Consider the following 121,896-nt stretch of genomic DNA (forward strand, 5'->3'; position numbering starts at 1 on the left):
ATGGCGTTCTCTGCATGATTCTTTAATCTTACAAAATTAGTTAAATACTTTTAATTTTATTTTTTTCTTATTCTAATTTTTTAACTTTTACTCTTTCCTCTTTTAACATTTTTAAACTAATACATCTTAACAATATCTATCCTTATTTTTTTTAATTTATATTTTATTTTCAGAAAAACAGTATTCATTATTTTTGCACCACACCCAGTGCTCCATGCAGTCCGTGCCCTCTATAATACCCACCACTTGGTAGCCCGACCTCCCACTCCCCACCCCTTCAAAACCCTCAGATTGTTTTTCAGAGTCCATAGTCACTCATGGTTCACCTCCCCTTCCAATTTCCCCCAACTCCCTTCTCCTCTCTAACTCCCCATGTCCTCCATGCTACTTGTTATGCTCCACAAATAAGTGAAACCATATGATAATGGACTTTCTCTGCTTGACTTATTTCACTCAGCATAATCTCTTCCAGTCCCATGTTGCTACAAAAGTTGGGTATTCATCCTTTCTGATGGAGGCATAATACTCCATAGTGTATATGGGCCACATTTTCCTTATCCATTCGTCCATTGAAGGGCATCTTGGTTCTTTCCACAATTTGGCAACTGTGGTCATTGCTGCTATAAACATTGGGGTACAGATGGCCCTTCTTTTCACTACATCTGTATCTTTGGGGTAAATACCCAGGAGTGCAATGGCAGGGTCATAGGGAAGTTCTATTTTTAATTTCTTGAGGAATCTCCACACTGTTCTCCAAAGAGGTTACACGAACTTGCATTCCCACCAACAGTGGAAGAGGGTTCCCCTTTCTCCACATCCCCTCCAACACATGTTGTTTCCTGTCTTGCTAATTTTGGCCATTCTAACTGGTGTAAGGTGATATCTCAATGTGGTTTTAATTTGAATCTCCCTGATGGCTAGTGGTGATGAACATTTTTTCATGTGTCTGATTGCCATTTGTATGTCTTCATTGGAGAAGTGTCTGTCCATATCTTCTGCCCATTTTTTTGACATGATTGTCTGTTTTGTGTGTGTTGAGTTTCAGGAGTTCTTTATAGATCCTGGATATAAACCTTATGTCTGTGCTGTCATTTGCAAATATCTTCTCCCATTCCATGGGTTGCCTCCTTGTTTTCTTGACTGTTTCCTTTACTGTGCAGAAGCTTTTGATTTTAATGAAGTCCCAAAAGTTCATCTTCGCTTTTGTTTCCTTTGCCTTTGGAGACATATCTTGAAAGAAGTTGCTGTGGCTGATACCAAAGAGATTACTGCCTATGTTCTCCTCTAGGATTCTGATGGATTCCTGTCTCACATTGAGGTCTTTTACCCATTTTGAGTTTATCTTTGTGTACGGTGTAAGAGAATGGTCTAGTTTCATTCTTTTACATATAGCTGCCCAGTTTTCACAGCACCATTTATTGAAGAGACTGTCTTTTTTCCACTGTATATTTGTTCCTGTTTTGTCGAAGATTATTTGACCATAGAGTTGAGGGTTCATATCTGGGCTCTCTACTCTGTTCCACTGGTCTATGTGTCTGTTTTTATGCCAGTACCATGCTGTTTTGGTGATCACAGCTTTGTAATAAAGCTTGAAATCAGGTAACGTGATGCCCCCAGCTTTATTTTTGTTTTTCAACATTTCCTTAGCAATTCAGGGTCTCTTCTGATTCCATACAAATTTTTGGATTATTTGCTCCAGCTCTTTGAAGAATACCGGTGGAATTTTGATCAGAATGGCATTAAAATTATAGATTGTTCTAGGCAGTATAGGCATTTTAACAATGTTTATTCTTCTAATCCAAGAGCATGGAATGGTCTTCCATCTTTTTGTGTCTTCTTTAATTTCTTTCATGAGTGTTCTGCAGTTCCTCCAGTACAGATCCTTTACTTCTTTGGTTAGGTTTATTCCCAGGTATCTTATGGTTCTTGGTGCTATAGTAAATGGAATCGATTCTCTAATTTCCCTTTCTGTATTTTCATTGTTAGTGTATAAGAAAGCCTCTGATTTCTGCACATTGACTTTGTATCCTGCCACGTTGCTGAATTGCTGTATGAGTTCTAGTAGTTTGGGGTGGAGTCTTTTGGGTTTTCCATACAAAGAATCATGTCATCTGCAAAGAGAGAGAGTTTGACTTCTTCGTTACCAATTTGGATACCTTTTATTTCTCCTTGTTGTCTGATTGCTGTTGCTAGGACTTCTAATACTATGTTGAACAAGAGTGGTGAGAGTGGGCATCCTTGTCGTGTTCCTGATCTCAACGGGAAGGCTGCAAGCTTTTTCCCATTGAGGATGATATTTGCTGTGGGTCTTTCATAGATAGATTTGATGAAGTTCAGGAATGTTCCCTCTATCCCTATACTTTGAAGCGTTTTAATCAGGAACGGATGCTGGATTTTGTAAATGCTTTTTCTGCATCAATTGAGAGGACCATGTGGTTCTTCTCTCTTCTCTGATTAATTTGTTCTATCACATTGATTGATTTGCGAATGTTGAACCATCCATGTAGCCCAGGGATGAATCCCATCTGCTCATGGTGGATAATCTTTTTAATGTGCTGTTGGATCCTGTTTGCTAGGATCTTGTTGAGAATCTTAGCATCCATATTCATCAGCGATATTGGTCTGAAATTCTCCTTTTTGGTAGGGTCTTTGCCTGGTTTGGGGATCAGGGTGATGCTGGCTTCATAGAAAGAGTCAGGAAGTTTTCCTTCTGCTTCAATTTTTTGAAACAGCTTCAGGAGAATAGGTGTTATTTCTTCTTTGAAGGTTTGGTAGAATTCCCCAGGGAATCCATCAGGTCCTGGGCTCTTGTTTTTTGGGAAGTTTTTGATCACTGCTTCAATCTCGTTACTAGATATCAGTCTATTCAGGTTGTCAATTTCTTCCTGGTTCAACTTTGGGAGTTTATAGTTTTCCAGGAATGTATCCATTTCATCTAGGTTGCTAAGCTTATTGGCATATAACTGTTGATAATAACTTCTGATGATTGTTTCTGCTTCCTTGGTGTTCGTTGTGATCTCTCCCTTTTCATTCATAATTTTATGAGTTTGGGCTTTCTCTCTTTTCTTTTGGATTAGTGTGCCCAATGGTTTATCGATCTTATTGATTCTTTCAAAAAACCAGCTTCTAGTTCCTTTGATACATTCTACTGTATCTCTGGTTTCTACCTCATTGATCTCAGCTCTAATCTTGATGATTTCCCTTCTTATGTGTGGAGTTGGTTTGATTTGTTGTTGATTCTCCACTTCTTTAAGGTATAGAGACAGCTGGTGTGTTCCAGATTTTTCAATTTTTTTGAGGGAGGCTTGGATGGCTATGTATTTCCCCTTTAGGACCGCCTTTGCTGTATCCCATAGGTTTTGGACCAAAGTGTCTTCATTCTCATTGGTTTCCATGAATTGTTTCAGCTCTTCTTTGATCTCCTGGTTGATCCAAGCATTCTTAAGCAAGGTGGTCTTTAGCTTCCAGGTGTTTGAGTTCCTTCCAAACTTTTCCTTGTGATTGAGCTCTAGTTTCAAAGCATTGTGATCTGAGAATATGCAGGAAATAATCTCAGTCTTTTGATATTGGTTGAGTCCTGATTTGTGACCCAGTATGTGGTCTATTCTTGAGAAGGTTCCTTTTGCACTTGAGAAGAATGAGTATTCTGTTGTTTTAGGGTGGAATGTTCTGTATATATCTATGAGGTCCATCAGGTCCAATGTGTCATTCAATGCTCTTGTTTCTTTATTGATTTTCTGCTTCGATGATCTGTCTATTTCTGAGAGAGGCATGTTACAATCTCCTACTATTAATGTATTCATATCAATATGACTCTTTATCTTGATTAACAGTTTTCTTATGTAATAGACTGCTCCCATATTGGGGGCATAGATATTTACAATTGTTAGATCATCTTGGTGGATAGTCCCTTTAAGGATTATGTAGTGTCCTTCTGTATCTCTGACTACAGTCTTTAGTTTAAAATCTAATTTATCTGATATGAGAATCGCTACCCCAGCCTTCTTTTGAGACCCATTGGCATGAAAGATGCTTCTCCATCCCTTCACTTTCAGTCTGGGTGTATCTTTAGGTTCAAAATGGGTCTCTTGTAGACAACATATGGATGGATCCTGTCGTTTTATCCAATCTGCAACCCTGTGCCATTTTATGGGTGCATTTAGGCCATTCACATTGAGAGTGATTATTGATAGACACGTTTTTATTGACATCGTGTTACCTTTGAAGTCTTTCTTACTGTAGATTGTCTCTATATTTCTGTTCAATGCTATTCTTGGGATTTTTCCTCTTTTATATAACCCCCCTTACAATTTCCTTAAGTGTTGGCTTGGTGGTTGCATAGTCTTTTAAGCCTTGCCGGTCTTGGAAACTCTTTATCTCTCCATCCATTTTGAATGTCAGTCTTGCTGGATAAAGTATTCTTGGCTGCATGTTCTTCTCACTTAGTGCCCTGAATATATCTTGCCAGCCATTTATGGCTTGCCAGGTCTCTGTGGACAAGTCTGACGTTATTCTGATGGGTTTTCCTCTGTAAGGGAGGAGCCTCTTTGTCTAGCAGCTTTCAAGAGAGTATACCTACAATTATGATTCCTCAATTTGACTATCAGGTGTCTTGATGTTTTTCTGGAATCTATAATCCTGGGTGGAGACCATTCAGCCTCTAGTACATGAACGCTGGTTCCATTCACGAGATTGGGAAAATTTTCATGAAGAACTTGTTCCACTATATCTTCTCGACTTCTTTCTTTCTCCTCCCCTTCAGGGATTCCAATAATTCTGACGTTGGAAAGCTTCGTGGCATCTTTATTTCCCTGATTCTGTTTTAGTGATTTCTAAGCTGTTTGTTCCAGGCTTCCTCTTGATCCTTTCTCTCTGTTTGTTTTCCAGATCACTAATTCTATCTTCTGTCTCAGTTACCCTCGCTTTGAGAGAATTTAGATTAGATTGGAACTCATTGAAAGCATTGTGAACCTCAGCCCTGGTAGCTTTTAGCTCTGCCCTAACATTGTGAACATCCTGTCTGGTCGCTTTCAGCTTGGCCCTAATCAATTCCGTTTGGTCATCCATGGCTTTCTCCAACCCAGCTATTGCCTGGATAATTGTTAGCCTGAATTCTCTTTCCGACATATTGTCTATGTTGATAGCCATTAGCTCTGTTGCAGAAGGTCCATCCTCTGTATTTTTCTTCTGTTGGGCATTCCTCCTCCTAGTCATTTTGGTGAGAGATGACTGAACAGATGTAGCTTGATATATCGACCATGGTGCAGTCAGGGTGCACCCTGGAACACTTCTGATCAATTAGGATTCCCCACCCAAATGAGAGAAAAAAGAAAAGGAAAAAAAAAAGGAAGAGATAGGAAAGAAAAGGAAGATGAAAGAGAAGGTTCAGCCGAAATGGGCCCCAAGGTAAGATTTATCAGGTATACAAACAAAAACAGACAAACAAAAAGACTGATAAAAGTATATAACAAGAGAAAAAATAATATACATATATGCAAATAAAGGAAGAACCTCGTCGAAAAGAACCCCAAGTGTAAGATTTATATACTATCAGGACAAACACAAAAACACAGAAACACTGGTGGAAGAAAAAGATGGGAGAGTGGTTATAAATTCTCAGTGTGGGTGAGGAAGGTTGTTTTGATCCTTCCTGGATGTATCTTGATATCTTTGTTAAAGGACTCAACTTTCCTAGGATAAAGGGGGATTAAAAATTGGTTTACCGGGGCGCCTGGGTGGCTCAGTGGGTTAAGCCGCTGCCTTCGGCTCAGGTCATGATCTCAGGGTCCTGGGATCGAGTCCCGCATCGGGCTCTCTGCTCAGCAGGGAGCCTGCTTCCCCCTCTCTCTCTGCCTGCCTCTCCATCTACTTGTGATTTCTCTCTGTCAAATAAAATAAAATAAAAATCTTTAAAAAAAAATTGGTTTACCTATAGGGGTAGTATTGAATGGGGAAAGGGGATTATTTGAAGTTTAACACTATATGAATATTAGAAAATAAAAATTAAAAAGTAATAACTAGACTAAACTAAAATTTTAAAAAATTCCAAAAAATAGAAATGCAAAAGAAAAACAAAGGTGTATGCATCAAAACGTTCAGGTTAGAAGGTTATTATGGAATTTGATGTACTGGACAGCTCACTGTGATGGTAAATAGGTTAAAAAATTATCTATATTAAAAAAATGAGCCAGAATAGTGGGAACAAATTAAAAATAAATTCGTTCTGGGGGAGGAGCCTGCCACGTGGGTTTTCAGTCAGTGACGTTCCCTGAGTTAAGTCCTCTAGTCCCCCTAAAGGGGTGGTGCTCAAGCGGGTGGGCTCTGAGGAAACCGGTTTTTTCGGGCTTTTGTTCTCTGGAGGTTTTTAATGTTTGTTCACCTTTTTTTTCCCCCCTCTCACCTTGACCACTTTTGATGGTTTTTGTAGGTTTAGAGAAAAGCAAACTGCACCCTGACCTCCCTCTCAGAGAGAAGCCTCAGTCTGTTCTTCTGTGGGTTTTGCAGAGCCCGTATAAATTTCCCCTTGGCCGCTGGCAGAGCAGCTTCCGAGTCGCGATCCCTGGGGACGCAGGATCTTCTGCTTGTACCCAAAATCACGGCAGCGGCTGCTGTCTGGAAGATCCCGACCACCAGAGAGGTTCTAAGCAGCGATCACACACTGAGATTTTCCCGCTGGCCCGGGCTGGGAGTGCCTGGTCTTTCTGGGTCTAAGAACGCCCAGCTTGCGTACACCTCTTTCAGGGGGGGCTGTGGGTCGAGCGTGCGTCTCAGGCTCTGAGAATAGGGTACAGGTCCGAAAGCACCAGGCTGGGCCTTCGCGCACCTCTCTCGGGGGAGAGTTTGGGGAGCACATCTTAGGCTCTGAAACAATGGCGCGTATCAAAGAGCGCCAGCTGGGCCTTTGTACCTCTCTCAAGGGAAGATGAGGGGCGCCCGCATCTGAGGCTCTGTAGCAGGGCTCGCGCGTTCTGCCATCCTCGTGGCTCCCATTTCCTCACAGGAGCCAGAACCCACGCATTCTCGGGCACGCTGGCGGCTCAGGGACCAAGACCTGGTTTCTCTGCTGCACTCTCTCTGGCTCAGCGCCGGGGAGGCTGTCCTGGGACCGGGGACTTAAGCCCTGTCCATAGCCACCCGATTCCCACAATTCCCCCCCCCCCATCCTTTGCTCTTTTGGAGTGCTTTCAACCAGTCTCCAAGTTAATGCTGGCCCCCAGACACAGGGCACTCTCGCTCGTATTAGGGGTATTACTTTCCAACCGCTCACCTCTGGTGGCTCCCTCCCCCTTTTGTTTATCTTCCGATATCAGTCTGCCTTTCCCACTCCGCTTTACCTGCCCACTGGCGTCTTCTGCCCCTGTAGAGATCCAGATGTGTATAATTCTGATCTCAGGCTGATTTCATGGGTGATCGGAGTTCTTTGGTAGGTAATCAGCTCACTTCAACCTGAAGTGAGGTTGAAAAGGCGCCTCCTCCTACTTCCCTGCCATCTTGTCCCCCCAAACATCTTCTATTCTTAACAGCTTGAAAGAATTAGTTTGGTTGTTAAGAAATTCTACAGAGTTACACTTTTCATCATCTGTACAATGATCTGTAAACATTGAATGAACAGGATTTGACAGGATAGAGTAAGAATGGACTTTGCTGTGGGGTTTGTGACACTGTTTACTCACTGTTGCCCCCGTGTGGCCACTCTCCAGATAGCACGTGATCAAATGGGTTTGAATTTACTGGATTCAAGGGAGAATAAGACCCAAGAAGGTTGGTCCCTGAATTACTTACCTCCTAAAAACCATCCTCTAATTTATGAGCAGTGCTATAGATCATGTATCTCTTAACTAGATATTAGCGTTAGGGTCAGGGTCAAGTTACATATATTAACTAGGGACAGCTTTTTGTAGGCCAATCTTACTTGCCTAAGCGGTTTTTAAAAACTATAATGGGAGAGGATATAGTCACCAAAGCACTGAGCACACAACCTGTCCCTGGAAACAGGTCACTAAATATAATTATTGTTTCCTCTTAGCTGAGGGCTAGGAGCTGGTCCTATAGGTACTTGGCAGGTAGCATCTGTGGCCAGCTGGCCATCTCCCCCTGACAGCCACACTCAGCTCAACAATCCTCTGCTCTGCTCAAGGGCAGCAAAGAGATAGACCAGTCACAGGAGGGACTCCCTCCTGTCAGGTATGGCTTGCTTCAGACAGGTAGAGAAGTGGGCCAGCTCACATGCCCATGACATGTTCCTTTGGTTCCTTGCTATTGGCCTCACCTTTCTGTCACCCTGGTCCTGAACCTTTAGCTCCTGAGAGAACTCAGGTTTGCAGATTTGTGTTGACATTTTGAAGTGTTGTGTTGCCTTTGTTCCCTGTCCTGGGGTTGGAGATGAAGGTGAGAAAAGTCATCCTACTCTGGAAGCAACAAAAAGAAATATCAAGAGTGCTCTGCTGCCAGCACCTCAGGTTTGAAATCCATGGCGAACTACGTACTTCATGTTCTACACAATCAGCTTTAGGGACTCACAGACACAAGTGAAATGAAATCGTATTGAAAGTAATCTTGTGGGCGCCTGGGTGGCTCAGTGGGTTAAGCCGCTGCCTTCGGCTCAGGTCATGATCTCAGGGTCCTGGGATCAAGTCCCGCATCGGGCTCTCTGCTCAGCAGGGAGCCTGCTTCCTCCTCTCTCTCTCTCTCTGCCTGCCTCTCTGCCTACTTGTGATCTGTCTCTGTCAAATAAGTAAATAAAATCTTTAAAAAAAAAAAAAAAAAGAAAGTAATCTTGTTGCCAAACTTTTGCCTTGCAGAAGACAGTTTAGGAACATCGCCCCTTGCCTGAGCTGTCATTTCTGGTCTGGCCAATGCCCAATCACACTGACACATGTAGCCACATAAGGGCACAGCTGTGACATCTTCCTGGAGCACCCCTGGTCCTCCTGCCCCCCAGTCTCACAAACCCTGCACACCCCCAGTCCTCCCAAGCATCCCCATAGTGACACAGCTATGATCGCCCTCCTGGAGCATTCCTGGTCCCCTGACCCCTAGGTCTGGCCAACACTGCACACCCCCAGTACTTCTGTGTGTCCCCGTCACGGTACTTGTCACACAAGGCTGTCATTTGTTGTCTCTTGGGCCGTTCTTTCTGCTTGGAGTAGATCTCTCTCACAGATGCCTGGCTGGATGACAAGTGGATGAATGGTTTCAGGATCTTTTGTCCTGGAGCAGCAGGCATCCTATAAAACCCCGATGGGCAGGGGGAGTCTCTGTTCCTCTGTGTGCCCCCAGCCTCGGTGGAACCTAGTGTCCAGGACAAGAGACTTGGGAGTCCACCCAGATGAATTTTGTTCTGTGAACGTGGCTTCCCTCTGACATCACTATGCAACCACATTGCATGGCCATTCCTGTAGGACAGAAAGCATGCTGCTCTATTGTATCCTCCTTGCACGCCGTGGCTACCAAAGAGGAAACACACGCTCACCCTCACAAGCTGACACTTCCACCTCCGTTTCTGAGCATCACTATCATGGAAATGACAGGGAATTCCCATTGGGCTGCAGACCTATAAACTGCCATTCAAGGTGTCAGTAGAGGAGGATGGAGATGGCGTTCAGGCTAAAAGGATGGAAGTCCTTGCCTCTGGGGGTGAAGAATTTAGATTTGACCCATAAGGCGCTGTGTTCCACTCAAATAAGGGACATGATCTTTGGATCTTTGATACCAGGGCATCGGCACAGACTTTTCTGGAAAGTCTTCTTTAAAGACTTTCTGTCATGTGTTGCAGTCCATGTGGTGTCTCTGACAATTACTCTGCTCTTACACTGTGGCTTGATAGCAGTCACAGACCATCCATAACTAGTGGTCCAGACCCACTTGATTGAAAGAATATGGGGAAAGGTCCCATTTGGCCCATGGGTGGTAGTTTCCCACACCCCAGATATGCAACATGATGGATGATGGGGGAGAGGGCTCTTCTTTCCCAGTGGCAGAGTGGGAAAACACTGGAATGTATCCTGCTTGACCGCAGCCCCTGCACTTGAAAGGAAAACAACATGATAATGAGATTGGCCAACAATTACAGCCTCAGGAATTCTCCCCCTCAACCCCCACCCTTCTCTGAAGGCCTCAAGCTTCCCATAACACATTTGTCTGTGATTGAATTCCATGTAAGTATTGTCTGGCTGAGTCATCCCCATGGCCTGGAGGGTATATTTTGCAGGTTATATACCACACAGATGATCATCTTGTTAGGTCAAGACCATGAACACATTTAGGGTTCTCCTGAGTTAGCAGAGGATCTAGCATGTGTGTACTTCCAGGCGAGTCTGATTCAGCCATCTGCAATGTTATGGAGTACCTGAATTCCTGGGCCCTCTATGGCACTGGAACAGGCCTGATCTAGGCCGCTTTTGCAGTTGTAATGGAAAAGACCCTGGCCGGGGTATTCCACCCCATGCTTGGTTCTGCAGGCTAAGATCCAAGGTACCTCCCACTTCTTGGCTGGAAACAGGTAACATTCCCATGGATGGAATAATCCCTGGATCCAGGGAATGGAGCCATGGAGTTTGGCACATGTTGTTATGACCTCTGTTGTAATAATGACTTTTCTATTGGCCATGGTGGCCAGATCTTCTGAGATGCATCTGTTAATATAACAGATATTAATTTCTGATGGTAAGTGGGTCCAAGGTGCTGTCTTACTGATTAAGTTCTAGAACCTAGGTGAGGTTTGGTGGGCTGAGGTCCAGAGCCGATGACCAAGAAAGAATTCTTGAGACATCTTTGGTGCAAAATGGTGGTTTATTAAAGCACGGGGACAGGACCCGTGGGCAGGAAGAGCTGCTGCCCCGGGTTGTGAGGGATGGCAGGTTCTGTACCCTGCTGTTGGGGGAAGGTGAGGGCAAGGGAGGTATCAGTGGAGTTTTCATATGCTAAAGAGGGCCTACAAGGTGCCAGGATGTTCCAGGCCTGCCGGAGGCCTTGCCCTTGCTGCTGGATCAATGTTGTCTTTAGACCAGCCATTAACATTAAGATCGTTGGGAGACTTTTTGGTGGGGTGTCACAATGCTGCTATCAATCGTCTTTGTTAGTGAGATTTAGGACATTTGTAAGCCAGCTTTTGCTTTGTCCTCAGCCAGCCTCCTGCTCCCTCATCATTCCCCCCTGAACAATTTTGACCCTTAAATCTTTAAGGTGGTTGAAGGTGGAAGGTCTCATCTTCTGTAACTTCTTCCTGCTGAATAGGGGCGTAGAGCTGTCCCTACCTACTGGGGTCAATATTGATCAGTGGAGGAATGTATAGGGGAGTTACGAAAGGTGGAGGCAGCTGAATCCAACGCTGACAGTGAAGGAGTGTCTTTGCGCGTGGTAAGGATCATCTGCCGTGTTGAAGTCATTGCAGCAATGGAGTCTCGGCACCAAGTAGAGAAACATGGAACAAAGCCACATATTAAAGTTAATAAGGCGATTAGGATGAGAAGCCCAAAAAGGAGATTTGGCCATAGTCCTCCTTCAAACCAGGAACTTAACCATTCACTGAGAGAGAGAGAAGGATCTTATAGGGCCTTAATCTGGGTATTCATGTCTTTTATTAGTCCTGTGACATTTTTGTGATAGTCTGGAATGTACACACAACATTCTGTCTTGATAATTGCACATGTGCCACCCTGGGCTGCTGTCAGGACATCTAAGGCCATCCTATTTTCTGGAGTGCCTTGGTATCTGTGAGACTTCAGTATTAAGTAGGGAGATTAGCTGGAGTGGTGATAAGTTTTAGTAATGCGCCCATGAATCCAGGCAAGTCCTAAAGCACAGCGACCTATCCATCCTGGAGGAATCCAGGGCCACAGGTTGGTTCCACATATCCAGTGGGTTCCATTTGGAGCTGGCCATCTAATGCCAGGTCACCTTACCCAATCAGTAGCAAAACATTCAGTAGCCTGGAGTACTATTATTTGGGAACACATTTCTAGTGATAGCCATCCCAGATACCGTGCGTTCTTTGCCCAAGTATCACTCGTATGATTTCTTTGTTCCCAGCATAAAATTGCCTTCTGACTGAGCCCTCCAATTGTGGGTGTAAGCCACAGATATGTATCCCAGATTTGATATATACCATCCTTAGTATAGCGATAAGGAGGGTTTTGTAACTTAGGCCCATATTTGATTGGGGAGTTATGGCTTGATAGCATCCCCTTTCCTTCCAAATAGCTCCATGGGCATGTAGTACCAGGAAAGCACATTTGGAGTCAGTATAAATGTTAATTCTTAGGCTTTGGCAATTGCAAAGTGCTAGTGAGCACTATAGCACACCTAGCTTATCTTATTTTTTTCTATGAAAACTACTGTCATCAGAAAACCAACTGTCAGTCATATATTTTTAACAGGGGCATCTTAAATCTGGACCAATAGAGTAAGCAAGATCAATAACCTCTGAACATTTTTGCTCTATAGAGAAAGAAGTACAGTGGTCAGGTTCAGGCATACAGGTAATTAGGTTTAAAGTTTGACAAGTTTTAAGTATTATTTCTGGCACATCTGTTAGTGTAGCCCAGTATTTAATAAGTCGGCCTCCATCATCCATTGGTGGTCTTTGGCTTCTAAGACAAATCTGGACCTGATGTGAAGTTATTACAGTCAGGGACTGTTCCATAGTGAGGTTTGAGGCTCCTTTTATGAGGGCTGTTCTATGCTCTGCTAAAGCATCTGTTTGCAATCGCACCTCAACAGAGGTGGCCTCTAGGATAAATATGACTAAGGGATGAAACCAATAAGAAGACCTTTGAGTGGTCCAGCCTTAACAATATCCTGATTACAGAGGATCACTGGCAAGTGAGAAAACTTGTCAAGAGATAAGGGGAGTCCCCCATGGATCATCATTCAATCCAATCATAAAGAATGTGGGGTCATCCATTATCTCCACAAATCCATAGTTAATCCTATGGAGTGCGGTATGTTGGCTTTTAGGCAATTTCCTTATCCCAGCCACACATAAGGTGTTAGTTAAGTTATATAATTGTTGGGGAATCAATCCCATTTTTTCCAGTTGTTTAATCATGTGCCATGGGGTCTGCTAATATCCCCACAAAATAAAAAAGCAAGAAGATCATCTAAATGAGCTATTGTGTAACTTCTCTGAAGTTTACCTCAAATTGTTTAGCTTAGGTAAACAAACATTTAAAGACAATCAAATCTAGAATTTAACACCCATAAAGGTGTGTTACTAAAACAATTTTTCTCTCTAAAATAACCCTCATTTACAGAGATAGCCAAATCAGGACTAATTCACTTGTGAAACAAGTTCAGTTTTAACAAACTTGGCCCATTATTTACATAAGCTCAGCAAGAACAATGAGTGTGATCAATAGATCTTTTAGAATCTGCTTTGCTGGAACTTCTTATAAGGAATCTCTAGGTTGAACTTTTAGTAGCCTCTCCGGGCCAGAAGCCAAGCCCTGTACTTGCCATCAAGCATGCCTGGAATACCTGTTGATTTGGGCGAATTCCTCTTCTGAGACTGCACCTACCAAGGAGTGACATTCTTTACTCACCTGGTGAGGCTGCTGGGAACTCTGTAAGCAAGGTATCAGGCCAAAAGTCCCAAGGGGCTTTATGGCTCCAGGTTTCATAAAGTCAACCTTAGTTCCTTTAAACTGTCTGGTCATATCTGAGTCTTTTCAAATATGACATCCCAGTCAAAGCCTTGGTAAAATAACCAGTTTCCAATGGTGTCCTGTTACAAGGAGAACAGATTCTTATTGAACTCATGCAAATGACTGATTGCCATGGAAGAAAGAATACTTAACTGAGACCTTTTGGTTTCAGAGGGTTCAGATAGAGAGAAAAGGTGAATGCTTTGAGCACTTTTACAAATGAGCACTTTTACATCTCTGTAAAGTTACAGATAACTTAAGAAAAAGTATCCCTAGTCTGGAAGAGCAAACATTAGAGAGAACCAGCAATGTTTAAAGTAAGACAAAACATTAAGAGACACAACACTATAATCTTTTAGTTCACTTAGTCCCATGTTACTAATTCTGGTGAATGCGGCTTTAGTCAGTTTTGGAAATTCTTACCCATTTCAGTTTTAGGATTTTCAGGCATATCAAATATCTGTATTTGTCCTGAAAGTCCTTTATAGGAATCTCCTTGAGGATAAAACTCATTTTACAAGAGAATTAAAACAATTATAAATGACAAAAACTCAGAATGGATATGGTTAGAGCTAAAGAGACACGGGAGTTTACAATTTAGCTGCAAGGAAATCGGGTTATTTCTGTGATACATAACATTTCCATAATTACAGTATCAAGCAATGATCTCTCAAAACATTAAAACTTTAGGAAGTGCGTAGAATCTCTAGAATAGTTATAGTATTTTCCCAAATGTAATCCAAGGTTTATCATTGGTTCAGTAGTACTTCATGAGCAACTTCACATACCAAGGAAAAGCCTGAGTTAAAGAGATTTACAATTTAAATCTTGTCAACATTTGCTAAAATCTTAGAAAGTGTTGAAGCACATGCCTAAATATAATTAGGGATGTTAAACACCTGATAAAACAAAACATAGAAACTGGTTTTTCTGGGCAGGCAAAGAGAAAACCATTTACATTTTCTTAACAGCAGATCAATTGATCTAAGAAAACATTGTCCTTTTGAACAGAGAATTTCAGTCTTGTACCAATGTACCTTTAAAACCCATTCATTTCAATCTTAATCTACTCTTGACCATAGCTAAAATTCCTTTTCTGAAGATTTCCCTTCACAAACCTTCTACAATTTTCCTTTGCATTCAGGTTTTGTCCCAAGTCATTTCTTTCTAAACAACCATCTCATTTAGGACAAAATTACCTTCCCTTCCCTTCAACAAAATGTATTCCCACTCCTTAAATCTTTCTTACATATCTCCTACTTTCCTACATACAGTTTCCCTTTATTTCCATCAGTCTTAGTTACACTAAGCAGAACTTTGTATTCTTAGAAACACCTTTAGTTATTAACCAATTGTGAACTGTTACAACAATTCTTTAGATGACAAATTTATGAAACTGCAAATTTATGAAAAGTGCAAAACACGTTTCCACAATTTAATTCCATTTGTCATCCAAGCAAAACTTTAAAACTTTCAGGTTACCAAAGACTTTGAAAGTTACTTCAGCAATTACCCATTAGAACTTTGAGATAGACAATTAACCATCAGTTCAGTCATTTCTTTGCTAACAAATTTTAACAAATAACATAAGCTTATTTAACCTTCAGTAAACTTTGATAGAATAAAAGCTTCACATTTACTGCTGTTAACTTCAAAGATGCATCTATCTTAATTAAACCAACAAACTTAACTTAGTTCCAATACTGATTTACATTCCACCTGGGCCCACTCCACTTTGAATGTTTACCTGAGACATGGTTGGGAAGATCTGGAGTGGGGAGTGTTAGGTCCAGGGGGTGCTCTTCTTGCTCCTTGACAGTGAAGAGAGAAGGAGCTGTGGGGTGCATGATCTAGAGGCCAGTCATGCAGGCTGCACGCGCGTTGGTACAGAAACACAATAAGGGGGAAACAGAAGAAACAAAGTGCTGCCAGGAGGCAGAGAAAAGATTACCGGTTTTAGAGCTCATAAGCCCCAACAGAGGAGCAGACGCCATGCTTTCCCACCAGCAAGGAGGAAAGGGTTAGGCCGTCCAAGTCAGGCCAGAGAACACAGGGAAACTTCCCCGAAACAAAGAGTTTCGGCAGCTGCTTGGGAATATTCCTTATGGTCTCTGTCTCGAGTCAGACCAACCCCAGTTGGCTCCAGTTATAGCCATTAACACGGGACGTGAGTGAGGGAGAAGCCCCCACATCTGTTAGGAGAAACAGAGAGAAATAAAGCCAGAGTCCCCTTTGCTAAGGATGGCCCAGCAACCTGGGTTTACTAGAAGAAGGCTTATTTACGTAATTTCCATCCAATATGTCAGGAGAAAGTTTACTAGCTGACTCATTTGGGCAAACACATTCCGCAAAAGCCCCTTAGTCTAGGGTCCTGGTGTAGAGCTTTGAAGGCCTAGGTATGAGCAGTGAAGGTATCCTAGGTCCATTTGCCCTGTTTCCTGCAGATATCTAACTGATAGATCCCACTGAGGCCATGCAGTGTTACAGGAGCTCAGTCCTTTCCTAAGTTTTGCAATCCAAATTATTTCCAGTGGGTTAAAAGGCACCCCAAGGTAGAGTCCTTGGGAACTGAAGAAGCCTACTGAGGCCATGCTTCCATAAAAGTAATGAAGGTCCATTACCAAATCCCCCGACTCCTGGGTGGCGTCCCACACAGGGTAGGTCAGAGGTTTTAGGTGTCAAAAGCGACCAGAGGCGTCCCTCAACAAAAATCGCTATTGATCACCGTCCTGCCTTCCCCAGAAGGCATTCCTGCCGTAAGAGGCCCTGGAGGGGTGCCGGCGTCCCTCCACTTCCCCATCGCATCCTAAGCTGCCAATGGGTGCCTGGTGAATGGACTAAAATACTTGTGCCATGCCATCGTATGTCCTGAAGACTGCATACTGTTTTGCCATATTAACCCATGGAAATACTAGAAAAGTTTGGCAAGGGGAAATTACCCAATTTCATAGCTTTAGGAGGTTTGCAGAAGACACTGACGAGAAACAGTAAAGATTGAAATCCATCATGGTCTATGCGACATTCCAACACATGTGGTCCTTACAGCCAACTTCCCTAGGAAACGGTCCCCGGTTGCGTTTTAATTCAATCGGGTACTGGTTTCGGCCGGCACCCAGTGGAGGTCTCGCGGCTAGAAGTGGCTAGACTGGGCATGTGGAGGGGATCACATTAGATCAGTCAGGAGGAAACCTCACACGGGAGTCTTAAGATTGGCAGCCGTCCTGGTGACTTAGGTGGCTGTCCTGTGCCCAAGAGAGACAACTTTATACAAGAACAGGAATAAAGAGAGGCCATCAAGTTTCTGGGTCCTATTGCCATTCCGGCCAGGGTACTAACTTACAGCCAAAAGGCAGACGCTCTCCTCCCCGTAGAGTAGCCACGGGATAGAGGATTACAGCCTGAGCAATTGACATGCAAGTGTTCCAATAAGCCCATACTCCTTTAAAAGCCCCTGAAATGAGACTAAAGGAAAAGGATGGAGAAAGTACTCACCAATTTTGCACCGAAGCTTAGAGTCCAAATGTAAAGACTCACAGCCCCACATTCGGGCGCCATATGATGAAGTTCTAGAACCTAGGTGAGGTTTGGTGGGCTGAGGTCCAGAGCCGATGACCAAGAAAGAATTCTTGAGACATCTTTGGTGCAAAATGGTGGTTTATTAAAGCACGGGGACAGGACCCGTGGGCAGGAAGAGCTGCTGCCCCGGGTTGTGAGGGATGGCAGGTTCTGTACCCTGCTGTTGGGGGAAGGTGAGGGCAAGGGAGGTATCAGTGGAGTTTTCATATGCTAAAGAGGGCCTACAAGGTGCCAGGATGTTCCAGGCCTGCCGGAGGCCTTGCCCTTGCTGCTGGATCAATGTTGTCTTTAGACCAGCCATTAACATTAAGATCGTTGGGAGACTTTTTGGTGGGGTGTCACAATGCTGCTATCAATCGTCTTTGTTAGTGAGATTTAGGACATTTGTAAGCCAGCTTTTGCTTTGTCCTCAGCCAGCCTCCTGCTCCCTCATCATTACCACCTAACACCTCAGTCCCAGCACCTCAGTACTACTGTAACTGTGCAGAGACAGTGGCTGAGAATGAGCAAAGTGGATGGAAACTTGTCTGGAGTGCACAAGGGAAGCATGTGTTTGTGTGTGTAGGGGGTTGCAGATAGGGTGCTCTGACCAAGATGTAGCTCCAAAAAAGGGGAGACAAGATGGTGGGGAAGTAGGAGGAGGCACCGTTTCAACCTGCCCCCTAAAGTGAGCTGATTACATACCAAAGAACTCCAATAACCCATGAAATCAGCCTGAGATCAGAATTATACACGTCTGGATCTCTACAGGGGCAGAAGACGCCAGTGGGCAGGTAAAGCGAAGTGGGAACCTCGGACTGGTATTGGAAGATAAACAAAAGGGGGAGGGAGCCACCAGAGGCGACCAATTGGAAAGTAATACCCCAATATGAGAGGGTCCTGCGTCTGGGGACCAGCATTAACTTGGAGACTGGTTGAAAGCACTCAAAAAGAGCAAAGGATCATGGGGGGAAATTGTGGGAATCAGGGCGGTTAGGGACAGGGGATTAAGTCCCTGGACCCAGGAAAGCCTCCCCTGGTGTTGAGCCAGAGAGAGTGTGGCGGAGAAACCAGGTCTAGGTTCCTGAGCCGCCGGCACGCCTGAGAACGTGTGGGGTCCAGCTCCTGTGAGGGGCTGGGAGCCTCGCCAGATGGTAGAACACCGCGCAGTGCTATCAGAGCCTGAGACACGTGTGCCCCACACCCTCCCCTGGGAGAGGAGCGCATGGGTGCCAACCCAGTGCTCTCTGACCTGGAAAGACCAGGCACTCTCAGCCCGGGCCAGCAGGTGTTATGCCCGAGTTTTCACGTCCGAGAGACCACCAAAGAGCCAAGCACCGATGCAATCACACGAGGGTTTATTTGACAAGTTTAAGCTTGGGCCCAAGTATACCCAATGCAGCAGAGTAGGGACTTGGACCCCGAGCCAGATTACAGTCAGAGTTTTTAAAGGCAGAGTAGGGGTGGACTCGGTGGTTGGTGAAGACAAAGGGGGTTATGGATGATGTAAGTCTCTAAGGAATTTTGGAAGCAAGGTCTCCAGGACCTTGAGGGGCTAGCTGTTGTCTGGGAAATGGATATTCATTACCAATAATAAAAATCTTCTTGTGAGACCCTTTAGATGTATATTGATGAAGTTCTAGAACCTAGGTGAGGTTTGGTGGGCTGAGGTCCGGAGCCGATGACCAGGAAAGAATTCTTGAGACATCTTTGGTGCAAAATGGTGGTTTATTAAAGCATGGGGACAGGACTGTGGGCAGTAAGAGCTGCTGCCCCAGGTTGTGAGGGATGGAAGGCCATGTACCCTGCAGTTGGGGGAAGGTGAGGGGAAGGGAGGCCTCAACAGAACTTTAACATGCCAAAGAGGGCCTACAAGGTGCTGTCCCCTGGCAAGCCATTAACATTTCTACTATAAAGTGTCTTTGTTAGTGAGATTTGGGTTTAGAAAAAATTTAACTTTATTTAGGGCTTGAGGAACTGAGTTATTTGCCTCTGGAAATTGTGCTATATATAAGGTAACTTCTTTGTTTGTAGATCTCTAGGACATTTGTAAGCCAAAGGAGACTCCTGTCTTATAGGATTGTGATTTCTGCAAGTTAACTATTTGTTTCTAATGGCCGTCAGGGGTGCCTGAGGAATGCTCCACATATTACCAAGGGGAGCGGATGGAGAGGGGGTGCAAGGTGCCAGCTTTTGCTTTGTCCTCAGCCAGCCTCCTGCTCCCTCATCAATATCAGTGGGTCATATGCTTGGGAGTGATCGCTGACACTATCTTGGAGGATTAGAGATAAAGTTTCACATTTCTCCTATCAAGTGTCCTTGTTAGTGAGATTTAGGTTAGGAGAAATTTAACTTTATTTAGGGCTTGAGGAACTGAGATATTTGCCTCTGGAAATTGTGCTATTGTTAAGATAGCTTCTTTGCTGTAAATCTCTAGGACATTTATAAACAGAGGGAGACTCCTGTCTTACAGGATTGTGATCTCTGCAAGTTAACTATTTGCTTTTCCCCCCAGGGAGCCAGGGGTGGCTGAGGAAAGTCACACATACTACGAGGGGAGGGGAGCAGGTGGAGAGGGGGTGCAAGGTGCCAGCCTCCGCTTTGCCAAAATGGCTGTACTTATGTCAGGGCTATACTCGAGGTGGATACAGCCTTGTTTTTCTTGGCCTCCACATGGGAAAATCTCAGTATGTGATCGCCGCTTGGAACCTCTCTGGCGGTCTGGAACTGCCCAGACAGCCACCACTGCCATGGTTTTGGATACAAACAGGAGATCCTACATCCCCAGGGACCCCGACTTGGAACCTGCTTTGCCAGCAGCTCCGCAGCACCCACAGGGGAGCAAACTGAGGCTTCTCTTTGAGAGGGAGGTTGGGGTGCCGTTTGCTTTCCTCTAAACCTCCAAAAACCATCAAAAGCTGTCAAGGTGAGAGAAAACAAAACGAACAAACATAAAAACCTCCAGAGAACAAAAGCCTGAAAAACCGGTTTCCTCAGAGCCCACCCCCTTGAGGAGGGCGGGAGGACTTAACGGCAGGGAACATCATTGACTGAAAACCCACGTGGCAGGCCCCTCCCCCAGAAAACAAACCAGGAAAGAGAGAAAGAAAAAAAAAGACAACAAGAGAATGACCACCACTTAATAGATACAACTTTTATTTTTAACTCTTTCCCACTATTCTGGTTCATTTTTTTTTTTTATAGATAATTGTCGCGAGCAAAACCCCTGGGTCCCGCCAGGAGGTCGCAACGTGTAAAGAAGAGATAGAGAGATGGATATGATGTAACTCACTTGATCTTTATTGGGATGAGGTCCGCACCTCTATCATGGCCCGGTCACGGTCCCCTGACGTTGTCACGGAGAAGGAGACGTCGCCTCACAATCTAGACAGAGAGGTCACCGCAGAAGTTGAGACTGAGAACCAGCGAGTGGTCGGCAACGAAACTGTCGGGGTGTCACCGGCGATGATGTCCTCCCGACAGGGAACTCGCTTCACCTCAGTCCAACCCGATGCCTCTTTATATACTGTGCTAAGTCTCCTTCATAAACATATTACATCACTTATTTTTCTTATGCTTACACACCAAAAACATACACACGTCGTAAACATGTTTTGGTCTACGATATTTCGCACAAAAAAATATTTACAACTTGTTACTCCGCGCTAATCATCACTACACGCATATGGTCTAGGCTTACTTGCTATGTGGTTAGTTTGCAATTTGTTCCTGTTTTTCATTTAGTAGGGGTTTGCACTTACTACATATTATTTATTTATTCATTTATTTATTACACTTTATTTATTAAAGGTTTGTACTCACTACAATAATTTTTTAACCTATTTACCATCACAGTGAGATGTCCAGTACATCAAATTCCATAATAACCTTCTAACCTGAACTTTTTGATACATACACCCATGTTTTTCTTTTGCTTTTCTATTTTTTTAATTTTTTCAAATTTTAGTTTAGTTTAGTCTATTTATTCTTTTTTTTATTTTTATTTTCTAATATTCATATAGAGTTAAACTTCAAGGTAACCCCTGTTCCCCAATCAATGCTACCCCTATAGGTAAACCAATTTTTAATCCCCCTTTATCTTAGGAAGGTTGAGTCCTTTAACAAAGATATCAAGATAACATCCAGGAAGAATCAAAATAACCTTCCTTGCCCACACGAGAATTTAGAACCACTCTCCCAAGATGTAGCTCCAACTTATTTAGGTTCAAGAGGGTGTGAGGAATCCTGGTGTTTCACCGTCCGTCATTTTGCAGATGGAGACTATGCCTTTTGCATGGAGTATGGAAAGACTTGTTCCAAGTATTCTCTTGTTGGTACAGAAGTCGGGGAGAGCAGCACCCTCCATCTGCTTGGATATGCATGAGAGGCTGAGTGCTCTCAAGAAGCTGTCTGGCTTTTGCAGGGCTCACTGTGAGCCTATACACAGGACTGATGAGGACAGTTTACAGTTTCATTCTGAGGATGGAGTCTTGGAAGAATGTGGTGCCCTGGGTAATCCTGGGAAGGGGATAGACCTGGAGTCCACTGTAGAATTACTTCGTGGGAGTGGTGGTGATCTGCAGCATCTGCTTTATGAGATGTCTGTCATTTATTGAGTTCTGGGTATGGTTTCTGTGACTGTGTCCTAATGGTTGGAACTTCCAAGGAGTGGGATTTTTTGGCTTCACTGTAAGAGTTGGTCCACTGGGAGTTGACAAGTCCCATTCTGCTGCTGAGAAGTGTGCCTCCAGCGGTTGGGAGTACAAGCCTAGAGGTCCATGGTGAGGTGGTTACAGTGGTCAGCGTGCTATTGTTATTGAAGTTTTTATGGGTGAATTCCATAGGATGAGATGTTAGATATTATGGTTAGGGATCCTCATTAAGTGCCCATCAAGGGTGCTTTTTCTGAGTTTCATATTTGATATCTTTTTATTGCTTCTAATAGCCCTCCTTGTACTTGGTATTCCAATGAGCAGTGCATTACAACATTGCCTGCATTTGACCCATGTGGTGATGAGAATTTGAGAAAAGAAAACGCTGTCAGTGCTCCCACAAATTATACACTGGAAGAAAAAAATTATAAAATTTTATTTTAGACACAAAGTAGGAAGTATCCTGCTGTGATTCTTAGTTTAAAGCATGGAAGGGGGCCCTCTTTCAGTACTGGCAATGAAATGAGTACCATAGGCCTTCCTAGGGAACATTATCGGATACTATTGGAAACTTGGTCTTTGTTATTGTGGCAGAATCAGGATTTGACCAATTATTTGTCTCCTGTTTCATTTTCCATGAACATTTCTCCTGTATTTGGATTCACACCTCTACCATTGTGAAGTCATGCCAGCTTTGGCAACAGCTCTCCCTTCTCTGTCGAGGGTATGTTTGGGCCAAGATAAAAGCTGTTTCTGGGTACCTGGGAGACTCTAGGACCAGAATACTGTCAGTAGAGAGTTACGGGGATCCTGAATTCCAAACCAGTTCCTGATACCCAGACGAAATACATTTCAGATTTAGAAAGTCCAGATAGAAATTTTGTGTCCACGATGACAACTCAAGAAAATGTGTCATCCCTAAACCTAACCTTTATCCTTAACTTTTTTTTTAAAGATTTTATGTATTTATTTGACACACAGAGATAGAGAGCTCAAGTATGTAGAGTGGAAGGTAGAGGGACGGGGAGAAAGCAGGCTTTCCACTCAGCAGGAAGCCCAATGCAGGGCTCAATCCCATGACCCTGGGATCATGACCTGAATGGAAGGCAGCTGCTTAACCAACTGAGCCACACAGGTGCCCCCCTTAGCCCCAAACTTTGACACTAACTTAAAGCCCAAACTGGAACCCTGAATCCCAAACCAGAAATTGAACCCAAAGCCTGGACTCCAAACCTGAGCCCTGGATCCAAGTCCTGAACCATGAACCCAAACCCTAAACCAGAACTCCGAGTTAATGAACCCTAAACCCAAATCCCAGCATGAACCCAAACCCCAAATTTGACCTTGAACTTTATCCCATTATCCCTGAGTCTTTAGCCCTAAATCATAAACTGAAAGCCCTAATCTCTAACTCTGTTTCCTTGCCCCTCACTGTAAATCCTCACCCTGACCCTAAACCTAAACACGGATCTAGAACTCTGACTGAAACCTGAACCTGAACCCACATTCAAACCCTTCACCACACTTTCTTTATGCATTCGCCATTGATATGAATATTTGCACTTTCTACCTTTTGATTCTTGTGAACATTGTTTGGGTTGGGGGGTTAGGTTAGGGTCTTAGATTGGGGACAGAGCCAGGCTTGAGGGTAAGTTGAGGTCAGAGTGCGGGTCTGCGCCAGGGTCATGGTCATATTTGGTGCCATGTGGACACTGAGTGGCAGGATCTCCCTTCTAGCCTCAACTTCTGGCGTCCCAGTCCACTTTACTAAGGCTTCGCTTCATGCTTTCCACAGTTCTAACCAGGTTGTTGTGGAGTGTTGTAGAGAATTGTAATTCCAAATCCCACTGCTTCTACTCCACCCAAGACACAGGCACCCCTAATTTAATCCTCCCATGAGTCCCTTGCTAGCATGCGGCCTCCTGCAAGGGAGTGTGGCCTCTCCACAGTGGGTGAACTGGATCTGGCAGGGCTTGGTTTCCATCCCGAATGAAGTCTGATGTCTTCTCTGCTTCTGTGATGTGGTGCTAACATGGATGTTTGGAAGAGTCCTCTCTTCTGTGGTGATTTCAATGTGCAGTCAACTTGTTACAGAAGCACAAATGTGCTTTATCTCCACACTCAGATTCCCTAACTGTCATTTCTTAACCACATTTGCCACTTCAGATGGGATGCTTCAGTGTGTTTAACCCCAAACAGGAACAGTGTCCTGCAGAACCACCACATGACCTGAAATGAGGAGATCCTTACAGGTTCCACCTTATAAAAAAGACCACAGACCCACTTCAACTGTGTCCACCTGCCTGACCATCTGAAATGTCTTTTATTATTCTCTAGGTTTCTTCTGCTGCTTAAGGTAAGGGTTAGGCATTAGAGGTCAGGAGATAAGGTTACAGTTTAGGATTTAGGATTAGGGTTAGTTTAGGGATAAGGTGAGGGTCAGGCTCAGAGTTTGTGTTCGGGGGGTTGATGAAAGTGGGGAATTGCTGGGATGCACCCAGCTTTGCCTTCAGATTTCTCCTGCCCAGAAACCTTTCTGGTGTTCCAAATGGCAGTGTTCTTCTGTGTTTCAGGCTTAGTCTTCCAATATTGCTCAGCTGTCCACACTCCCTTGGGCATTAAAGGCAGACCCTTAGGGATAGACCTCTTAGAACACAACCTAGTGTAAATGTTAGGTGCTAGGCCATGGCAGGACCAAAGTGAAGGTGCATTGGCCAGCTTCCCAGGAGGCTGAGTTGAGGGCATGGGGAAGGATGACTGTCAGGATCCAGATTTGTGTCCAGGGGTCCACTGAATGTGGGCATGGCCTCAGGTGGACATGCAGATTTCTCCTACTCTGAATCCTTATCAGATTTCCAATTGGCATGGATTCCTTCTGGGTGGCAGGCAGAGTCCTCTGGTATTGTTCTGGTGTCACCAACATGTAAGGCATGCATGCCAGGAGTCTGGGGACAGAATTCTGAAAACCCAGCCTAGGGCTAAGGTTAGGGCCTATGAGCACATCAGGCATGAACTTCCCAGGGTGTTTAAACCTCTACTGGGGGATGAGTTGATAGAGAACATCAAGCTCCAGCTTTGTATCCAGGGGGCCAGTGAAGGTGGGGGTGGCCTCAGATGGGCATGCAGATTTCTCCAGTACTGAATCTTTGCCAGAATTCCAAAGAGAAAAATTTCCTTCAAGGCCAGCTGAGTCCTCTGCTGTTGCCCAAGTGTCCTGAACTCCTGCCCTTTAGAGCATGGACACTAGGGATGGACCCCTCAGAACATAATAAAGGGTTATAGTTGGACCTAGGGGCATGGAAGGACCAATCTAAAGGTGTTTTAGGTGTGTTCCCAGGGCTGACAGGGTGAGTGCTCTCTCTGAGTTTGTATCCAGAGGTCCATTAAATATGGGCGTAGCCTGGACTGGGCATGCACATGTCTCCTGTTCTGAAACCTTTCTGAAGATCTAAATGGCACGGTGTCCTTTTGGCTGACAGACTGTGTCATCTGGTATTGCTCTGGTGCCCCCAGTCCCTGGGGATTTGAAGCAAGGCCCTTGGGGAAGGTCCTCTCAGAACCCATCCAAGGGTTAGTGTTAGTGACTAGGGGCATGGCAGGACTTATCTGAAGAGTCCATGGAGAGCTGTCAAGGGGGACAGAGGGTTGAGTTGAAGGCATAAGTGAGGCTGAGTGTCTGGCTCTGGCTTTGTGCTCCCAGCTCAGCAGGGAGTCTGCCTCTCCCTCCCCTCCTCCCTCTTCCTCTGCTTGTGCGCTCTCTAATGAATAAATAAAATCTTTAAAAAATAATAAAATGCATAACCTCCTTCTCTTTTCTACATGTGGTTAATTCCAATTTTTCAGTTCAAATATAATTCATAGGATAACTTCTCAGTTTTATTGACTCTCATGTAGATATCCGTAGTATACTGTGCATATTTTTATCATTACAATTTCCATAAAATGATTATCAGTGTGAGATTATGTGTTACTCTTTATCACTAGACCTATAAGAATGAATGATAAACATATATATTTATTGAATGATAAATATATATACTTAGATGTAGATGCTTATACGACAGGAAATAATGTTCACACTACACAGTATTTTCTTTTAAAGATTTTACTTACTTATTTGACAGAGATTACAAGTAGGCAGAGAGGCAGGCAGAGAGAGGAGGAAGCAAGCTCCATGCTGAGCAGAGAACCTGATGCGGGGCTCGATCCCAGGCCCCTGGGATCATGACCTGAGATGAAGGCAGAGGATTTAACCCACTGAGCCACTCCGGTGCCCCTACACAGTATATTTTTGAAAGGAAAAATCCCAAGAGGAATTTGATAACATTCTTCTAGACTTTTTTTTTTTTTTGCCATTTGTACTTTTTATTCATTTTTATTTATTTTCAGCATAACAGTATTCATTATTTTTGCAACACACCCAGCGCTCCATGCAATCCATGCTCTCTAATACCCACCACCTGGCTCCCCCAAGCTCCCACCCCCCCCCCCACTTCAAATTCCTCAGATTGTTTTTCAGAGTCCATAATCTCTCATGGTTCACCTCCCCTTCCAATTTCCCCCCACACCCTTCTCCTCTCCATCTCCCCTTGTCCTCGATGCTATTTGTTATGCTCCACAAATAAGTGAAACCATGAGATAATAGACTCTCTCTGCTTGACTTATTTCACTCAGCATAATCTCTTCCAGTCCCGTCCATGTTGCTACAAAAGTTGGGTATTCATCCTTTCTGATGGAGGCATAATACTCCATAGTGTATATGGACCACATCTTCCTTATCCATTTGTCTGCTGAAGGGAATCTTGGTTCTTTCCGCAGTTTGGCAACCGTGGCCATCGCTGCTATAAACATTGGGATACAGATGGCCCTTCTTTTCACAACATCTGTATCTTTGGGGTAAATACCCAGGAGTGCAATTTCAGGGTCATAGGGAAGCTCTATTTTTAATTTCTTGAGGAATCTCCACACTGTTCTCCAAAGAGGCTGCACCAACTTGCATTCCCACCAACAGTGGAAGAGGGTTCCCCTTTCTCCACATCCTCTCCAACACTTGTTTCCTGTCTTGCTAATTTTGGCCATCCTAACTGGTGTAAGGTAATATCTCAATGTGGTTTTAATTTGAAACTCCATGAGGGCTAGTGATGATGAACATTTTTTTCATGTGTCTGATAGCCATTTTTATGTCTTCATTGGAGAAGTGTCTTTTATCATTTTTGTCCCCTCATCTGTTTTACTTTCAGCATTACCAAATTTTTTTAAGCCCTGTCCTGTTGTGAATTAGTTTTTCCTTCTCTTTTTCATATAGGAAGCTTGAAAAGGTTCAGTGTTATGTAATTCCTTTCCACCATATGAAATAAGGTCTGGCTAGGGGGGATTCCCTGAGATTTGGGCTTCATGATGAGGGTTTTGGAGGGTATCATAGTGGTGTCTCTTCATTTATTCCTTGGAGTCATGAGGTTGCTTTTCTCAGATTTTTTTCTGTGAAAGCCTAGTGCAGCCTCTGGAAGGAATTGTGACACTTACTCCAGTCTACACTCCAATGGCATCAATTTCTAATTTTCCAATAAAGCAAGTCTTACTATCATCAATGGCTTCCAGCTGCTGCTGCTCCTGCCTCTCCACAACTGAGGATAACTGTTTGCCTTCTGCTCTGAGTTTTCTGACAGTTCTAAGAAAGTTTTTTATTTTCAGATTGTCCAGATTTCCTTACTGTAGACAAAGAGTGCCAAATTATGACACTTTAACAACTTGGACTTGAAATGAAAAGACTAGCTGAGTGAGGTAATGTGATGCTCCCAGTTTTATTTTTGTTTCTCAACATTTCTCTAAGGAAATGTTTATTTTTGTTTCTCAACATTTCTCTAAGGAAATGTTGAGAAACAAAAATAAAGCTGGGGGCATCACGTTACCTGATTTCAAGCTTTACTACAAAGCTGTGATCACCAAGACAGCATGGTACTGGCATAAAAATAGACACATAGACCAGTGGAACAGAGTAGAGAGCCAGATATGGACCCTAAACTCTATGGTTAAATAATCTTCGACAAAACAGGAAAAAATATACGGTGGAAAAAAGACAGTCTCTTCAATAAATGGTGCTGGGAAAACTGGACAGCTATATGTAGAAGAATGAAACTTGACCATTCTCTTACGCCGTACACAAAGATAAACTCAAAATGGGTAAAAGACCTCAACGTGAAACAGGCATCCATCAGAATCCTAGAGGAGAACATAGGCAGTAATCTCTTCGATATCAGCCACAGCAACTTCTTTCAAGATATGTCTCCAAAGGCAAAGGAAACAAAAGCCAAAATGAATTTTGGGACTTATCAAGATCAAAAGCTTCTGCACAGTAAAGGAAACAGTCAAGAAAACAAAGAGGCAACCCACGGAATGGGAGAAGATATTTGCAAATGACAGTACAGACAAAATGTTGATATCCAGGATCTATAAAGAACTCCTCAAAATCAACACACACAAAACAGATAATCATATCAGAAAATGGGCAGAAGATATAAACAGACACTTCTCCAATGAAGACATACAAATGGCTATCAGACACATGAAAAAAATGTTCATCATCACTAGCCCTCATGGAGTTTCAAATTAAAACCACATTGAGATATCACCTTACACTAGTTAGAATGGCCAAAATTAACAAAACAGGAAACAACATGTGTTGGAGGGGATGTGGAAAAAGGGGAACCCTCTTCCACTGTTGGTGGGAATGCAAGTTGGTGCAGCCTCTTTGGAGAACACTTTGGAGATTCCTCAAGAAATTAAAAATAGAGCTTCCCTATGACCCTGAAATTGCACTCCTGGGTATTTACCCCAAAGATACAGATGTCGTGAAAAGAAGGGCCATCTGTACCCCAATGTTTATAGCAGCGATGGCCACGGTTGCCAAACTGCGGAAAGAACCAAAATTCCCTTCAGTGGACGAATGGATAAGGAAGATGTGGTCCATATACACTATGGAGTATTATGCCTCCATCAGAAAGGATGAATACCCAACTTTTGTAGCAACATGGACGGGACTGGAAGAGATTATGCTGAGTGAAATAAGTCAAGCAGAGAGAGTCAATTATCATATGGTTTCGCTTATTTGTGGAGCATAACAAATAGCATGGAGGACATGGGGAGTTAGGAGAAGGGTGTGGGGGGAAATTGGAAGGGGAGGTGAACCATGAGAGACTATGGACTCTGAAAAACAATCTGAGAAGTTTGAAGTGGTGGAGGGGGTGGAAGGTTGGGGGAGCCAGGTGGTGGGTATTAGAGAGCAGGGATTGCATGGAGCACTGGGTGTGGTACAAAAACAATGAATACTGTTATACTGAAAATAAATAAAAAATAATAATCATTATACAAAAGAAAAGACTAGCTGAATTTTAAAGATAAATTAACTTTAAAATTATATCAAGGACCAGTTTATTAATTTTAAACAGCATTATATTGCAAAAGATAAAATCACTATGATATTATTATTTAAATGTTAAATTTGTGGGAGCATGAATTTCCAAATATTCTATCCATGCTCAAAAACAGAATAGCCAAAATGATTTGAAACATTTGGATTTCAACTTTTCAGTTCACAGATCACCTCAATTGTACTTTTGAGCTCTCACAGTAAACCTATCATAGCTTATTATTTATTTTCAGTTGTATGAAGTATTCTCTTCAGAAGATTATGAAGTGTTTAACTGTAGTATAGGAGTGTAACAAATTTTTTAATTAAATTTATTTATTTTCAGCATAACAGTATTCATTATTTTTGCACCACACCCAGTGCTCCATACAATCCATGCCCTCTATAATACCCACCACCTGGTACCCCAACCTCCCACCCACCCACCACTTCAAACCCCTCAGATTGTTTTTCAGAGTCCATAGTCTCTCATGATTCACCTTCCCTTCCAATTTACCCCATCTCCCTTCTCCTCTCTAACTCCCCATGTCCTCCGTGCTATTTGTTATGCTCCACAAATAAGTGAAACCATACGATAATTGACTCTCTCTGCTTGACTTATTTCACTCAGCATAATCTCTTCCAGTACTGTCCATGTTGCTACAAAAGTTGGGTATTCATCATTTCTGATGGAGGCATAATACTCCATAGTGTATATGCACCACATTTTCCTTATCCATTCATCCGTTGGAGGGCATCTTGGTTCTTTCCCTACTTTGGCGACCGTGGCCATCGCTGCTATAAACATTGGGGTACAGATGGCCCTTCTTTTCACGACATCTGTATCTTTGGAGTAAATACCCAGTAGTGCAATGGCAGGGTCATAGGGAAGCTCTATTTTTAATTTCTTGAGGAATCTCCACACTGTTCTCCAAAGAGGCTGCACCAACTTGCATTCCCACCAACAGTGGAAGAGGGTTCCCCTTTCTCCACATCCCCTCCAACACATCTTGTTTCCTGTCTTGCTAATTTTGGCCATTCTAACTGGTGTAAGGTGATATCTCAATGTGGTTTTAATTTGAAACTCCCTGAGGGCTAGTGATGATGAACCTTTTTTCATGTGTCTGATAGCCATTTGTATGTCTTCATTGGAGAAGTGTCTGTTCATATCTTCTGCCCATTTTTTATATGATTGCCTGTTTTGTGCGTGTTGAGTTTCAGGAGTTCATTATAGATCCTGGATATCAACATTTTGTCTGTACTGTCATTTGCAAATATCTTCTCCCATTCCGTGGGTTGCCTCTTTGTTTTTTTGACTGTTTCCTTTGCTGTGCAGAAGCTTTTGATCTTGATAAGTCCCAAAGTTCATTTTGGCTTTTGTTTCCTTTGCCTTTGGAGACATATCTTGAAAGAAGTTGCTGTGGCTGATATCGAAGAGATTACTGCCTATGTTCTCCTCTAGGATTCTGATGGATGCCTGTCTCATGTTGAGGTCTTTTATCCATTTTGAGTTTATCTTTGTGTACGGTGTAAGAGAATGGTCAAGTTTCATTCTTCTACATATAGCTGTCCAGTTTTCCCAGCACCATTTATTGAAGAGACTGTCTTCTTTCCACTGTGTATTTTTTCCTGTTTTGTTGAAGATTAATTGACCATAGAGTTTAGGGTCCATATCTGGGCTCTCTACTCTGTTCCACTGGTCTATGTGTCTGTTTTTATGCCAGTACCATGCTGTCTTGGTGATCACAGCTTTGTAGTAAAGCTTGAAATCAGGTAACGTGATGCCCCCAGCTTTATTTTTGTTTTTCAACATTTCCTTAGCAATTCAGGGTCTCTTCTGATTCCATACAAATTTTTGGATTATTTGCTCCAGCTCTTTGAAGAATACTGGTGGAATTTTGATTGGAATGGCATTAAAAGTATAGATTGCTCTAGGCAGTAGAGACATTTTAACAATGTTTATTCTTCCAATCCAAGAGCATGGAATGGTCTTCCATCTTTTTGTGTCTTCAATTTCCTTCATGAGTAACAAATTTTTTAAAAATCCTATTACTTACTCATAAAAGTTAATAAAACTGTTTTTTATTTTTAAAAAAAAATCCTATTACTTCTACACTCGTTTGTCCTTTATCCTTACCCTATAGGAACTCCGTGGACCTCATTGTCTTCTACTTAGGCACCAGAAATAGTCTTCACTCTTCTACCATCTCCAGCTTCACTGATATATACAATATCCTATGAGGCGCTATATGATAGTTGTTTATCTTAATGCTCTTTAGGCATATTGAGTTCCTTGGGATTCTTAGTCTTACTGAGTTTTGGCATTCAAACTAAAATTTTTTCAGACATCAATAGGATTCCTAAGCAAGTATTTGTATTCTGTCAATCATATAATGTCTTGGGTACTTCCCACTTAACAGTGGCTCTTATTTTTCTTGATTTATATGTTAATTTAATTATCCACCCATCTGTGCCTCAGTTTCCACTATGTAATTTTCTTAAATCCTTAAGTAGACATGTAATTCTTTCTTCCTTCACTCACTAGTTCCCAAACCCCTAAATTTCGACTCTACCCTTAGAATTGGATAAATAATGCATGTAACATATGGATATTTTATAAAATTACATGGTATGAATAAATAAATGTACATAAGGTGGGAAAGAAATGTCCATAAACTACTCTTTCTGGAGAAGTTAAAATATACACATATTTATCTATTTTTCCCCTTTCGTACATTATAACTTGGGATAAGGATTCTTCTTCTCTGCATTCTATGAAAACTAGTAAGATGAGTTAGCAATTGGCTAGGTTTGCTTTGTGAAAGTACTAAATGTGATCTTTCCTTAATATGAAAATGCTATTTTAAGTAATACAGAAAATTTCATCAGACATTTTTAATGAAATTTTATGAATTTAAATGAACAATATGAAAATTAACTCCAAATTTAATGATAGTCACATTAATTACCAAGGGAGTTTGGAGTTCAAAAAAGTTACTAACAGCTAGACAAAACTAATTTAATCATCAAATTTAAAATCATTCAAGTACTATTTGTAGGAATTGGAGAAAAAGAAAACATCATGGAAGAAAAAGAAAAAATGATGGAAAGGGTGAGGAGAAAAAAAAGTAGAGAACATGATCTTGGGAAAAATTATTTCAGCTTTTTAACTATATTCATCAATTTGATAATATGGTTTAAAATCCCATTATAGAATGTATGTATATTCATATTTTACTAATTCGTGTTTTTAAAGATTTCACCTATTTGAGATAGAGAAAAAGAGAGAGTAATTGAGAGAATGAGTGGGAGTGGGACAGAAGGAGAAGCAGATTCCCTGAGGAGCAGGGAGCCCAACCTGGGAATTGATCCCAGGACCCTCAGATCATGAACGGAGCCAAAAGCAGTTGTTTAACTGACTGAGCCACCCAGGTGCCTAGGCATTCATTTTTGATAGTGCTTAGACCAGTTAAAAATAATTAGTTACAAAAGACTTTCATTAGCATCCTAAGACAACTCCATGGAAATATAGTTGCTATCAGTGGTATCCAGGGTTGTCATTTTTAATTTCCTGTCTACAGAAGTTTTAGAAATGGAGTCTAAGTAAAAGCATTTGTGCACAGAAGAGAGTAACAATGAGTTAAAATAGTTCAGGTCAGTGAAATATTCTGCAAGGTTCAGGAGATTGTGTGTGTTTATCACTGACAGACATTTTATGTTTGTTCTATGGGTATAAAGTGAAAAACAAACATTGATCACTTCAAAGCTATTTCAGCTTAAAAAGTGCTAATACATTCTTAGCTTTTGAGCCACAGTGAACTCTGTCAGGTCTTGGAGGGATAATTGTGGACTTTTTCAAAAAATAAGCTATGGTTATCAATATTCCCAAATCCTGACAATTGCTCATTTTTTTCCTCTCATCCCAAAAATAAGATAATCAGTTCTTGTGTCCTATTTACCCTGACTTGTTTTATTTCTGTCTTGCACTGCAATTTCATTATTTTTAGTGCTAGAGGCATGTAACCTATCTAAAATACCTGATTTGCATGTTGAATAATTCAGTTGATTCTCACATGGATGGAACAAAAAACTAATGTTTCATCCAAATAGGACCCAAAAGTATTGGATAATCGCCAAAATAAGAATATAGGAATGTAGTCAAAATATTTGCAGTTGTCATTCTATGAACAACAACAAAAAAAGATTTTAAAACAGCTTTCAGAAAGTATGTTGGACAATAAGTCAGAAAATTAAGGGAGAACTGGGGGGGGGGGAAGGCTAATGGAGAAGTTAAAAATACTAATAGGTAAAGGAGATAGCAAAGTTTACCACACTGAAAAAGAATTAAATGAAGGAATATGTCTTAGAATAATATGAAAATGGTACTAAAATATAGTAGAAAGTTTCTTTTTAGTTAAAAGTAAGGTTTTTTTTTCTAATCATCAGCAACTATAGTGAAAAGAAAGGTGATGAACATTCTGTTACTGTTTAATCATTACAAAAAGAAGGGACTTCTGCTTCCCATAATGGAGTAATGGGGAATAGACTTATGTTTCTACTTAAAACAATGGCTTTCAAGAAACTGGAAATCCCAAAAGGTTGATATCCAGGATCTATAAAGAAGTCCTCAAACTCAACACACACAAAACAGATAATCGTGTCAAAAAATGGACAGAAGATATGAACAGACACTTCTCAAATGAAGACATACAAATGGCTATCAGACACATGAAAAAAATGTTCATCATCACTAGCCATCAGGGAGATTCAAATTAAAACCACATTGAGATACCACCTTACACTAGTTAGAATGGCCAAAATTAGCAAGACAGGAAACAAGTGTTGGAGAGGATGTGGAGAAAGAGGAATCCTCTTCCACTGTTGGTGGGAATGCAAGTTGGTGCAGCCTCTTTGGAGAACACTTTGGAGATTCCTCAAGAAATTAAAAATAGAGCTTCCCTATGACCCTGAAATTGCACTCCTGGGTATTTACCCCAAAGATACAGATGTCGTGAGAAGAAGGGCCATCTGTACCCCAATGTTTATAGCAGCGATGGCCACAGTTGCCAAACTGCGGAAAGAACCAAGATTCCCTTCAGCGGACGAATGGATAAGGAAGATGTGGTCCATATACACTATGGAGTATTATGCCTCCATCAGAAAGGATGAATACCCAACTTTTGTAGCAACATGGACGGGACTGGAAGAGTTTATGCTGAGTGAAATAAGTCAAGCAGAGAGAGTCAATTATCATATGGTTTCGCTTATTTGTGGAGCATAACAAATAGCATGGAGGACATGGGGAGTTAGGAGAAGGGTGTGGGGGGAAATTGGAAGGGGAGGTGAACCATGAGAGACTATGGACTCTGAAAAACAATCTGAGGGGTTTGAAGTGGTGGGAGGGGGGGTGGAAGGTTGGGGGAGCCAGGTGGTAGGTATTAGAGAGCAGGGATTGCATGGAGCACTGGGTGTGGTACAAAAACAATGAATACTGTTACGCTGAAAAGAAATAAAAAAATTTTTAAAAAAAGAAAGAAACTAGAAATCCTACAAAAAAGGAAAATAATCCTTGAAAAATGTGAAACAAACCAAGTGAGCCCTACAATCACCCAGTTTACTGTAATGAGAGTTCCCAGGCCTTAAAGCCAGAAGGGTAACCAAGGCAGAGGGGTAGATTCCCAGAGTGGAACAGATGTTGCTGAAAGTCTACATAGTTCTAGAGAGTTTGGAGTCAAATTACTCAACATTTTGGGCCTTCTATTTTTAGATTTCGATGAACCTTCTTACTGTTTCTGAAAGATCCCCTTCCTCCTTGGTAAAGGCTTGTTTTAGCAACCTGATGTCCCCACAGCACCCCCTCTCCCCTTGCTGAAGGCTTGATTGTCCCCATAGCCGGATGGCAACACATACCAGGATGTCTATTGTTTGTGATCACCCAGTCTGTCAAGAGAAAAAACAAATGAGGAATAGAGTATACCTGGGACTTTCCAGAGTGCTGAGCCAAGGCCCACCAGAACAAACCGTTGTGTCCTTGCCTTAAACCCAGTGCCTGACAATGCTTGATTTAAGTTAACCAATCAGATCCCTGTAACCAAGCATCTGCTTCTTTAAACTCGCTTCCCACCACCCCAACCCTTGCCCTATATAATCTGTTCCCCAATTTAGCCCGGCGCGCTCAGCCCACAAAGGCTGTTGCGTCCGCAGCCGCCTGTGTAACCAATAAACCTCTTGCAATTTGCATCCAGTGGAGGCGTGCTGTTTGATTCTTGGGTGCGGCTCCAGGGTCTTTCATTTCCACGGTGGCTGGACCAGTTTACATTCCCACACCAACACTGTATGAGTGTTGGTTTTTCTTCACCAACACTTGTTTCTTGTATTTTTGATTCTAGCCATTCTGACAGGTGAGAGGTGATATCTCAGCGTAGTTTTGATTTGCATTTCCCTGATGTAGAGCATCTTTTCATGTATCTGTTGGCCATCTGTACATTTTCTTTGGAGACATGTCTGTTCATGCCTATGTCCATTTTTTAACTAAATGATTTATTTTGGGAGGTGTTGAGTTGTATAAGTTCTTTACAGATTTTGGATACTAACCCTTTAACAGATATGTCATTTGAAAATATCTTCTCCCACTCCCTAGGTTGCCTTTTAGTTTTGTCGATAGTTTCCTTTGTGGTACAGAAGCATTTCATTTTGGTGTAGATCCCATACTTAATTTTGGCTTCTACTTCCATTGTCCTAGCAGACATATTTAGAAAAATGTTGCTACAAATCATACCAGAGACATTAAATCCTGTGCTCTCTTCTAAGGTTTTTATGGTTTCAGGTCTCACATTTAGGTTCATAATCAATTTTGAGTTTATTTTTGTGTATGGTCTAAATGGTTCATAGTCTTGCTATCTAGTTTTCCCGAACACCATTTGTTGAAGAGAGTGGCTTTTTTCCCACTGTATTTTCTTGCCTCCTTTGTCAAAAGTTAATTGGCCACATATTTGTGGGGTGATTTCTGGGCTTTCTATTCTGTTCCCTTGATCTTTTTGTCTTTTTTTGGTGCCAGTGCCATACTTTTTTGATCACTGCAGCTTTGTAAATTAACTTTAAATCCAGATTTGTAATACCTCTAGCTTTGTTCTTCTGTTTCAAGATTTCTTTGGCTTTTCAGGTTTCTTTCTTGGTTCCATACAAATTTTCAGATTGCTTGTTCTAGTTCAGTGAAAAATGCTGCTGGTATTGATAGGGTCTGCGTTAAATCTTTAGATTGTTTTTGGTAGTACGCACATTTTAACAATATTTATTTTCCAATCCAGGAGCATGGAATACCTTTCTTTACCCAAAGAATACAAAAACACTACTTTGAAAAAAATTATGTACCCCTAAGTTTATTGCAGCATTATGACAATAGCCAAATTACGGAAGCCGCCCAAGTGGCCACTGATAGATTCAGATGTGTGTGTGTGTCTGTACACACATGAATATTAACCAGCCATTAAAAAAAAGAATGAAATCTTGCAATGTGCAACAACATGGATGGATCTAGAGAGGATAATGTTAAGTGAAATAAGTTATTCATAGAAAGGTAAATACCATATAATTGTACTCACCTGTGGAGTTACGGAACAAAACAATAAACAAAGAAAAACAAGACAACCCAAAAAAGTATACTCTTAACTGTAGAGAATACACAGATGGTGCCTGAAGGGGAATTGGGTGGATGATAAGTAAAATCGGTGAAGTGGATTACAAGTATACTTATGATGAAGAGCACTGAATAATGTATATGATTGTTGAATCCCTACATTGTACACCTGAAAATAATACAACACCATTAGTTCACTACACTGAAATTAAAATTTAAACAAATAAAAATGAAAGAAGAGAGTCTACAGATCAAAGAGAGAAGACAAGTCACTGATATCTGCAGAGAGTAGCTCTAGAATAATTATGGCATCTGAACTGACACACACACAGGTGAAGAACCTACCTGACAGCTGAAAAAGGACAAATGAAAGGGGCTAGAACAACAGTATCTGTTGCTCTCCTGGGGCTGTGCTATTGCCTGTCTGCAAGCCAGAGTGGAAAATCTAATAATTCACAAACCAATGGCAGAGAACCTGAAACGGTTTTCCCTTAGTGGTTGGTATAATTAGCCTTAGAATAAACATCATTCTGTTGTTGCCTTAAAAAAATCTTAAAATACAGATTCAATCAACTAAACTGTCTTCAAGTAGCTTAAATATGTCCTAGCATCAAGCTCAAGAAACTTAGAAATTTTTTATCCTGTGAACTTCCTAACCTCTAAAAAATTAAAAGTCACAGTATCTTTTCACCATTCAAAAATTACCAAGTGTGCAAAGAAGGAGGAAAACATACCTAGAATGAGGAAAAGAAATGAAAGAAACCAGACACAGTAGTGACACAGATACTAAACATAGCACATCAGTAATTAAAGCTATTGTTTATATATTCAACAAGCTAAATGACAGGTTCAACATTTTAAGGAGAAAGATAGGAAAAGAATTAACTTGACCTTATTGTAGCAAAAATTATGTTTAGCATAAAATAAATACATTGGATGTAATTGCTGTAAGATATTGCAGAAAAAAATTCATAAACGTGGATACTTCACAGTAACTTAAAACAGAAAGCATAGTAAGAATGGGAGGAAAACAATGTGATTTGTGATACAACTTCAAGCAGTCATTATACTTAAAATCAGAGTCCCTGAAAGAGACGGATCAAAAATATTTGAATAAATAATTACCCAACAATTTCCCAGTTTGATAAAAACTAAACCCAGGTATTTAGGATGTTCAAGGAATGTTGAGCCCTAATAACACAAGGAAAATTCTACCAAGGACTTTCTTGATTACATGGCTCAAAATAAATATTGGTTTACTGGTTATAAATATTTAAAGACATCCTGAGGAAAAGTATATGTACAGAGAAACAATAGTAAGGATGAAAGTGATTTTTTTGTTACATCAAAGCAAGAGAGAAAACAATTGATCAACATCTTAGAAGTACTGAACAAAAAATTAAGCACAAATTTGATGAATTAGAGAAAACTCTTATAAAACTGAAGGTAAAAGAATTTTTTTTCAGCTACAACCTGAGAGAGAACTGATGTACCAGATCTATACTATAAAAGCAAGTAAAGGTAGTCTTTTAGAATTCTGGTCCCATCTAGCAAAGAAGGAAGACCCTGAACTCATCTCCATAGACATCCCAAATTTACACTATTTATATATAGAACAGTTCCTCCTGCAGAAAAGCAGAGGGCATAACTGAACAACCACTGTGCAACAAAAAATAGGCCACATAGAAAACAGTAAGAGAGACTTGGCAACACAGGTAACCCCCTCCCCTGACAATGCAGATTACAACATGGAAAAATAGTACTAAGGGATTAGGAACAGATTTGTCTGTCCTGGGGCAGAGAAAAAAAAGCTGCCATTTTATTTTTAATTTTTACACAGAGAGTGGGGAGCAAGAGGGAGAGAGAGAAAATCTTAAGCAGATTCCCCACTGAATGAGGAGCCCTCTAGAGGCAAGGCCCGGTCTCATGACCTGAGCTGAAATCCAAAGTAAGATGCTTAACCAACTGAGCCATCCAGGTGCCCCAAAAGCTGCCATTTTAAAGAGCAACTTCTATATGAAAGATCCAGTTACTTTCCAAGTGCTGAAAAGTTCTCTGGGTTGAAGGGACTGATGAAAACCACTGTTGACTTTCTCCCTCCATCCTGAGAAAGTAGCTAGGGACAGGCTTCCATATGCCATAGGCAGCCTGCAGCTTCAGTGTGCCTCCTAGGTCCTAGCCCACATGAGCCATGAATATCCTGGCTATAAAAAGCTGTAATTTAAAAAGAACGACTAGAAAATAAAGGACCTAGCCGTAGGGCCTCCAAATGGCAAGGGAGCTTCAAGAACTTTCTCTGAGTCTGAGGGTCTGGAAAGTGCCACTGCTGACATTCCTTATCTACCTCAATAGTGCAGACAGGAGCAAGGTCTGGCCTGCAGCCTCAGAGAGTCCTGGGTCCCTAAACCATACCCACCCTAGCCAACCCATCAAGACAGCCCCACTGTGGAGCTCATGAGGACACTCCTGAGTAGCACTCACTACAGCTCTAGCCACTGGGCCAACCACCACCAACTGAGTGCCACAGAGAACTCCAGGCCCATATTGCTTTGGCTCCACACAGCTTGGTAGGGTATTCTTGATGTAGACAGAGAACCCTGTGACCTTCTGGCTCATACCTTCTTCTGCAATAGCCAAAACTCTCAGAGTACCCCCTGTATAGAGTGCCCTGGGAACTGCTAGCCTGTGCCTACCTTGACTCCAGCCTCCCCGCCAGAAGAACCCTTGTGCCGAGCACCCCACCATACCCTACCATGCTTCACTTGAGCTTCAGCTGTTCTGCCAGGGCACCCTCTCTGTGGAGAGCCCTACGCCTACCCCAGCCTATGCCCACTTCAGCTGCAGCTGTCCTGCCATAGCAACCTCTGTTTGGAGTGCCCCAGGATGCTGGCCTGTACCCACTTTGGCTCCAGCTGCCCTGCTAAGGTGTCTCCTATACAGAATACCCCAGGCCCCCCTTGCCCACATCCTGGCACAGCTCCATTAATGTCACTAGGGTACTCTCTGCACAGAGAGCCCCAGGACACACAGACTTCCCCTGTATCTTCAATGGTCCTGGTCTTGCCACAGGACCCTCTGTACAGAGTCCTGGGACCACTACAGCCCATGAACCCTTGAGCTCTGCCACCCTATCAAGGCACCCACACAAGTGTCCTGAGATCCCACAACATTACTCCAACTAGTCAGCTAAAGTCACCAGGCATACAGAGTCTACACAGGGAATGACCACACACAAGATCATGACTTCAAATTTAGGAGAAGTAGCTGTGCCACCTAATTCATAGAAACAAATGCAGAAAGTGAAGCAAAATGAGGAAATAGAAGAATATATGCCAATGAAAGAACAAGAAAAAAATCTCAGAAAAAGCACTATATGCAATCTGCCTGATAAAAAGTTGAAATATTTTCCAGAATAGGTCACATCTTAGACCCCAAAACAGTCTCAATAAACTTAAAAGGCTAAAATTATATCATCCAAATTTTGCAATAATAATAGCATAGAACTAGAAAATAATTACAAGGGAAAAAATGGGGGGAAAAAAACAAGCATGTGGAGCCTAAACAACATGCTACTAAGCAACCAACGGATCAACAAATAAAGAGGAAATAAAAAAAAATCTATGGATACAAATGAAAAATGCAAAAAAACAACAGTCCAAAATCTGGAACTCAGTGAAAGAAGTTCTAAGAGGGAAATTTATAGAGATATAGGGCTGCCTCAAGAAACAAGAGAAATCTCAAAAAAATAATAATAATAATGAAAGAAATCTAATGTTACACATAAAGGAACTAGGAAATGGAAAACAAAGCCCTAGTAGACAGAAGGAGATAATCAAGTCCAGAGAAAAAAAGAAAAAAATCAATGAAACCCACAACTGGTTCTTTGAAAAGATGAATTTACAAATGTTTAACCAGACTCATGGAGAGAGAGAGGACACAAATTAAATGAGAACTGAAAGAGCAGTAACAACCAATACTGCAGAACTACAAAGGATAATGAGACTACAGTGAAAAATTATATGCCAATTTATTAGACAACCTAGAAGAAATGGGTAAACACCTAGAAATATACGGTCTTCCAAAATTAAATCAGAAAGAAGTAGAATATCCGAACATGCTAATTACTAGTAACATAATTCAATCAGTAATCAAAAACTCCCATCATTATGTTTTGTGGGCTGAGGGTTGCTGGGGGGAGGGGGGGTTGGGAGAAGGGGGGTGGGGTTATGGACATTGGGGAGAGTATGTGCTATGGTGAGTGCTGTGAAGTGTGTAAACCTGGCGATTCACAGACGAATACCCCTGGGGATAAAAATATATTAAATGTTCATAAAAAATAAATAAAAAATGAAAAAAAACCTCCCATCATTACAAAGTTCAGAACCAGATGGATTCATAGGTAAATTCTACAAAACATTTAAAGAACAGTGAATACCTACTCTCTTTGGACCACTCCAAAAAATCTAAGAAGGAAAGTTCCCAAATTCATTCTATGAGGTCAGCATTACCTGCCACCAAACTAAAAAATGCTGCAAAAGGAAAACCTGCGGGCCAATATCCATGATGAATATAAATGCAAAATTCCTCAACAGGCTAGTAAAAAAATTTCAACAATACTTTAGAAAGGTCTTTCACCAAAATCAAGTGGGATGTATTCTGGGATGTAAGGGTGGTTCAAAATTTACAAGTCCATCATGTGATAAGCCACATTAACAAAATGGAAGATGAAAGTACTTTGATGATTTGCGCACCTGGGTGGCTCAGTCAGCTAAGCATTTGCCTCTGGCTCAGGTCAGGATCCCAGGTCCAGGGATCGGCTCCCTGCTTTCTCCTCTCCCTCTGCTGTTCCCCCTTCTTGTAATCTATCTCTCTCTCTCTCTGTCAGATACATAAATAAAATCTTTTTTTTTTTTTAAGTTACTTGATTATTTCAATAGACGCAGGGACACCTGGGTGGCTCAGTTGATTCAACATCCAACTCTTGATTCCAGCTCAGGTCATGATCTCAGGATCATGGTGGGATCAAGCCCCACCTCAGGCTCTGGATCTCTCTCCCTTTGTCCCTCCCCCACTTGCATTCTCTCTCTCTCTCTAAAATAAAACCTTCAATAGATGCAGATAAAGCATTTGATGAAGCACACACCCATTTATAAATAACTATCAGCTAAACAGGTTTAGAGGGAATATACCTCAACACAATAAAGACCACAGATGAAAACCCACAGTGAACATCATACTCATTGGTGAAAAACTGAGAGTTTTTTCTCTAAAATCAGGAACAAGACAGAGATGATCACTTTCACCACTTACATTTAATATAGTACTGTAATTCCTAGCTCTAGCAATCAAAGAAATAATGGGCACCCATACTGGTAAGGAAGAAATGAAACTGTCAGTGTTTGCAGGTAACATGATATTATACATAAAAACTCTAAAGACTATATCAAAACATTATTAGAAGTAATAAACGAATTCAGTGAAGATGTAGGATTTAAGCTAATACACAGAAAATGAGTTTGAGTTTCTTTTTTTTTAATTTATTTTTTATTTTCAGCATAACAGTATTCATTATTTTTTTTACACAAAGTAGAAGAAAGAGAAATTAAGAAAACAACTCCATATACAGTTGTAACAAAAACAATAAAATATTAAAGAGAATACAAATATAAAATTATTTCAGGTTCATGGATTGGATTAATCAGTATTGTTAACATGTCCATAATGCCCAGGAAACCTACAGATTCAATGTAATCCCTATCACAATACCAAAAGGGGTACCTGGGTGGCTGTCTTCCTGCAGCTCAGGTCATGATCCCAGGGTCCTGGGATCTAGTCCTGCATCAGACTGCCTGCTCAGCGGAGATGTCTGCTACTCCCTCTCTCTCTCCCCCTGCTCATGCTCTTTCTCTCCTTTGCTCTCTCAAATAAATAAATAAAATCTTTAAAAAAAAAAAAAAGAATTTTTCACAGAAGTAGAAGAAATAGTAAAATTTTTTATTATGGAACTCCAAAAAAAAAAAAAAAAATACAAACAAACAACAACCAAAAAACCCCAACAGTCAAAGCAATCCTGAGAAGGAAAAACAAAGCTGGGATACACATTCCCAGATTTCAGAATATACCAGGAAACTGTAGTGATCAAATCAGTATGGTACTGACACAAAGATAGACACATAGAGTAATGGAAGAGAATAGAGAACCTAGAAAAAAAAAAAAAACATATCATATCATATAGTCAATTAATCAATTAATCTATGACAAAGGAGGCAAGAATGGATTCTGATTCTGATAATAGGAAAGGCTTTATAAAAGTGAGGGCAAGAAGTATACAGAAAATCTCTGTACCTTCAGCTCTCTTTGGCCGTCAATGTAAAATTGCTCTAAAAACAGTCTATTTAAGAAAAAAAACAATAAAGGCGCCTGGGTGGATCAATGGGTTAAGCTGCTGCCTTCGGCTCAGGTCATGATCTCAGGGTCCTGGGATCGAGTCTCGCATGGGGGGGGGGCGTCTCTGCTCAGCAGGGAGCCTGCTTCCCTTCCTCTCTCTCTGCCTCTTGTGATCTCTCTCTGTCAAATAAATAAATAAAATCTTTAAAAAAAAACAATAAATGAGAACACCTGAAAGAATGGATTTGTCACTTATATTGAGAAAACAAAGGATATAATGGTGTGGAAATCAAGACTTCTACACAGTATTGAGATACTTAGGAGTGGAAAGGCTGTTGTCACTGAAATAAAATTGATAAATGACTGCCAACTTACAACTGAAAGCCTTTAAGATGAAGAACCAAATTCACTTACATGATAAATATTACAGAATATTTGCCTTATATTTTCATAAATTATAATATAAATGTAATGAGATGGGGCACCTGGGTGGCTCAGTTGGTTAAGTGACTGACTGCCTTTGGCTCAGGTCATGATCCTGGAGTCCCAGGATAGCCCCACATTGGGCTCCCCGCTCAGCAGGGAGTCTGCTTCTCCCTCTAACCCTCCCTCCTGTCATGCTCTCTCTCTCATTCTCTCACTCTTAAATAAAATTTAAAAAATAATGAAACAGACAAAACTTTATGACCATATAATAGCAGATATTGTTATAATCTATAATTACCTTAATGTGTGTTATAACTTAAATACACACTGAAATGAGAGTAGTAGAATAACTTAATCAAATATGGACTTAGTCAGTCTTATAATTTGTTTTAAAAAATAAAAGTAGGGGCACCTGGGTGGCTCAATGGGTTAAAGGCTCTGCCTTCAGGTCAGGTCGTGGTCTCAGAGTCCTGGGATCGAGCTCCACATCTGGCTCCCTGCTGAGCGGAGAGCCTGCTTCCTCCACTCTCTCTGCCTGCCTCTCTGACTACTTGTGACCTCTGTGTGTATGTGTGTGTCAAGTAAATTTTAAAAATCATAAAAAAATTAAAAATTAAAAAATAAAAAATAAAAGTATTTAGAAAACACACACACATAGTCCAAGAAAACAAGAGATCCCTAAGTGGTATATAGATTTTTTTTCCCCAAATAATATCCATGCATTCACGAGAATTTTAAATGTGGTCATTTGTTACACAATTGAAACTATTCATTGAGTTGGCTTTGTGTGTTGAGTCATTGATTTTACTGCTATTCACCAACATTTTCAGTTCCTTTCAAGTTCTGGCTATCTACCTATATCTGTACCTGTCTTCTAACATGTGTACCAATTCAATGACCTTTGAGTAGAAGATTATAAGTATGGGGAGAATTAGTATTTCTGTTTTCAGTCTAAATTGCATTCCTTCCCCAGTAGTATTTATTATACAACTGATAATCAGTTCTAAAAACAGATAATCTCACAGTTTTGAAGCTATTCTATTGAGCTTTGCGCAGTGGCAGTATCGTAGCCAATGAGGTTTATCCGAGGCGTGATTATTGCTAATTGAAGCTATTCTATTGGATAACTGAATTTCTCATAAAAAGCCCCACAAAGGTTTACAAGGTGCAATCACAAAAACATAATTTAATAATTGTCAATCAGGCTTAAAAATGTATTTAAGAACTACATGGTTACTTTTAATGAAAAATGTTTAGAAACCATTAAAATATGTCTTTAGATTTACTTATACAAACTCACCTATTGACCATTATTATATTTATTTGTATTATAAATATAGTTAGATTTCTTATTCATTGAAAATCCTAAAGAACAATATCTTGTGTATATAACAATATCTTTAAAGAATGGATGTATATTCAATACATTCATATAACATCTCTCATGGACACCTACAAAGTGAATTACATTTTGGTTTAATTACCACTGTTACCAACTGGGAAAATGATCAATTCAAATTACAGTAAACAAATACATGAAAAAACTGACTATTTGCAATTACTTAAGCAGTTTACTTTGAACAAGACATATTGGTGCCAATTCTCAGAACTTGTAACCAAATTACAGGTATTATATTTCATCAGATGATTTGGAATGAAAAAATAATTCTTTAAAATTGAGTCAGTTCTCAGAATTTCTCTCAATTGTAAATCAAAATGGCAAAAGTTAAAAAAAACTAGCCTATATAAATGTAAATAAATGCATGGAGTAGTGACTTAAATGTGAGTACTAGATACTAAATAACTAATTCATACAGTTCCATAAGAAGTTTAAATAAATAATTTTAAAGGACTTATTTATTTTAGAGAGAAATCAAGAGTGGGGGAAGAGGCAGAAGGAGAGAGAGACAGAGAATCCCAAGAAAATCCTCCTCTCAGGATAAGGCTCAATCTCAGGACCCTGAGATCATGACTTGAGCTGAAATCAAGAGTTGGATGCTTAACTGACTGAGCCACCCAGGTGCCCCAAATGAATACTGTTTAATATGGTCCAACATGACATTAAAGATGATTATCTGACTATGGAACATGTACATTTTATGTTAAACTTAAAATGAACCACTAGACAAAATACTGGTATAGCAATCTGCTTCCACACCACCACATACACATACATTGATTGGAACAACTATTTTGCACACAGAACCAAAGATTCGGGTCAGGGATTATAGCATATAGGTAGAACACAGAAATTTAAGAAGATGCGCTGAGGAAGACAGTATCACACCACTCCAGTTGGTCTGAAGGATTGAATTGCTTTCTTTCTTTTTTTTTTTTAAGATTTTATTTATTTATTTGACAGACAGAGATCACAAGTAGGCAGAGAGGCAGGCAGAGAGAGAGAAGGGAAAGCAGGCTCCCTGCTGACCAGAAAGCCCCATGTGGGATCATGACCTGAGCTGAAGGCAGAGGCTTTAACCCACTGAGCCACCCAGGTGCCCCGGTTTAGTTGCTTTCTGACAACACACTCCTTACCTGTTGAATTAAGACCCTTGATCTGTAACAGAACAAATTTATTTTGTTTGATATCTGCAGACTACTGCCCTTTGAGGAATGAAGTATCAGATTTCATCTTACCCACGGAGGCCAACAAGTCTGTTTGAAGCTACCTCAGCTCTCTGATTAGCCCAGCATGTTTTTAGGAAAATGTTTTTCTTTGTTTAGGTCACATAAATGATCTTACTAATCTTCCTTTGTGGATCTGTAGACCGTGCCCTCCTTTGCAGAAAGAACAGAGTACCCCTGAACATCATAAGAACAAGAGCCCATTGGAACAACCCCTCCCACTGAGATCATGTTTGGAGTTGGCACCATCAAGTCTCCACATAATCAAGAAATGCTAGAGGCCACTACACTTCCTTCTCTGATTTACTTCCCTAAACCCTTTAAAAACACTTGGGCAAGGTAGAAACCTTGGAGTTGGCTTTTGGACAAGAGTCCACCTTCTCCCCAGCCTCCTGAATAAAACTCAAATTCCTTCCAACAAAAACTCATCTCTTCACTACTGGCCTCTTGGGAAAGGGGCAGTCAAATTTGGGACTGGTAACAGGACAGACTCACATATCCCACATCACACATCCCCCATGTCTAGGAAGCTGATCAAAGACAGAAAGAGTGAGAGAGATGCTCTCCCATGGGCAAAGGGTGGTAAAGTCAGTGTTCAATTTCAGGGCAGACACCAGAGCCAACCTATCCCAACACCAGGCTTATGCCCATTATCCTAGGTCACTTCCTGTAGGTTCTAGGGGATGTGGGCACATGCCATGCTCCCAATGTGACTTCCACTGGCAAGACTCCAACCAGAAAAAGAATAAGATGACATTAGTGAGTCTTTACCTATTAAAAGTTACCTTAAATGTAAATGGACTAGAGGCATAAGAGTGGCTCACTTGGTTAAGTGAGCATTGGTCTCCCTGTTCAGTGGGGAGTCTGCTTGAGTATTCTCCCTCTCCCTCTGCCCCTCCCTCCTGCTCTCACAAATGCTCTTTCAAATAAATATTTTTTAAAAAGGTAAATGAACTAAACTCTCCAATCAAAAGACACAGTGGCTAAATGGATTAAAAAATAAATTGTATGCTGGGGCGCCTGGGTGGCTCAGTGGGTTAAAGCCTCTGCCTTCAGCTCAGGTCATGATCCCAGGGTCCTGGGATCAAGCTCCGCATCGGGCTCTCTGCTCAGCAGGGAGCCTGCTTCCTCCTCTCTCTCTGCCTGCCTCTCTGCCTACTTGTGATCTCTGTCTGTCAAATAAATAAATAAAATATTTTTTAAAAAATAAAATAAAATAAATTGTATGCTGCCTCCAAGTGACTTGTCTCTGCTTTAAGGACACAAACAGGCTCAAAGTGAAAACAGGGAGAAAGACATTCCATGCAAATGAAAACCAAAAAAAAGCAGGGATAGATGTACTTGTAAAAGGAACAAAAAATAGACACTCAGTCAAAAATTGTAACAAAAAAAGTCATTTTACAATACACAGGTCAGTTTACTGATAGGCTGTAATAACTATAAATAAATATTCATCCAAAAAAATAAATAAATAAATAAATAAATAAATAAATATTCATCCAATACTGCAGCATGTAAATGTACTAAGCAACTACTAAGATTATCACTATAGAGAAACTTAATGCAATGATAATAAAGGACTTGAAAACCCCACTTTAAACAATGGATATATTACCCAAACAGAAAATCAATAAGGAAACACTGGACTTGAACTACACCAAATGGACCTAAACACATATTCCGATAACTTCAAGCAACATCACCAAAATATACATTCTTTTCAAGCATTCATAGACCTTTTTCTAGGATATGTCTTATCTTAAGTCACAAAATACATGGTGGCAAATGTAAGAGAACTGAAAGTATCTTTTCTGACCACAATGCTATGAAAAGTGAAATCAGTAACAGAAAAAAAATTCACAAGTGTGTGGAAATTAAACATGCTCCCAAACTGACAATGCATCAAAGAAATAAAAATAGAAGTCACAAAAACTTGAAACAAACAAAAATGGAAACATAATATGCCAAAATTTACGTGATGCAGCAGCAACAGTTCTAAAAGGGAAGTTAATGTCTACCTTAAAAGAAAGCTCTCGAATAAGCAATCTACATGTACACCTCAAGGAACTAGAAAAAGAAGAATTTAAGCCCAATGTTAGTAGAAGAAAAAACACGACAAAGATCAGAGCAAAAATATATGAAGGTTAAAAAGACAATAATGGAAAATATTATAACTAAAAGTTGCATTTTTTAAAATATAAAGAAGTTGACAATCCCTTAGCTAAACTAAACAAAGAAGACTGAAAAAGTAGACATTATACCTAGCAGGAATCACCAGGACTAGATGATTTCACTGGTGAATTCTACCAAACATTTAAAAAAAAATTAACACCAGTTCTTCTCACACTCTTCTTAAAAACAGAAGAGGAGGGAACACTTCTAAACTAAACTTTTTTTTAAGTTTGTTTTTTTTTTTAATTTGACAGAGAGACTATGAGAGAGGGAACACAAGCAGGAGGAGTGGGAGAGGGAGAAAAAGGCTTCCTGCTGACCAGGAGGCCCGATGCAGGGCTCGATCCCAGGACTCTGGGATCATGACTTGAGCTAATGGCAGATGCTTAACCGACAGAGCCACCCAGGTGCCCCCTAAACTAAACTTCATTTTATGAGGCCAGCATTACACTGCCAAAGTCATATTAGGATACTACATATAGGGATGTTGGCCTGTGGTTTTGTTTGTTTGTTTGTTTGTTTGTTTTAAAGATTTTGTTTATTTATTTATTTGACAGAGATCACAAGTAGGCAGAGAGGCAGGCAGAGGGGGGGGGGGAGCAGGCTCCCCACTGAACAGACAGCCCAATGCGGGGCTCGATCCCAGGACCCTGTGATCATGACCTAAGCTGAAGGCAGAGGCTTAACCCACCGAGCCACCCAGGCGCCCCTGTTTGTTTTTAAGATTTATTTATTTTAGAAAGAGAGAGAGAGCATGAGCAGGAGGGGCAGAGGGAGAGAATCTCAAGCAGACTCTGTGCAAACGGAGCACAGAGCTTGATATGGGGCTCAACCTCATGACCATGAGATCATGACCTGAGCTGAAACCAAGAGTCTGTCACTCATCCAACTGTACCACCCAGGCACCCTCCTTGCCTGTGGTTTTCTTATAAATATATTTGCAAAAAATCTCAACTAAATTCTAGCAAACCAAATCGAACAGGACATTGAGAAGACTATACATCATGATCAAGTAGGATTTTTCCCTGAGATACAAGGGTAGGTCAATATATGCAAATAGTGGGTGCCTGCGTGGCTCAGTGGGTTAAAGCCTCTGCCTTCAGCACAGGTCATGATCTCAGTGTCCTGGGATCGAGCCCCACATCGGGCTCTTTGCTCAGCGGGAGACTGCTTCTCTCTCTCTCTCTCTGCCTGACTCTCCGCAGACTTGTGATCTCTCTCTCTGTCAAATAAATAAATAAAATCTTTAGAAAAAAAAAAAAAAGAATAAGATCAAGGTGCTCACTCTCCGCTCCTATTCAGCACAGCTCTGGAAGTCCCACTAGAGCAATTAGGCAAAAAAAAAAAAAAGAAAGAAAGAAAGAAAGAAAGAAAGAAAGAAAGAAAGAAAGAAAGAAAGAAAGAGCGGGCATCCAGATTAGAAAGGGAGAAGTAAAACTATTTCAGTTTACAGAAAATATGATTTTACATAGAAAATCCTACCCAAAAAAATACTATTAGAACTAATCACCAAATTAAAGTTGCAGGATATGAAATTAATATAAAAAGATTAGTTCTACCCAAAGAACAAATAATCCAATCAAAAAATGGGCAGAGGACATGAACAGACATTTCTGCAAAGAAGACATCCAGATGGTCAACAGGCACATGAAAAAGTGCTCCACATCACTCAGCATCAGGGAAATACAAATCAAAACCACAATGAGATATCACCTCACACCAGTCAGAATGGCTACAACTGATGTCAGGAAACGACAGATGCTGGAGAGGATGCAGAGAAAGGGGAACCTTCCTACACTGTCGGTGGGAATGCAAGCTGGTGCAGCCCCTCTGGAAAACAGCATGGAGGTTCCTCAAAAAGTTGAAAATAAAGCTACCCTACAACCCAGGAATCACACTACTGGGTATTTACCCTAAAGATACAAATATAGTGATCTGAAGGGACATGTGCACCCAAATGTTTGTAGCACCAATGTCCACAATAGCCAAACTACAGAAAGAACCTAGATGTCCATCAACAGATGAATGGATAAAGAAGATGTGGTATATATCTACAATGGAATACTATGTAGCCATCAAAAGAAATAAAATCTTGCCATTTGCAATGACAGGGTGGAACTGGAAGGTATTATGCCTAGCAAAATAAGTCAATCAGAGAAAGACAATTATCATATGCTCTCCCTGATATGAGGAATTTGAGAGGCATGGCAGGGGGTTTGGAGGTTAGGGAAGAAAAAAATGAAACAAGATGGGATCAGGAGGGAGACAAACATAAGAGACACTTAATTTCACAAAACAAACTGAGGGTTGCTGAGGAGAGGGGAGTACGGAGAGGGTGGTTGGGTTATGGGCATTGGGGAGGGTATGCGCTATGGTGAGTGCTGTGAAGTGCGTAAGCCTGACGTTCACAGGCCTGTACCCCTGGGGCTAATAATACATTATATGTTAGTAAAAATAATTAATTAAGAAAAAAAAGATTAGTTATGGGGACACCTGGATTAAGTGTCTGCCTTCAGCTCAGGTCATGATCCCAGGGTCCTGGGATCTCAAGTCCCACACTGGGCTTCCTGCTCAGTGAGAAGACTGCTTCTCCCTCTGCCTGCTTTGCCTGCAGCTCTCCCTGCTTGTGCTTTCTCTCTCTCTATCTCTCTCTCTCTCTATCTCTCTCTCTCTCACACACACACACACACACACAAACAAATAAATAAAATCTTTAAAAAAAAAAAAAAAAGATTAGTTGTGGGACGCCTGGGTGGCTCAGTTGGTTGGACAACTGCCTTCGGCTCAGGTCATGATCCCGGAGTCCTGGGATTGAGTCCCGCATCGGGCTCCCACCTCCACGAGGAGTCTGCTTCTCCCTCTGACCTTCTCCTCACTCATGCTCTCTCTCACTGTCTCTCTCTCTCTCAAATAAATAAGTAAAATCTTTAAAAAAAATTAGTTGTGTTTCTATACACTAAGAAAAAACTATCTGAAAAAAAAATACCATTCCATTTACAAGAACATCAAAATATGTAGGAATATCTTTAACCTAGGAATGAACATTTGTGAAAACAAATGGACTTTTAGGACCTTATTATATGTGAGGTAAGTCAGAGAAAAACAAACTACATGATATCAGTCACATGCAGAATCTAAAAGAGCCAAACTCACAGAAACAGTAAAATGGAGGTTACCAGGGGCTGAGGGATAGAGGGAAAGGATAAATACTGACTGAGGTTACAAACATACAATGAGTAGTAAATAAGCTCTAGGGATCTAATGCACAGGACAGTAAAAATAACAATGGTATTATAACCATTGAATTTGCCAAGAGACTAAAACATAATTATTCTAATCACTAAAAAGAAATGTAACGATAGAAGTGCTAATTATTGTTACAATGGCAATTATATTGCAATGTATAAATGTATCAAGTTAATATTTTATACAACTTAAATTTTAAAGTATTGTATATCAAATCTATTTCAATAACAAATTTTAAGATACTGATGAAATAACTGAATTCACTGATGAATAAATGAACATTGTTAAAATGTCCGTAGTACCCAGAGCTATCTACAGACTCAGTGCAAGCCCCACCAAAACTCCAATGACAGTTTTCATAGTAAGAGAAAAACTATCCTAAAATATTATGTAACAACAAAAGACTCTGAATCACCAAAGGAATGTTGAGGAAAAACAAAGCTGGTAGTCATTATACTTTCTGATTTCAGACTTTAATACAAACCTGTAGTAATCAAGACAGAATGGTACTGGCATAAATACAGACACACATAACAACAGAACAGAATCTAGAGCCCAGAAATGAGCCCTTGCATATATGGTGAACTCATATTTCACAAGAAAATCAAGAAGATTCAGTAGAGGAAAGAGTTTCTTCAATCAGTGCTGTTGGGAAAACTGGACAAAAACGTGCAGAAGAATGAAACTGGACTCCTGTCTTATACCACTCCCCAAACTTAACTTGGAATGGCTTAAATTCTTATATGTAAGATCTCAAACTGTGAAACTACTGAAAGAAGGGAATATGTTCCTTGGTATGGGTCTTGGCAATGAATTTTTTTTATATGACAACAAAAGCACAAGCAACCATGGCAAAAATAATCACATGGAACTATACTGAATTACATGGGGCACCCGGGTGGCTAAGTCCATTAAGCATCTGCCTTTGGCTCTGGTCATGATCCCAGGATCCTGGGATAGAGCCCCACATCGGGCTCTCTGCTCAGCAGGGAGCCTGCTTCTCTCTGCCTCTCTGCTACTTGTGATTCTGTCTCTCTCTGTCAAATAAATAAATAAAATCTTAAAAAAAAAAAAACTATACTGAATTACAAAGCTTCTGCAAAGCACAAGAATTAGGAAAACAAAAAGCATAAATCTATAAAAAGCATAATAAAAACAGCATAAAAAGCATAATCTATAAAAAGCAGAAAATATTTTTTAAAACCATCTATCCAGATAAGGAGTTAATATAAAATCTATATAAATTATTCACACAACTCAATAGCAAAAACCCAAGCAATCTTATTAAAAAATGGGGGGAGGACCTGATAGACATTTTCCAAAGAAGACATACAAATGGGTAACAGGTACATGAAAAGTGCCCAACATCACTTCATCAGAGAAATGCCAATCAAAGACCACTGAAATAGTATTTCACACCTGTTAAAACAGCTATATTGAACAAACCAGGGACACATGTTGGCAATGCCATGGGGAAAGGGGAGCCCTTGAGCACTACTTTGGGAATATAAAATGGTAAGCCACCAAGGAAATATAAAATGGTTAAGCCACCATGGAAAACAGTATGAAGTTTCCTCAAAAACATTAAAAATAATACTACCATATGATTGAGCAAATGCCCCCCTAGATAGTATATATAAAGGAAATGAAAACAGAAGCTTGAAGAGATATTTGTAGTTTCATGTTCATTGCAGCATTATGCACAACAAGCAATACATGGAATCTACCTACATGTATATCAAAAGATAAATGATTGGCCACACTAATCCAAAGGAAAAGAGAGAAAGCCCAAACTCATAAAATTATGAATGAAAAGGGAGAGATCACAACGAACACCAAGGAAGTAGAAACAATCATCAAAAGTTATTATCAACAGTTGTATGCCAACAAGCTAAGCAACCTAGATGAAATGGATCCATTCCTGGAAAACTATAAACTCCCAAAATTGAACCAGAAAGAAATTGACAACCTGAATAGACTGATATCTAGTAATGAGATTGAAGCAGTGATCAAAAACCTCCCAAAAAACAAGAGCCCAGAACCTGATGGATTCCCTGGGGAATTCTACCAAACTTTCAAAAAAGAAATAATGCCTATTCTCATGAAGCTGTTTCAAAAAATTGAAGCAGAAGCAAAACTTCCAACTTCCAGACTCTTTCTATGAAGCCAGCATTAGCCTGATCGCCAAACCAGGCAAAGACCCTACCAAAAAGGAGAATTTCAGACCAATAACACTGATGAATATGGATGCTAAGATTCTCAACAAGATGCTAGCAAACAGGATCCAACAGCACCTTAAAAAGATCATCCACCGGGGTGCCTGGGTGGCTCAGTGGGTTAAATCCTCTGCCTTCGGCTCAGGTCATGAGCCCAGGGTCCTGGGATCGAGCCCCACATCGGGCTCTCTGCTCAGCAGGGAGACTGCTTCCTCCTCTCTCTCTGCCTGTCTCTCTGCCTACTTGTAATCTCTCTCTCTGTGAAATAAATAAAATCTTAAAAAAAAAAAAAAAAGATCATCCACCATGATCAGGTGGGATTCATCCCTGGGCTACAAGGATGGTTCAACATTCACAAATTAATCAATGTGATACAACAAATTAATATGAGAAGAGAGAAGAACCACGTGGTCCTCTCAATTGATGCAGAAAAAGCATTTGAGAAAATCCAGCATCCGTTCCTGATTAAAACGCTTCAAAGTATAGGGATAGAGGGAACATTCCTGAACTTCATCAAATCTATCTATGAAAGACCCACAGCAAATATCATCCTCAATGGGAAAAAGCTTGCAGCCTTCCCGTTGAGATCAGGACAAGAATGCCCACTCTCACCACTCTTGTTCAACATAGTATTAGAAGTCCTAGCAACAGCAATCAGACAACAAAGAGAAATAAAGGGTATCCAAATTGGCAATGAAAAAGTCAAACTCTCTCTCTTCGCAGATGACATGATTCTTTATATGGAAAACCCAAAAGACTCCACCCCCAAACTACTAGAACTCATATAGCAATTCAGTAACATGGCAGGATACAAAGTCAATGTACAGAAATCAGTGGCTTTCTTATGCACTGACAATGAAAATACAGAAAGGGAAATTAGAGAATCAATTCCATTTACTATAGCACCAAGAACCATAAGATACCTGGGAATAAACCTAACCAAAGAGGTAAAGGATCTGTATTTGAGGAACTACAGAACACTCCTGAAAGAAATTGAAGAAAACGCAAAAAGATGGAAGACCATTCCATGCTCTTGGATTAGAAGAATAAATAAACATTGTTAAAATGTCTCTACTGCCTAGAGCAATCTGTAATTTTAATGCTATTCCGATCAAAATCCCACCGGTATTCTTCAAAGAGCTGGAGCAAATAATCCAAAAATTTGTATGGAATCAGAAGAGACCCCGAATCGCTAAGGAAATGTTAAAAAACAAAAATAAAACTGGGGGCATCTCGTTACCTGATTTCAAGCTTTACTACAAAGCTGTGATCACCAAAACAGCATGGTACTGGCATAAAAACAGACACATAGACCAGTGGAACAGAGTAGAGAGCCCAGATATGGACCCTAAACTCTATGGTCAATTAATCTTCAACAAAACAGGAAAAAATACACAGTGGAAAGAAGACAGTCTCTTCAATAAATGGTGCTGGGAAAACTGGACAGCTATATGTAGAAGAATGAAACTCGACCATTCTCTTACACTGTACAAAAAGATAAACTCAAAATGGATAAAAGACCTCAACGTGAGACAGGAATCCATCAGAATCCTAGAGGAGAACATAGGCAGAAATCTCTTCGAAATCAGCCACAGCAACTTCTTTCAAGATATGTCTCCAAAGGCAAAGGAAACAAAAGCGAAAATAAACTTTTGGGACTTCATCAAAATCAAAAGCTTCTGCACAGCAAAGGAAACAGTCAAGAAAACAAAGAGGCAACCCACGGAATGGGAGAAGATATTTGCAAATGACAGTACAGACAAAAGGTTGATATCTAGGATCTATAAAGAACTCCTGAAACTCAACACACACAAAACAGACAATCATGTCAAAAAATAGACAGAAGATATGAACAGACACTTCTCAAATGAAGACATACAAATGGCTATCAGACACATGAAAAAATGTTCATCATCACTAGCCCTCAGGGAGATTCAAATTAAAACCACATTGAGATACCACCTTACACCAGTTAGAATGGCCAAAATTAGCAAGACAGGAAACAAGATGTGTTGGAGGGGATGTGGAGAAAGGGGAACCCTCTTCCACTGTTGGTGGGAATGCAAGTTGGTGCAGCCTCTTTGGAGAACACTTTGGAGATTCCTCAAGAAATTAAAAATAGAGCTTCCCTATGACCCTGAAATTGCACTCCTGGGTATTTACTCCAAAGATACAGATGTAGTGAAAAGAAGGGCCATCTGTACCCCAATGTTTATAGCAGCAATGACCACGGTCGCCAAACTGTGGAAAGAACCAAGATGCCCTTCAACAGACAAATGGATAAGGAAGATGTGGTCCATATACACTATGGAGTATTATGCCTCCATCAGAAAAGACAAATACCCAGCAACATGGACAGGACTGGAAGAGATTATGCTGAGTGAAATAAGTCAAGCAGAGAGAGTCAATTATCATATGGTTTCACTTATTTGTGGAGCATAACAAATAGCATGGAGGACATGGGGAGTTAGAGAGGAGAAGGGAGTTGGGGTAAATTGGAAGGGGAGGTGAACCATGAGAGACTATGGACTCTGAAAAACAATCTGAGGGTTTTGAAGTGGCAGGGGGGGTGGGAGGTCTGGGTACCAGGTGGTGGGTATTAGAGAGGGCACGGATTGCATGGAGCACTGGGTGTGGTGCAAAAATAATGAATACTGTTATGCTGAAAATAAATTTTAAAAAAATAATAAAATATGATAAAATTTTTACAAAGATAAATGAATAAAGAAAGGGTAGTATATACCCACAAAAACGGATTTTTTAAAAAAGATTTTATTTATTTGAGAGAGAGAAAGAGCACAAGCAGGGTGAGGGTGGCAGAGGGAGAGGGAGAAGCAGGCTCCCTCCCTCCCAAGGTAGGGTTTGATACCAGGACACAGGGATCATGACCTCACCTGAAGGCAGATACTTAACTGACTGAGCCACCCAGGTGCCCCTGTCCACAATAATGGAATATTATTTAGCTCCATTAGAGGAGGAAATTCTGACTTTGCAACAATACAGATGGAGCTTGAGGACATTGAGGGGAGAAACTCAGAGAATGACAAGTATTTTTTTTTAAGATTTTTTAATTTATCTATTTGACAGAGAGATCACAAATAGGCAGAGAGGCAGGGCGGGGTGGCAGGCTCCCCGCTGAGCAGAGAGCCCAACTAGGTTCTCAATCCGAGGACCCTGAGACCATGACACGAGCCAGAGACAGAGGCTTAACCCATTGAGCCACCCAGGCAACCCAAGTTTTTTTTTTTAATCAAGTATTACTGACTAGTTTCAGGTGTACAATATAATAATTCAATAATTCTACATATTTCTCAGTATTCTTCAAGAGAAGTGCACTCTTAATCCCCTTTATCAATTTCCCTTATCACCCTGCCTACCTCCCCTCTAGCAACCACCAGTCATCTAATTTTAAGAGCCTTTTTTGTTATTTACATCTTTTTTTTCTTAGTTAGTTTTATTTCTTCAATTCCATATATGAGTGAAATCATATGGTATTTGTCTTTCTCTGACATTTCAGTTAGATTGTACTCTCTAGGTTCTTATGTTGTCGTTTGTGTGCAGACTCTAAAAAAAAAAAAAAATCTCATAGACACAGAGCAAAATGGTGGTTCTATCAGCTGTGGGTGGCAGAAATGAGAATTTGGTCAAAGTGCACAAACTTGCAGCTATAATATCACTAAATTCTGGGAATCTAGTGTATAACATCATGACAATAATTAGCGATACTATATTATATACTTGAAAGTTGGTAAGAAAGTATATCTTAAATATTACCACTCTTTCCCCAAATTAAAAGTGAGAAGACAGCGGTGTTAACTAAGATTACTGTGGTAAGCATTGGCAATGCATGCCTGTATTTGATCATCAGACTGTACACCTTAAACACATGTTATATGTTAATATTTCAATAAGGGTAAAGAAAAATGAACTTATAAAAATTTAAGAAAAAATAGAATATAGTTAAATCTAAAAGAAGTTACTTGAAGTAAGGGCAAGCTAAAGAGGAATTTTATACAATGGAAAACATTCCCCAATTAATGCTTATGTCCTGCTGACTACATTGTCAGTTGCATGAGAAAAATTTCCTCCTTATTTAGTTAACCTTAATCATGTCTTAATTCTTAGGAATCATTGGGAATGAATGCATCCATCTTTCCAAGGAAATTGCTGACTATTTTATTGAAGCATATTGCTGATTCGAACATGAGGTTCGTTACTCAGGAAAACCAAGTTAATTAGTGACAGCTTTAGAAACAGTTCCTCTTTAATTCTTGTAAACGTTTGGAGATTTTAATTTTTATTAAAGAGACTGTAATTTTATTATATTAAATAATTAATTTTATCTTCCTCAATAAAATATTTTTGACATTTGTTCATTTGTATCAAAGAACTATAAAAACAACCTAGCAACTTTGAAATGATTAGGGTGTCTGGGTGGCTCAGTAGGTTAAGCCTCTGCCTTCAGCCCAGGTCATGATCTCAGGGTCCTGGGATAGAGCCCCACATCAGGCTCTCTGCTCGGCAGGGAGCCTGCTTCTCCCACCCTCTCTCTCTGCCTGCCTCTCTATTTGTGATCTCTCTGTCAACTAAATAAATAAAATATTTTTAAAAAATGAAATGATTAAACATATAATTCCTTAAATATTTGTTGTTTTTAAGATTTTATTTATTTGACAGAGAGAGAGAGAGATCACAAGTAGGCATAGCAGCAGGCACAGAGAGATGGGGAAGCAGACTCCCTGCTTAGCAGAGATCCTGATGTGGGGCTCCATCCCAGGACTCTAAGTTCAAGACCTGAGCTGAAGGCAGAGGCTTAACCCACTGAGCCACCCAGGTGCCCCTAAATATTTAATTTTTAATTGACTATACAAAGTCTCTCACATTGCAAATAATTTTATAAGCCAAAGTTCAGCTAGCAAAGTAGTGTCATTGTTATTGTACATTATTCTGTATTCTCTTTGATGACAGTTAAGCACAATAACAGTCTAATTATATTTCTGTGCTAACATAGAATGCCCTTATTTTTTTCTGAAAATCACACTGGGATTAATCGTTTCATAAGCCCATAATAGCTTGGTCAGTATAATATTACAAGTGTTGAATAATTTAATTTGAATTAATTTGTAGATTATGTCATTTAGAAGAACTATTGATACCTATACAGTTCACTCAAAAATGCTTCTGGTAAATTTTAGGCAAAATTGTTTTTGAAATTTTTAGGCAAGAATTATTTTAGTATTTTTAAGACTTACCTTTCAATATGATTTTTAAAATAACAAATATTTAAGTTGTTAGATCTCTAGGAGAAAAAAAAGATAATTGTGGATTTATTCACAGATCATTGACTAACCTAATGGTGTTTTATAACAAATCATGTCAAGAAAATTATATTCAGTTATTATTTCATTTTACAAGGACATTAGAAATATAATGGCATATGAAGTATGTAATGATAGTTGATATTTTGTAATATACTTTGTGACAGAGTTTTAGTGGATTTTCTTATAATGTTTTTCTCATTCAGAAAATGATATAACTAATTTCTTCTTTATAAATATTAAAAGAAAATCAACCATGATCATACAAGATTCTTTTCAACATTGATTGTAACATATTTGAACATTTTTATTTGAACATTTTTTAAGCAACAACCAACCTTTTTTAATCTTTGATTTTTATCGAGATATTCTTATTAGTATCTGTGCATATCTTTTTTCCATATTGTGTGTGTGTGTGTATATATATATATATATTCATTTTTTCTCCAGAAGTCTTTAAGTACTCTAGTAGCTTATTCAGAGTGGCATATATTAAAGAGTTAAAAGATAAAAATTTTTGCTTTTGACTCTACACTCATTCTGACCACTTTTCAGGTAAAGGAGACTCAACATCTCCTTCATTGTCTTGTACAGTTATATGGTAGTCCTTTGTGTTGACGTACCATTTTTTAAAAATTTTTAAACAGTACCTTAATTTGAACATTTACACTGTTTTAAATTTTTGCCCTAACCAGTGCTGCAGTAAATAACACTGGCATCAATTTTTTTTCCACCTTATTTGCAAAGGACTCCATTTAGGTCAGATGCCTAGTTGTAGATTTGCTAAGGACTACATCTAGGTTGGATACCTAAGCAGTGGATTTGCTATCCAGTGTTTCATGGCGGTGTCAGATTTCCCCCAACATATTTTGTATCTTTTACCCATAGACACCAGTAAACTATGAGAATAGCTTCCCCCCACCAACAAGGGCAATAGTGTTTTGTCCATTTTTGTAGATTTTGATGTACTATTAAGAATTTAAAATACGGGGCGCCTGGGTGGCTCAGTGGGTTAAGCCGCTGCCTTCGGCTCGGGTCGTGATCTCGGGGTCCTGGGATCGAGTCCCGCATCGGGCTCTCTGCTCAGCAGGGAGCCTGCTTCCTCCTCTCTCTGCCTGCCTCTCTGCTTACTTGTGATTTCTCTCTGTCAAATGAATAAATAAAATCTTTAAAAAAAAAAAAAAAAAAAATATAAAAAAAAAAAAAAAAAAAAAAGAATTTAAAATACGGTTCTTAAAAAAATAAAATTAAATAAATAAATAAATAAATAAAATACAGTTATTCATTTGAAATTCTTTTATTATAAGTGAGTCTGAGCATTTTTCCTAAATTTAAACATAGTTACACTATGCTTTCTGTCAAAGGTATTTTTATGTTATTTGTCCGTTTTTTTTCAAATTTATTTGACAGACAGAGATCACAGGTAGGCAGAGAGGCAGGCAGAGGGAGAGGAAGGAAAGCAGGCTCCCTGCTGAGCAGAGAGCCCTATGTGGAGCCCGATTCCAGGACCCTGGGATCACGACCTGAGCCGAAAGCAGAAGCTTTAACCCACTGAGCCACCCAGGCGCCCAGTATTTTGAATCTTTAAAAGTTATATTATGTTAAGTTGTGAATGAGAGTCCCTACTGCTCCATATCTTCCCTAGCATTTGGTGGTGGTGTTAGTGTTCTGAATTTTGGCTATTCTGATAGGTGCGAAAGAGAACTTCAAACTTGCTCCCCTGTGCCCCAGCTACAGATGGGTAGTGGCATCTCATTGTTTTAATTTGCATTTCCCTGATGACATATGGTGTTTAACATCTTTTCAAATGCTTATTGGCCATCCTACATTTTCTTTGGTGAGGTGTCTGTTAATTGAGTTGTTTGTTTACTTTTTTAAGAAGTTTTATTTATTTAAGTAATCTCTATACCCAGCATGGAGCTCAAACTCACAACCCTGAGATCAAGAGTTGGATACTAGGGGGATGCCTGAATGGCTCAGTGGGTTAAGCCTCTGCCTTCGGCTCTGGTCATGATCTCAGGGTCCTGAGGTCAAGCCCCACATCGGGGGTCAGGCGGGGGGGGTTCTTGGCTCTCTGCTTGGCGGGGAGCCTGCCTCCCCCTCTCTCTCTGCCTGCTGCTCTGCCTACTTGTGATCTCTCTCTCTCTCTCTCTGTCAAATGAATAAATAAAATCTTAAAAAAAAAAAAAAAAAGAGTTGGATACTCTAGGCGCCTGGGTGGCTCAGTGGGTTAAGCCGCTGCCTTTGGCTCAGGTCATGATCTCAGGGTCCTGGGATGGAGCCCCGAACCAGGCTCCCTGCTCAGCAGGGAGCCTGCTTCCCGCCACTCTCTCTCTGCCTGCCTCTCTGCCTACTTGTGATCTCTATCAAATAAATAAAATAAAATCTTTAAAAAAAAAAAAAAAAAAGAGTTGGTTATTCTACTGACTGAGCCAGCCATCCACTCCTTGGCTTTTTTTTTTTTTTTTTTTTTTTTTTAAGTAAATTCTACACCCAACTTGGAACTTGAACTGAGGCCCCTGAGATTAAGGATCACATGCTCTACTGACTAAGCCAATCAGGTGCCCCTTCTTTTTGTTCACTTTTAAAGTCTTCATATATTTTGGATAATACTCCTTTACTAGGTGAGTCTTTTTTTTTTTTTTTTTTTTTTTTTTTTAAAGATTTTATTTATTTATTTGACAGAGAGAGAGATCACAAATAGGCAGAGAGACAGACAGAGAGAGAGATGAGGAGAAGCAGGCTCCCTGCTCCCTGCTGAGCAGAGAGACCTATGCGGGACTCGATCCCAGGCCCCTGGGATCATGACCTGAGCCGAAGGCAGAGGCCCAACCCACTGAGCCACCCAGGCACCCCACTAGGTGAGTCTTTTACAAATACTTTCTCACAGCCTGTGGCTTGTCTTCTCATTCTGTTGATCTCCCACGCCTTTTTAAATTGACATTTCTATAATTTTTCATCAAAGGCTTAAGTGGTTGTAATGGATATAATTTGCTGCGATTTATAAATACTGACATTTGACAATAATGCACTACTCCTTTAAAGATACTCAATGAAATTAGGCATTTTAAAAATACATGACGCTGCTTTGGAAGTGAGAAATGTTATCTCCCTTTCTCCCTCCCCCTCCACTTGTGCTGTCTCTTGCTTTCTCTCTCTCAAATAAATAAATAAAATCTAAAAAAAAAAAAGTGGGAATCTGGAAAGTGAATCTCTTAACACATTCTGAATGTCCATGCATCCAGACAGACCTCACAAAACCATATGAATTGTATACTTATGGAATTTTTAAAGGCTAATATATCAAAATATATCAAAATGTTTTAATTTCATAGTACACTGGCTTGAGAACAAAACCTTTTCTCAACTTGATAGGTCTGCTAAAAAAAAAAAATTCAACTGAGTAAATTTAATTTATTTCCTTATTTATTTTTGAGGGCAATGGAAGGAGATGGAGAAAAAGAATCTTAAGCAGGGTCCACACCCTGCATGGGGCTCAATCTCAAAACCCTGAGATGACCTAAGCCAAAACCAAGAGTTGGACACTTAACTGACCGAGCCACCCAGGCACCCCCAACTGAGTAAATTTAAAGAACTAACTGGCTTTTTTCCAAGGTTCCATGAATGGGGCAGGAACCCATTTAGCAAATTGAAAGGAGGTCCTAGGGGCTCAGTGGGTTAAAGGCTCTGCTTCTGGCTTAGGTCATGATCCCAGGGTCCTGGATCCCACATACGGGCTCTCTGCTCAGCAGGGAGCCTGCTTCCCTTCCTCTCTCTCTATCTGCCTCTCTGCCTACTTGTGATCTCTGTCTGTCAAAAAAATAAGTAAAATCTTAAAAAAAAAAATTCCACTCCTAGACAGATTCAACTATAGAGAACAAACTGAGGGTGGCTGGGGGGAATGGGGAGTGGAGGGACAGGTTCAATGGGTAATGGGGATTAAGGAGGGTGCTTGTGATAAGCAGTGAGTGTTACAGTAAATGATAAGTCACTACATTTTATTCCTGAAAATATTACACTATACATTAACTAGAATTTAAATAAAACCCTGAACAAAATAATTAATTAATTAATTAAAACTCCAATCCTAGAAGAGGCTGAAACTGCATTAGCTATTAAATCTTGGTGAGGCCCAATAGTCAAACTATGGAAAGAGACTAGATGTCCATTGACAGATGAATGGATAAAGATGTGGTATATAGACATAATGGAATATTATGCAGCCATCAAAAATGAAATCTTGCCATTTGCAATGACGGGATGGAACTAGAAGGTATAATGCTAAGCAAAATAAGTCAATCAGAGAAAGACAATTATTATATGATCCCACTGCTGTGTGGAATTTGAAAAACAAGGCAGAGGATCATAGGGGAAGAGAGGAAAAAAATGAAACAAGATGAAACCATAAGAGACTCTAACCTCAGGAAACAAACAGAGGGTTGCCAGAGCAAAGCGGGGATGGGAAGGATGGGGTAGGTAGGTGATGGACGTTGGGGAGGGTATGTGCTATGGTGAGTGCTGTGAATTGGGTAAGACTGATGAATCACAGATTTATACCCCTGAAACAAATAATACCTGTTGATTTAAAAAAATAATAAGTAGGGGCACCTGGGTGGCTCAGTGGGTTAAAGCCTTGCCTTCGGCTCAGGTCACAATCCCAGGATCCTGGGATCGGGCCCCATGTCAGGCTCTCTGCTCAGTGGGGAGCCTGCTTCCCCCTCCCTCTCTGCCTGCCTCTCTGCCTACTTGTGATCTCTCTCTCTCTGTGTCAAATAAATAAATAAAATCTTTAAAAAATAATAATAATAAATAAATAAATAAATAACTGTGAAGATTCAAATGGCAAACAACTACATACACACTCATGGACACCAACAAAACAAAGATAAGATCTTATTTCACAGAATACCTGGTATAAAAAAAACTGCTGAAAGTTCAAAGCTGAAGAATATGGAAAATTTAAAATATCAATACCTGGAAAGTTTAATTTCAATAAATTCTTAAAATAGAAACAAAATAAAAATAGAATCTTGGTGAGTCTTAGCAAAAGTGACTCCATTTGGGGCCCATTGTTTCCAGCAGGTCCTTGCTCATTTTTTTTTTTTTCTTACTTCCTCAGAATCGGGGTAGGAACCTGGCTGAATCCATATGACTCCCTCCCTATTTAACTTCATTCTTTAATTGGGGTGCCTGGCTGGCTTAGTTTGTAGGGCACATGACTCTTAATCTCAGGGTTGTGAGTTTAAGCCCCTTGATGGGCATGGGGCCTATCTAAAAATAAAACAAAACAAAACAAAACAAAATGAAAAACACATTCTTTTTGCCTTGGGGCCTACTGCTAACAGCTTGATTCTCAATGTTCCCCTTTCAAATTCCAGCAAGGATCTGGAAGCCCCAGCTCACTTCATTCCAAGAGAGTCATATCACAGGTCACAGGTTAGCATGTGGCTCAGTACCACCTCTGGTCAGACAGCAAGGGTCACTTGGTATAAATCATGGCTACATAGGGTGGCCCTGTTAACAGCACTAGGAGGGAGACAATTCAATTAGAAGGGGCAATTGGTGTTGCAAAGCCATACAGAGAAGGGGCTGTTATTCACACTTATTCTCTCATATGATTTTCAAAGATTTGAGATATAACCTCTGAAACATTCCTTATTTCTTGTTAATAGCTTAAAATAAATCTGGTGTCAAGTTTATGACCCATCTGCTGAGTAGATCAATCCCATCTGTAATCCTGGCCATGCTACACAGTTGGCAGCCACACAGAAATGTCTCTGGCAAAACACTGTATTGGAATTTAGATTCCTAATGGCAAGTAAAAAGTTAACAGATTTAGAAAATAAGACTGCAATAACATTTTAAAGGTGAATTTAGAATTTAATAAAAGTGTTAAATGTTATTTAGAAAACACTAATAGAGAATATTTAAGGTCACAATTTGGGCTAAGTCCTGTTCTAAGCATTAACACATATCCTAAATTTGAGTCACATAAAGTCTGATGAAGTAGCTAATAATATTGTCCCCCATTTTAAGAGATAAGATAATGAAAGCAGAGAAAAGTAAAATAACTTGTCCAAATTAAAATAATGGGGGTAGAGTTTAAACTTGGGGGGGCATCTGGGTGGCTCAGTTGGTTAAGTGTCTGCCTTCTGCTCAGGTCATAATCCCAGGGTCCTGGGATGGAGCCTCATGTCAGACTCTGCTCAGCGGAGCGCCTACTTCTCCCTCTCCCTCTGCCTGCTGGTCCCCTGCTTGTGCACACGTGCTCTCTCTTTCTCTCTCCCACTCTCTCTCCATCAAATAAATAAAATCTTTTTAAAAAGAATTTTAAAATGTGGGGCACCTGGGTGGCTCAGTGGGTTAAGGCCTCTGCCTTTGGCTCAGGTCATGATCCCAGGGTCCTGGTACCAAGCCCTGCATCGGGCTCTTTGCTCCATGGAGAGCCTGCTTCCTCCTCTCCCTCTGCCTGCCTCTCTGCCTGCCTCTTGCCTACTTGTGATCTCTATCAAATAAATAAAATCTTAAAAAAAAAAAAAAGAATTTAAAAATGTATCAGGAGAAGAAAGTTTGTGTTTATATAGAGAACACGAGAAGAAATAAAACATTCTGTAACAACCCTCACTGTAGAGAACCCTGGAAGATGGTTCGAATAAGGAATCCATTATTTGTTTGTTTGTTTGTTTAAGATTTTATTCATTTGACAGAGAGAGAGAGCACAATAAGGGGGGTGGCAGGCAGAGAGGGAAAATCAGGCTCCCCACAGAGCAGGGGGAGCCTGATGTAGGACTTGATCCCAGGACCCCAGGATCATGAACCGAGCTAAAGGCAGTCACTTAAGCTAAAGGCTCAGTCACCTGAGCCACCCAGGTACCCACGAACCCACTATTTGTAATTGGTGTCTCAAGTTGGGGCAGTCTTGTGGACTGAGCCTGTAACTGTGCAGTCGGTGCTAACTCTTGAGTAGTTACTATCAGAATTGAATTAAATTATAGAACACACAGCTGGTGTCTAGAGTTTGAAAATTGGTTGGTGTATGTGTTGGGGCAGAAGGGGAGAACCCGCACATTTGCTGACCAGAGTAGAGAAACAGTTTTCTTTTAACTATTTACTTAGTGCCTACTATGTGTCCATCCTTATGCCTAGTGCTGGGAATGATTCACTGAAAAGGAGAGACCCTCCCTCTGGTGGCTAAAGATGACAAATTAGCAGATAATTACAGTGTATTCAGAATTAGTATTCAGCCAGTATACATTTGTACGGCTATACCAATTTTGCATATCACCCTCGGAAAAAAAATTTAAGTAGTACAATAGTGACAGTTTCCCAAATACATCATATGTTCTTTATGCCTCAGAGATTTTGCACAGGCTAGCCTTAACTAGAATATCCTTTCTTTTTATTTGCCTAGTTAACTCCTAATAATTTTTAAGTAATCTCTATGCCCAACAGGGGGCCACACTCACAACCCCGAGATCAAAAGTCACATGCTGAATGGACTGAGCAAGCCAGGCTCCCCTAATTAATTTTTAAATCTCAACTCCTACCTCTTCTGATTCAGTACTTTGAAATCACAACCATATCAAGGACACTCTGAATGTGCATACATTGTATCAGATTTTTAGTTCTTAGATACTTCAATGACTTCTTATTTAGATTTGTAGTTGTTCTAAATAGTAACATGTTCAAAACACCGTAACATGCATTTTAGTTACACATGGCAGTTATTTTAATTTTTACTCATTTATTCATGAATGATACACATTTTTTTTTAAAGGTTTTATTTATTTTAGAGAGAGAGCGTGTATTCACACAGGGGGAAGAGGAGGGAGAGGGACAAGCTGATTCCACTGAGCACTGAGCACAGAACCTGAGGCAGGGCTCAATCCTACCACCAGAGATCATGACCTGAGCCAAAAATCAAGAGTCGGATGCTTAACTGAGTTGATAGCAGTTATATTTGTTTTATTTATTTATTCATTCATGAGAGAGAGAGTCAGAGGCAGAGGGAGAAGCAGGCTCCCCTGCAGAGCAGGGAATCTGATATGGGACTCAGTCCCAGGACATTGGGATCATAACCTGAGCCAAAGGCAGCCATTTAACCAACTGAGCCACCCAGGGGCCCAGCAGCTATATTTATAACAGCCCAAAATTAGATGCCCAAATGCTCATCAACAGATAATTGAACAAATTGTAGGAAATCCCACAATGGAATACTACTCAGTGCTTTTTAAAAAATAAAATAACCTGTTGATATAAGCAATACTAAATCTCGAGCTTATGCTGAGCCAAAAAAGCCAGGCTAAAAGGGAACAAAGTGTGTATTTCCATTTATTTAAATTTCAGAAAAATGCAAACTGACAGAAAATGACTGCCTAGGGATGGAGTTGGAGGAAATGTGGATTACAAACTCAGGGGAACTTTTGGAGGTGATGCAAGACTGTTATCTTGATTGTGGTGATGATTTAATGAGTGCTATGGTCTGAATATATCCCTGCAAAATTTGTACCTTGAAATTCTAACCTCCAAAGTGACCCTTTTAGGAGGTGAGTCCTTCTGGAGGTGTTTAAATCACAAGGTTGGAGCTCTCATACATGGGATTAGTGGTCTTATGAAGAAGACCCCAGGAGGTTCCCCACACTTTTAACCATGTAAGTACAGCTAGAAGGTGCCAACTATGACTCAGGAAGAGCATGTCCCTTGATCTTGGACTCTTTAGCATTCAGAACAGTGAGAAATAAATTACTGATATTTTTAAGCTATCTTCTTTGTCGTATTTTGTTGTAACAGCATGAATGGACTAAGACAAGGTGTGTGCAAATGTCAAAACTGATCAAACCAAACTTCCCAGCTTTATCTATATGCAGTGTAGTGTTCCTAAGTTAAATATCAGTAAAGTTTATTTATGTTTATTTAATGGGAGATAACAGTAATATCTTCAGGCTGTTGCGGGGATTCATTGACTATGCTAAGTACTTTATCATAATATCTGGGCTCCCTTAGGTTGGTTCTACTGAGACTTTCATTTAAACCTTAATCTCGGGCGCCTGGGTGGCTCAGTGGGTTAAGCCACTGCCTTCGGCTCAGGTCATGATCTCAGGGTCCTGGGATTGAGTCCCGCATCGGGCTCTCTGCTCAGCAGGGAGCCTGCTTCCTCCTCTCTCTCTGCCTGCCTCTCTGCCTACTTGTGTTCTGTCAAATAAATAAAAATAAAAAAAATCTTTAAAAAAAAAATAAAATAAACCTTAATCTCTCTTCTGAGCTCATTTCACTCAAAGTCTAGGGGTAAATGAGTACCTAAGACTACATAGATCACATGTAAAGAATTTTTAAAAGATCACAGAATTTGGCAGTTGGGAGTGTCACTAGATTAAACTCGATACACTTATTAAGCAGACAGAAAAATACACATAAATAAAGAATTCTTTTTCATTGCATTTTTAACTTGGCAATTCATTAGAGGTTGGAATCATCAATTTTCCTTGGGAAGTATATTTCTATAATGTGCAGAAAAACAAGATCTAGTAGGAAGCAAAAACCACTTCTCTCCAAGCTTCAGTTTTTAATGTAAGATAAACTAGAAAGGATGATCACTCATGTACCATCTATCTAACTTTAAATATTAGTCACTCCAATCATTCAATATTATTTACTTATTACTTTAAAAAAGATTTTAATTACTGAGAGAGGGGGAGAGGCAGAGCAGGCGGAGGGGCAGAGGGAGAGGGAAAAGCAGGCTCTGCACTGAGCAGGGAGCCCTACCCATGGCTCCATTCCAGGCCCCTGAGATAATGACCTGAGCTGAAGGCAAAGGCTTAACCAACTGAGCCACCCAGGTACCCTCCAACCATTCATTTAACTATCCTTTATCTTTCCTTGCCTTCTGTCATACCAGTGTCCCAGTTTACCTCCTACTTCTCTGTCTTCTCTCACCTGCTCTTTCATCTTCATCCAGGTGTGGATTTCCCCCAAGGTTTCTGTCTTACCATTTTCCCCTCTTCTGGGTAGAAGCCAGTGAAAATTATGATCTCCACTTTCAAACTTCCAACCCCAATAGTTTCTAGGAAAGAGAAAATGATAAAAAGTGCAACAGGGGCAGCTGACTAGCTTAGGCCAAAGAGCATGCAACTCTTGCATTTGGGTGGTGAGTTTGAGACCCACCTGCAGAGATTAAATAAAAAATTTTTTAAAGTGCCACAGAAATCAAATAGGATGAAGAGTGAAAAAGGTCACTGAATTTTGGCAATAGCAAGTAGGATGTCACTAAGTGAGCCATCCGAGGTTTTTGAGTAAGGGTGTTACACTTTGGGAATGAAGAATCTGGCAGTACTCTCAAGAATGGAGTGGAGCCAGAAAATATTAGGAATATTAGTATCTAAAAGTAGATATGGGGGTCACAGATATAATTATGTAATCACTGGATTTAAATGTCATTAAATTCCGATATTTCATCTTGGCATTCCAGGCACTAACAGTTGCCCAGTTCCATCCCAGCCATTACTCCGCCCATCAGCATATTCCCCAGCTCCCATACTGGACTATTTACCGTCTCACAAGCCTGATCTTTCCTGCTTCTACATAGCCTCCGGCTGTTCTCTGCTGATAACAACTGCCCATCCTGACAGCAGCTTTATAAACTTAAGTGCTTCTTGGAGCCTTCTATTAACTCCCAAATCATACGTATTTCCTCCAGGTTAACAATAGCTTTTGAGTGACAAGACCGATTCTGACTCATTTTTACACCTCCTCCCGCCTGCCTCCCTCCTCCCCCGTTCAGTGCCTCGCCCAGTGTTTACCACTTAGAATGCAACCGCAGAATGGATGAACTCGAGTAGGGAGGAAAGAAAGGCACTTAACAAAGGCTTGTAGCATTCTACAGGCTCTTACAGGTGTAGCAGCTCTTTTAATGCTCAGATGTTTTAACAGCCCAGAACGAGGTCTTCCAGTCTTACAGCTGAATAAATTTGGGCTCAAATAATAAAACCTCCGGCCGTACATTACAGCCGGCAGATAGAAAGATGTAACTATTTCATCGGAATCACATGGAGGAAATGAGTCCTAATCATTATCCCTTCCAGAGAGTCTTAAAATTGGGAACCCAAGAGAATAGGGTACTTCGTAAGTCACGAATTCGCAACGATATATCCATGCGAACTATTTCATGCCCGGCTTTCAAGAGGAGAAACTGGGCCCCCAACCTAGATTCTAAAACATACGAATTGGACCTTCAACCCCCTCCCCTGCCCCCAAATTCCCAGGGGAAATCTAAGAGTCCGACACTCGAGACCACCGCAGCGACCGCAGCGCGCACAGAACGTGCGGAACTAGGAAGAGGAATTTCCAGCCCAGCTGGGCGTCTCTGATTGGCTGCCGGCTCAGCTTGGAACTCTGGGGCGTGTGACGTAACATCCGCCGGGCCCGCCATCTTGTTCCCAGGGGCAGTTGGCGGAAGGGATCGCGCTCGGTGGCCGCCGGTTCGCCTTCTGCCGGGAGTTCTCGCGCCCGCATCTCGGCGTCTGCTTTCGATCTAGGGTCCTTTTGTCGGCGTTCCCGTAGCCCTCCCTCATCCAGCTGGGGGACAGCGAGGCGGCCCCCTGTCCTGACGGCGTTCCATGGAGTAGGGTCCCGGACCGTTGTCCCGAAGAGCGAGATCGAGCTTGGCCCCCTCCCCCTCCCTTCTCCCTCCCTCCTTCCTTCCGCCGCAACATGGCTAACAACAGCCCCGCGCTGACAGGCAACTCGCAGCCGCAGCACCAGGCGGCCGCGGCCGCGGCCCAGCAGCAGCAGCAGTGCGGCGGTGGCGGCGGCGGCGCCACCAAGCCGGCGGTCTCGGGCAAACAGGGAAATGTGCTACCGCTGTGGGGCAACGAGAAGACTATGAACCTCAACCCCATGATCTTGACCAATATCCTGTCGTCGCCTTACTTCAAAGTGCAGCTCTACGAGCTCAAGACCTACCACGAGGTGGTGGACGAGATCTACTTTAAGGTACGAAGAGTCTAGGCCTGGGGTGGGGGGTGGGGAGCCGGGATTGGGAGGGTTAAGTTCCGAGGACGGGTTAGAGGAAATGGGCGGAGGCGGCCCTGGAGGTCTGAGGATTTGTAGGTGCGGGAAGGTTGATTGGGGGGGGAGGGGCGGTGGTCTGGAGTCGGCCTGGGAGGGTCAAACTGGGGCCGCCCTCTCATTTCTTTTTCAGATTTTTAGGGCTGGGAGAGCCCGCCACTATTGAACTCTCTCCTCCCCCAACCTCCTGCCCACCCCTGGGGGGAGTTGGACGGGAGGGGTGGGGGAGGGGGGAAGAGTAACTGAATCCTCTCCAGTTTACAGCTTTAAAATTATTCCTTTTGACGTGGATCTACTCAGCGCCAACTTGTTGGTGCTTCTCCCGCTCACCCTGGGCCAGGGCGTGTATTGACTTCAGTGTTGGCCTCGTGTTGTTGGTATTCTCTATGCGATCCAGACAGGGAAATGGTCAGTGCGTGTGTCGGGTGGGGGCGGGAGGGTTGAGGGTGGAGAGGTGCCAGGGCAAGAGGTGTACAGAAGGCCTGGAAATTTTCCCAGCAGGAAGTCAGGAGTAAGTGGTCTCAGTTACTTGTGCATTGGTCTTGTTTAGAATTATCTGGGCCCTGGGCTTCTGCGGCAGGGTCGGTGCTGGCTTGGCTGTGCTGGGGAGCTCACCTGGCGCCTCCTCACTGCACTCTTGTCTCAGTTCTTGTTTCGTTAGCAGGATTGACTCAGTCTTGCAGCGAGGCTCGGAGCAGCCCAGGGTCGCAGGTAGAGGTATGCACTATTAATCATGCTCAATCGCCATAAATGCATTTCCCTGATTAAATGAACGGCTAATTAGGTATTTTTTTGGCCATTGGTTTTGGGCTTTTCTTCACCAACTAGATAGGTTTTCTCCACTTACTTGCAAATTATGTAGTTTTAAAGCTATCTTCCAGGCCTCTTAAGGTTAATTAATATTTAAAGGAATATTAATAATAGTCTTAATAATCTTTAAATATTTTAGCGAGAGCATCTAACAGAATACCGTCTGTTTTGTGTATTTGACTCCTAAAACGTTTGACAGACCACATATTTTCTGTGATCTAAACATACCCGTAGAGGGGCTAGCAAGAAGAAATTCTTTATTTGCCTTTAGGTTATATTTTGTCTCCAATCCCCCCCCCCCCACACACACCATCCCGTTAAGTGATTAGGTTATTGAAGAATTTTGAGATACTAGTTGTTTTTGATAGAAAAATCATAGTTTGAGAATACAGTTCAACTTTGGGTATGTAAAGTACACTGAAATTTTCTTATCCTTTTACAAGAATATTGTAAGTGAACTAGGTTTTTTATAGCTTTTAAAAGGTAAGGCCTTTTTCAGTATGGATACAGTATGGTGAATATTCTTAGTTTTGTGTAGTAAACTTCAAACAATTGAAAATTGGGTTCCTGCTCTTTCTGTAGCAGGTTCTGTTTAATAATACAGGCAGATGTTAACGTGATTGAGGAAAAGCTTGTTTTCTCAAATTCAGATACTGTGTTTTGAAACAATTCAAGAACGTACTAGAAATTATTTAAATTTAGTTATAAAACTAAAGATCCAGTCTTTGTTATCAAGATGTCCAGATTAAATAAATAATTGACATATGTAGGCTTCTAGTTCTAAGTTGGTTTCGTGTTGTATCCACCCCTTTGCTAGCCTTTAAAGAATTGAAACATCTTTATACAGCAAACTGGGGGAAGGAAATAAAACCATAAAGCAGTGCTGAGCATAATAGTGTAGTGCTCACATTTAAATGCATGCTTTTCTGTCTGAAGCCACAGAAAAAAGATAAAAATGTAACCATTGGTGGGGTAAAAATACAGTTTTAGAAATGCATACTGAAAGAACAGAATTTTATTTTGATTTTGTTTTAAGTTAAGAAATAAAGATTTTTCTAAAAGACCTTGGGTTCTATGTTATCGAGCTAATTTTCTTTGCCATTTTTAGGTAAATATGTGGTTTTTATAGGATACTCATCTCAACAAAGATGATACTGTATTGATTATATTTAATATAATGACTAGTCACTCAGTTTTTAACAGTTTATATTCTGGGGAAAAATTGAATTGGTTCATGTAATTAGGCTGAAAATAAATTACTAACAATTATCTGTATAGGTGTGGCCCTTGTAATTTCATCTCTAATCAGGAATGAGCATAATGCCTGTTCATGGTAAAAAAAAAAAAGTACAAATGAATTTCCATAATTTTGCATTAGAAGTAACTTGTTACTGTTTTAACATGCATATACTTCAAATCATTTTTTAAAAATTTTATGATGTAGAATTTTAAATCACCATAAAATTAAGGGTATTAAATTTTTTTAAATAAATACTAAAACTTCATTGATACTTTTTGCTTCAAGTTGGAGCCTTAAATCCATTTTAAAATGAGAATTTCTATTTTTTTAACAACTCCTAAAAAGATACAAAATTGACACAACATCAGATATATTTTTACATGTATATGAGACTCTTAGAAATTTCTTGGTTCCACAAGTATCAGCTCTCTACAAAGCTATTTTAATGGGATTTCTGGTCATAAAACTGTTGAGGTTTTGTTAAACTCCCAACAGTTTTATTGGTGCTCTTTAAAAGCTCAGCAGTTTTTGAAAGATGGTTTACATGTAAACAAAATATATGCATCATGTCAAAGTAATCAGCTTCCAAACTTTTGCAAAAAGCTGCTCTATTAGGGATTTGGGTTTACTTTAATCATAGTTTTAAAAAAATTAGAAGTATGAATGTTTGTTGTGTTCCTCTTTTCTATTTCAGGTCACGCATGTTGAACCATGGGAGAAAGGAAGCAGGAAAACAGCAGGCCAAACGGGGATGTGCGGAGGGGTAAGTAGAAGTACGTGCATTTTTCAGTTTTTCTGTGTCTGATAACATAAGTTTAAAATTAGGAAACTAAAAGTAACAGTTACTCAAAAATGACAGTTGGCAAAGCTTAGAAGTTTGTTTTTATCTAAATTCAAATGTCTAGTGAATGGGGTTAGTAAGTTGCTGTTTTTATTAATGCTCTATTCTGAGTTCTGGGTTATATCTTATTATTAATACCTAATGGGATTAATAAGTTGGTGTTAAATATTTGTTAGTTATTTTGTTACTTTTTCCTAACTGTTTCCCCTAAAGGTTCGAGGTGTTGGAACAGGAGGAATTGTTTCTACAGCTTTCTGCTTGTTATACAAATTATTTACTCTGAAGCTAACTCGTAAGCAAGTGATGGGTCTCATAACACACACAGACTCTCCATATATTAGAGCCCTTGGATTTATGTATATAAGGTAAATATGCATATATCTACATTTCCATTTAACTCACATTTTAATTCACATAAGCCTAATCAATCTGTTATAATTCTAGGTACACACAGCCCCCTACAGATCTCTGGGACTGGTTTGAATCCTTCCTTGATGATGAAGAGGTATGTCAACAAGGGTAATAATTAGTTTTCTTCTGATTACTCTCATGTAAAAAGATATAAAAAATATCCTTTATTTATTTATTGGAAGTTTGATGTTTTTCAGGGTTTTCTGTACTTAAATTTATTTCTCATACTTTTGGAATTGCTGTCCTTTTCTAAGACTTAGTGGATTTTATATGTCTTAGATTAACTTTCTTAAATTTTTTCATTTCTTAATTGTTTAAATGGTTTTGATAACTATTGCAGTTTTTTTCTGAGTTTTGTATATGGTGTTGATCTTGACTTGTGCTGTTGATAGTGACTTTTTAAGTGGGCCATGCTCAAGATTGAGGTGTTAAGACATGTGCATACAACACTAATTATAGCGCTTTATTCGCTTGGAACTTCAGCTCTATGCTCTAACTGCTTCCACGTATTAATACTTCCACTTGCACAGGAGTGCAGAATTGAAGAGGTGGGTGGGATTTAAGTAGGGTAAGAGTTTAGAGGATTTATTCAAAGTGATCAAAATACTACAAATTTCGCTTTCTGACTCTTAATATGTTACACTTATTTATAAAGCCAGACGAAAACCCTAAAATTAGGTTCTTGTTTTTAATTTAAAAAATGTTTTTTAAAAAAAGTAAGCTCTATACTCTGTGTGGGACTTGAACTCATGACCCCAAGGTCAAGAGTCATATGTGTCTAAGACTAAGCCAGACCAGTTCTTTTTGTTTAATTATAAATGTAGTTTGTCACTCAGGCTTAACAAGGTTAAGCTTGTTACATATGTTCAGGAACAAAAGTTACTTTCAGAAGCGTTGCTATGTCGGATTTAAATCCTATGTATTAATGTGCTTACAGAGTGAAGTCCAAGATCTCAAAAAGTACTTAATACTTACCTGTATTGTCCGTACATATGCCCCCACCGCTTTGTATTTTAAGATTCATAAAGTAAATTTTGAGTGCTGCGCTTCAGTAGTCTTATTTAAAACATTTATTCAAAGAATTTGTTGAATTAAAGGATAGCTGAAATAGAGAGCTTTCTAGTGTTTTATTATGTGCAGACCTAAAAAAAAGTCTCACTCTTGTAGACAAGGAGAATTTTGTCAGGGGCTATTCACTGAACTATTCGTATTTCTGAAGAATAAAAATATGTATTAGGTGTCAAATCACAATCTTTAAAGTTGTTTTTCTTTTTAGAAGAAATTTTTCAGGCCAAAGGACTTCTCTCCCTTCTATATTTAAAAAGCATGTCCCTCTTCATAATTGGTATTGCATTAGGTTTGTTTCTGAATGCTTCTGTTTAATCTGTTTTTTATTGTATTTACAAACCTGAGGATCTCTATTTAAGCTAACTTATTGTTTTCTTCCTTAGATATCTGCAGCGATTATATTTGGAAATACTGTATATCTGAACACTTAAATGTGTGTGAGTGCAAGCAGTTTTACCTTTAGCTCTTGTTTTCCTGTTTAGATAACAAATCTCACTTTCCTTGTGTGCTTGCACTATAGGTTTGGGACTGACAATAGCTGACTAACATGTCCTGAGCTGTGAGAGGGCATAGCAAGAAGGCCTTCATGCGGTAATGACCCTTTTCAGAGACAATGGTCATCATGGATTATGCGTTTCCAATTATTTGTTCATTTATTTATTTTCTACATAACTCTAAATTAGAAACCTCACTGCTTCATGGCAGTTGGTTTGCTATTGCTTCCAGTTTTATTAGGGCTTCATTTTATATTAGAGCTGTTAAAAGATACTCATTAGACCGGATTGTCTGAAGTAGTTCATATGTAGTTAGGCTACAGTGTTAGGAATGATGTGTGCAAACGTGTCCATGGAAAGAAATACATAATTAGTAGGTACGTGGAATGTTTATTTAAGTTTATTGTTCCACAGAGTTTAGTAATATAAGGGGCTGTTTCATATTCCTGTTAACTGAGTGAGATTAGTATACTTCATGCCCATGAGGCTGCAGGATTTGTTCTCACCTGCATGCACACACTAAGTCCAAATATTTCTCTGTATCATTCATTACCAGATTAGTAGGGTACACAGATTACAATTTTTGTTAGAATTTTTTGTATTTGAGATTCCAAAGATGGTAATATTTTTTTAGTATACGTGTGTGTTGAAATTAATTGTTTTGACGGCTAGGGTATCTTTTGTGTTTTTGTAGGACCTAGATGTGAAGGCTGGTGGAGGCTGTGTAATGACCATTGGAGAAATGCTGCGGTCTTTTCTCACAAAACTGGAGTGGTTTTCTACCCTGTTTCCAAGAATTCCAGTTCCAGTTCAGAAGAATATTGATCAACAGATCAAAACCCGGCCTAGAAAAATCAAGAAAGATGGGAAGGAAGGTGCTGAGGAAATAGACAGACATGTTGAACGCAGGCGTTCAAGGTAACATACCTCTTGGAATTACTTTAAAAATAATCTTTGTACAAAGGTCCTTGGAAATCCGTGGCAAACTCAAGAAATTCTGTGTATGCTGTTCATTTTATGAGTTTGTCACTTTTAACCCCAAAAGGTCATTTTTTTTTTTTTTTTTGCCTTTCAGGGTCTTTAATTGTTCCTAACATATCTGTGTATGTGGGGAATCTAAATGAATAAGAGAAGTTAAATTTTTAGGATTTGTTTTATTCGTTGACATTTTCTTCTTCCTTTCTTAAATATTAGGTCTCCAAGGAGATCACTGAGTCCACGGAGGTCCCCAAGAAGATCAAGAAGTAGAAGCCATCACCGGGAGGGCCATGGGTCTTCTAGTTTTGATCGAGAATTAGAAAGAGAGAAAGAACGCCAGCGACTAGAGCGCGAAGCCAAAGAAAGGGAGAAAGAAAGGCGAAGATCCCGAAGTATTGATCGGGGGTTGGAACGCAGGCGGAGTAGCAGGAGTAGGGAAAGGCATAGAAGTCGTAGTCGCAGTCGGGATAGGAAAGGGGATCGAAGGGACAGGGATAGGGAAAGAGAGAAAGAAAATGAGAGAGGTAGAAGACGGGATCGTGACTATGATAAGGAAAGAGGTAATGACCGAGAAAAGGAGCGAGAGCGATCAAGAGAACGATCCAAGGAACGGAGAAGTAGGGGTGAGGTAGAAGAAAAGAAACACAAAGAAGATAAAGATGATAGGCGGCATAGAGATGACAAAAAAGATACCAAGAAGGAGAAAAAACACAGTAGGAGTAGAAGCAGAGAAAGGAAGCACAGAAGTAGGAGTAGAAGTAGAAATGCAGGGAAACGAAGCAGAAGTAGGAGCAAAGAGAAATCAAGTAAACATAAAAATGAAAGTAAAGAAAAATCAAATAAACGAAGTAGAAGTGGCAGTCAAGGAAGAACTGACAGTGTGGAAAAATCAAGAAAACGGGAACATAGCCCCAGCAAAGAAAAATCTAGAAAGCGTAGCAGAAGCAAAGAACGTTCCCACAAACGAGATCACAGTGATAGTAAGGACCAGTCTGACAAACATGATCGTCGAAGGAGCCAAAGTATAGAACCAGAGAGCCAAGAGAAACAACATAAAAACAAAGATGAGACTGTGTGAAATTTTTTTTGTAAAAGTGGATCACATTGAATCCTATAAATGTTTGATTAAATCTGCTTTCTTTTTTCCTCCCAAGTTGAAATTGTGCAGTAGTTAACGCACTCTTCAAGCTCCCTGTAGGCTGCATTTTCATTTCCTCTTTTGTGTAGGGAAGTGCCTTTGTAATCCCATTTATTGCATTGATGTTTTCACCCAGTTGTTGAGTTTGATACATGATGCACAGATTGTTCTTGCATTTTTATTGTTTAATTGTTTTTGAGATGTACAGTCTGTACATATGTCCTGAAAATGTTTTAATTCCTTTGGCATGGTTGCCATGTTGGTTAAATTTGTATAAGGCAATAAACTGCCACTAATTCTATTTTTGTTTTGTAGGTGTGGGATTATGGTTTATGTACTGAAGTTAGCATGGCTGTGCTTTTCATAATAGAATGCTAAAGACTTTGAGAATGGATCTTGGATGTCTATTATAGGAGAATTTTGTGCTTTCGGTGTACATGAAGGCGGCAGTTGTAGGATTAACATTCTTGTCCACTGTATATTATCTTGGAAGGCTCTTGTTAATATGTTACACTTAATATTCTCCACAGTTAACTTTAGAGAGATTAATGACAAGTTAGTTTCTGATGCAGAGGTTTCAATTAGGCTGTGATTTGATCAAAAGTCCTTTTAGCATTCTACCTCAAAGGGACACTGTTAGTATGCCTAAAATTTATTCACGTAGTTTTTCTTTTTTATTTGGAAAAATACATGACATGTAATCTTTTTTCTTGAATTTCTCAGATTTTAAAGTACTATATTAAAGGAAAAAATTAATGCCTAAAGCCTAGCATTCTTGCAGCAACCCTATACTAACGTGAAATTGGGAGAGGGTGGGGCAGATGAGTAGAGAAATAGATTCAAGCCTCAAGCTTCCAAAGCATTTTTATAAATGGGAAAAAACTTAAATTATGAAACAGCTTGATATAGTGTCCTTTTTTAAAAAATTCAAAACTTTTTTTATTGATAATGAAGATGGCTGTTTGAGTTTTTAAACTTAATCTAGAACAAAGAAATATTAAAAAGTAATGCTGTGCTGCATTATTTAAGATTATCAGCAAATTATTTGATAGATTGTTCTTATGACTTGTATTCTGATTACAGAGAACGATCATGAGTGTGGAATAAATACTGGATTAAATCCTTTATTCTGGGTGTTGGCTTTTCCCCCATTTGTCAACGTTTTTTTTTTTTAAGTATTTTTATTGTGGAAATTGATAACCGTGTTAGAGTCACATTTTGTGTAGAGGGATGGATATCTCAGTGCCCAGATGACAAGTGAATTTTAAACGTGTAGACTAGAATTGGACATATGTGATAGTCAATAATCCTTACTAGAGTTCTTAATATTGGCAGTTCCCTCTGTCAGTGAGTGTTCTGTGTGTCATTAGGTGGTTCTTTTGATTGGGAAATGACTTACTTTTCACATCAAAGGTGCTTATTGAGATACTTTGCACTTACTTGGATTACATGTTAGAATCATTTAAAATTTGGACTTGAAGTAAGTTTTATAAGATAACTCAATTTTTTAGAACAAGAAATTTGAGGTGCAAGGTGATGTGTTCAGTCAGTGCCAAGACAAGGAGTGTTCCAGACAGTCTCTAGCATATTAACATGTTTTATCTCACTGTTTATATTGGCCAACTTGGTGGGCACTCGGCAGCCGCCTTGCAAAAGTGATACATGGGGCAAACAAGTACATTTGGAAGAGTCCATATGTGGGCTTAACATTTGTACCTACCTAACTCCAGAAAAATCTCATTAAATGAAGGAATTCCTCTCTGAAAAAATGCTATGCTTTTTTTTTTTAAATAAGTGGAAGATTCCGTCATCTCGCCTTTTAATTGAGCATCAAGTGAATTGACACTAGACATAGAAAAGTATTTTCAAGTAATGAAAGTAGATTGATCTGTTGAAAATATTTTTAGCATTCCTAAATGATGGTGCTACTCCTGAATACAGTTCCACCTGAAATGTTAATTTAACTGTATTTTAGGTAAAGTGTGGAAGATTTATTTTCAGTAGAGGTGAAAATACTATCATAAGCTGTATTTGATTTATGATTTTTTTTTTTAAAGATTTTATTTGTTTATTTGACAGACAGAGATCACAAGTAGGCAGAGGGGCAGGCAGAGAGAGAGGGAAGCAGGCTCCCTGCTGAGCAGAGAGCCCGATGCGGAACTCGATCCCAGGACCCTGAGATCATGACCTGAGCCGAAGGCAGCGGCTTAACCCACTGAGCCACCCAGGCGCCCTTGATTTATGATTTTTAATGTTAAATTTGCTCTTGAACATTTCGATAAGTAGTAGAACATGTTAATAATACTAATTGTTGCCAAATGTATGCATGGTTTAATTTGGAGAGTGGCTTCCTGAAAGACTGGGAAGACAAGTGACTGCAAAACTCTGAATTATTTCTTACAACATGAGCAAACTTGAAAAGCTTTTGATAGAAAGTTAAAAATAGCAACCTCCATCGAGTGTTTGTTCTCAGCTTACTGAAATTATTATACCTTTTCATGTGTTAATATCTTTCATCTGTTTTCTAATGTTCCATTTGCAATTAAATACTATACATGGGCCAGTATATTATCAATCTTGAAATTTTAATATAAAATCTTCATTTTAATGCCCAATATATAATCTATTTGTTGGCTATAATGCCTTAGTTCCTCTGAGGCAGTGGTTCTTAACCTTTTGAGTTATGGGCTTTTTGGGAAATGTAATGAAAGCTACAAATCATTTCTAGAAAAATAAAAGTACTGTAAAATTGAATGCAATTTCAAAAGAGCTAAAATGCCCTAGGGCTTCTGTGCTCTTTACTTAATTGTTTAAAAGCTTTGGTTAGATGAACAGTAGTAGTAGGAATGAAAAGCAAGTTTAAGTTCCTGAGAGTACCAAAGGCAGTAGTTTCTGGATTTTTTGTTTCTTGGTTTTTTGCTTAAAAGGTGAAATGGGTGAGGGGGGGACTTTAATGGTACTCAAATATCTTCCCCAAAAGAGTTGTCTTATGAATAATAGTTTTTTAATTTGGGCAGAGATGAGGCTCAGACTGGCAGTCTACACACTTTTCAACTGATTCCAGTGTGCAACACAACTGACCAGTTGACTGGTTCTCACTGGTTATATTGGCCAATTAATGAACTTTATTTTTTTTTTTTTAAGATTTTATTTGTGAGAGTGCACATGTATGTGCAGGGAGGAGAGGGAGAAGCAGGCTTCCCCCCTGAGCAGGGAGCCTGAAACGACTTGATTTCAGGACCCTTGGATCGTGACCTGAGCAGAAGGCAGATGCTTAACTGAGGCACCCAGGTGCCCCTGGCGAATTAATGGACTTGAAATTAGTTCAGGTCCTAATCTGATTCTGTCGTGGAAATGCTATAGTCAGCCTTGAGCAACTAATGTAATTATGGGAAGAGCTTATTTTTATGGAAAAGGAAACACTTCTTCCTGATCGTCTGTCTCTGAAATTCCTTCCGTCTGTCTGGTGGGATCTCACAGCACTTCACAAATACTAATGAAGTTACACTTCATTTTAGGATCACTGGCTACCAACATTTGTTACTGTAGGAAGCATGACAGAATAAAAGCTGAAAAATGTTACATAGCCCAGACCATTGATAGTCGAATTTCTACCACATAGTTTTGATCCATAATGTTTTGCACAGGTAGAGTATATTCAGAGTGGGGAAAGTTGTCTTCGAATTTCTATCACATAGTTTTGATCCATAATGTTTTGCACAGGTAGAGTATATTCAGAGTGGGGAAAGTTGTTGCAGAAATTGCGTTCTATTTGTTCAGCTAGAACAGTTGACCCTAAATACACAAGCCATGAGGTGTTTTTTGTTATTTAATCACAATGATCAGGAAAAGGGACATCCTAAGGAAATGTTAAGCTTCCCTGATGTGCAAATACCTAAAATCCACTAGTCTAAAGCTAATTTTCCTTGGTCGGTACTTGTTCTGGCCATTCTGGAGCTGAATTATTTCTTCATTGGGTCCTTGGATTTAGTCACTCCCTGCAAATTCCACCAGCCCTGGCCTCCTGACATCCCCAGTAAATATACAGTCTAAGGGAGAGAAAAAGTGCTTGCTGAGCAAATGGAAGAGAAGAACTCTTGCCTTCTCTACTCCCTCCTATTTAGAAATTCTGAAGTTATCGGTTCCTTAATAGTACCAAAAGGTGAAATTGCTCTAAGTGCTGGACCCATGCAGCCAGTCCAGGTACTGGTTCAGTGAGCATTCCTTCCAGAATGACTCCTCTCTCATCCGCATTCTGGGAAGTCCTGGAAGCCCCAGGTCCTGAAATCAAGTCCTGTTTCAGGCTCCCTGCTCAGGAGGGAAGCCTGCTTCTCACTCTCCTCCCTGCTCATACATGTGCACTCTCGCTGGGCCTATACAAGGGACTGCCACTGACTGTGGACATGCCATTTATCAGTTTACTCAGTTCCCAAATCCCTCTCTATTCTACTTTGTGTTACTGGGGCTGTGCCCTCTAAACATTTCTTTATGTCTGTTAGCACTATGTTCAACTTGTCAGGAGAGGGTACTGGAGGGATGTTGCAGAAGAAAGGATCTTATCCTGGGTCTGGTGTGTGTGCTTTTTTCTTGCTTCTGCACTGTGGGGGCTCAGGGCACCTCCTGGGAGAGTGCTTCCCAGCAAGTGCACCAGTCCCCCTGCCAGCTTCCCAGCAAGTCTTCAGGCAACTTTCCAGCAAGGCTCTTTGGCAGCCCAGTGGGTTGCTTCCAAACTAGTTTTGTTGACACCGTCTCCTCTCCAGCCCTGTGCTTCAGTAGCAAACAGTGGGTCACAACCACACCCTCTCCAATACTCTGACTCTCAATAATCTTGCAAAGGAACCTGTTCCAAATGTGTTTCTTACTTGGGTCACTTGCCTTGGCTGTAGACATAATGGCTGCTCCTATAGCCACTGTTGCTGTATTGTTGAGTTTTCTTTACCCTTAGTAATTAATCCCCAGTGACTGAGTACTAGTTCTTTATACCACACTTTGCCTGTTCAAGTTACTGTGTCTCACGTTTGGACTGGGCCCTGACTGGTACAGTGGATTAAGATGCCAATCATAAGGATACCCACCTGGTTGATAACCCCTAATGTAGTGTAGTCTAAGTCGCTCAGACCATTAAGTTTGCTGAAAACAATGTGAATCAGACCGACTTCTTGACGGAATTGTGACCGAGAACGAGGAATAGTCCAGTCCTTAGAAGAATGGACAAGACTTGTGTAGTTGTCACAGGAGGATGCCCACATGGAAGAAATGGCACAATTAAATACCCTCTACCTGCCTGGCTTCCTGCTGACTTTCTCGTTGTCTTAGGGGTTTTTTGTTGTTTTTTTTCTGGTCACTGGATATACTTGTGATTTCTGCTTTCCTTAAGATGGCTTGAGTTGCTCTTCCTTGGGACCCACAAGCCTAACTGGTTTCTTTAATCAGAACCATCAGAGATCCCTGATCAGTGAAGGTCTGTCTTCCTGGCATTTCCTTGACATTTAATTCTTTTCTGTGCTAAGCACCAGTAAAAAAAATGTCATCTACTTAACTGGACCTGGCAGAGAAGTCACCAAAGAAGTTCTAAATGCAACTGCTTTTCCTTGGCAGAAATGGTGTGCCCAAGGGCAGAAGGGGGATGTGCAGGTTTGAAGAAAAATGGAGTGAGAATTAGGGCCATATCAATCTCACTGTGTCCAATTTTCTCCTGGACGATCAGTGTTATTCCATGTTCCTTCTACGACACTAAACAACTTTTTTATTTCCCCTGTAATGACTATCTGAAATCCTCACTAGATTCTTAAGTCTCTTACTACACCTCCATACTCATGCTCCCTTCATATACAGAGAATATCAGGTTAAAAAAAAAAAAAAATCCCCTCAACTCGCTGTCCTCTCTCCCCCAAACCACAACAGTAGCTGCATTCATGTGTATCCTGTTTTCCTCCTCACCTCTCAATTTTAATCCTTCGTTGAATGTTGTAAATTCTGCCCTACACTTTTACTTCTATATTTGTGTGGCCAAGACTGCCAACTATCCAATAACCATTCTTCCCTTCTTCCATAGCAATACAATGTTTTTACTGTGTATGCCTTTTTTTTCTTTCAGCTTGACAGCCATGAGACCAACTTCTGCCTAATGGGATATCACAGGCAGCAGGAAACTTCCTTATGAGTTTCTTGGCATAAAGTTCATCTCCCCCTCCCCACCCCCACCTACCTGAATTCTGCTGCTTAGAACTTTGATATAACTGGAGCTTTATTTTTGGACCTTAGAAATGAGAGCTTCACACTCACAATGACAGACTACAAAATTGAAAGGAGCCTGGGTCTCTGCAGACTCCCATGAAATAGGACTGCCATCCTAGCCTTGGATCCTCTGCCTCCACTATTTTATATCAGAAAGAAACTTCTGTTAAACCACCTTTTTTATAGGTTGGGGTTTTGTTTTGTTTTTTGGTCACTCCCAGAAAAGCATAATCCTAACATTACAGTTTTTATATCTGTAATTATATACCAGTGACAAAGCCTAAAATATTTAACATTCGTTTAGTAAAGGAGGTTGGATGTCAGGAAGCATAGACACAGGCATTGTGAGCTAGAAAGCTTATGCCCCTTGATACGCAGCAGCCTAACATTTTTCTCTCTCTCATTAAGGTTTTTGTCTTTATCTTTTATTTTCAGCTTTTCTCCAGGCCTTTGGATTCTTGAGTAATTTTCCTACCAGCACACTAAGACTGTTTAAACAAACTCGCTCTTGCAGCCACTTACCCTCTAGGTGCCTTAGCTCCATACTCCTTAGGACCTAAACTCCAGTGTTTACTGCTTTGCAGAATTCTGGTCCTCAAAGAATTACAGACAGCTGGTAAATTTAGAAATGCAAAGTTTTAAAGTAAATTTATGTTAAAAAAAAAACAATTGCTTTATTTGTACCATTTACCCATGGAACTGCTCAGCAGTACTACTCATAATGATTTTGACAGCCACGAAGTTGACATTAGCCAGAACCCAATTCATAGCATAAAATCATTGTACCTTCAGACACTGCTTCTCTGTCTTCTCTGAACCTCCTACCTCCTCTAAAGCTCTTGCCATCCACTCTCCCACAGCTCATGTCATCCACAGACCTTGAGAGATACTCCCCTAGAATTTTAACACTTAGTCTAACACATGTCTCCATACCTCTTTTCTCATGCCTCCTGCCATGACTCTTAGTGATTCCAATATCCACTGAACAATCTTTCCAATATTCAGAACTCTCAATTTCATGATCTCCTGACCCCCAGTGATTTTCTTCCTCCACCTGACCTTACCTGCCAATTCTGATGGTTACATCCAAGAAGTGGCCACTGTCAAGAACTGAAACTTGACCACAGTCTCCATTTCAAACATCCCATTCTCTCATCGCCAACTCCCACATTTTCTGTTTGCTTTCCTCTAATACCCTTTCCACCACTTCTTGAACTCTGCTGGGCCCTCTAGTGTGTTGTCCCTGCCAGCCCTTCCCCCTGCATTGCAGTCCCCTTAGCTTCACTTCCTTCTCCACCAGCCTAGTTCCCCAGTCCGATATCACACATCACTTCCTTGTAAACACCTCGTTTCCCTTGCTGCAGCCTCTCTCCATTGTGCTTGTCTGGCAATTCCCTAATTCTAGTTATATCAACCCGTAGCCTTCTCTGTGTCTGAGCACAAGCAGCTGGACGTGACTGGAGAACATTTACAATCGTGCTGACTGGCGTCTCTTAAACTCATCACCATAAACTTCTGCGACTCTGGGCTGCTGTGAACCTGAGCAGGAGTGCCTCTCTAACCTCACCCTCACACAGTGCTGGTGGATGCCAAAGTGTTCCATTCCCCTCTCCTCTCCGGACTTGTCCTGATTTCAGGCCATAGGCACTTCTCTTCCTTCCTCTCCCAGTTCACTGGGTGCGACTTTGAGCCCGGCAACTTTTAGCCAAAGGCAAGTCTGAGAGACTCAGGGGGAGCTGTCCACCACCGACACTCCCTACAGCCCAGAGGGTGAGTGCCGCCATTGCTCTACCAAGCCCTCCTGCTCCTCAGGGCCTTTGTCTTCCCTCCTCCCTCTGTTCGGCAAACTCTTTCCCCAGGTTTCCAAAGGCCCCTCCTCACTTCCTTGAGGCTTCTGCTCAAGCACCTCATTGCTAGAGAAAACTTCCCTGACCACAGTAAATAAACTCTGCCCCTCAATATTCTTTCCTGTTGCCCTACTTTTTCTTCAAAACATTTAACAACACCTGAAATAGTAAATACTTATGACTTTAGCTGCTTATTTTGGCCTTTCTCTACTAGAGTGTATGCTCCATGAGTACAGGGCTTTGGTTCGGTTCTGTTTGTGTCCCCAGTGCCCAGCATAGATCTGGTTATACAATAAGTACTCAATATATATATATATTTGTTGAATGCACAAAAATGCCTTGAATTCATAGTAGTTCATTTCCAGAAAGCAGAGTGGTCTGTTTTTTTTATTATATTTTTAAAAAGATTTTATTCATTTGAGAGAAAGAACATGAGCAGGGTGAAGTAGGGGCAAAGCAAGAGGGAAAAGCGGACTCCCCACTGAGCAGGGATCCCAGCGATGACAAGGGCCTCAATCCCAGGCCTCTGAGATCATGACCTGAGCCAAAGGCAGACACTTAACCTAAAAAAAAAAACTTATTGTATATGAATACATATACATGGCATACATATGTATTTGTGGTCCCATAAATATGTGTGTAGACTTCTACATAAAATAGCACTCCGATCTCACCAGGACATGCATACTTTTCTACACGTCTTTGCTAAGAAAGACATGTAAAAGATCATATTTAGGCTAATGGTTTTCTCTCTTCCTAATCAGGGAAGTTTCTGCTTGTCTGACCCACTTCTTATGAATGATGTAAGGCAAAGTGCTCCCCTCTTCCACATTATTGAACTTAACCCTATTTTATTGGGCAAATGGGGAAATGGACTTTGTAAGTCTCTACATAGCTCAGTCCAGAATTCTGTTAGAAATATGGTAAATACCTCCATCCCTTTCTAACCAAGAAATCATCTTGTAGCTACTTTGTAGCTTACTTTTTAAAAATGTTCACGGGGCGGGCACCTGGGTGATTCAGTCGGTTAAGGGTCCAACTGTTGGTTTCTGCTCAGCTCGTGATCTCAGAGTCATGGAACTGAGCCCCAAGTCAGGCCCTGTGCTGGGCATGAAACCAGCTTGGGATTCTCTCTCTCCCTTTCCCTATGCACCACCCACCACCATCTCCTTGCCCTCTCAAATAAATAAATAAATAAATGGTAATAGGAATTGCCATATAATTAGAGAATCTCTTGGCCTCTAATTCTAATGGTACCTTTCTTTTGGAGGCTCCTGATAACTATTCTTTTCTTTTTTCTTAACTTGCTTCTTCGGAGTATTGAGCCTACCTAGATCAGGAGTGCAGTCAAGCAATTTTCTTTCTGAAAAGCCCTTCCTCCACTGCGTAGTCTTTCTTCTTTGTCCTTCTTAGTCCACTAGGAAAAAGTTCATTTTTCTTTTTCAAATGTTTCATTTTGAAGTAATTATAAATGCACAGGAGGTTGCAAAGAAATGTACAGAGAAGTACCATAAACTTCTCCAGTTTTCGTCAATAGCAGTAATATCTCATGCACAATGATACAGCCGCAAAGCCAAGCAAGTGACGTGGCTACGATCCATAATTCTCATTCAGGTATCACCGGTTAATGCAGGCATATGCATCCCTGAGTGTGTGAGTGGCTCTAGGTGATTTTATCACATTTATAGCCTTGTATAACCATCACCACAATCAAGATGCTCAACAGGGGGCACCTGGGTGGCTTGGTTGGTTGAGTGCCCTCTCTCGATTTTGGCTCAGGTTGTGGTCACATGGTCCTGGGATTGGGTCCCACGTCAAGTTCTCTGCTCAGTGGAGAGTCTGCTTGTCTCCCTCTCCCTTTGGCCCTCTCCGTGCTCACTCCCTATCTCTCTCTCAAATAAATAAATAAATCTTTAAAAAAAAATGATACTCAACTATATAATCACCATGAGATTCCCTTTATATTTAGACCCACCTCCTCCTCCCCCATCCCTAACTCTTGACAACTGTTAATCTGTTCCCTATCTCTATCATTACATTATTCCACAAATATTACATCAATGGAATCACGAGGTGTGTATCTTTTTGAGATTGGCTCCTCGTTCAGCATAATTTTGTTGAGGTTCATCCAAGTTGCTGTGTGTATCAATAGTTTATTTGTTGTTCCTTCTTATTGATGGGTAGTAGTCCATGTTTAACCATTCACAGGAAAAGGCTTTTTATGTTTCAATATGAGGCAATACTCATGGTCTTTTTTTTTAAGACTTCATTTATTATTTGCAGAGAGATCACAAGCAGGCAGAGAGGCAGGCAGGGAGAGAGGGGGAAGCAAGCTCCTCGCTGAGCAGAGAGCCTTATGTGGGGCTCAATCCCAGGACCCTGAGGCAATGACTTGAGCAGAGGGCAGAAGCTTAATCCACTGAACCATCCAGGTGCTCCAATACTCATGGTCTTAGTCATATTCAGGGAATACCTGTATCTTGGTAGCTACTCATGGTATGCATCAAATAAATACCAAGAGATGGGGCACTTGGGTGGCTCAGTGGGTTAAGACACTGCCTTCCGCTCAGGTTATGGTCTCAGGGTCCTGGGATCGAGTCCTGAGTCGGGCTCTCTGCTCAGCAGGGAGCCTGCTTCCTCCTCTCTCTCTCTGCCTGCCTCTCTGCCTACTTGTGACCCCTATCTGTCAAATAAATAAATAAAATCTTTAAATAAATAAATAAATACCAAGGGATATATTTTTCCTAACTTATCTCTGGACATCAGAAACTTTTTCAAATATCAAATTTTCATGGTGCAAAAACGTGAGTTCAATTATACCACAGCCAGATTCATTAAAAAAAAAAACTGAAAATTTTTAAAATTAAGATTCCTATTAACCTTAAACAGTTCACTGGCCTCTTTAAGAAAGAAAAAAGTTGATGTCTGTGAAATTAAGTTTACGAAAAGAGAAGCAAAAATTTCTGGTAACTCCAGGAGAACTTATACCTGCTGGAAAATTATGAGCCATCTTGTAATAAAAGCTTTCTGCTTGATTCATAAGCTCACCTAAATAGAAATTAGAACAACCCCATGTTTCTGGTAAGACGGGCCACATATAATAAGATCCACTCCCAGATTAATTGAACTGGATGGCAATTTTTGCAAAAACAAAAGCAAAACAAAAACAAAAAAACACACAAGGAATCTTTGCAATAGTCATGCATCATTGTTAGAGGAGCAGTCATTTCATAAATAAAAAAGAATCATGCTATATCCCCCTCATGAAATGCTCTTCCTTTACTTTCAAACAAAACAAATCCAAGCTATCTCCTAGGCTCATTTCCAGACCCTTCTCTACAATTCTTCCAAATACCCTCTGTTCTTCCTCCAACTCATGACATCAGTGAGGTGGCACTTCTCAGGTACTGCCATGTAAATATTCTGCTTGAAATTCTTTTAATTGAGTATCTCACTGGGTTCTGAGTTTCTCTCTGCTGTTTATTGCCATCTTGTTTTTAACAGCAAAATAAACCTGGAAACATCCCAAAGTATCACATCCAATGCAGTACTAATTACATAAGTTATAATTATCCCTAAAAAATGATAAATATAGGCATGTATTTAATGTTGTGGAAAGATGTTCATAGAACATACTAATGTCTATTATCGTACTATCATTGTCAAAGAGAAAACTAGCACTTCCTGTATATGTAACTATGATAATAACAAATTATACATAAAGAATGAGAGAGATTTAAAAATTAATAATGCAGGGTTATGTATTTTTCCTTTAATTTTCTGGGTTTTTTTCAAAAATTTAATGATAAACATGAGCAATAAAAACAGTAAAAAATTAATGTTACTATGGATACCTGTATATAAGTTTTTTGGTTTTTTTTTTTATTTAAATTCAATTAACATCTGGTTCAGTATTAGTTTCAGAGGTAGAGGCCAGTGATTCACTAGTCTTATATGTGCCCTCCCTAATGCCCATCACCCAGTTAACCCATTCCTCCCTCCCCTTTCCAGCCACCCTCAGTTTCCTATGATTAAGAGTCTTTTAATGGTGGGTGCCTGGGTGGTTCAGTGGGTTAAGCCGCTGCCTTCGGCTCAGGTCATGATCTCAGGGTCCTGGGATCGAGTCCCGCATCGGGCTCTCTGCTCAGCAGGGAGCCTGCTTCCCTCTCTTTCTCTCTCTGCCTGCCTCTCCATCTACTTGTGATTTCTCTCTGTCAAATAAATAAATAAAATCTTAAAAAAAAAAAAGAGTCTTTTAATGGTTTATCTCCCTCTCTGATTTCATCTTGTTTTATTTTTCCATCCCTCCCCCTATGATCCTCTGTTTTGTTTCTTATATTCCACATATGAGTTGAGATCATATGGTAATTGTCTTTCTCTGTGTACATACATTTTTGTATGGACATATGTTTTCACTTCTCTTGGGTAAATACTTAGGGGTGAAATGATTGGGTCATATACTAGGTGTATGTTGTACACACAAGTATGTCCAGGTATATATCTTATGTAAAGTGTTTATTCAAATCTTTTGCTTATTTTTAATGAGTTGTTTGTTTCCTAATTAGGTTCTGAGAGTATATACATATATACATAGATAGTTTTAAAATTTTTAATTAAAAATTAAGTATGTGATTTGCAAATATTTCCCCCTATCTGTGGTTTGTCTTTTCATTCCCTTAATAGTACAACACTTCTTCATTTTGATGAAGTCCAATTTATTAATTTTTTAAAGGGATCATGCTCTCAGTGTGGTATCTAACAAATCTGCCTAATCTAGAGATTTTTTTTCTATTTTTTTTCTGGAAGTTTTATAGTTTTAGGTTATATTTAGGTCTATAATCCATCCTGAGTGAATTTTTTATATAGTGTAAGATATGGATAATGTTCTTTGCATCTCATTATTTAATCATCCCAGTACCATTTGTTGAAAACAAATCTCTATTAGATTGCCTTTGATGAAAATCAATTGTCTATATATGTATGGGTCTATTTCTTGACTCTCTATGCTGTTCCATTGATCTATTTAGTTCCATTGATTTATCCATCTTGATGCCGATCCTTATAATCAGTTAATCCTGTCTTAATTACTGTAGCTTTATAATAAGTTGAAGTCATGGGTAATAAATCCACTCCCTTTTAACCTATTTTCGTTGGAAACAGGTCAGACTGATAAATTTTAATCCCAGCTCCACCATGTAATACTGGTGTGATTTCATACAAAGCAATTAGTAATAATTACTCATTTATATACTTGTTTATCACTAGAATTAAATATTAGAGTGTTTGGGGCACCTGGGTGGCTCAGTGGGTTAAAGCTTCTGCCTTCTGTTCAGGTCATGATCCCAGGGTCCTGGGGTCTAGCCCCGCATCTGCTCAGCAGGGAGCCTGCTTCCCCTCCTTCTCTCTCTGCCTGCCTCTCTGCCTGCTTCTGATCTCTGTCTGTCAAATAAACAAATAAAAATATTTTTTAAAATAATTAAAAATATTAGAGTGTTTGGATTAAATGCTTATAAAGAGCTTGAACTAGGATGATACCTCTGGAAATAAAAAGTACTGGAACTACAGAGTGGCATGTGGGATGGACTCTGCTATCTTTCTCTGCACAGGGATATCCTCTTGTCCTTCCGTCTTTTTTTTAATAGATATAATTGACAGATAAAATTGTGTAAGTCTGAGGTATACTAAGTGTTGGTCTGATACATGTATTGCAATATGATTACTCCAAAAGCATTAGTTAATACCTTTATCACATCACATACTCATCATTTTTTTTGTGTGTTAAGAATGGTTAAGATTTAGTCACTTAGCAACTTTGAAGTTCATAATACAATATCATTGACTATAATCACTATGCTCTCCATTAGGGCCCCAGGACTTATTTATCTACTCGTTATAAGTTTATATTCTTAAACAACATCTCTCCAATTCCCCTGCCCCCAGGCCCTGACCCTTCATCTTAGATATTGAAGTTTTGCACCAAATTGCTCCAACTGCAGACTGATCACGCTGTACTGCAACAACAACAATGAGAATGACAAAATAAAGGTGAAAAAGAATTTAAAAAACTAGTCAGGACCTCCCAGTTTAGGATGGTCATTCCATTATATCAACAGTTTTCTATGCAGCTTTGTAAAATTTTACTTCAAAAAAACTTTTTTAAAGAAGAGAGTGAGGCAGGCACCTGTGTGGCTCAGTGGATTAAGTGTCTGCCTTTAGCTTAGGTCATGATCCCAGGGTCCTGGGATGGAGCCCCTTGTCCAGCCCCTCAGGCTGCCTGCTCAGGGAGGAGTCTGCTTGCTCTTCTTCCTCTGCCCCTCCCCTGTCTGAGATCTCTCTCTCTCTCTCTCTCAAATAAATAAATAAATAAATAAATAAATAAAACCTTTTAAAAAATGACTTTTAAAAAAATGAAGAAAGCATTCTACACATTACCTTGAAACCCAGGTTACAGTAGCTTTTGGCCAGTTTGGTGGTGTTTTCTTCACCTCTTCTTTTTTTCAGTCTTCGCAATACCAGTCCCTGCCAGTCTCCAAGCCCTCCCCCCCCGCCCCGCCCCCATAACAGGTCAGCAGCACACTAAAGGGGAGGAGCTACTTCCCAGGATCGCTGCCCTGGCAGCCCAGAGACCAACAGTGCTGCTCTCCTGGGGACTAGAGAGGACCCTGATCACTCTGTTGTGTGCCATGTGAGCTCTATGTCCAACAGGATGGCTGGTGGACCCAAGAAATGTTGGTCTTTGATTGGATTCAGTCTTATCTGTCTTAAAATGGTGAGTTCACATTTCGACCTACCTGCAATTATTTACGGGGAAAAAAAAAAAAGACATTTATTACCTTTTTCTTTTTCTTGAGAGACTGCAAGTGGGAGATAGAAAACAAAATACCTTTGGACCATAGGAAGATTTTACATGTTTGCATGTTTGAAATTTAATGCGGTTTACTAAAGAAAGAAAGCAAGATTATCCTTATATTTTAAGAACAAAGATTTCTGTAAAATCTGTCAGCAGCTACTGACTCAGTTCAATAGGCAGATCCAGGGAGAAAAATGAAATAGTAATGTGATCTGCCTCCAGCCTCTAAATTCTATTTAGGATTCCTTTGTGGTAGATTTGAGTTCAGGAAATTATTTGTGCAAATAAATACTCTATGGATTCAAATATTGCTCACATTATGTATTAAAATGTTGTGATAAATTTATTACTGCTCTGATCTATGTTTTATGTTTCCCCAAATGGTATTTTTCCTCATGGTTCTAATTTTTATAAACTTTCCTTTTCAGGTTGCTTCAGCAAAAACAGGTAAGATTTTTTGAAATGCATTTCTCTCCCCGTATTTTATGTTAATTTCCATTGTTAATTCTTGAACTACCCTGAAATAGAAAAGCTATACCAGCAAAAATATTCAACATCTTCTGAGCATCCACACTGTGAGTCTAGCTGGTAAGACAAATACATGAATCAAACCTACAAGTTCTCATAAGATATTCCTACTGAGTACTGAGATGGATGGAAGGTCATATAGTCATGGATTTTCTCAAATACGTGTAGCCACCAGTAAAATACTATGATGATTATCAATCTAGTCAAAGAAATAGTTTTAAGCATAAATAGTATAGAATCTAATTTATATAATTTTTTCTATTTGTCTTCTGATAAATTAGAGGAGAAAATTAGAAATTTTTTGAGGAAAAGTTCAAGACTCTTTACTGTAAAAAGAAAGGATTTTACACTTCTAATAGTGCATCCTTCAAACACAGAAAATGATAACTCAGAGCTAGAAAAAAAAGGCTTTCTTTTAAAAAGATTGTATCTTTTTTCCTGAATAAAAGACTGGAGGCAAAGAAAGTATCTCTAGAAAACTTGCCTAGCTCCTCCATTCTAGAAATCTAAGTCCCCTGAAAAGAAATGTATATTCAATGAGATTTTGATTATCTGGAGGTCCCATGTAATATTGATTATATAATCAAAAATGTCTCATGGCAATTCAACTAAAATGAGAACAATTATTATTTTGTCTGTATCATAGGAAAGGAAATACGAATAAAGCAGCTTAAAATTTGGGTGTTTTTTTTTTTTTTAAGAGAAAAACTTTTTAGGGACACCTGGTGGCTCAGTGGATTAAGCCTCTGCCTTTAGCTCAGTCATAATCTTGGGGTCCTGGGATCAAGCCCTACATTGGGCTCTTTGCTCAGCGGAGAGCCTGCTTCCCCCTCTCTCTCTGCCTGCCTCTCTCTGCCTACTTGTGATCCCTCTCTCTGTGTCAAATAAATACATAAAATCTTAAAAAATAAAATCCCATTTACTTTGGGCATTTGGGTGGCTTAGGGGGTTAAGCCTCTGCCTTCAGCTCAGGTCATGATTTCAGGGTCCTGGGATTGAGGCCCACATTAGGCTCTCTGCTTGGGAGGGAGCCTGCTTTCCCCTCTCTCTCTGCCAGCTTCTCTGCCTAAAAAAAATTTTTTTAATTTTAAAGTAATCTCTACACCTAATGTGAACCTTGAACTCACAACCCCAAGGTCAGATGCCCCCCAAAATCAGGCACATTAAAATAAATAAATAAATAAAATATTAGAATATTAAAATTTGGCATAGTTATGTATGACTGACCCCTAACATCTATGCATGTGTAGTAAGTTCTCAAAATCATCTCATGCTTTATTTTTATTTACTTACCTCATACTAGAGAAGCCTTTAGGAAGGCCTTGAAGTAATGAAAAGGACTGGTTGGCCGGATACAAAGTAACTTTTTAAGGAAGTGGCCTTTAGGGGGACAAAATCTAGTTCTCTGCCTCTTAGAATGTCCCAGGACACAAGGGACACACTGAGCTCTCAGAGCTCACACTCTCCACACCATTTGAGAGAAAGAATGGGGAAGGCTGAGATGATGCTGTTAATTGATTCAACCTGGCTTTCCAATAAATGGAATGTATTTTATTGACATTGTAAAGGAGGTTTCCTTCTGGATACGTGCATTATGGTTCTCTTTGGGCTCTGGAGTAGGCTCTGTATCTTTGTCTGGCCGAAAGGGCTACCAAGCTAATTTAGACCTCCTTGAGTTGGTAGAATGTACAGATGCTGAGAAGCAAAGGGTTTCACTCTTCACTGATCAGAGTGATTGCTTGCAAATCTGGAGAATAAAGTTACCTCTTTCATCAAAGCAGTAAGTGGGCCAAACACAGAACTCAGAAAGACGGAAGAATTGCTTCTAACTTCCAGAGCCTTACCCATCCCGCTCGGGCTTCTCATCTCTTTAATGGAAACATAGTACAGAGGTCTTGACCTCTCACTGCTGCTACTGCTCAGATCCTGCCTAGAACCACAGGCAATCTGTCTCTCCTGTGCTTACCCCAGACACTCCCCAGATTTTCACCTTCCCTGGCACTTGTCCTATACCATGTGGTCTGCTCTTCCAAACCCAAAACTTACTTGTCTTGGTACACACACACACACACATGTACTAACCCTCCCCACCTTTTGAAGTGCCCTTGCACACACTTTTACTTAATCATTACAATAATCCTAAAATGTAAATATTTCACTTTTTTTAATATTTTGCATTTCAAAGTAAATCCTAAGATGTAGATAGTATTAATATTCTGCATGGTCAAGGGAGAAAACAGAGGCTAGAGGTTAAATGACTTGTACATGCTCCCATGCAAAAGTAAATGGCAGAGGGGCGCCTGGGTGGCTCAGTCCTTAAGCGTCTGCCTTTGGCTCAGGTTGTGATCCTAGGGTCCTGGGATCAAGCCCCGCATGGGGCTCCCTGCTCTATGGGAAGGTTGCTTCTCCCTCTCCCTCTGCCCCTGTTTGTGTTACCTCTTTCACTGTGTCTCTCTGTCAAATTAAAAAAGAGAGAGAGAGAGAAGTAAATGATAGAGCCAGGGCTCCAAGCCAGAGTTCCTGGATCCAAATTCTGGGCCGCTTCCACCTGTGTTTCATCCTGCTGACACTGGCTTCCTGCGTTATGGCTCTTGAGCAAAGGTGCCTCTCCCAGCTCACTTCAAACGGGCAAGTTTTGTGGCATCTTCAGGCCCCTTGGTGGGCCCGTGAGGAGATAATCTGTGTCGTGCTATCCTTTCAGAGGCCTCTCAAACCCTCTGTGAATCCACTGTCAGGCCTTGTCTTTCTATGGCTTGTTTGGTTGTCATTTTTCCAGGAAGTTAGTCCATTCCAGCGTGAAGCACTAACTAACACAGAAGATAAGATAAACCACGGGGACAAAGGAAAAAGGAGTTGAGAGATCTCACCAAGTTAGTTAGAGGAAAAAAGGCCGATAACACAGGACAAGTAAGTGGGAGCAGAAAAGGGATGAATGTGTGGGAGAGATAGAAGTGGGGGCCCTTGCTGGGACTTTTTAAAAATTTTAATATATTTTTAAATATTTATTTGTTTACTTTGAAGAGAGAGAGCGCACGCGCGACGGGGAGGGGAAAAGGGAGAGATCATTTTAAGCAGACTCAGCACGGAACTGGACACACGGTTGGATCCCCTGACCCTGAGATCATGACCTGAGCTAAAACCAAGAATCCGATGCTTAACTGACTGTGCCACCCAGGCAGCCCTTGCTGGGGCTTTCTATCCTGTAGTGGGGGAGAGGGAACATGGATGCTTTCTGCAGAGTCACCTTCTGTTGGCAAATGCCTAGATTGCGCAGGTCTGCTACTTTTCCCCAGCATATATAACTTTCATAGTTCTCTTTTGATGGCAAAGGAGTCCTGGGTGATGTTCAAGAAATGTCTGGCCAGTGCACAGTGGAGACTTTGTTCGATCTTGCAGCCTGGTTATTTCTGAGTTGCTGCCAAAGCCAACTCTCTGGGCTATTGGTGCAAAAAGAGAAGGTTGTCTGTGTCATGCCCATAGGGATTCGGCTGGTAGGGTCTGCTGGGGGGAGGGAGTTGATACTGGTAAATCACACATGTGGTCTGTATTTACTTTTTCTCCTCTTTGCCCTATAGTTTAGTTTGGAATTTGGTATGTAGGGGTTTTACCCAGCAGATGCAGCATCATTAAAGAGAAAAGGCTAAGTGCCAGTTCCAAACTTAAAACCAGCGATTTTTTATACGACCTTTCTTTCCACTTGGACCTCCTATACACGGGGCATGTTCTGTGTCTGTGGACTTTTGCAATTTAGTACATCTTGTCACCATGCCTGTATCTCCTACCCCTTCCCCAAAGTATAGGAATGGCTTCTATACACTCCTAACATAAACATTCGTATCCCTCAGACAGACCATGGCCTGGCCCTGATGAGGGGGGACCACGGTATCTCATTCTTAAGCCAGAACAGATGTTTTGATGGAGAAGGAGAGAATAAAGTTTATTTTTATTTTATATGGAAGAATCTAAAAATGATTCTATTTTGATATCATGGAAGTATAATCGAGCTATCCAAAAGCAACTCAACTCTTCCTCTTCTATTTAGTTTAAAAACCCTGTGGGAAATGTGCAAGTACATGAGATGGAGACAGAGCCCCAGCAGAGGTGGGACCCTCACCAAGGCAGTGGAGCATAGGTGAGGGGAAGGGAGGGAAGACCAGTGGTGGCAGAGCAGGCCCAGGAATTCACAGAGTGCCAAACCAGAAATAGAAGCCTCTAGAATAAAGCCCCTGGGTGACTCTCTCCTTTCTCTTGGAGTTCTTTCCCACAATCATGCCCCACTCTTTTTTTTTTTTTTTTTTTTTTTAATAGTCTCTGTGCCCAATACGGGACTCAAACTCACAACCCCAAGATCAAGGGTCATGTGCTCCACCGACTGAGCCAGCCAGGAGCCCCACTCTTTTAGCCCGACTCTGATTTAACTCTTCTAGAAGTTCAAAAAGTACAAAATATCCTAGAGGCAACTGGGAAAAATTTGTTTGAAATCCTGTTCCTGAATGACAGGTTTGAGATTTCTGTCTCTCTTCTGGAGAATAGCTCTGCCTTTCTTTTTCTCTGTTTTGTCTTGATCCTGAAGGGCAGGGGTGTCTGGCTGACTCAGTTGGTAGAGCATGGGCCTCTTGATCTCAGGGTTGTGAGTTCGAGCCCCACATTGGGTGTAGAGATTATTTAAAAATAAAATCTAAAGATAAATAAAAATTTAAAAACCTATCTTTTTTAAAAAATGATTTATTTATTTACTCATTTAGAGGGAGAGATAGAGAGAGTGCAAGCAGAGGGAGGTGCAGAGGGAAAGAGAGAGAGAATCTCAAGCAAACTCCTGGCTGAGCACGGAGCCTGATGTGGGGCTCAATCCCAGGACCCTGAGATCATGACCTGAGCCAGAACCAAGAGTTGGTCACTTAACTGACTGTGCCACCTAAGCGCCCCTAAAATAAAATCTTTTAAAAAAAAAAAAAAAAGAAAATGAGGGCAAAGTTTATGTCTAAAGGATGACATGAAAATGACTTCATCTGAGAAGTAAAATGATGAAAGAAGTCATCTTCATAGGTATCCTAGCTAATGTACAACTTCAAAATCTCTTCCAACAGGAGCCTGGGTGGCTCATTTGGTTAGGCGTCTGACTCTTGATTTCCACTCAGGTCACAATCTCAGGGTTGTGAGATGGAGCCCTGTGTAGGACTCAGCTGAGTGTGGAGTCTGCTTGAGATTCTCTCATTCCCTCTACTTCCCACCCTCCCCCACTCATGCAGGCTCTCTCTCCCCCTTTCTCTAAAATAAATAAATACATAAATACATAAAATCTTCAAAATCTTTTACAGCTCCTGAAATACCCACTATCGATCAGGCCTATTCAAAAATCAGCAACAGTATCACTGTGGAATGGGCCACAGTGCCGGGGGCCACCAGTTACCTCCTCACAGCTGAAGATGGAGACACTGTCATTGAAACCATGGTGGCCAATTCCCCAGGCACTGTGACAGGCCTGAAGGCTGCAACCTTGTACCAAATCACCATCAGATCCATCAGTGCCACTGGGAGAAGCCAACCATCACCTCCGAAGCAGGCAAAGACAGGTAGCTGGATGCTTCTTCTCTGTTGAGCTCTCATGACCTAATCACTTATATGGAAGCTTCAAATACATGGTATAATTTAGTGTCACGTGAGTGCCTACGATTTGGGGCCTACAGGTAAAAGCCACCAGATGGTGTTTTTGGCAATTCAGATATCTGTGAGGGAGGTGGTATTTAAATTCCAGATGCTTTGGAAAAGAAAACCCAATTTCTGGGCATCTTTAAGAACATCCCTGCTTTTAAATCTCTGAAAAAGGGATTTCTGTTTTTAATCTTGGTTATCTGTAAAGACTGTGCTAAATAAAGAACACATAAAAGGGATTTTGCTACATTTTGTCTTACTTAAAATAAAAACACTTAGAGTTTGTCATCAGCGTGACTTAAACTGAGTTGATAAAGTTGTACCTAGGCATATTTCTAAAAGGTTGTGTGCACATTATATTTCAAACCATCATTTCCTCCATTGAGTTATTCTGTAATTACAAGGATGTTTTCTATAATTTCTTACAAAACTCCAGTTGAAACTAATGCCTAATACTAGAGTTTCTCTGTTCCCCATTCCTCTGCCAAGTCATTTATGATTAATACACATGTAGATAGCCATTATTGAATGGAACTGTGCTGTAAATCCTTCAAAGCAAATAATTATTTCATAATATGGAAGACCAACTTCAAATTACTTATTCCTAAATTTGAATTATCCTCCACTGCAAATGCATGTGTTTTTGTCTTTGTAGTGCTGGCTGCACCCATTCTAGAAGTAAGCTCTCCAAGTCCAGACTCTATCCTTGTGCAGTGGGAAGCTGTATATATGGCAATTGCATTCTCTGTGTCCATCATGCGAGCGAATGGTTTGGGGAGAATATGGAAAGAGAATACCACAAACACCTCCTTGACATTCAGCAGTTTAGAAGCTGGGACTCTCTATACCATAAAGGCCTACGCATGGAATGCTAATGGTACCCCTGGGGATGACTCCACCTGCAATCAGAGAACAAGTAAGGACTTCTAGCTCAGCCCCCAGCAATCCCCCTCTTGGTGAATGAGAGGGGCTCTGCATTGTAGCCATCAGTAGTGGTGTTAAATGATAAGTACAGAGCAGCTGGCAGCAGATATTTAAGTTTATTATGAGTTTATTTATAGTGCCTTGACTGTTCCTCCTTGGTAGTTTAAATGCTGACTGCGTGTATAAAGACATGCCGCTCAGAATACACAGAGTGTGACTTCTCCCTCCCTGAGAGCTAGCTTACTTTCAAGCGTGCACAGTTGGTCTCCCACAGCAAGAGATGGCCTGTGGATAGGTTTACCAGTCTCCCATACCCTTCCTAGGTTCAGACAGACAGCATACACAAAAAGAATTGGGACAAACAGGAATTCATTTATTCAGTACACACTTGGTGAGTGTGTTGTAACTTTGAGTGGGCATTGTTCTAGAGACCCAGCACCAAACTAAACAAAGTTCCTGTTGTTACGGTACTTAATGCTGGGCTGCGAATCAGAGTTTCAGATATATTCCTCAAAACCTCACCCTTCACAGTCAATGGCAGTCTCCCTGGAAGTGTACGTCTGTGCCCAGACTTCCTCTTTTTATTATTTTATTTTTTTAGGAAGCCCTTCATGATTTCTCCTGTCATCCTTGTGCGGGGATCATGCTAAGCCATAACATGCCAGTTCTGGTGTGTGTGATGCTGAAATGAGCACGAAAGTAACCGTCTTTGTAAGAACACCAGTTATATTGGACGGGGCCCATCCTCCTGACCTCATCTTCACTGATTGCATCTGCTATGACCCCGTTTTCAAATAAGATGACAGTTGGAGGCCCTAGGGGTTAGGACGTCAACATAGGAGTTTTGAGGGGACTCAGGTCAGCCCCTGACAGCTCCCCAGTACTCTACTCGTTTTTCCTGCCTCTCTCATGCCCTACAAGGGAAGGGCTGGTTGTCCTAAAATACTGTAGGCAACCCTTACTATGTTCAGGCCTAGAATTATCTCAGAGCAGATCTGTGACTTCAGCTAAGCTAACTATGAAACAGGGCAAGGGTCCTGTGAAGATGGCCTATAGGCGGAACATGGCAGGTGCCTGCCTTGCAGAACAAGAATTGAGTCTGTTTCCTCCAACGGGGCCTTCCCTGGGTCCAGAAGGTGCTGCATATGCTATGCAAGGAGGTCTATGATGCCTGCCAGGTGGTCCTCATTATAGCACGGATTCTGGACAACTGAGACCAATTTCTCTCCTCCCAGCCAAAGACGATACTCCTCAAGTTTTTTCAAGAGGCTAACCCTGAAAAAAGAGAAGGCATATTTCTGAGAATGTAAAGGGAAGTATTTTGGGAGACACTAAAATGACTGCCTTAATGTATGACCATCACACTTGATACGTTCCTTCCTTCCCTTTGATTTAGAATGGAACGAAAGCCTTGTCTTCTAGAAACAGTTTATAATCTAAAAGCTCTTACAGAAAAAGTCTTAGCAGGTGTCAAAAGTAAAAAAGGGAGGGGTTGGCTCAGTCGGTAGAGCATATGACTTTTGATCTTGAGATTATAAATTCAAACCGCAAATTGGGTGTAGAGACTAATCTATAATCAGTTAACTGGCCAACTCTTGATTTCTGCTCAGGTCGTGATCTCAGGGTCATGGGAGAGAACTTGCATCAGGCTCCATTCTCAGCGGGGATCTCCCTTTGCCCCTCCCTGCACTTGTGCTCTTTCTCTCTCTCTCTCTGAAAGAACTAAATAAATCTTTAAAAAATAAATAAATAATGACAAGTAAAGAAGGGATGTTGTTGAAGCCCAATTCGTTCACCCACATCAACCAATAATAGAATATTGGACCTACGACTTAATAATAACATGCCTACATGGCCTTTTTGGCCTTCACATTTATAATTTCATTTAATTATCCAGTCACTTGTTGTGCCGAATGAATGAATCATTCATTCAAAATATGCTTCTTTACCACCTATTTGTGCTAGGGTCTGATCTTATTAGATCCATTTTACAGATGATAAAAAAATTAAATAATAGACTAAATACCATGGCTAAGGTCACATAACTAGTCATGAGTTTGCACAGTCAATGCAGATGTGTTACTCTAAATCCTAATGTCATGCTCTAAACATTAGCAGTTCTCCTACTGTCATGGTGCCTCATCCTCTGAGCTCTGCAATGCTGTTAGGCCAAATCTTATTTGGGTTCTTGGGGCTACTGCACAATCGTAATTATTTCTCAAAAATCTAGGTCCTCGGGCTCCTGCCAACATTCAAGTCTCTTTTGATAGTGGGGCTCTGAGAGCCTCTGTTTCATGGACCCCGACGGAAGGAGCTTTCAACTACACCGTGATGGCTTTGAGTGACTCTTCGGAGCTGATCTGTCATACAAGTCTCAGTGCTTGTACCATCTCCTCACTCCAGTGTGGCACTGAGTACCTCATTTCAGTTTTAGCGAGTAATGATGCTGGTTCTAGCAAATCAACTTCTGCGGAGGCCCTTAAAACTGGTACGTAAACAACAGTGAGATCACTGTGGGGCTGGCGACCCAGAGCGACTGCCAGAAGGGAAACAAAGAATCACCTGATGATGTTCCAGAACACTCTGGAAGCAGTGAACATGAAAGCCTGGTCTAAATGAAAGCATTGAATTGGACATTCTAATGAGTTTTAATAATGTGATAGGGACACCAGATAGCAGGCATTGGAAACAGCACTTCTTTGAAAATTGGTAGGAGTCCTGGCTCCTATTCTAGTCTATCACTAATTAATTTCCTTTATCCTTCGTAAACTCATACAAATTCTAAGATCCAGTTGAAGTGATCCACAGCTCTAACTGTGTGGTATGGATAACAGCCTCTTCCTACCCTATGCTTCACAGACCTAGACCTTGTGGGACCTATTTGGGGGGGGAGGGGCAGGGAGCTATTTTTTTAAGATAAAGATGGGTGGTCTATAATTCTTAGTTTGTGTTTCCCATTTTCATCTTACCAGAGAATAAAGATTTACCTATGTGGAGGTTTACTCCTCAATTTAGAAACATCTGTATGTTTTGGTGATGGGAACTAGCATTTAGTGAAGACCTACTATATACCAGGCACTATCAATAAATTATATTATTTAATTTTCATGACATCTCGATGAGGTGGGCTCTATTAGCTCCTTTTTCAGGCAGAACAATTTTAGGTCTGAAAAATGAACTATTTTTCCAAAGGCATACCAGTAATAAGTGCTAGAGCTAGGATTCAAGCCCAGGATTATGGAATGTTAGTCCTCTAAGCCAAAGAAAATGTAGATAATCACAGTAATGTTCACTTTACCCAACAGTCAGAGCTGTATCACTCTGAGTGTAAAAGGCTTCTGAACAGAGAGGAAAAGAGCCATCCCCAAGCTGATGCACTGAATTTCACAGGGAAAAAGTACAGCCAGGTCCTCAGATCCAGTTTCTTATGGTTCTGTTAAATTATAGTCATGGATAGCATACCTGGTGACTTGACTTCTCTTTTGACAGCTCTAATTTACTCTGGACGGCACATTAGAAATTGTTATGGATGGGTCTGGAGAGCTGAGGGTGAAGGAAGAGATAAGAATATGCTTTCTTTTATTTTTTTTATTCTTTTAAAGGTTTTTATTTATTTGACAGAGAGAGACACACAGTGAGAGAGAGAGAACACAAGCAGGGGGGAGTGGGAGAGAAAGAAGCAGGCTTCCCGCTGAGCAGAGACCCTGATGCGGTGCTCGATTCCAGGACCCTGAGAAGACAACTGGCCTAACAACTTAACAACTGAGCCATCCCAGGCACCCCTAAGAATACATTTTCAAAAGCACAGCAGATCAAGTCAGTCATTTCATGAGGGAAAGAACCATGTAGTGTTCCCCAATCTTGGATGCACAATAAGAGAACCTGGGGAATTTGAAAAAAAAAAAAAAAAAAATCCACCCAAGACCAGTGAAATTGGAGCTGCTGGGAATGGAGTCTGGGTATGACTAGTTTGTAAATCTCCTAAGTTAATTCTAATGCATGGCTGGGGTAAAGCACCATGGAAGGAATCCTGCACATTGATGGTGGGGAGACACCACCGCGCCTTGGGTTAAAAACAGTCAGTCAGGATCGTGGGAACGGCCCACACTGATCAATAGAAGAACTATATTTAGAAAGTGCTATGTGTTTCCTGGGTTTCCGAATTGTGAAGTATATTTTAGGAAGATTGCCACTAGAGATGGCCAAGATTTTAAAAGCATAGAACTCGAAAGAATAAGCTTCATTTGAATTCCTTCCTTCACACTGTGCTGATCCTGGCATTGCCTTCACACGCAAATGGGGAAAGTATTAACCAAGAGGATCCGTGTCTGCTTCTGACATGGTCTAGCATGTACTGTGTGAGATAAGTTTTATAACACGTGAGAACATCTCGTTGCTGTGCTCATGCTATTTGATTTATTCCTTGTATTCCAGACAGTTGCAAAGATGCAAAGAAAATTTCCTGCAGGACTCTCATAGCTGTTCATTATGTACCATTTCCTAGTTGCTTGTGCCCCCGGAAGAGTGACCATTCGAGAAGATCCTCCAGGCCATCTGTCTGTGGCTTGGTCCAATGTAGATCTGGGCGATTACTACGTGGTCTTTGTGAAGAGCGATGATGGCTTGGAAGTTCACTGCAACACCTCCCTCACCCAGTGCAATTTCTTATCTGAATGTGGCTTCACTTACTTTATCAGTGTTTTTGCCTATAACAAGGCAGGGCAGAGTCCTCTGGGCGATGTGTTCAATTACACCACAGGTAAGTTACCCTTGATGCTTGTAAAGGGAGTGCTGAGGTCACTAAAGTCAGCTGCTGCATAGATCAACTGTTGCACTAATTGACCTACATAGACCACCCGGGAGGCATTCGAGGGCCAAGAATAGAAAGAGAATCTCTCCTCTCACATTCTTTCCAGATCAGGAAATTTTGGCTTCCTGGACTCAAGCTTGACTGGAATGAAAGACTTAGGAGTGAAAAGAGAACAAAGAAAATAGTCATTCCCACTTGCTTTGAAAAATTAAAACCTCCACCAAGATCTACTCAGTGTTCAGCACTCTGCACAGGGTGCTGAAGGGGAAGCAGCCCTCCCGTCTCAAGAGTTCATTCTTTCCCCAAGACCCAAAACCAGGGACGCAATTGCAAAGGCATGGTGTGGAAGGCTCTGCAGCACGGCTCCTATGTTTAAGGTCTAACTTGACCACTGACTCACTTGCAAAATGAAGATAATGACATATACCTTGTTAGCTTCTTAGTATCCTCCACTGCAAAATGGGACACGCAGTGAGAGCATGAATATGAAAAGGTCTTCATATATGCTGAAGCACAATGCACAGTATTTTCGTTAGCATCCTTATTACTGTTATTCTCCTCTACTAGGCTTGGATCTCCTTGCTTTATTTATCTCTTGATCCTTAATGCTTATCATAGTATGATTAGCCTAAAGAGAGGTTTGATTTTTGAAGAATGAATGGAGTGAGTGACTTGAAATCAATTAACCATGCTGACAAATAAGAACACTATAATATCATTATGTAAATAACACTATTAGCAGGGTTACAATAAATTTTACCAAGATGAAGGAATCAAATAATTGGTACTTTTGGAATATGGAGTAGTAAAGGGCTACCAATCAAGTCCCAAGAGCATAGGAGGGTCTTCCAAAAGGAGTGACCTTAACCTGGATATTGAAGGGTGGATGGAATGTAGGTGTGGCAAGGTCATCCCGGAGAAAATCCAAGCTAAGTTAGACATCTGTCAGAATCTGTCCATGACATAATGTAGGGTCTCTTCTAAGATCTGCTAATACAATGGTGCTCCCCCCTCCTTCAGCCCTCGGTTTCATCTGGTTAGTGTCAGAAGACTGATAGGATCAGTCTTTAGACTAGCTATGATTTTTCTCATGCAGAAGAGGGAAACAGCACTCCAAGTATAGAGTTAGCAGTCTTTGAGGCATAGGGAAATGAGAGCATATGTGGGGTGGGGAATTGAGAAGACTGGTGTGAGGGCGCCTGGGTGGCTCAGGCCATGATCCCGGGGTCCTAGGATTGAGACTAACATCTTGCTCCCCACTCAGCGGAGAATCTGCTTCTCCCTCTCCTTCTACCCCTCCTCCCTGCTCATGCTGTCTCTCTCTCTCTCTTAAATAAATAAAACCTTTTTTTTTAAATTTTAAGGTCTTTAATTTCAATTATAATCTATAAATGGAGATTAGTTTGGATTGTATGACAGAGGAGACAATAAAACTCAAATAAATAAAATCATTTTTTAAAAAAAGAAAGAAAAGGGAGAAGACTGGTGCGGCAGGTGTTGGGGAGGCATAGTTCATGTGGACTGGATGCAGCTTGCAATGACCTTGGACATCACATGCATAGGGGAATTATCCTCTCTGTAGTGGGTGTTAGAGCTGGACAGACCTGTAGGAGATTCTCTCTCTCTCTCTCTCTCTCTCTTTTTTTTTTTTTTTTTTTGAGAGAGGGAGGGGAGGGACAGAGGAGAGAGAGGGAGAGAGAGAATCTTAAGCAGGCTCCACACGCAGCCAGGACCCTAGTGCCAGCTAGGTCATGACCTGAGCTGAAATCAAAAGTCAGAAGTGTAACTGACTGAGCCTCCAGGCGCCCCATGGAGATTTTTGCAGCAGTTTAGGAGAGCGGTGCCAAAGCCTCTGGGCATAGGGAGGTCAGGTCCCTTTGACATTATCGCTCCTTTACTGACCTCCATGCTCTCTCTGCTCCTGCTTTCAGCCCCCTGTTGTCCTACTGACATCAACCCTGTGTTGGTGTCCAGTGACAGAGTAGAGATCGTCTGGTCTCCTGTCCGTGGTGCCGAACTTTACGAAACCAAAGCTGTAGACGGGTTCACTGTGGTTGAGTGCAATGACACTGCTCCTGCTTGCACCCTCTCAGCTCTAGAGTGTGACACCAAGTACAACGTCACAGTGTACTCCTTCAGTGAAGCCCGGGGCAGCAATATGTCCTGTACTTCCCGATTGATAACCACAGGTATGGTGCAGCTATGACTTCCTTCACTGACCTTGGAACAGTTCACCCCAGCTATGCCCCTCAGGATGGGCATTCAGTAAGAACCGTAAAACAACTCTGTGAGGACCAGTAGAGGTCCTGTCTGAATATAGAAAGGCTGAAGAGAAGGTAGAACAGTGGAAGTGGGAAGAAAAAGAACACAAAAAAGGAGGTCATGGGAAGAGTGAAAGGTTTCCCCAGTGATGACTTCAGCCATTCGGTTCCTCTGACTTTTGGGGGGCTTACCTGTATTCACACCATGAAGGTTAAGCCCACAAATATTTGTCTTTCTTTCTCTCACTCTCTCTTTTGAGAGAGAGAGTGAGAGAAAGAGAGAGAGTTGCAGTGAGGAGGAGCAGAAGGAAAGGGAGAGAGAGAGTCTTAAGTAGGCTCCACACCTAGCTCGGACTTGAGGTGGGGCTGAATCTCAGAATCCTGAGATCATGACCTGAGCCGAAATCAAGAGTTGGATGCCGGGCACCTGGGTGGCTCAGTAAGTTAAGGATCTGCCTTCAGCTCAGGTTGTGATCTCAGGGTCCTGGGATCAGGAACCCCACTTGTCCAGGGGTCTGCTTCTCCCTCTCCCTCTCCCTTTCTCCTTCGCCCCCCACCCCGCTTGTGCTCTCTCTCAAATAAATAAATAAATAAATACTTCTAAAAAAATAGCTGGTTGCTTAACCGACTGAGCCCCCAGGTGCCCCAAGACCCCAAATGTTTGTCTTAATAGTTTTTGCTTACAGAGTTCAAAATGCCTCTTGGGCACTTGGGTGGCTCAGTCAGTTAAACATCTATCTTCCACTTAGGTCATGATCCTAGGTTCCTGGGACCAGGATTAAGTCCACTGGGCTCCCTGCTTCTTCCTCTGCCCCACCCCACAACTCGTGTGCTCGCACACGCTCTCTCTCTCAAAAATAAATAAAGAAAATATTTTTAAGAAATATTTTCCAGTGAACCCAACACTATAGGAACCTAAGACTATGCTTCCCTACAAAGCCTCTATAAATCTGGCCTACGTGTTTGGTCTGGTTGAAAGTACTGATGATCTCACTTGGGGGAAAGATCAGTTTTAGACCAAATGGCACACCTGCTTATTTTTGACTCACACTGTTTCAGTGAATAATCTAAACTCTCTTAGCTCCTTGCAGTCCTGAGATAAAAAATGTTTCAAAGGATGCATTCTCCACAATTAACGTGCACTGGCGATCCACTAACAATGATGCCACGTACACAGTGACCGCCCAGGGAGAGACGGGGTTGTTCTGGTGCAGCAGCACGGGACAGTCCTGCGCCATGGCGGGCTTACCCTGTGGCTCGGTGTTCTCCATCACTGCGGTAGCCGAAACCCAGGCCGGGCGGAGCCTGCCCAGCTACAGTGTGCCCCTTGAAACAGGTAGGCAGCAACCACCAGCCTGAACGCTGACTTTGGTGTGATCCTTAGATATGGTTCTGAGTTGTGAACATTCTCATCTGATCTACCCTGCATGTGATAGAAACACATTAAACTCATAAACAGCCTGAGTCTTAGAAAATAAACCTTGCAATCCTGGGACACGGTTTCTGTAAAAATAGCATCGGAAGACTCTAATATAGTCCCACGCTAACATCCAAGGAGGAATAGATGGGCTTTGCAAAACATGGATTTGAATTTCTATTCCTCTGTGACATCATCTTCCAAAACAACGAGCAAGTGGCCAAATAGGCTGGTTTATTTTTTATTTCTTTGGCTCAGCCCTTTCAAGTCTTTCTGTATATAATACTTTTCTGAGTTTCAGTTTTCTAATTGGTAAGAGGGGGATCATGAATTCCTTTGGAGGGGCAGCGGGGTGTGAATGTTAATGCTGCAAGCACTTAGCACGGGGCCTGATACATAGTCAGGACTTGATAAGAGAATGCTGTTCCTGTTTCATAGCGCAGGGCGTGAGGCAAATTCAGCAAATTACTTAAAGTCTTTGGACACTATTTTCTCTCATGTACAATGGATAGCACTCTAGACTGTAAAAGCTGAAATGTAAAAAGCAGCAGAACAGAGATGATGTCCAATACTCAAGAAGATTCTAGATATCTTAGATCCTGAATCATGGGCCCCTAAGAATTGAGAATTGCTGTGCTCTTCTTCGGTGGCTAAAAATATTACAAGTTTTTATATCAATTATGCACTATGAAATGCATGAAAAAAGCAAAATACATTTAATTGTAGAGGCTATGAAATGTTATATTGAGAGAAGAGATGAATGAAGTCATTGCTTTGAAATTTGCAACTGACATTGCTAAGGTTGTGCAACAACAAAGGATTTTTCCTTGTTCTGGAAAAAATTGGAACTCACGTCACCTGCAGCTAGTTAGTGCTCCATGTTCTTGAGGAAAGCACCTTCTAGGTACACTTGATGTTAAAAAGCATATCAGAGGAATGATATTTTGCTTAACAAAAGGAGATTTTGATTAACAATGCAAGGTTTTGAGAAATTTAGGATATTGAATGAAATACAGACAAAATACCATTCTTGGTCATTTTCCACAATAAATACCCAATTCTTTCTCCTTTTCCCCACCTAAGTGCCATGCTGTCCAGCTGGTCTGACAGTAACTCAGGTCACACAGTCAGTCATCAACGTGAGCTGGACTATTGGGACCGGGGCCCAAACCTATGTGACAGTTCTAGAGTCACACACCGGACAGTCGAAGTGTCTCACCCATCAAACCCAGTGCCTCCTAGGATGCATCTCCTGTGGCGTCAATTACACGGTGGCGTTACAAGCGATTAGTGCCACGGGGCTGATGGCGGACTGCACCTACCAAAGTTATTCCTCCAGTGAGTGACTTCTAAACTCCAGCTCTGTGGTGATTGTGAATCCAGTCACATGCCCCTCCTTCTCATCTAAAAAGATGCTGCCCCTCCATCTAGCTAGCATTATCTGTTCAGATTACTTTCTAAAATGTTTACAGTTTTCCTCTTGACTTAGAGCCTCAGTGCTTCAGAGGCTCCTGTTGGTGGCTGGTGAATTCATGCCCTTGGTAACACGGTGCAGGTATCCTTTTCCCGAAGGGAGGACAGACAGCACAGAGTAACTCAGTCTGGCAGAGTTTTCAGAAAGCATCAAGGACACACACTCTGGCTTGAATTCTTTCTTCCCATTATATTATGCTATTACCTCTCTCTTCTAAACCATGCCAACCCCCTCTCTGGTTTCTTATTTCAACAGGCTGAAAGAACACTATCTACTGACAGTTTTGGATCTTGTGCTTTGGTCTTCAAAGACCAAACCATTAGGGAATAGCAGAGGAAGGTAGAAGTGGTACCGGGTTGGCAAATAAAATTCTCTTGTAGGATTCTAGTCCACTGCAGTGGCTGCTTGGAGCCCTGTTTGGGGAAAGGTGAGGGAGAGGGAGAGGGAATGGGAAGGAAACGGAAGGAAGGGGAAGGAAAGGAAAAAGAAAAGAAAAGAGGAGGGGCGCCTGGGTGGCTCAGTGGTTTGGGCTGCTGCCTTTGGCTCTGGTCATGATCTCAGGGTCCTGGGATCGAGCCCCGCATCGGGCTCTCTGCTCCGCGGGAAGCCTGCTTCCCTCAATCTCTCTCTCTCTCTCTGCCTGCCTCTCTGCCTACTTGTGATCTCTGTCTGTCAAATAAATAAATAAAATCTTAAAAAAAAAAAAAAAAGAAAAGAGGAAAGGAAACGAAAAAGGAAAGGAAACAAAACTCCTGAAAACACCTTTTTAGTGAGAAGGAGTACAGTGATCAGTTAGTTGTATCTGCCCCCAGGGTATGGGATGGGAGAGCTGAAATATAAATTTGCCACCCCAAGGACAATAGAAAGATTCAACCAGGAGCCTAAAGACACGGCTTCTTATAAGCTGTGTTGCCTTATCTTCCCTGATTCTGTTTCCTTGGCGGTAAGGGAAACAGAAATAACTATAACGTGGAAGCATTTATAACATGCTATATACCTGTAAGCTGTTTCACACTTTCTTTGGATCCATTGTTGTCCATTAGCTTTTGCTGCCTAACTTCTAACCCTGATATCCAGTTCCGGAAATATGGCCCACTGCTTACATTTCATGTGTAAAAAACTTCTTCTTTTTTTTTTTTTTAAAGGAAAGACTAAATCTAACAAATCTGATTATCTGTAACTGAATTTTTTAATCATTATACAACATTTTTATCTTAGTTACAGAGTTACCCTGACTGAGTACTGCCTGACACAGAATGTGTGGCCTGCTCAAGGCATTTAGAAAAGAAAAAAAGAAGGACCTTGTAAACTAGCACGGATGCAGTGTGGATGGGCAAAGCCTGGTCACTGCTGTGTAAGTGACCGCCTCCCAGGCGTTGTGCTGCTCAGTCAGCAAAGCAGGTCTTTTCAATTAAAGCAGAATGTAGTTAACTTAAATTCAATCCCATTAAAATCATATAGAACCAGGGCATTATGAAAGCTCTTGACAAAGATCCTGTACATTTGACTCACAGAGTTTGAGATACAATTTGTATCTGCCCAGTGGGGAGTTTGGACTCACCATTGTTCTCTATTAAAAATTCATGGCCCTGGGGCGCCTGGGTGGCTCAGTGGGTTAATCCTCTGCCTTCGGCTTGGGTCATGATCCCAGGGTCCTGGGATCGAGCCCCACGTCGGGCTCTCTGCGCTGCAGGGCGCCTGCTTCCTCCTCTCTCTCTGCCTGCCTCTCTGCCTACTTGTGATCTCTGTCAGATAAATAAAGAAAAAAAAAATCATGGCCCATGTCACCAGTACACATGGATTTCTAATCATGGAAAGAACCTGAGTACCCCTTCAAAGAATGCTCTAATCATGTATTATTTAGGTTACTTATATTGTTTCCCCAGAGTAATAAGGGGCACGTTTATCTGATGGTGGAGTAATTTGTGTCGGTTTGTTTTTATCCTTCAGGTGCCTGCTGTCCTTTGGGAGTGAAATTATACAGGCTGGGCCCAAATGGCATTCGGATCCACTGGCAAGCCCCCAGGGGCTCTGCAAATTACAGCACTGACCTCTACGGTTCCAAAGGCATTTTCACATGCGCCCCAAGCGCTGGCCTCAGTTTTTGTGATGTCACCAAGATACCCTGTGGGGATGTATATACCGTGATGGTCTCCCCAATTGCTGAGACAGGACTGAAGCTTACTTTCTGCCCCAAAAAGATATATTCAGGTAGAGCAAGTTACAACCCTTTGTTTAAAAGTAATGCTGAACTCAATCTGTGAATTAAGACTCAGAGCAATCCCACTTATTTGCTATGTAGGAAAGTCAAAAAGCTGTGAAATGTTTACTTCCTGCCGGTTAATTCTGGCTACGGGGACCTCAAGCTTCTTTGGAATTGTGGTGCTTTCTTATCATATGATTTGGAGACACTCCTCTCTTCGCTGTGCCTTTCTTTTTCAGAAAAAGGACCAGATGCTTGCTGTTTAAATAGTAAAGCAGATTTTAAATGCTCTTCTGCTTTGAGACTTGGGAATAGAGTTTTAACATAGTCTCAGAGATAATGGAAGATACCTTGAAATGTTGGAAATTAAGAGACTTGAATCTTTGCACAAGATCAGACTTATGACTGAGGAGAAGTTGAAGGATCAGGAGAAAATAAATTTGTAAATCATAAGCTAGGTTTGGAAATACGAGTGGGCATGCAGTCTGTGATCACAAAACAAGACTGTCAGCAGCTCTGTCTCACCAGACCTAGCAGAGAAACACTAGCAATTTTCTTGCCCTGTATTCCAGCACCTTCTGCTACTTTGCCAAGGGCACAGTCATATATTTTTCACATATTTCTAAAAAAATTTTTTTAAGAAAAGAGAGGATAAGGCCCTAGAATTTTATAGGTGATCACAGGATGAGGAATAAATACCCTCAGAAACCTTTACTGATAACCAGAATCTAGAATTCCCAGTTAGGTATAGGTGACAAGAAGACTCAAATGGCTCCTGGACAGAACCAGGCCAGTTCCTCTCATCGGTGTTCTCGCTGCCCTTGTCTGTCATGCTCTGATTCCTTGTTTTTTCATTATCTTGTCCACAGGACAATCTGGCCCAGAGTACTGCCCTATGGGAAGGGACAGGAATAGGTTCTTGGGGTGAGGATCAGCTCTTCAGGGAAAAAAAGACTTCCACTCAGTAACAGTGCTTCATCATATCTGCATCACGTTTTACAGTTTATCAAGTGTTTTCACATTCAGTATCTCATTGAATGCTCAAAATAACTCTGTTAGGTTCAACAGATTATATTATCTTCGATTTATAAGTGAAAAAAGCAGAGCTTCCAGACTCCCACATCTCTACCTATAGCCCTTCTCTTCTTCTAACCCTAAAATTCATATTCATATACCTCTACCTGGAGGTGCCCCAGGCATTTCAACTCCTCAGGGCCAAAGGGAACTCCTGATCTTCTCCTGCAATTTCTAATCTTCCTCCAGGCATCCTTGTTTCGGGTATGGGAGTCAGTTTCCTTTTCCCTCACCCTCCCTATCTCAGTGGTCTCCAAGTCCTGGACTGTTCATTTCATGATGGTTTGTTTGTTGTTGTTTTTGTTGTTGTTGTTGTTGTTTAACTTTTCAAGTAATCTCTGTACCAAAATGGGATTTGAACTCACAACCCCAAACTCAGAGAGAGGTTGCACTCTCTTCCAGCTAAGCCAGCCAAGTACCCCTCATGATGGTTTTTATTTTTTAAAATGATTTTTAAAATTTATTTGAGAGTAAGAGAGCACACTTGCAGGGGGAGGGGCAGAGGGAGAAGTAGACTCCCTGTTGGGCAGGGAGCCTGATGTGGGGCTCAATCCTGGGACCCCAAGGTCATGACCTGAGCCAAAGTCAGCCACTAGACCCACTGAGCCACTCAGGCACCCCTCATGATGGTTTGTTTTTGTGTGCGTGTGTGTGTGTGTGTGTGTGTGTTTTTAAAGATTTTATTTATTTATTTGTCAGACAGAGATCACAAGTAGGCAGAGAGGTAGGTAAAGAGAGGAGGGGAAGCAGGCTCCCTGCTGAGCAGAGTGCCTGATTCGGGGCTTGATCCCAGGATCCCAGGACCCTGGGATCATGACCTGAGCTGAAAGCAGAGGCTTTAACCCACTGAGCCACCCAGGTGCCACCCCACCCCCCCATGATGGTTTTAAAATCCAACTTCTCTTCTCTCTCTTACACCTACTGCTGTATGATAGGCCCTCACCACTTTTCCCCTTCAATACGGCACCAGACTTGTCTTCCTGAGCTGATGCCAGCCTCTATACAATTACCAGAGTTGTCATTCCAGGACACTGATCCAACTGTGTTTCTTTAATGCTTTGAAGTCCTCAAAGTGTTCCATTGCCCAGTAAGATAAAAGTCAGTACTTTGAGCATGACTTTCAAGGCTCCTCCTGGTTTGTCCATAGTTGGTCTCCCTACACCTACATTGTGCAATAGTATTTAATGCAAGCCATATATGAAAAGATTTAAATTCTCTAGGAGCTACATTAAAAAATTAAAAATAGGGACGCCTGGGTGGCTCAGTGGGTTAAGCCTCTGCCTTCAGCTCAGGTCATGATCTCAGGGTCCTGGGATCGAGTCCCGCATCGGGCTCTCTGCTCAGCAGGGAGCCTGCTTCCCTCTCTCTCTCTGCCTGCCTCTCCATCTACTTGTGATTTCTCTCTGTCAAATAAATAAATAAAATCTTAAAAAAAAAAAATTAAAAATAAGAGTGCCTGGGTTGCTCAGCTGGTTAAGTGTCTGCCTTTGGCTCAGGTCATGATCATTTACACACACCTACCCTCACCACACACTTACTCCATGCCATATCATGCTTCTGAGCTGATACAGTACTCTTCTCATCTGGAATTTCACCTCCACCAAGGGAACTCCACCAGCCACTGTGAAGTCTTCTCCAATTTCTAGAGGCTGATTTAGTTTTCTTGCTCCCTCTTTTATGACCCCTATATCACCTGAAACTCTACCACACCGTATGACTGTGAGTTGAAAATGTGTTATATTCCCTAACAAATGGTCATCTCTGGACTCTCAACACGTAGCACATAACTATCACCCAATATATTTTAAATTTTAAAAATTACTGAGTTAGTGAGTTTCTGTGCTTGTCTATGATCCTACAGCCAGTATGTTAGCCACCAGAAGTCCTCGTTGGCTAGAGCTCTGATACCCTCTGATGAGATGCCATCTAAAGGCTGCAGTCATTCTACTTTAGTAAGGATTGGGCGCCTAGACTCAAGTTAGGGAATGCACTTTTGCTCCATCTCTGTGGTAAAACCAGGAGTCTGAGGGAAACTTTTTGGTTTTGTTTTTTGGGTTTCATTTTTTCAATATCAGTGATATTGATCAGTGCCTTCCTTTGATAATTAGGACAATAATGTAAATGATACTAATGACTAATATTTATTGAGTGTATGTGCCCAGCACTATCTTAAGGGCTTTGCATATACTAACTCAATTGGTCCCTGTAACAGCCTTATGAGGTTGGTGTTCTAATTCTTATCACTTTACAGATAAACTAAAACACAGAAAAGTGAAGTGACTTGCCCAAGGTCCTACTGCTAGTAGCTATCTCCTCCTATCACTCAAGCTGGTTCTTATTCATTCTTTGGTTGACTAGCCCATTATTCTTTCTTTTTTTTTTTTTTTTAATTTTATTTATTTATTTGACAGACAGAGATCACAAGTAGGCAGAGAGGCAGGCAGAAAGAGAGGGGGAAGCAGGCTCCCTGCTGAGCAGAGAGCCAGATGTGGGGCCGGATCTCAAGACCCTGAGATCATGACCTGAGCCAAAGGCAGAGGCTTTAACCCACTGAGCCACCCAGGTGCCCCTAGCCCATTATTCTTTAAGTTATATCTTCACTATCTTTTTTTTTTTAATGTCTTCACTATCTTGAATATATTAGTTAATATATTTTAAATGCTTTTGTTGTTATTCATTACAGTAACCTGCTCCGGAAGTACACTTGGAATGGGTAAGTCATTTTTCTCATGGATAAAACAAAATTTTTTTTGTTGCTCTTTTGGGTGTCATAATGAAGTAGGGATCAAAGCTGACTCTTTCTGTGATGTGAGAGGTTCTTGGCTTCCCCTCCCACAACCTTTTCTGCCTTGTTAGAATGCCTCCCCTCAGATTCTACCAGTTGAGACAAATTCCTTTGCATTCAGAAATCTTTTCATCCTCCTAGGGTCCCACAGGAAAATGGAAATAGGGTTCAGTAGAGGTAGCAGCTTCATCCTTCACTTCTGAGACTGGTTCCCAGCCCTGCTGGACAGTGAGTCACCTAGAGAACTTAAAAGTAATTGATGCCTGGGCTTTATCCCCACAAAAGCTGATTTAATTAGTCTGGGATAAGTCTGGGCATTGGTATTTTTCAAAGCTCCTTAGGTGATTCTAAAGCAGAGCCAAGCCCAAGAACTACAGCTTTCAAGCAGACCTTCTCAAACTTTATGTTGCATACAAATCCCCTGGGGCCTAGTTAAACCAGGTTCTGATTTGGTGTGTGTGGGAGGATCTGAGACTTTGCACTTTAATAAGGTCCAGGTGATGCCAGTGACATCAACACTGCATGTCTGACCATGCCTGTAGCAGCCAGGTGTTAGAGGGAATCTGCTAACAGCCCACAAAAACCCAATACATTTGCTTCCAGTTTGCAAGGGTGGATATGCCCAATGGAGGAAACTCGGGGTGCTAAAGGGAAGTTGGACAAAGGATAACCCTTACCACCTGCTTGGCTGTGCTCAGGACTGATCTTAGCTAGGAGACTACTAGCTGCACATGGAGGCTGCTCTTGGAATGGCTGCAGGGATGACCACAGAGCTGTGAGTGCTGACCCGTGAATAGCACGGGCCGCTTCACAAGGACTCGTTGCCATGCCTTCTAGGCACCTGCTTGGTTCGGGGCTTTGGGAAAACCCCCAGGAAATACTATCGACTCCAAACTACAGACAGGATGGACACACACACACAGCCACTTGCCCAGTCAGACATAGCTGACCTCAGAGGGTAGGAGTGAAAATGAAGCCTTCCTATCCGTAAACTCCCCAGAAGAGCCTCCCAGTTTGGACTGGCTCCCCATCCAACATTTCCTTCCACTGGCAGGAACTGGGTGTGGAGTTTCTTTCCACTGCCTGTTCTATTTCCCCTCCTGATCCGTTGCTTCTCAGAGGACAGCAGGACACATGCTTTCCATTTCTTGTCCACCACAGGTCTGAAATAAGCAGAAGCCCCATTCATTTTTAAAAGGTTTTTGTTTCCAGCAACTATTGGGAAGCCAGCCTAGCTGATTAAAAACAAACTAAGGAAACTTCTGAATTATAAAACATTACTTTAAAAAACTCCCAGAGGACTCATGACTGCCAGCCCTGGTCTTCAGTGAAAAATGTACACAGGCCTGGGTCTGCATTTTTGGAAACTATGTCCAGTATTAGAACAGTATTCAACCAGGTTTCCCCTGAGCCCCACAGGGGTAAGAGAAGTGACTTGGGGGTCCCTGGCAGGAGGTGAGTGGTGTGTTATGGAGGCCATCCCTAAGATTTTGTTAAAGACAGAGTTGAAAGTCTTTAAAAAAAAAAAATGCTTGAAACCATCACTCATAGACTTTGCTACTCATCAGCATCACCAGGAAGCTTGCTCAAAATGTATAGTCTCAGGGAACATCTGGCTGGCTCAGTCAGTAGAGCATGTGACTCTTGACCTCAGGGGTTGTGAGTTCAAGCCCTACCTTGGGTATAGAGATTAGTTTTAAAAAAATCTTCTGAAAGAACGTTTTATAAATGAACAATCCTAGGCCCCACTCTGATTTATTAAATCCTCGTGTGATTCATATGCATTTTCAAATTTGAGAAACACTGCTTAGGTATTAATTCTCAAACTTTGATGTATATCAGAATCTCCTGGAAAGCTAATAAGGAATGTAGAGGGGTGCCTGGCTCGGTTGTTAGAACATGTGACTCTCGATCTTGGGGTCCTAAGTTTGAGCCCCATGCTGGGTGTAGAAATTACTTTTTAAAATGTAGATGCCCAGGCCTGTAGAGGTGGGATAGGGTCTGGGTCTCTGTATTTCTTTTAGGTTCCCAGTGATATTGATAATCCGGGGTTTGAACAGTTTGATCATTACTCTTCCCTTCCTCTGTCCCTCTGGGCTGCCCCTAACCCTCACTTCTCCATTCTTTATCAAGGTTGACCCTCTCTTTAAGTACATCCTGCAAGATTCTCAGAAATAAGAGTAAGCCAGATCATTTGAGAGTTTCCACATCATATGGAATTCATTATATCTAGGGAAGAATTCAAAACTGTTGTCTCCAGCTTCAGCATTTCTCCTCCGTATACATGGGATTGATCCAATTAGGTCTCTGGGTGACATGGGGCCCCCAGATACAGCAAGGAAAGTCTTGGGAATCTCATTGGTCTAAAACTTTTTTTTTTTTCCTTGAAAGATTTTATTTATTTATTTGACAGAGAGAGAGCCAGAGAGGGAACACAAGCAGGCGGAGAGGCAGAGAGAGAAGCAAACTCTCTACTGAGCAGGAAGCCCCATGTGGGCTCAGGTCATGATCCCAGGGTCCTGGGATCATGACCTGAGCCGAAGGCAGATGCTTAATGACTGAGCCACCCAGGCACCTCTGGTCTAAGACTTTTGATCTTCCTTGTCTCCTGGACTATCCTAAAGCTTTTCAACAGCATGAATGGATTAAGAGAGATCTGGGTTCAAATCTCTCTGCTATCACTTATGCTTACATGAGGTGCTTCAACCCTCCCTCAGCCTAGGTTTCCTGAAAATTGGAATAATCAACTCATCAATGTTATGAGGATTAAATGAGAGGTAAACTGTGGGACACAATGACAGGCCCATAGAAAGCACTTAATAAATGGTAGTTATTATTAATTCGGATCCGTTTAAACTCATCTCATGCTCTACTATGTGCCAGTTATTAACCTTTTAGTTTGGTACTTCTAACTAACATACTTGCATTGTAACTTCAGTCCTCATAATACCCTAACTCAGTGGATCTCAAAGCCTGGTCCCAGGGCCAACAGCATGAACGACATCTGGGAACCTCTTAGAAATGCAGTTTGTGGGGCTCCACCATAGACCTGATGAGTGGTGGGTCAGAAATTCTAGGCCTAGGGTCCGGCAACCTTTGTTTTAACAAGCCCTCTGAGTGATGCTGAGGCACGTTAAAGTTTGAGAACCACAGCCTTAAATCAAAGATGCTACTATGATCCTGGAAATTTGATTCAGGTTGGAAGAGAAGGGGAAAACCATCTATCTGAGGCAAGGGTGCTCTAACAGGGGGTAGCCTGACATCACTCCATAGAGACCTTCTTTGTCCTCAACATCCAGCCTCACCTGTACTTTCAGGGGAATTTTCCTCCCCAAAACTCCCTCAGCAGTTAAATGGGTTTATAATGTTGTCCCGACACAGCCCCCTGGTTCAGTAAAACATGGGAGCTGGCTGAGAACATAGCAACTTGGCCTGTGGTAGAGAAGATAGTTCTTTGTCCTGAGTGGGCAGTCTGAGCTCTGAGAGTCTGTGGGTGGGGTCATTTCCTAAAGCAACCTGGTGAGTCGGAACCTACTTCTCAGTTTCTTCTAGCCATTTGAACAGTTCAGATTGTCTTAATTTCCTGTTTCCTTGCCACGAAGTGCTACAAAAATAGCAATTCAAATCAAAACACTAAGCTAACTTTCAGAGATATTTGGGGGCTTTTTAGTTTAAGAAAATGTCTGTGTATTTAATGTATCTGTGGCTTCTTCCCTTCCTTGCCCTTTCAGTGATTTACAGAGGGAAAAGAAATGCAGAATGATACAGTGAGCCACGGATAAAAACAGAGGCTTAACCTAGTGAGTGAGTAACTTAAATTGAAATAGTATGAGTTGAAGGCAAAGTTTTTTTTGGCTTTGTTTAAAAAAAAAATCTTCCCATATTTTTTCCAGGGTTGACTCCCTTGTTAGTGTGATAGAAGTGGAAAATCTGCTAGAATAAGAAAATGCCTCTAGGGTAGGATAAGCTCTCTCAGCCTCTGGAAGAACAACTCTGACTCCACAACCTGAAGGCAAGCAAGGTCAGATGAGTCCTCACCTGCACAGGAGTTCAAGATCTGCTGTGAAGAGGACTCAGTAGAGAAAAAAATCCATAAAGTGCTCTGAAAGACTGCCACAGTGAGTTCACACACTGGGAAAGTTCTGGAAACATAAAAGGTCTGCTTCACAGAAACGGCCTCTGAGATTTTGTAGCCAAACACTACACACAGACTTCAACACATCCACTTCATAGCTATTTCATGGACACCAGCGCTTGCCACACAGCACTCTTGCCATTCAAGGGCTGCAAATGTTCATTCTCCGAGAGCTTGAAATCCACCATGCAGAGACACTGCTCATCTCAAGACAGACCTCCAGCAGGACCTTGCCATAGGTTGGAGAGCCTCATCTTCTAGGGAAGACTGTAGTAACAAACATCCTCATCTCAAGTTAGGAGGAAACCAAACTGCTTGTAGTGTTGGCCATCCCAGAGCATCCTGTGATGCGTGAGCATCTGCACGGGCAGAGCTGCTGGCCTGTTGCTGGAAGGATTGTAGGCAAGGTTGTGACTGAGCGAAGACTTTGATGGAGGGACAGTCAAAGCAAAGCCTTCCTAAGTGGCAGACTGACATGCACACACGTTTTGTGGGGAGGACTGTCAATCTTGTTGGTCACATCCCCCACTCACACTGCACTATCTTCATCTTCGGAGAGGAAAGACAATGATATATAAACCTATCGTACCTAGAAAAATGTGTGTCCTTTGAGAGCTTATTAAAAAATAGTATGAGTAGGGGCACCTGGGTGGTTCAGCCAGTTAAGCATCTACCTTTAGCTCAGATCATGATCCCAGGGTCCTGGGATTGAGTCCCACATTGGGGGTCCCTGCTCAGCGGGGAGCCTGCTTCTCCCTCTCCCTCTGCTGCTCTCCCTGCTTGTGTGCATACACTCTCTCCATCCAAAAATAAAGAAAATCTTAAAAAAAAAATAGTGTGAGTAGGAAAAGCAGAGTTTGTTGCATCAGAGAGCACCACAGAGGAGGGCTGAGTTTAATGCACTTTTGTTCTTAAACACAAGTATATGGACAGGAGATGGACTAGGTGCATCTACGTCACTTGGAGAACTCATTATTGCTTAGTAAGGATTTCCAGACATCACCTCTGGATATTCTAGTTCAGTACATCTGGGACCAGGCTTGGGAATCTATAGTTTTAACAAACTCACCAAGTGACATATAGCCAAGTTTGAGAAACTTAGAAGGTTTGCCTTGGGGAGCTCTTCCCAAAATTCAGTGATAAGAGGCTAAGAAGTGTTAAAAGATAAACTGAGGCATATTAAACATTTTAAGAGTTTGAGCCAAACCTGATTCTAATTTAGTAGCACCAAACCAGAAGTCGTTAGGAGCACTCCACTGACAGAATCTCAAGGAAAGACTTTCATAGAGAAGAGACAGAAGCAAAGCAAGAATATTATTTGATTGGCTATAGCTTAAGTGGTTTCCATATTTGGGAAAGCCTAATTGGCTGTTTG

The 121,896-nt window shown here is 41.0% G+C and overlaps 2 protein-coding genes and 1 pseudogene across 3 annotated transcripts; all 3 read left to right on the plus strand.

Moving 5' to 3' along the window:
- The first annotated feature begins 44,748 nt into the window (after positions 1-44,748).
- Positions 44,749-44,899, plus strand: LOC131810603 (U4 spliceosomal RNA; annotated as a pseudogene).
- A 25,814-nt stretch (positions 44,900-70,713) lies between these two features.
- On the plus strand, positions 70,714-80,093 carry PRPF38B (pre-mRNA processing factor 38B). Of its 2 annotated transcripts, XM_059136332.1 has the most exons (7): positions 71,443-71,752; positions 72,009-72,061; positions 74,089-74,157; positions 74,449-74,600; positions 74,680-74,740; positions 76,903-77,126; positions 77,403-80,093. In XM_059136332.1, exons 1-7 carry the CDS (start codon positions 71,731-71,733, stop codon positions 78,262-78,264), a joined length of 1,443 nt encoding a protein of 480 aa, XP_058992315.1. In that variant the 5' UTR covers positions 71,443-71,730; the 3' UTR covers positions 78,265-80,093. The 2 variants fall into 2 exon arrangements, with proteins under 2 accessions (XP_058992314.1, XP_058992315.1); XM_059136331.1 differs by lacking the exons at positions 71,443-71,752; positions 72,009-72,061 and adding an exon at positions 70,714-71,269.
- A 13,021-nt stretch (positions 80,094-93,114) lies between these two features.
- Positions 93,115-120,149, plus strand: FNDC7 (fibronectin type III domain containing 7). Its single transcript, XM_059137556.1, has 12 exons — positions 93,115-93,177; positions 93,687-93,705; positions 99,105-99,359; positions 100,094-100,354; positions 102,593-102,850; positions 104,867-105,121; positions 107,104-107,361; positions 108,515-108,769; positions 109,934-110,188; positions 112,275-112,535; positions 116,285-116,314; positions 120,118-120,149. Exons 1-12 carry the CDS (start codon positions 93,115-93,117, stop codon positions 120,147-120,149), a joined length of 2,202 nt encoding a protein of 733 aa, XP_058993539.1.
- The last annotated feature ends 1,747 nt before the right edge of the window (positions 120,150-121,896 follow it).

Source organism: Mustela lutreola, chromosome 10 (genome assembly GCF_030435805.1).
Source record: "Mustela lutreola isolate mMusLut2 chromosome 10, mMusLut2.pri, whole genome shotgun sequence".
Classification (NCBI taxonomy): Eukaryota; Metazoa; Chordata; class Mammalia; order Carnivora; family Mustelidae; genus Mustela; species Mustela lutreola.

Coding starts and splice junctions, on each gene's coding strand:
- FNDC7 (XM_059137556.1), top strand. CDS start 93,115: ATGGCTGGTGGACCCAAGAAATGTTGGTCTTTGATTGGATTCAGTCTT. Junction 112,536..116,284: donor CCCCAAAAAGATATATTCAG/GTAGAGCAAGTT, acceptor TATTCATTACAG/TAACCTGCTCCGGAAGTACA. Junction 116,315..120,117: donor CGGAAGTACACTTGGAATGG/GTAAGTCATTTT, acceptor TTGCCCTTTCAG/TGATTTACAGAGGGAAAAGA.
- PRPF38B (XM_059136331.1), top strand. CDS start 70,988: ATGGCTAACAACAGCCCCGCGCTGACAGGCAACTCGCAGCCGCAGCAC. Junction 71,270..74,088: donor TGGACGAGATCTACTTTAAG/GTACGAAGAGTC, acceptor TTTCTATTTCAG/GTCACGCATGTTGAACCATG. Junction 77,127..77,402: donor GTTGAACGCAGGCGTTCAAG/GTAACATACCTC, acceptor CTTAAATATTAG/GTCTCCAAGGAGATCACTGA.